This window comes from Monocercomonoides exilis, assembly GCF_001643675.1.
Source record: "Monocercomonoides exilis strain PA203 chromosome Unknown scaffold54-601524, whole genome shotgun sequence".
NCBI lineage: Eukaryota > Preaxostyla > Oxymonadida > Polymastigidae > Monocercomonoides > Monocercomonoides exilis.
This window is the reverse complement of record NW_027150599.1, coordinates 4,393-123,581: the sequence shown is the minus strand read 5'-3', so window position 1 is coordinate 123,581 and position 119,189 is coordinate 4,393. Positions and strand designations below refer to the sequence as shown.

General features: G+C 37.1%; 19 protein-coding genes across 19 annotated transcripts; 2 read left to right on the top strand and 17 right to left on the bottom strand.

Annotated features, from left to right (window-relative positions):
• Positions 1-16,890: 16,890 nt before the first annotated feature.
• MONOS_8746 (putative CAMK family protein kinase) lies at positions 16,891-24,426 on the bottom strand. The gene has a single exon (XM_067879182.1). The coding sequence runs from the start codon at positions 24,374-24,376 to the stop codon at positions 17,330-17,332; it is 7,047 nt and encodes a 2,348-aa protein (XP_067720318.1). The 5' UTR covers positions 24,377-24,426; the 3' UTR covers positions 16,891-17,329.
• Positions 24,427-24,657: 231 nt separating this feature from the next.
• Positions 24,658-53,958, top strand: MONOS_8747fu8748 (putative Protein kinase domain; the record flags this gene model as incomplete). The annotated part of the gene is made up of 2 exons (XM_067879183.1): positions 24,658-24,719; positions 24,831-53,958. The coding sequence occupies 2 exons, from the start codon at positions 24,658-24,660 to the stop codon at positions 53,713-53,715; spliced, it is 28,947 nt and encodes a 9,648-aa protein (XP_067720317.1). The 3' UTR covers positions 53,716-53,958.
• Positions 53,959-56,063: 2,105 nt separating this feature from the next.
• MONOS_8749 (uncharacterized protein) lies at positions 56,064-56,866 on the bottom strand (the record flags this gene model as incomplete). Its single annotated transcript, XM_067879184.1, has 2 exons — positions 56,064-56,528; positions 56,687-56,866. The coding sequence occupies 2 exons, from the start codon at positions 56,864-56,866 to the stop codon at positions 56,064-56,066; spliced, it is 645 nt and encodes a 214-aa protein (XP_067720316.1).
• Positions 56,867-59,526: 2,660 nt separating this feature from the next.
• MONOS_8750 (uncharacterized protein) lies at positions 59,527-60,253 on the bottom strand (the record flags this gene model as incomplete). Its single annotated transcript, XM_067879186.1, has 2 exons — positions 59,527-59,796; positions 60,044-60,253. 2 exons carry the CDS (start codon positions 60,251-60,253, stop codon positions 59,527-59,529), a joined length of 480 nt encoding a protein of 159 aa, XP_067720315.1.
• A 326-nt stretch (positions 60,254-60,579) lies between these two features.
• On the bottom strand, positions 60,580-61,162 carry MONOS_8751 (uncharacterized protein; the record flags this gene model as incomplete). Its single annotated transcript, XM_067879187.1, has 2 exons — positions 60,580-60,762; positions 60,815-61,162. 2 exons carry the CDS (start codon positions 61,160-61,162, stop codon positions 60,580-60,582), a joined length of 531 nt encoding a protein of 176 aa, XP_067720314.1.
• An 824-nt stretch (positions 61,163-61,986) lies between these two features.
• On the bottom strand, positions 61,987-62,292 carry MONOS_8752 (uncharacterized protein; the record flags this gene model as incomplete). The annotated part of the gene is made up of 1 exon (XM_067879188.1): positions 61,987-62,292. One exon carries the CDS (start codon positions 62,290-62,292, stop codon positions 61,987-61,989), a length of 306 nt encoding a protein of 101 aa, XP_067720313.1.
• A 5,103-nt stretch (positions 62,293-67,395) lies between these two features.
• On the bottom strand, positions 67,396-68,209 carry MONOS_8753 (uncharacterized protein; the record flags this gene model as incomplete). Its single annotated transcript, XM_067879189.1, has 2 exons — positions 67,396-67,757; positions 68,143-68,209. 2 exons carry the CDS (start codon positions 68,207-68,209, stop codon positions 67,396-67,398), a joined length of 429 nt encoding a protein of 142 aa, XP_067720312.1.
• A 2,126-nt stretch (positions 68,210-70,335) lies between these two features.
• Positions 70,336-71,603, bottom strand: MONOS_15519 (uncharacterized protein; the record flags this gene model as incomplete). Its single annotated transcript, XM_067868401.1, has 2 exons — positions 70,336-71,121; positions 71,181-71,603. The coding sequence occupies 2 exons, from the start codon at positions 71,601-71,603 to the stop codon at positions 70,336-70,338; spliced, it is 1,209 nt and encodes a 402-aa protein (XP_067720311.1).
• Positions 71,604-73,793: 2,190 nt separating this feature from the next.
• MONOS_15518 (uncharacterized protein) lies at positions 73,794-74,598 on the bottom strand (the record flags this gene model as incomplete). The annotated part of the gene is made up of 1 exon (XM_067868400.1): positions 73,794-74,598. One exon carries the CDS (start codon positions 74,596-74,598, stop codon positions 73,807-73,809), a length of 792 nt encoding a protein of 263 aa, XP_067720310.1. The 3' UTR covers positions 73,794-73,806.
• Positions 74,599-75,661: 1,063 nt separating this feature from the next.
• Positions 75,662-77,868, bottom strand: MONOS_15517 (uncharacterized protein; the record flags this gene model as incomplete). Its single annotated transcript, XM_067868399.1, has 7 exons — positions 75,662-76,407; positions 76,499-77,055; positions 77,152-77,319; positions 77,404-77,487; positions 77,561-77,588; positions 77,642-77,696; positions 77,860-77,868. 7 exons carry the CDS (start codon positions 77,866-77,868, stop codon positions 75,662-75,664), a joined length of 1,647 nt encoding a protein of 548 aa, XP_067720309.1.
• Positions 77,869-79,106: 1,238 nt separating this feature from the next.
• MONOS_15516 (uncharacterized protein) lies at positions 79,107-81,527 on the top strand (the record flags this gene model as incomplete). Its single annotated transcript, XM_067868398.1, has 1 exon — positions 79,107-81,527. One exon carries the CDS (start codon positions 79,107-79,109, stop codon positions 81,525-81,527), a length of 2,421 nt encoding a protein of 806 aa, XP_067720308.1.
• A 3,781-nt stretch (positions 81,528-85,308) lies between these two features.
• MONOS_15687 (uncharacterized protein) lies at positions 85,309-86,343 on the bottom strand (the record flags this gene model as incomplete). Its single annotated transcript, XM_067868580.1, has 2 exons — positions 85,309-85,589; positions 85,974-86,343. The coding sequence occupies 2 exons, from the start codon at positions 86,341-86,343 to the stop codon at positions 85,309-85,311; spliced, it is 651 nt and encodes a 216-aa protein (XP_067720307.1).
• Positions 86,344-87,134: 791 nt separating this feature from the next.
• On the bottom strand, positions 87,135-88,798 carry MONOS_18690 (uncharacterized protein). Its single transcript, XM_067871733.1, has 4 exons — positions 88,709-88,798; positions 88,545-88,572; positions 87,983-88,476; positions 87,135-87,921 (listed from the first exon to the last, which is right to left on the bottom strand). The coding sequence occupies exons 1-4, from the start codon at positions 88,709-88,711 to the stop codon at positions 87,154-87,156; spliced, it is 1,293 nt and encodes a 430-aa protein (XP_067720306.1). The 5' UTR covers positions 88,712-88,798; the 3' UTR covers positions 87,135-87,153.
• A 7,786-nt stretch (positions 88,799-96,584) lies between these two features.
• On the bottom strand, positions 96,585-97,589 carry MONOS_13432c2 (uncharacterized protein; the record flags this gene model as incomplete). Its single annotated transcript, XM_067866138.1, has 2 exons — positions 96,585-97,124; positions 97,287-97,589. 2 exons carry the CDS (start codon positions 97,587-97,589, stop codon positions 96,585-96,587), a joined length of 843 nt encoding a protein of 280 aa, XP_067720305.1.
• Positions 97,590-97,783: 194 nt separating this feature from the next.
• Positions 97,784-98,653, bottom strand: MONOS_13431c2 (uncharacterized protein; the record flags this gene model as incomplete). Its single annotated transcript, XM_067866136.1, has 1 exon — positions 97,784-98,653. The coding sequence occupies one exon, from the start codon at positions 98,651-98,653 to the stop codon at positions 97,784-97,786; it is 870 nt and encodes a 289-aa protein (XP_067720304.1).
• A 40-nt stretch (positions 98,654-98,693) lies between these two features.
• Positions 98,694-99,266, bottom strand: MONOS_13430c2 (uncharacterized protein; the record flags this gene model as incomplete). Its single annotated transcript, XM_067866134.1, has 1 exon — positions 98,694-99,266. The coding sequence occupies one exon, from the start codon at positions 99,264-99,266 to the stop codon at positions 98,694-98,696; it is 573 nt and encodes a 190-aa protein (XP_067720303.1).
• A 341-nt stretch (positions 99,267-99,607) lies between these two features.
• MONOS_13429c2 (uncharacterized protein) lies at positions 99,608-100,787 on the bottom strand (the record flags this gene model as incomplete). Its single annotated transcript, XM_067866131.1, has 3 exons — positions 99,608-99,875; positions 100,210-100,491; positions 100,555-100,787. 3 exons carry the CDS (start codon positions 100,785-100,787, stop codon positions 99,608-99,610), a joined length of 783 nt encoding a protein of 260 aa, XP_067720302.1.
• Positions 100,788-101,295: 508 nt separating this feature from the next.
• On the bottom strand, positions 101,296-103,690 carry MONOS_13428 (uncharacterized protein; the record flags this gene model as incomplete). Its single annotated transcript, XM_067866129.1, has 2 exons — positions 101,296-101,326; positions 101,766-103,690. The coding sequence occupies 2 exons, from the start codon at positions 103,688-103,690 to the stop codon at positions 101,296-101,298; spliced, it is 1,956 nt and encodes a 651-aa protein (XP_067720301.1).
• Positions 103,691-104,794: 1,104 nt separating this feature from the next.
• On the bottom strand, positions 104,795-114,397 carry MONOS_18218 (uncharacterized protein). The gene is made up of 8 exons (XM_067871216.1): positions 114,027-114,397; positions 113,495-113,971; positions 109,946-113,246; positions 109,722-109,895; positions 108,105-109,656; positions 107,491-108,060; positions 105,160-107,422; positions 104,795-104,991 (listed from the first exon to the last, which is right to left on the bottom strand). Exons 1-7 carry the CDS (start codon positions 114,363-114,365, stop codon positions 105,178-105,180), a joined length of 8,658 nt encoding a protein of 2,885 aa, XP_067720300.1. The 5' UTR covers positions 114,366-114,397; the 3' UTR covers positions 104,795-104,991; positions 105,160-105,177.
• Positions 114,398-119,189: the final 4,792 nt, after the last annotated feature.

Here is a 119,189-nt window from a genome sequence, read left to right as displayed (position 1 = left end):
CACAATTGTTGAATCTTCTAATGCAAAAACTCTTTATGTGTCTTTTTAGTTATTACACCAAAAATAATTCTAATTCGAAAAAAAATAATTCATTTTCGAAAAAAAATAATTCAAATTCGGAATTAATAATTCATTTTCGAAAAAGAATAATTCAAAATCGGAATTAATAATTCGAATTCGAAAAAAAATAATTCAAAATCGGAATTAATAATTCGAATTCGAAAAAAATAATTCAAATTCGGAATTAATAATTCAAAATCGAAAATTAATAATTCAAAATCGGAATTAATAATTCGATTTCGAAAAAGAATAATTCAATTTCGAAAATGAATATTTCAATTTCGAAATTCATTAAAAACTGAAATTTTCTATTTTTCTAGAGAATGGATTTCGGAAAAGTTCAAGTTATTTTTTTCCAAACAAATATTATTACTCAAAGAAAACTGTTTTTTAAAAATGAAACAATCAAAAAATAGATTTTTTGAAAATTTTTTCATTTTCGAAAATCATCACTCAAATGATTAAAATAATAAAAAAATTCATTCTGTTGAATAACAAAATAAAAATATTTAAATTTCAATCACGTTTATTGAATAACAAAAAACAAGAATTTTTTTACCAATAAAAATATTTTTTTTACTTTGGTAAATATATTAAAATCATCAATTTTAAATACAAAAATGAATTCATTTTCTTTTCAAATATACTTCAAAACAAAATATTTTCAATCAAAATGAATGAAAATTATTTGAAGAAAATGCATCATTTTTCAAATATAGATAAGCAAAGTGAACTGATGAAATAAAAATAATGAGAATTCAAAACACAAAACACAAGTTATTCATTCCACAAATCAAAATATTTTTCATTTCGAAATTGAATTATTCTTTTTCGAAATCGAATTAATAAATTACGAAATTGAATTATTCTTTTTCGAAATCGAATTAATAAATTACGAAATTGAATTATTAATTTTCGATTTTGAATTATTAATTCCGAAATCGAATTATTCTTTTTCGAATTCGAATTATTAATTACGAAATTGAATTATTTTTTTTCGAATTAGAATTATTTTTGGTGTATATGGGGGAAAAAACGGACTTTCAAGCGTTTTTTGCACAAGGCATAGAAAAATTTCTTCACTCATAACTTAAGATCTCTTTCTCAAATTTCAAAATAAATTTGATTTTGAAATCTGAAAGCTAACATCATTGATAAAATAACATAAAGTTTTCCAACATTTCAGGAATATCAAAAAATAAACTGATTTTTATTGTGTATTTTGATCTCATAATGATCATCTTAGATGAATAATTTTTCGATGAAAATGCCTGAAGTCAAATATTTTGTCCCACATGAACAAAAATAACTTCGTGCTCCAGTTGAAAGAGCAAAAATGAACAATAATATTGTTCCTTTTTTTGAAAAGTTCTTTTTGTTCAATTTTCATATTGAATAAAAAATACATATTTCGATCAAATTTTTGTTCCCAATCATGAAAATTCACAAAAATGGAAATAATAACATTGTCAAGATTTTATAATCATAACAACAACATTTTGCAAGTAGAAACAGAAATTTGATCGAAATGTGAAATTATTATTCTATTTGAAAAATCAACAAAAGGAACTTTTAAAAAATATTTTTTCGTATTATTTCAGTTGGTTTTTTTAAAAATCCAATCAGACATTAAACTCTAAATTCTTTTCATATCCCAACGATGCATGGTTCCTTTTTGAATTTTAGTATATTAAAATCATCTCCTCCTTCTTCTTCCTTTATTGCTTTTGCTTTTTTAACTTCAGCTTTTGCTTGTTTAACCATTAACTTGACATCTGATGAAACAAACCTCATAGTCCGTATTTCAGAAATTTTGAAAATTGATGGTTCTATGACTGATACAATGGAATCATAAGAATAATCAAATGCAATTCCAAGAAGTTTCACAAATCCATGTATTGCTTTTGGGTCAAGCGGAAATGGTTCAAAATGATATGCTTGACAGAACAAAATATACATAACAAACGACCACCTATGACTTTTGATCATTTCCTGTGAAGATGGCAAACCCCTTTTGAGACAAGTGTAAAACACATCGTTTCCATATGTTCTTAATCCTCAACAAAACTTAGTGGAACTTTGCAGATAATAACGAGGAATGTTCAACAATGGTGATGGACATGCAGGAAATGAAAAATTTCCTTCAGGCAACGGAGTTGCAGAAGCATCTCCATTTATGTCTTCAATGGTTGATGCTATTTTTGCAGTCTCATCATAAGTCACAAAATCCATTTTTCAAGAAAGATTTTGTTACATTTCTTTCAAGTGGTTTTAAATATTACTGAAATGGAAGTTTTTATCAATTATGCTATCTTTTCTTGAAAAAAAACATTATTTTATCTCTGACTGATTTAAAAGTTTTTTGTTTTCTTAGAAAAACATTTCGAATTTTTACAATAAGAGTTTTTTCGATTTTTGAAAAAATTATTTTTGAGTTTATTCTAAAAATCATTTGCCAAATTGTAATAAAATCCTTCACCCTTTCAGTTGAAGATCTTATTAATTCTTTCTTTTTGTTATTTTTTTAAAAAAACAAAATTCTATTTTGTTACGCATTTTTTTTTTTCCTTCGACTTTAATTTTTTAAACATTTTCAATGTTTTTATCATTTAAAGAAATCCTATACTGTGAACTTTTTTTGAGAAAACAAAAATAAATAACTCGTCAAATAATCTATAATAATTTTAAAGAAAATATTGTTTTTTAAACCATGTAATTTTTATCCATTTCATTTCCTTTATTTTTGGATATTTGTATATGGAAAACATCAAAATATATATTATGTTGCATTCAACCAGATAATTTCTATGATATTACAATTGTGAATCACGTATATTTATGAAAATGTGATATGTAATGAAACAAATAGGAAAAAAGAATAATTACAACATGTATTTTCAATATTTTCAACTTATATGAAAAGAGCATTAATATAGAATAAAAAACTACCTCGTTTGTTATTTAATAAGAAAATCAGATAAAAAAAAAACATATGGGTGATTCTTTTTGATAAGTCACAAATGTTTAATATTCAAATAAATCAAAAATTTCATATCTTGATCAAATTTCGGTTCCCGCTCATACAACTTCACAGGAATGTGTTAAATAGCATTGTCAAATTATGTCCTCCGCTTTGGTAAAGTTACATGAGCGGGAACCGAAATTTAATCAAGATATGATATTTTTGATTTATTTGAATATTAAACATTTGTGACTTTTCAAAAAGAATCACCCATATTTATGAATATCAAACAATTATTGCGAAACATTGTTATTAACGTTTGTTTACATACTATTATTATCAATTATGGTATTATCAGAATTATATGTGTAAATACTTTTTTTGTCTTTTTTCAATTGACTTTTCAATTTCTTGATATCACCACTTTAAATTATCTTAATTTCGTTTATGAAGATAATCATGCTTTATAAAAAAATTAATAAATTGCTTTGTTAATCAAGTTGTTATTTTTGGTTAATATCACACACAAAACAGATTTTTAACAAGTCTCATAAATGTCAAATGATGATTAAAATTGTGGCAACAATTTTTAAAAAGCATTACTAGAAAGTATTTCATAAATATAATAATAATTAATTAATGATAAAAGAGAAATGGATTTGTCAAAAATTTTATTTTCATTTAAATGAAATTATCTTTTGCACTTTTAATGTTATTCATACAAAAATTTACACAATTGGTTATTGTAATTTATAAATGTTATGAGATTGAACAAATTTATTCGGGTTTCACTTGTTGAAGTTTTAATAATTTTTTCATTTTCTTTTCTAACTCTTCATCCTCAAATAGCTTTCTTGCTCAAAACAAAATTCAACAACCAACTTTGTTTTATCTAGTGGAACTTTTAAAAATGTTGGAACAGTTGTTAAACAATTTGTAGAAATGATTGGAGCAATAAAAAAAAGTTTAGAAAACTCACAAAATTGGAGAAAACAAGATGTTAAATTTCGATGTGACTTCAGCTAAATGCGGAGATTGTTCATGTAAAATGTTAGCGTGCTTGAGAAATCAGCTTTCCCCACACATCCAATTCCCCAGAAAACCGCATATTCGACTTTTAATGTTTGTGTTATGAAGAGGATAGATCTTCTTTGTCTTTTTTTTATCTTTGTTCCAGTCGATTGCTGTCATTTTAATGTCGAACTTTGAAATCGTTCCACGTACAATTTTTCCATCATCTTCAAGATGAATCTGGGTTATTCTTTTTAAAAAGTTGCAATTGTTTTATTCCTTTATTAATCTAAATTTTCATATTTTGCTCATATTTCTGTGACCGCTCATGAATCTACAAAAGTATTTATGAAATGGCATTATCATGAAATAGATATAATATTTGTGAAGGTCTGTGGATGCTAACAAAATTTTGAGCAAAATATGAAGATTTTGAATTATTTCGAAATGAAACATTTGCGGCTTTTCAAAAAGAATTACCCATCTTTTCATCAATCTTCGAAACAATCATCGTTTCTTATTAGATTTCTATAATCGAAATAAAAATAAAAATCAATCGAATACGAAATAAACAGTTTTTCCTCTTGAAAATCATCCTTCTCACAAAAAACGATAAGATTAAGAAATGCGAATGGAAAAAAAAGATATTATATATTCAAAACTTTTAATTACAATGCATTTAACAATGAAACAAATCATAAAAGTTTAGAAAAAATTAAAAATGAAATATTATCTTTTTTTTTCGTTGGGCATAAATAATTTGTATGAAACATTTTAATAAATTTTAAACGAAACAATAAATATTTCTTTTAATCCAATTTTCTTTCATTCTCGCGAAACTTCACTTAATTGTAAGTTTTTTTTGATAACACAATTATATTCATTCCTGAATTAATTAGTAAGTGTGAACAGAAATTTGATCAAAATATGGGTGATTATTTTTGAAATCATAACTGTTTTCGGGGAGCTGAACATAACTCCATTCAATGGAATTAACTAAAATTATTCTGATACAAATGTGAAATTTTAAAATTGTTACTATAGGCCAATGTCTGAGATAAATGCAAGAGAAAAAATATCAACAAAATTGCATTATTCCTTTTCAGCGCATATTCTTAATGTTAAAATCAAATTTTCAAGTCGAAATATCAGATTGAAATTAAATGATTTCAAAAATTATCACTTATATCTTCAAAATATCTTGAATTGTTTAACATTGATTCATTAATAATGTTTTTGCACAATCAAATATTGTGTAAACGTTTAATATTCCATTTCTGATATATTATAACAATCTTGTCAGTCATTTTGTCATTGTTTCATTTTTCTTATGTTTTGTCACAGAGTTCCAATATCGAGATTGAAGGAGATAAAGAAACTGAAGCACCAATTTCTGATAAAGTGAGCTCTGTGTTCTCTTTTATATCGTCTCTTAATTCGAAGAACGAAAACTATTCTTCTGATTTTCACAATATTAACAGATTATCTTTTTCAATAGGATAAATAACATTAACACTTGTTATTTTTCATTTGGAGAAAAATCCCAATAAAACTCAATCACTTCCAAAAGTTGCTAATTATTTTTTGTAAATATTCGTTTGCTATGATGGCTTTTCATTGCCAAGCTTTCTTCTTTGACCTACAAAAAATCTTTCTTCAGATATCTCTTCTCATTATATTTTCAATACAGTCCAAACCGGATATAATCACATCGGTTTTTGCACAACTTTTTGTGACTATATCCGATTGTGATAATATACGATGCTGTTTAACACAGAAAAAAATAAAAATTAATTTTCCATATAATTTGTTTTGTGTTAATTTTTTCATTTTTGAATATTCTTCATCAAAACGCATTTTTCACTTGCGAAATTAATTTTTTGCATCAATGCATATTATTTTTACTTATTTAAGCACATTTTTGAAAACGCGAAAAATTGAGATTTTTGATCAAAAAATCGATTTTTCAATGAAAAAATCACCCATTATGATAAAAAGTGTGATTATATATTTTCCGCCCTGTGACAATATGCGATGTGAAATGAATGAAAAAATTGACAAAAATGTCGGTGCATGGAAAAATGTGACTATAAACGAATGTGATTATATTCGATATGATTATATCCGGTTAAGACTGTATTCACTTCATTATTGTTTCTTCATGATGGATCATAAAAGAAATTTTATAATCCATTATGAAAAATAAGTCTTATTTGAATATCATCAACCAATCAAGACCATCTCCAACTCATCTTGCTCTTCCATTAATGGATAATCACTGAAAACATTAAATCAAATGTGTCTTAGGCACGGTTCAGAATTTTTCATATCGTAACTTTGTTCGAAGAAAGATCTTTTTTTTCATAATTGTGGTTTGAAATGAAAAAGGCAAAAATACATGTTTATAAGTGCAGTGTGAAAGAATTTTGATTGAATTTTTGAAAACCAAGTTACTTTGAGAAAATCTTATAAATTTCATTATTACATTAATTTATTGAGTTATTATTAATATTTTATTTATTTAATATCACGACTTCCTACAAGTCCAGTTATTGATTATTATAGAATATTATTTGAGTGTGATTTATGATATTACTTTTTTTCTTTTTTTTCTTTTTTTTTTTTTATTTTATTTTATTTTTTTTTTTTTTGTGATTTGAATAAACTTTCACCTGAAAATGAATGGATTATTAATTCAAAAAATTAAGAAGTGAAATTGATGAAGTTATTATTTTGTGTTATATTTTTTTTAAATTTTTATTTATGCAATGAATAATCCATACAGAATTGTGAAGATTTGTGAGGTCTAAGTAGAGATTTTTTGTTTGCAATAATGAGGCAGAGATATCGCAGATGAGCTGGCTGACAAGAAAACAGATATTTTTAAAGTAACACAAGTGAAAGAGGAATGTGCGTGAATATCAAAAATAAATGGAGGTGTGGATAATTATTTTTATTTCATTTATTTTTATTAAAAAAGGATTTAATAAGGTATTTAAAGTCAATCCGCACACGTAATTTGAAGATAGACAGCTTTTGAAACGAACCTGAAATGCTTGCAGAAGGCAGCAGATGAATTGCGTATAAAGAAATGAAGAAAAAGAAATGAAAGAAATGAATTGAAAAGATAAAATTTGCAATGCTCATATCGCGAAACGAAAAGATGGAGTCGAAGTGATTGAAGAGAGAGAGCGAAATTGATGATAAGGCAGAAGGAGGAGTGCTGCGAAAGTTGAGAAGAAGAAGGTAATTTTTCTGAACTTCAACGAAAAGAGAAAATTTGATGAAGAAGAATAAGATAAAAGAAAATTTGGGAAATGATTTTTTGAGGGACATTTGAAGAAAAGTGGGAAAGGGGGAAGTGGACGAGATATTTATATGAGGAAATTGATATGGAGCGCGTCTGTTGAGTTGAAGGGGTGACGATAGAGAAGATGACTACGACGACGACAACAACAACAACAACGATTTCGAAGAAGAAGAAGAGAAGGAAAATAAGGAAGAAGATGGTGATGATGAATGAGAAGACAATGAGGAATGATTTAACAGCAAGTGATTGGAGCAGGATGAACTCGAGTCACTTAACATGTTGCTGCTAAAAGTTGATTCTGAATAAGAACTGGATGTTTCGCTGTTTCTATCTTCAAAGTTCAAATTATCTGATTCTTCTTTTCTTTCGTAATGGAAACAATGACTCTTATAACAATGTCTGAATCCAAGAAGCTTGTTTCGATTATCCATAATCATCTTCTTTTGCTGCTGCTTCTTCAAATGCATCATTTTGTTAAGATAGTTTTTGCTCTGAAACTTAAATTGTCCTTAAAAATTCACATCTCCTTCAGGTGCCTTCAGGTGCCTTGAAGAGTTGGAAGCGAAGTGAAAGTGCAACATTGTGTGAGCACTTCCGAATAAGACTGTTATCGTTATTTGTTTAATTTGCTTCTCCGCTTTTTTCTGAAGGCAGGTCTTTTTCTATTCTCCCATCAGAAAAAACTTGCTTCTCCACCAAAATAACTTAAATTTGCAAAACCAAAGTCCAATAAGCATTGATGCATTCATAATCACCATCTTCTTCCTTATTTTCCTTCTCTTCTTCTTCTTCGAAATCGTTGTTGTTGTTGTTGTCGTCGTCGTAGTCATCTTCTCTATCGTCACCCCTTCAACTCAACAGACGCGCTCCATATCAATTTCCTCATATAAATATCTCGTCCACTTCCCCCTTTCCCACTTTTCTTCAAATGTCCCTCAAAAAATCATTTCCCAAATTTTCTTTTATCTTATTCTTCTTCATCAAATTTTCTCTTTTCGTTGAAGTTCAGAAAAATTACCTTCTTCTTCTCAACTTTCGCAGCACTCCTCCTTCTGCCTTATCATCAATTTCGCTCTCTCTCTTCAATCACTTCGACTCCATCTTTTCGTTTCGCGATATGAGCATTGCAAATTTTATCTTTTCAATTCATTTCTTTCATTTCTTTTTCTTCATTTCTTTATACGCAATTCATCTGCTGCCTTCTGCAAGCATTTCAGGTTCGTTTCAAAAGCTGTCTATCTTCAAATTACGTGTGCGGATTGACTTTAAATACCTTATTAAATCCTTTTTTAATAAAAATAAATGAAATAAAAATAATTATCCACACCTCCATTTATTTTTGATATTCACGCACATTCCTCTTTCACTTGTGTTACTTTAAAAATATCTGTTTTCTTGTCAGCCAGCTCATCTGCGATATCTCTGCCTCATTATTGCAAACAAAAAATCTCTACTTAGACCTCACAAATCTTCACAATTCTGTATGGATTATTCATTGCATAAATAAAAATTTAAAAAAAATATAACACAAAATAATAACTTCATCAATTTCACTTCTTAATTTTTTGAATTAATAATCCATTCATTTTCAGGTGAAAGTTTATTCAAATCACAAAAAAAAAAAAAATAAAATAAAATAAAAAAAAAAAAAGAAAAAAAAAGAAAAAAAGTAATATCATAAATCACACTCAAATAATATTCTATAATAATCAATAACTGGACTTGTAGGAAGTCGTGATATTAAATAAATAAAATATTAATAATAACTCAATAAATTAATGTAATAATGAAATTTATAAGATTTTCTCAAAGTAACTTGGTTTTCAAAAATTCAATCAAAATTCTTTCACACTGCACTTATAAACATGTATTTTTGCCTTTTTCATTTCAAACCACAATTATGAAAAAAAAGATCTTTCTTCGAACAAAGTTACGATAAGAAATATTCTGAATACTGTTGAAAGTGATAAAAAATGATTATTTTTAAAATATTTCCAATTAATCATGGCTTGTCTACTTCAACAATTCAATTCATTTGTGTTATCTCATTTGAAAAATACTCTTTGCCTTAAGTTTTGAACACCAAACCAGTTTTTCATTGTTGGAAACAGATCTTCACTGATTGAAGCACTCCTTCAGACAGTTGCAGATCCATCAGCTCTATCAAAGTTTAAGTCCTCTTTCTTTGAAACGAGTGTTTGCCCTGTGATGGAAGTCTATGCATTGGTATGAACCACAAAACCTCCGTTCAAAGAAATCAACGTTGAATCCATTTCCATGGACATTTCTTCACAATATCAAGAACTTCATATTGCAGATCATTTACCACATGAAAAAATCACAAAATACTTAAAGCAACAAAAATGAAAGTGCTTTATTTCCATAAAAAACCTGTTTCTACACTCGACACATAAGCTTTTTCTTTGAGGTTACTAAAAATAAACAAAGAATTGAGTTAGTGGTTAAATGAAATGAAAGTTTCAACATCCAGAAATGAACTTGATAATATGAAAATCCATTTTTTGGTAAAGCAATTTCATTAAAATATCATTTTCAACCAATTTGAAAAATCCAAAGGAACAATCAAAAGGTTGAGTGAAAACCAGGCTTTTCAAGCTTTTATTGGACAAATTTTTAATAATTTGTTTCACTTCTGATTTTTTGAAACTTTTTCAGATTTCAAAATTACAAAGATTTTCATGTCTGCAAACAGACATTATTAATTTGAATGCAAAATGTATTAAACAAACTCAAACATCTGTCAAAAAAGTGAACAGATTATATTTGTTAAGTTAATCGCAAAAAGTTTAGCAAAAGCGCCTTATTAATCAATGATAACACCTGAAAGACCATATCACTGATGTCGAAAAACTGAAACATTCCATATATCTAAATTTTTTGAAAACTTCATTTTGTTTAATTTCCAAATAAAATTTAAATTTCAAATTTTCAACAATTTTCTGTTCCCACTCACGAAACTTCACATAAATGGAAACAAAACCAAAACAATGATATTATTTCCATTATTGTGAAGTTTCATGAGAGAGAACAGAAAATTGATTGAAATCTGACATTTTCATTTTTTTTGAAAATTAAACAAAAGGAACTTTTCTAAAAAATATATATCATGAATTTAAAATAATTGTATTTTTCTTCCTTCCAGATAAAAACAAACAGAAAGATGCAAACAAAAAGTTTTTATGAAGTTGGTAAAAAAAACCTCATTAACGATGACAATGATGGAACTGAGAAAAAAAATGTTGAGTGGGAACAAAACGTATAGTTAATACTTGGATTCAAATTTATTTTTCAATTATTAATAGGCTGAAACAAGTGTTAATCGATTTGGCAAGATCCAAATATATGGACCTCGGATTTTTCTGATTTCTTTTGAATAAAACAATAGATAATATGATGTTAATTAACAGAAAATTACTTTCATTTGTCGAAAATTAGATTTAATGAACTTCACAACAGAAAATTTGATTTGTCCCATATTTTTATTTTAATTATGCAGTAAACAAAAATTTGCTGGCAAGTGGGATGCACTGAGAAAGTGTTTTTGAATCTTATTTGATCTTATTAAATGCATCATTTTCATTAACTGAGTGAACGTTGATTTTTTTTTTCCTTAAAAATAGTCGTTATTTTCTTGTGAGAATTTCATTTGCATGTTTCCTTAACAGATATTTTATAAAACTTAAATAATAATCAAATTAGGCAATTGAATGACCATGAATATGAAATTATTAATCTAACATATTTTATTGGTTTGATGCTCTTCCCAAATCTCTCAATTTTTTCTTGCAATGAAAACAAATCATTTGAATCCTTTTGAACATTTCGAAGAGCTTTTATTTTTTTTAAAAGCTTTGATTACAAAAAAATATGATTTGAAGAGCGAATATTGAAAATATTAATTGAATAATTAAAAAAAATAAAATTTAATTATTGAATTTTGCACATATTTCATTCGACAATTTTGCAACAAAAGAACTACACTTTTTTAATTGAACATTCCTTTCAACAAAATATTTTAATAGTGTCAGTTCAAAAAAAATAGAATCTCATAGAGAAAAAATTAGATAACCACAACATTAAAAATTGACTTTTTTTTCAAACCTAAACATAAAAACTCATTCGTAGCCACTTAATCTGCTCTTTCCCGTTGCCACCTCGGAAACATCTCCATCATTTCCATATCAAAATCCTTCACACCCTATTTGCAATAATAACTAGAAATGTCTCACAAATCTGACAATTAATGTTTTCACTTTCATCGTCGAGCAACAAGCACAATTATTTCAATAATCAGATGCTTCAATCTTTGTTTCTTCACCTCTTCAACTATTTTTCTTTCCATATCCTTCAATTCTGTTTTTAAAAGCCTTAATGTTCCATCAGCTATAACATTAATAAGAAATTGTCCTTAAAAAAACTATGGTGATCTGTTTGAAAAACTCCTTTCATTAGTCCAATTTTCTCAAAATATCTTTTCCTCCTCAACTATTTCTTTTCATCGTCCAATACTCACATCCATCCAACGTATCTTTTCCACCTTTGTATCTATATTGAATTCAATGTTCTTTTCCCACAGTTCTTCAAACAGGAGTGTGAGCATCATCATCATTGTGGCTCCTCAGAACTCAACAACTCTCTTCCTCTCTCGCCCGATCCTCCAAGCATCTGACACCTCGGTTTCTGCCTTTCCTCGCTACAGCATACTAATGTCCTCAAACTCCATCTCATGATCCGCCATTCTTTTTTCATTCTCTATCAGCCTGCATTCCACCTTGCGCGACTAACGCTTAAGTCCATAGCCAACGATCGAGTTTGGCTGCTCCACATTTGCACACTTCCATTAAACATCCCTGTTTCTCCTTTCCAGAAAACTCATTTCAATTGTGTCTTTCGGGTAAGCAAAAATCAGATCAAGAAAATTCATTGGTTATTTCAATTGTTTACATCGGCAAACCATGTTGATCTCATTCTGCGGTGCATTTCCATGCTTGTCAAAGCATATCTGGAAGTGTGTCTTATTGATCTGCCTCCACAGATTGTCACACACCACAAGCGCATCCAAGACAATCAACTCTGTGTTTACATCAAGCATTTAAACACAACCAGGATCATCTGCATTCATGACATTTTTGCTGTTCCAATCCATTTCCAACGTGATCTTGGAAATTTTTCATCACTTCTTCTATAAGAAGCGTCAGATGCATGTGATTAAATAAATGTTGAAATACAGTATTATATGAAATGAAAAATCGAAAACGAAACATATATTGAATAATTTCTCAACAAATATATTACAAAAAGAGTGTCAAAATTACATCAAACATGTTTTCGAATGTAATACGTTTGTAACACACACAAATGAAATTCTCACAAGAAAATAACGACTATTTTTAAGGAAAAAAAAAATCAACGTTCACTCAGTTAATGAAAATGATGCATTTAATAAGATCAAATAAGATTCAAAAACATTTTCTCAGTGCATCCCACTTGCCAGCAAATTTTTGTTTACTGCATAATTAAAATAAAAATATGGGACAAATCAAATTTTCTGTTGTGAAGTTCATTAAATCTAATTTTCGACAAATGAAAGTAATTTTCTGTTAATTAACATCATATTATCTATTGTTTTATTCAAAAGAAATCAGAAAAATCCGAGGTCCATATATTTGGATCTTGCCATCGATTCATATTTTCTGTGAATAATAATGTCAAAAAACACCAAATTTTTCATAAATATTTACCATGCACATGATGTGTCTAATTATTTTATGTTCAAGTTTTTTTATTATTGATGTATTTAACAAATATATAAATATTGATTTTTTTTAATTTTTTGTATATTTCCATCCTTATGACATCCTGTTTGAACGATTCAAACAGCGAAATAAACAAAATGAATGAAACTTTCTCTTGCCTTCCTTGTTCTTTCTTAACTTTTTTGGGAGCATTCTTCAAAATAAGGATTTACGATGTTTAAAATGCAAGAATAAAATGCATATACATACCAGATCGGAGACAATGAGGTTATATAGATGTTCTTAATGTGGAAAAGCAATAAGCATTTTTGATGGAACTTCGTTCAAATATTCAAAAATTCAAGTCCACAAACTTCTTCATATTCTTCTGTATTTTTCTCCAAAATTGAGCATCACTCAATCAAGCATTTTGCTTAATATCAACAGAAAGAAAGTTATGTTCTGGTTTTTCCATTGCACATCTATTTCTTCAAAAATTATTTGAAGAATTTCTAACCAATTAGAGGAGAGGGTCATATAGTGGAGGTCGACGAAGCTATGTTGAGAAAAAGAAAATTTCATAAAGGAAGGAAAAAGGCACAAGTCTGGCTTTTTGGAGGAATAGAAAGAAAGCGTGAAGATGGAGGAGGAAGATTTATTATTATTAATGTGAAGAACAAAAGAAAAAGAATATAATTTCTGCATTTTTCGATTTCATCAAACAAATGATTTCAATTTACAGCGATGAATGACTCGCTTTCAACAGCCTAAAAGATTACAACTTCTCTCACCTGATTATGTGTCACAAATATCATTTTGTTGACCAGATTATTGGTAATTGTGCAATTTGAATAGAGTGTTTGAGATTGAGATTTCGAACATTTTTTCGTTGAACTTTGCAATAAAATAAATTCATTGATGATTTCATTTCGAATTTCATGTTTCATTTATCAAAGAATTAATCTTTCACGAATTTTGTTGAAGAAATAATGAACACACTTGCCACAGTTGAAAAAGGAGACGATGATGAATAAAGTTAAACTGATAAAGATAATGATTCAATTTCCCTCTTTGTGAAAGACTCTGATTCCAGCAGCAGTTGAAACAGTTTGGGAGCAGGAGATGGTTAATCTGTATCTGAGAATGAGTGTTCAATGTAATTTTTGTTTCACATTTTTCCATTTTTTTTACTTTTAAGAAATATTTAAAATTTTTTAAATCCTCGTGCACTTTCATTTCTTTTCATTCACCACAAAAATAAATTCTTTATAACACATCATTGAAATTTCTATTGAAAGATAATAAACCGAAAGCTTTTTCAAGTAACCGTTTTGTTCTCACAAACCAAGAAAACAAACAAAAATCAGAAAATATCTTTATACAGACGAGTTAACTTTCTCCCACTTATTGAATCACTTTATTGGTGTTTCAAATATGGGTAATCCTTTTTGAAAAGTCGCAAATGTTTAATTTTCAAATAAATCAAGAATTTCACATTTTGCTTAAATTTTTGTTAACAAACACCAAACTTCACTAATATGGAATCAATTTCTGGATAATGCTATTTCAAACATTCTTGAGGAGATTTGTGAGCTGAAACAAAAATTTGAGAAAAATATGAAGATTTAACATTATTTGTAAATTATACATTTGCGACTTTTCAAAAAGAATCACCCATATAAAACTTCCATTTCGCGTTATATCTGATATTGAGAAATTAATTTGTATACAAATAGAAATATTTATTAATCAGTTATATTAATGTTTTGGATTTTAAAAAATCGCTGAAGTTTATCAAAATTAAGTTTTTTTTATTTTTCTTTTTTTCAAAAATATTTGATTGTGAGACAGTGAAAAAGAATTGAAAAATTAAAAAAATATTCAACTGCAATTATTCATCCACCCATTTCGATGAATCAGCACCATCAGATAAATACAAACAATCCGTTGATTCATCAATTTTCTCATTGGAAGATTCTTTAGAATAAAAACTTTCAATATCTGTCTAAATTTTTTTGAAAAGTTCCTTTTGTTTAATTTTCAAATAAAATGAAAACTTCATATTTCGATTAAATTTCTGTTTTCTCTTATAAAACTACACCCAAATTGAAACAAAATCTTGGTAATGTTATTAAATCCATTTTTGAAAGGTTTCGTTCGTTGGAACAGAAATATGATCGAAATATGAAGTTTTTATTTTATTTGAAAATTAAACAAAAGGAACTTTTCAAATAAATTTAGACATTTGGAATATTTTCGTATATTAATTCGTTGTCTTCTTTAACATCCTGTTCTTCCAAAATTTGTTCTTCCATTTCCTCTTCCTTTCTGTAAAACGATCATGTGCACAACATCTTGAAAAGCTAGTTGTTTTGTATTTTTCATCATCCAAAATGCCAGATAATCCCCCAAAAACCGTTCTCTGATACCATGTTTTGAAAAACTTTCCCGCAAATGCGACCACATACTTTCTATCGTGTTTGTACAAGCACCGCTCACCGGATAGACATAATTTCTCTTACGGCAGACTGTTTTATGAATGTATCCGAATGCTTCCTGTGATGAATAAAATTTCCATTTATCACTCATGATAATTGTTCTTGGAAAAATGTGCTGTCTGATAATCGGAGGAAGAGTTTTTTCCGATCTGTCAGGAACAATTTTGCAGAATTTCTTCAAAATTTCTTTTTTATTTTCTGTACTTTCTATCTCACCAAAAATCCAAATTTGCTTTTTCTTTCTACCCCTTTAATATTTTCTTCGTCTCCATTCGCACTCATCAATCTCTACAATAACCACCTCACCTCTAAGTCTGATTGGATTGTTGTTGATAAAATCCATACAAGCACATCTTAACACACAGCTCCAATTGCCAACAACTGAATCATGCAAATTAAGCATTTTTTGGATGTTTGATTGCGAAATCCCAAGCTAAAGAAACAAGATGATGAGTAAAAACTTTTTAATTTCACATCTTGTTATCTCCAAATTAGTTCCTTTGTGCATTGATTTTTTTGTTTCACATTTCCAACACGTCCAACACCCATAAAATACTCCTTCTTTCACCAAAACCTTCTTTTTCTTATGAATTCTGCATTCTGGACTTTTATCTTCCAAAATGTGATGAAATAACCAATCACATGCTATCTCTTCTTTTATAAATGAACAAGTTTTATCGAAAACAGAAGATTTTTTTTCTCTTGGGTATGCCATTTTTGATCATTATCTGATTTTCAACAACCCTAAACAGAAATAAATCCATAAATTGTCACATTTTTAAATTTTTTTACAATTTTGTTGAAAATGTTTTACGCTCCTTTTAACTATTTTATAAAAGAATTGAATATATGTTAAAGTGTGTTAGATCCAAAAAACAAGAATTTGCATTGTCCGATGAAACGCAATTATGCACGCGAGATAACTGTTTTTCAATAAATTGTTCGAATAAGCTTGTCTCATTAGAATCAACTTATGTGTCTGAAAGACAATTTCTGTTTTCATGAATAACAATAAATTATAAGGAAAAGTTTTTTTTTTGAAAAATACTTTTTATCAAAAAAATAAAGTTATAATCACCTTAGCATTTTTGTTGAAATGAGATAATGGACCGGCCTTTTTACCCACTGTTTATCATTTTGAGTTTTATGAGAAAATATTTCACATCATGATTGTCTTTCCAAAGTTTAAAATAACCATTTTTGGATTATTTTATATTTATCTTTTTTTTTTTAATGTGTTTATGATATTAATCAGTCAAATTTCAAACTGTTGTTAACATATTCAAGTTTTCATTTGAAAAGTATTTTTTATCAGATTTTGTTTGAATTTTGACAACTGAATGAACGAATTTTTCAACTATCTATTTTCAGAAATATTTTAATGAAAAACCGTTTTCAAATATCAAAATAATGAAATAATAGTCAAGTTACTCTTCATTGAAAAAATTAAAAAAGAAAATGCACCACTAATAAAACAAAAGAATTTTTTCACAAAATTTTGAAAAGAACTTTGTTTTCTAGAAATGTCATTTATTAAAAAAGAAAATTAGCTCAACAACAACAATGTTTCAAACAAGACATCTATTTGATATTTATTTTTGAAAAAGACCGGAATTGAATTGAAAAAAAACTAAATTTAAAACAATCAATTTTCAACGTTTTCAACTATTTTTGACAACATATGGCATTTCGAAATTTTTTGAAAAAATTAAAATTAAAAAATATATAACCTTTATGTATTTATTGAAAAAGATATAATTTGTCTATTCTCTTCTGAAAAAGTCGAGTTCAAAGGCAAATTTGTCTCAATGTCTGAAACATCAGTATTTTTCTTCATGGACTGTGACTGTAATGTATTTGAAGCATCTTTTGAAGGAATTTCGACTTCACAACGTTGATCTTCTTCAAATGAGCTTTCAGTTTTTTTCATTTCCATTTGTTTTTCAGACAATTGTTCTGGTTTGAGCAGTAACTGAAATTCGACATTTCCTTCTTTAAACCAATCTGAAGAGCATTCCCCTTGCTGTGCAGCTTGTTGCCTTTTCCTCTTTTGCTCCAACAAGGCTGCTTTCTTAATCTCTTTCCACGGAATTCTTTCAATTTTTCTTTTTTCCACATTTTCGTCTGTTTGAGAGGACGAAGAAGGCACATGGAACGAGTTTGTGGAAGAACTGGAATTGGATGATTGAGGCTGGATTTTTGAATGTGAAGGAGAATGCTTTCTTAATGAATTTGCTTTGATGAATGAATCCTTTGATTCCAACTGCGATGAAGAAGAATACTTTCGTTCGGTTAGTGGTTTGCGAGAACATTCGCCTTTGTCAGTGTAGTTTATTCCTCGAAAGGAAGAAAAAGATGAACGTGATGTTGATGGATGTCTGGATGATAAGGATGACAAAGATGACATGGATGACAAGGATGATGAATTAGACGACTGAGGAGACAAAGACTTGGTGCGAAGAGGAGGAATAATTGGACGAGAATGAAAAGCAGGTACAGTAATTACACTTGGAGAGGAAGGAGGAGCTACACCAGAAGTGACAACGGAAGAAGCAGGAGCAGATGTTCCTTCGCTGTCTTTGTGTAAATCATCAGAAGAATTAGAAGAAGCTGAATGAGATGCCAACAGACGACCAGAATGAACAGCTTGGCCAACCCCTTCTGAGCAATTCGAAGACTCAAGGCGAATGTCATTCTTGATATCATCTTTTTGTGAATGTGACTGTTGATTTTCAAGTGTGAAATAAAGTTGTGCAGATGAATGAGAAGAGTTTGGAGAAGAAGAAGAAGAAGAAGAGTCAGAAGAGGATATTGTGAGCTTGAGTTTATGCTCACCTCCAAGTGCTGATTCCAAAAGAGGAACAAGATTCTGAACAATATCGTTGGCTGATGAGATGGAGATGGTTGTACTCTGAAGTGACTGGAGAGGAGAAAGTGGATCTGCTGATGAATGAGCAGATGGAATGGAAGAGGATGAAGGAGGCAAACAAGAACTTTCAGAATTGTCTGCTTTAACAGAAACAGAGTTGGATGGCTGTTGAGATGAAGAGGAAGAAGGAGAGGATGAAGAGGATGAGGATGAAGTGTGTTGTTGTTGTGATGAATCATTTGAATGAAGAGAATATGCGTTTAAAGCGTTTGTTGGAGAAGATGAAGAGTTCAAAGAAGAATCAGACATTTCTTTCAAAACATTAGTTGAATCTGAACCAGCTTCATAATTGTGAATTGAACCTTTTGAAACAACTATTGAAAAATCATTTGGTTTTGTTGCATGCTTTGAAAGTGTCGATGTGTTTGAGTGAATGACAACATCATCTCCATCAGAAGAAGAAGGATTCGAGTGATGTGTTTCAGCAGAAGAGCTGTCTGTCTCAATGGGAATGGCAACAAAGCGAGTGGAGTGGCTGACAGAAGAAGAGTCAGATGCCTTTGAATGAGAGCGCTGGTGATGGCTGGTGTTGTGGTGGAGAGAATGAGATGACTCAAATGGAATGTACAAGGCAACACCACTTCTCGAAATGGTGGTGGTGAACTCATCAACAAGAGAAGACAGAGCATTTGAATTCATCGTCAGCTGCGACGGATGAAGTGAGGATGGCATATTGTCAGAAGGAGAAGCTGAGGTACAATGAGACGAGTCTTTTGACTCAGATAAGGAAGAAGAGGGAGAATTCTGAGCAGAACTTGATGAATCAGAGGAAGCATTGCGTTCAACAGAAGAAATGGAGGAAGATGAAGATGGTGTTGTTTGAGTGGGTGAATGAAATGAGGAAGTATCAGAGTGATCAACAGGTGAAGATGAAGAAATAGCAGAGCCAGCAGAAGAGGAAGAGGAGGAAGAAGAGGAGGAAGAAGAGGAAGAAGAAGATGATGATACTAAAGTATCCACAGGAAGAGAGAAAGTGACATGAGATGAATCAGAAGAAGATGATGTTGTGTTTTCTGTCTCATCAGATGAAGAGAAAGGAGATGGAGGAGAGAAAGAAGGGTGAATGATGTGTGTGGAAGATTCATTTTGATTTATCTCAACTGAAATTGAGCTTTCATTTTCAGTTTGTTCTTTTTTGTGTTCTTCATCGTGTATATCAGAAGAAGATGATGATTCAGAAGAGTTTGGCTTTTCCAGTTTCTCTTTGCTGTTATCACTGGACAAATTGGATGAATTAGAAGAAGAATTGTCATTTGTGATTGAAGACGATAACTCTGTTGAATTTGATTGCTGTTGAACAGAAGCTGTTTGTGATGATTTATCTTCAATTCTGTAATCTTCATTCTTTTCTGCTTCTTCATTCAAATTGGATGTCTCGATATTTCCATCAGATGGAGAACTCTTAACAGCCACTTGAGATGCACTCACAATTGAATCACTCGAATTGTTCAAAATAGAATCCTTTTCTTGTATTTCCTGTTCTTTTCCTTCTTTTCCTTCTTTTTCTGTTTCGCTTTCTTGTTTTGCTGATTCTTTCTCAGTTTCTGTATTTTCAGCATTGTCTGTTCCGTTTTTATTGAAATCTTCGACTTCTGCCTTATCACCCACAAATGTGATGACAAACTCCTCTCTTTTATCTTTTGTCTTCTCTTTTCCCTCTTCATTCTCTGATGAATTGTCATTCGACTCGCTCTTCCCTCTCTCCCACCCTTCTTCTCCTTCTTTCTTCATCCACTCAAACGGAATCATATTCCTCAACGACAGACGCGACTTCGCATTCATCAGCTTCTCTCGAAACTGTTGTGAATGCTCCTTTGCCTCTTTCTTCCTCTTTTCCAGTTTTTCTTTCTCTTCTCTCTTTTTTTGAATGGAAAGTCTTCTTTCTGCTGCTTTGTCATGTTGCAGTGTGGATGATGTGGGTGTGACAGATCGACGCTTAACAACTTCTTTATTTGGGTTGTTGGAATTAGAAGAAGAGGAAGAGGAAGAGGAAGAGGAAGAGGAAGAGGAAGAAGAAGATGGTATATTTTCTGATTGAGTCTTCACTCTCTTTCGTGGAGGAACATCCCAATGTGACATTCTCTGTCTGACAGGTTTGTATTTATTAACAGAAGAAGAAGAAGAAGATGATGATGATGAAGAATTCGAAGAAGAAGAGGAAGAAGGCGAAGTGGAAGAACTTGATCGTTTAGAAGAAGGTCTGACAGAAGGTGCCTGTCCAATTCCAGTTGACGACACACTCCTTTGGGAGAGATGAGAAGAGGAAGGTCTGCAGCTGTTACTGCTACAACTGATTTTGTCTCCAGCAGAAGAGAATATCGAAGAATCTCTCCTTCTTTTTGTGTCAAAGAGAGAGTGTATGTCTGCATTGCGTGTTTTGTCTGACCGGAATGAAGGAGCATGACAAGAATTCGGATGAGGCTGGCTTCTTTGCGGGTGATGCAATGAACTGACACTCACAAAGGCATTTGAACTGTTTGAGGGAGAGAGAACAGAAGATGAACGAGTGTTTCCTTGTCTGCTGTCAGACAAGGCAGATGATGAAGGTGCATATGGAGTGGGTTTTTGATTGGATGACTCTTGTTCATTGCTCATAAAACGAGTGTATTTTGTTGATTTGTGTTTGGATGGATTGAAATACGTGTGTCTGGCTGAAGTTTGGCGTATTCCTCGTTTCTTTCTGTCTTCTTCTTCTTTCTTCTTCTTCTCTCTCTCATTGATCATCTCTTCATACACCTCTTTTATTGTGGCTAGCAATCTCTTTGTTTCCTTTGTATCTTCATCATTTTCGTCTCCTCCTCCTCTTCCCTCTTCCTCTTCTTCAACAACTGCCTCTAGTTCTGTTTGAATACCATCATCAAACACAGCTTCTGTGTCATTCATCTCTGCTGAGTCTTCTATAAATGCTTCTTGTGATCTCTCTTCTTTCCCTTCTTTCCCTTCTTTCCTTTCTTTTCTCTCTTTGTTCTCAATATCGCTTAATGAGGTATGCTCGCCTTCTTCTTCGTCTTCATTGTTTTCGTCTTCATCATCACCATCATCATCATCATCATTGCCATTCCCATCTCTTTCACTCAATCCTTCAATCTCTTCAATGTCTTCTTCAATCACTTCATTTGAAACCAAACAGAAACTATCATCATCCATATCTCCTTTGAAGAATATGTTATTTTCTTCATTCTTTTTCTCTTCTTCTGCAGATAATTCAATAAAATCATCTGTTCCTTTATCATTTTGTGCATCTTCTTCACTTTGTATGCAACTTTCATCCATATCTTCTTTATCTTCATTCAAGTCAATTTTGATCAATTGAACTTTTGACAAGTCATTTCCATCAAAATTTTTTTCTTCTTTCTTTTGTCTTTTGATTAATAAGCTTTCCATTTCCTTCTCATCACTCTCCCATGCATCTATTTCACTGCTTTTCTGTTTCATTAAACTTCCATCAACTTCTTCCTCTTCTTTCTCTTTTGCATCATAATCAGCATTTATGACATTCATTTTTCCTTCCCCTTCTTTCTTCTTCTGCCCAATAGAAAGAAGACTCAGTCTTTCTCTGATAATCCTCTCCAAACTTTCATCTCTCAGAAACAGTTCCTCTTCACTCATCATCTCTTCCTCCTTCTTTCTCTCCTCTTTCATTTCATTCTCAGACGGAACAGAAGAAATTCCATCAGAACTTTGCTTGTTTATTGATGAAATCTTCTCCTCTTTTGTGTCATCTGCTGTGAGTGTATCAAATGGATCCTTCAACAGCACTCTCCCTTCCTCCTCTCCTGTTGGCGTGACTATCTCCACATCATTCACATCATCTGTGTCTAAATCATCTACAATGGAGACTGCTATTCTTGTCTGCTTCTTGTTGCGTCTAAGGGAAGAAGGGTTGTAATGGCCCTGCTGAGGAGAAGAAAGAGGAGTGGAGAGAAAAGAGGAGGATGAAGTGGATGAGGATGAAGAGGAGGATGAAGATGAAGATGAAGAGATTGACGTGGAGACAGAAATTGGATGATGAGATGATTGAACAGTTGGGGAGCATAAGATAGATGTTGATGGGGATGAAGGTGTTGAACTAATGGAAGAAGATGAAGAAGATGGGGTTATTCCTAATCTTCTTGCATATCTTGAACTGTATGTTGGCTGATGTGAAGAAGAGGAAGAGGAAGAGGAGGAGGAGGAGGAAGAGGAGGAGGAAGTTGATGTGATAGCAGATGAAACAGAAGATGTGGATGGAGCAGCAGTTGAAGGTCTTCTTGATGGCTGATGTTTAACTGGAGTAGTTTCAACGTCAACAAGTGAAATGAATCCAACTGGCCGTGATGTGGCTGAAGATTGTCTGCGATGTGTCACTTTTGAAAAAGTTGAAGAAGAAGAAGAGGAAGAAGAGGAAGAAGAAGAGGAAGAGGAAGAAGAAGATGAAGAATTTTGTCTTATTCTTGGTGGAGGTGATAAAGATTTCTGTAACGCTTTTGATGTTCCAGTTGGTGTTGATATTTCAGCAGGAAAAGAAAGAGGATGAGAAGAAGGAGAAGAAGGAGAGGAAGGTGTAGATGATGATGATGTTTCCTTTGAAGTTATAACCAATCTCATTGGAGAAGCAGAAACAGCTCTTCCTTTTGTTTGCTCTTTCTTCTTTCTCTCACCTTCATTAATTCCATTCATATTGTCATGCTCAATCAACCCTTTTTCTCTCAATTTTTGTTCTTTCCTCAGCTGTCTCAGCTCTTCCAGTCGTCGATGAGGCATATCATCAGAAGCTGACACAAAGTTGCGTGCTTGAAAAGTTGAAGAAGCAGAAGAAGAAGAAGAAGAAGAAGCTGATGATGATGATGAGGTTGAAGAAACACTTGAATGTTGAGCAGATTTCAGCTTGTCTTTCTGTGGCGGAGACGTATCTGAAGCAAGAAGAGGGGGCAATTCATCATCATTTGTTGATTTTTCGCTTGGTTTCTTTTCGTCAGAATGAGAAGAAGTTCTTTCAGTTGAAGATGAAGACGAACTTGAACGTTGAGGCATTTTTCTGTTCTCCACCTTCACAATTTCAGGTGAAAGCAAAATCTGAATTCGTTTTTGAATTATTGGAAGTTTGATAATTTGCTGAATTGTGGGGCGATCATTTGGGTTTTTCTGAAGCATTAGTGCAACCAAACTTTGTAAAGATGGTGAATAAAGATCATTTGGAAGAGGCTTATATTGTGCTTTAACTATTTTCATCATCAAAGAAGGAAGGCTTTGTCCATCAAATGGATGCTGTTGAGTCGCCATTTCGTAAAGGAGACAACCAAGTGACCAAATATCTGCTTTTGCATTGTAACCTCCATCTTCACATATCTCAGGAGACAAATAATACGGAGTTCCAACGGACGTGTGGGTAAATTTTGTTTTACTGCCAAGCAATTTAGCAATTCCAAAATCACCCAACTTGACAACCCTGCGCTTGTGAGTCAAAAACACATTTTGAGATTTCAGATCTCTATGAATGATATTTCTCTCATGTAAATGCTTGACCGCCAAACACAATTGCAAAAACCAATCCAAAATTTGCCTTTCGCTAATTGGTCTTCCTTTCATTGCTTTAATAACGGTATTTAAGTCACCTCCATCGCAATAATCCATAATAATACAAAGAGCTCCTTTGGAAATGAAATTTTCGTGCATTTTCACAATATTCGGATGTGATACACTCGATAGAATTGCAACTTCATTTTTTGTATCTGCTTTTTCTTTTTCAGACAAGCCATGCAAAGGAATTTCCTTCAGAACAAATGGTGCATTGTCAGATTTCCGATGTACAAGCCAAGCGCATCCATAATTGCCACGCCCTATCATGCGATCTCTTGTATACTGTTCCATTTTTTGGGGGCCGTATGGCAATCGGCTTTTGGGAAAACAGGATTTTACAACAATAAAAACCGATCGAAAATTACCCAATTTTATTTCATTTTTTTCAATTTTCTCAAAACTGGACAATTGATAAAATTATTTCAATTTTCAATACATAAATGAATGGAATAGAATTTTTAATAAACATTTGTTTTTCGTTATTTTGTAATTGAACGAACTCAAAACTTATTTACTTATTACGGAACAAAGATCACACATAATTTTTTGGGGAGAGTTCTTTATTTGTTCAAATGAGCCAGCTTACAAAGCTTGAGGGTGAGAAAATTAATTATGAACTCACTCCTAGCGAATCGTATGAAAATTATCTTTGTCTTTATGATGATTTAAGAAATTATTTTATTTCACCCATGTTAACTTTTCATATTTAATGAAAATTAAATTTGCTTTTCAAAAATCTTCACAGAACTAATGGAAATGAAGATTCTCTTCAACGTGGAGAAAAGAAGTTTTCTCCACCTCAACTCGAAGAAAGAGATGATCAACTTGAGAAATCTTCTGATAATGAGGAAAATACTAAAAAACAAGAAAAAGCAAAAGAAAATACTTCTCCATCACCGTCATCATCTCCCCAACCTGTAACGAGCCAAAATACTTCACCTTCACATTCACCAGGCGTTGAAGCTAAAAAACCACCTCCTCCGCTTCCTCCTCCTCCAATTTTTACGCTTGCCGATTTTGAAATTATAAAACCAATTACCGCTGGCGCGTATGGGCGTGTTTTATTGGTGAGACCCGCCAGGCAACTTCAAAGATGGACGTCGCAAAGAGAATCTAATAAAGGATTATTTAGCAAAACGAAAGAAAAAGAAAAGGAGAAAGCGAAAGAAGAAATAATCAAAAAGAAGAAAACCAGGCTTTATGCCATGAAGGTGCTTAAGCGTTCTTCCATGACCGAAGCTAAAGTTCAAAAGCGTCTAATATTGGAATATGAAATTTTGGCGTCATTATCCGTTGAGGCGCGGACTTTAGATGGGAGCAAAACAAAAAGATTACAAGACGGAGAAGATGAAGAAGATGTTAAAGAAGAACGAGAAGTCAGAACCGATTTCATTGTACCTTTGGCCTGTTCATTTCAGACAAAAGAGAATTTTTATCTTGTAAGTGAATTTCAGCCAGGAGGGGATCTGTTCTCACTTCTTGTGTCATTTGGATGCTTTGAAGAGCACGTGGCCAAACAATACTTGGCAGAAATAGTGCTTGCTGTTGACTTCCTCCACCGGCACGCCATCATCCACTGTGATTTAAAGCCAGATAACATCTTGATTGGCGAAGATGGGCATCTGAGGCTGACTGACTTTGGATTGTCTGTGCCTGCATTTTGGAAGAATGTGCATGGCGAGCAGGAAGAAGAGGAGGCCTATCCAGAGACAGACATGGAGATGGATGAAGGGAGCTATTCAGAAGGAGAAGAACAGCGAATGCCCAGCAACGAGAGAGAAAATGGAGTGGAGAACAGAACAGATGCTGAAGTGAACACAACAGATGGCGAAGAGTCCAGCCAAGCAGGATGTGACAACCTTTCACGTGGCCTTCTATCTCCAACAACGGTGAAGAAGCACAGGGAGCTGATGAATGAATTAGAGTCATCTGTGAATGATTCAGAGACCTGTGCATCACATACGCATCCATCTTCAACTTCACGTGAGAGCAACAGATCAATTGAGAGAGAGAGAGAAAGAGGATCAGAGAAGGAGAAGGACAAAGAGAACAAAGACTCAACATCTCGTCACCACACACCAATCAGTTCTTCTTCTCATCGGATGCCTTCTCCTTCGCCTTCTCCTTCTCCTTCCTCTGCCAACCGCATTCACCATCAACCTCGCTCCTCCTTCAGGCACTTCGATTCTCCTGTCCTCAACTTCATCCGCTCTTCTCTTTCTCCTTCGCCTTCGATGACTCCTCCTTCCTTTGAGAATCTGCCTGTCAAACAGCCAAACACTTCATCCTCTTCTTCTCCTCTAAGCTCTCCTGCCTCATCCCCTCGCTCACACACACCACATCCTGCTTCCTCTTTGGCTTCTCTCTCTTCTGTCCTCCAGAACTCATCCACTCCCTCTCATTCTCCTTCCTCTTCCTCTTCTTCTTCTTCTCATCACTCTGTTTCTGGCTCTCCTGCTTCAACCAACCAACAGCCACACATTCAGTCACCAATAGCCAATCGATCTCAATTGGTCACTCAATCATCTTTCTCCCTCTCCCTCACTCATTCGCCTTCTCCTGGTAACACTCCAAACTCATTCACTTCACCTTCTCGTCTGTCTATCTCTTCTTCTGCTGCTTCTCCTTCTCCTTCTGCTGTTGATGCTCCGAATCCTCAGAAGGAGTCACCAAACAGTCTTTTAGCCAATTCATCCTCTTCTTCTTTGTCTGATGTTCGGACACAAATTAAAGTAGGAGGAGATGAAGCTAGTGCCAATTCTTGTTTAATTGGTAACTCATCTGCTCATCCATTTGAGGCAACTCTTCCTTTCAAGCAACTCATTCCTCCTTCATCACTTCATCTGCAACACTCTCTGACTGAAACATCAACATCGTCAACATTATCTGAATCTGCAGACACACAACAGAGCTGTCCACACACTGTGCAAGAAGAGAATGAGGAGAATGAAGAAGAAAATGAAGAAGAGGCAGATGAAGATGATGATGAGAGCAAACGATTGAAGGAAGAGAATGAGACAGTTGATGAATTCAAAGAGGAAGAGGAAGAGGAGGAAGAAGACGAAGACGACGACGACGAAGAAGAATATGAGGATGAGGGTGAAGATGAGGAAGGCTCAACCAAACAAGACAAGAAAGGAAGCCATCAAAAGCGATCAAACCAGAGAAATTTGAGAAAACACCACAAAAAGAGCAAAGTTACCACACGTCGAATGAGTGAGTCATCAGTTCCTGAGCATATTCCGCTCAGCAAACATTCAGACATGGCATTCTCATTCGACACTGAACACACACACAAGATGGTTCCAATGTCTGTGCCTCATCTTCCTCTCTCTCTCTCTTTCTCTGCCTCTTCTCCATCGAACTCCACAGCCACCGTCACATCTGATGCACACACAGGATCAGTTCATTCGCTCTCCTCTTTTGTCTCTGAGCAGACAAGAAGCAGATCTAACTCTTATTCAGACATCCACCAGACAACATCTGAGGCAAATGATCAGTTGGAGAGTGTTTCTTCATCTAAAATGGACTCTTTGAAACCTTCTGACTCACACAACAGGCTGAAAGATACTATTTCGTCTCCTTCATCAACTCCTCCTTCCACTCCAAAGATATCTCCTGTGATGACCATTAAGACACTTGCAACAACTACATCATCTGCATCTTCATCTTCGTTATCATCATCATCTTCTTCTTCCTCTTCCTCCACTTCTTCATCAACTTTAACTCCATCATCCAAAACACACTCTCCCTTAACATCATCCGCAGCTGTGTCATCTGAGCCTTCATCTGCCTTCCCATCTCCAGCTGTCTCTGTTCAGACAATCGAACAAGACACGACTGATCACTCTGGTTCATGTGTCTCACTCCAGTTTGACAAGAAGAAGAGAAATAACACTTTCAGATCTGATTCACACACAGCACTTTCTGACAGAAAAGAAGAAGAAGAAGAAGAAGAAGAAGAAGAAGAAGAAGAGAATGGCACACTCCATTCACATCAGATGGCTGTTTCTCTTCCATTGAAGTCTGCTACATCATCTTCTTCTTTAACTTCTTCTTCAACTTCCTCTTCCTCCTCCTCTTCTTCTCTTTCCTCCTCTTCTTCATCTCTTTCCTCTTCTACTGCTGTTAATTCATCCACATCGATGTTTGAGTCAGACAAAGAAGACACACTCAACATGAGGCCATCAACATACCAGCCAACCACCATCTTCACCACTCCCCTTGCTCCCACTCCATTTCATCAGTATTCTTCTTTCAACTACTCATCTGGTGCATTCTTTGATACCATCGCTTCTTCATCTACCTCTCCTTCTCACTCTCCTCTGATGAATAACTGTTCTTCTTCTTCTTCTAATTCATCTTCTAATTCATCATCTTCCTCTTCCTCTTCCTCCTTCTCTTCTTCTAATTCTTCTAATTCTTCTTCTTCTTCTTCTTCTTCTTCTTCGAATAATCAATCTTCCAATACATCTCAACAGAACACAGTCAAAGCAACTATATCCACTCCTCAAATTGTGCATCCTTCAGCCAAAGATGAAAGAGAAGGGTTTTATCACATCTCCACATCACATGCTTCTTCTTCTTCTTCTTCTTCTTCCTCTTCCTCTTCTTCCTCTTCATCTTCATCTTCCTCTTCCTCTTCCTCTTCTTCCACCTCTTATTGCTTTCCTCATGTTCCCCCTTCAATCAGAGCCACTTCATTTCAACCATGTCACAATCCATCTTCTTCTTCTTCCTCTTCTTCCTCTTCCTCCTCCTCCTCCTCTTCATTCTCATCCACACCCACTCCTTCCTCTTCTCCTTCCTCTTCCATCAGAACTCCCTCTCCACTTCATCCTACTTCGAGTGATTCTCCTTCTCGCTCTTCCATCTCCTCCTCTCACAACTCTCCCACTCCTCCTCTCTCTCACTCACGCGCATCTGTCACTGCTCCTGCTCCTCTCCCTCCTGTTCCTCTCCCTCTTTCTCCTTCTTCTCAATTTCCAATTTCTTCTTCTTCCTCCTCCTCTTTTCCATCTTCTGAACAATCATCTTCATCCTCTTCTGCTTCATCTTCACCACATCTTCATTCATTTCATTTCCATTCCAGTTCTAATCTCTCTGTCCCTTCATCCACTTCTTCTCCTCTCCCTCCAATTCCCCCCTCCTCCTCCTCTTCCTCCTCTTCTTCTTCTTCTTCTTCCTCTTTCACTTCTCACACGCCAAACACTTCATCCCTCTCTTCCATCTCATCCTCTTCTTCTCTTTCTTCTCTCAAACGTTCTCATTCTTCTGTCTCTTCCCTGCGATCATCACACACTCCCCCATCTTCCACTCAGAATGTGTCTTCTCCACTTCTCTCTAACCCTTCCCCTCCCAAACAGGCACGTTCTGTCTCCCCTGGCCCTTCTCCTTTGGCTCATAATTCATCCACTTCAACTTCTTCCTCTTCATCATTTTCCTCATCTTCTTCTTCCGCTTCAACTGCTAATTCATCCACATCCACAGCCACATCCACGCTCCAATCACAACAACCAAATCAATCATTTACAAATACTTCATCATCATCTTCTTCTTCAACTTCTTCTTCTTCTTCTTCTTCCAATTCATATTCTTTTTCATCAAAGCGATCTTCTCGCTCTCCTTCTCCAGCACTTGGTTCGGTCACTCCTTCCTCTCTCTCCATCACTCCTTCCTCTTCTGGTGCTCTTTCCTCATCAAACACACAGAACAAGCCAGGAGGAATGAAGAAAAGGCCCATCCTCTCCATCATCACTCCTTCACTTGGTGGCTTCTCTTCATCCATTGCATCATTAAACTCCCCAAACTATGTTGAATTCACATTCGATCCGCCTTCTCCTCAGTCTCCACCTCATCCTCTGTCTCCTTCCTCTGCTGTCTCATCTGGCCAGCACAGCAGAAGATCCACCTCCAGAAGAAATACACCTGCCCCACTCCCAATCTCATCATCCTCTCCCACACACACACAGACACAGACACCCAGACAGAAGAGTGTTTCCAGAAGAGGATTTGAAGAGGAGCTGATGATGAAAGAAAGGAGAAAGGGGAAGATTGGAGCAGATATCAAAGAAGGAGGAGGAGGATCGAACGAGTCATTCAGAATGCACAGGAGTAGATCATTCAGCAGAATCACTCCATCTTCCATGGCATCTCAGCAGATGGTGAAAGATTCATCCAGCTCTTCATTAGCTGCCCCTCAGCCACAGCGCCTTCCTCGCCATCCACTCACTCCACCTGGTTTGTCTTCTAATGTACCAAATCTCTTCTCTTCACCAAAACACGAACAGACTTTTCAATTTCCTCCTTCTTCTTCAGAAACTTCTTCTGTAACATTTCTGAATTCTTCTTCTTCTTCTTCTTTCACTTCATCATCGTCATCATCATCTTCTTCTTCCTCTGCATGTTATTCACCATCTCACTCCTCTTCCAACTCTCTTTTCATTTCATCTCAACTTCCTCCTGTTTCACCCTTCAATTCACACAACTCCTCTGGCATTCCAACACCTCGTAGCAGCAATCAAAACAGCCCTCGCTCACCTCATCATCCAACTCCTCCTCACATTCCATCATCTCTTTCTTCCTCTTCTTCTGCCTCTGCTTCTTCCTCTCCTTCTCCCACCCCTTCTCCTTCCTCTTCTGTTTCTCCTTCTGTTTCTGTCAAAGAAGAAGAAGGTGTGAACACTTTAGAGAGACAAGAATCAGTCAACCTTTTAAAAGAATCTTCATCCACATCTTCATTCATATCTGATGCATCTTCTGTTTCTGATGTATTTCCTGTGTTTTCTTCACATATACACACAACTGCCTCTTCTGTAGTCTTTCCTCCTCTTTCTCCCACAACTTATCTGACTTCATCATCAAATGGGCTGATTGGAATGGATCAGACTGGGAATGGCACAGAACAAGGAAAACATTCAATCTCTTTTGCTTTCTCTTCAAATGAACTGGGAAGTGTGGATGAATCAGTCGAAATCAAAGGAAGTGTGTTGGGGGTGGTGACTTCATTGCCATCTACACCAAAACAATCAGATGAGAATAACAATAATAACAATAACAATACAACATTATTGGGTTTTGAAGGAAAAGAGAAAGAAGATGGAACAAATGAATTGAATGTTCAACAAACATCTGAAGAGAATAACAGTCAGACAAGCATTCAGACAGGAGAAGTAGGAATAATAGAACAACAGATGAATACGGCTGAATTATCGAATATTCCTCAATCAGAAAATACTTCTTTGCACAACTCACAAAACTTATTGAATGAAAAAGATATTCCATCAGATCTTATTCAAAATGAAGGAGAGGATCAACACATTCAACAAGAGAAACAAGAAGCATTTGAAGGAGAGGCATCTTTCAATGGAGAGAATAATGAAGCAATAGACAACAATGAAGGAGATGAAGAGGTTGAAGGAGATGAAATGCAACAGGAACAAGAAGAGAATGAACAGGTGACAGAGCAGCCACAAGAACAAGAGGAGAATAACAAGCAGTCATCAGGAGTACATATCATAGGGACACCTGATTATATTGCACCAGAAGTGATCACGATGGGAGAGAGTGCAATGACATTTGCATTGGACTGGTGGGCTGTGGGTATCATCTTCTATGAGATGCTCACTGGAATCACTCCATTCAATGCAGAAACACGAGACCAGGTATTTGACAACATTCTGAAGAAGGATGTGGATTTGTCTCTACTTCCCGAAGAGACATCAGACGAGGCAATTGAACTGCTGCTTGGTCTGCTCAACAAGGACCCAGACAAGAGATTAGGTTCGAATGATGTGGTGAATGGGAATGGGAATAGAAGTGGAGGAGAAGGAGAAGGGGAAGGAGATGAGCTGAATGAGATGGTGCCTGGCAGCCATGGAGCAGAAGAGATTAAAAGACATTCATTCTTTGCAGGAGTTGAGTGGGAGACTGTTTATGATTGTGAGCCTGTATTTCTGCCAGGATTCGAAGGAGATGAAGTGACAACAGAGTATTTTGAGAACAGAGAAGCAAGATTTCCGACAAAGAACATTGGGATGGAGGATGTGAGTGAAGACATCAGAGCAGCCAGAATCAAAAGAGGACAGAAGCTGTTTGAAGAGTCAGCAGCAGAGATTAAGAAGCAGAGGTTGCTCCATCACAAGACGAGGAAGTCGAAGCAGAAACAGCTGACAAGACTGCAATTGCATCCACGTGGCAGCAGAAGGAGGATGAAGGAACTGAATATGCACAAAACAGGAAGAGAGAAAGAGAAAGAGAAAGAAAGAGAGAAAGAGAAGGAGAAGGTTAAAGAGAGGGAAAAGGAAAAAGCAAAGGAAAGAATCAATGAAAAGGAGAAGGAGAAGGAGAAAGATAAGGAGAAAGAAAGAAGAAGAGCAGAAAGAAAGAAAAGAGAGAAAAGAAAAACAAAAGAAAAGGAAAAAGAAAAAGAGAAAGATAAAACAACAGGAGAATCCAATCAAAATGAAAAGAAAGAGAAAAGCAATCTGACAAGTCCAACAAAACATCACACACACTCAACACATCGTGACAGCATACCAAAAGTGAAGAAGGCAATATCAACAGCCTCAACAGCTGTATCATCATCATCTTCTTCTTCTGCTTCTGCTTCTTCTTCTTCTTCTTCGAGTGCAACAGCAACCACACTCAAAGTTGGAGACAATACAACATCAGCCACAGATACCATTCCAAATGTTGAGTCAGTTTCAAACAGAACAACATCAGATGGAGTGAATGAGACACAACATCACTCAAACAGAAGACAATCCATTCATCACACATCTTCTAAGCACACTCGATCAAAAGCAGGAACAAGCAGAAAGGAGAAAGAAAGAGAAGATAAAGAAGATAAAGAATCAAAAGAAGCAAAAGAAGAAGTTGATGGAAAGAAAGAAGGAGAAGAAGGAGAAGAAGAAAAAGAGAAGAAGAAGATTAAGAAGAGAAAGATGTCGATGAAGAATGAGACACGAAAGAAGTCAGATAATCATGAACATAGACATAATCATCATGCTTTAGAAGGAGATGAAGAGAAAGAGAAAGAAAAAGAAAAAGCTGAAGAAGATAAGTTGAAAAGCGAGAAAAAGGAAGATGAAGATAAAACAAGTCCAAAAGGAAAGAAGGACAAACAAGACAAACAAGAAAGAAAAGGAAAAGAGAAAGAAAAGGAGAAAGAAGAGAAGAAGAGACATCACTCAAATGCTAGTTCAAAGCATCACAAAAGACATCGATCGCCTAATTCTATTCTGAAGGCAATTGAAAAGCTATCAAAAGATAACAAAAATGTTAATGAAAATGAAGCAGAACTTTACAACAACAAAGAAATGAATCTCAAAAATGAATTGAAAGAGAAAGAAGAAGCAAAATTAGCATTGATTCCTGCAAGTGTCTTTGAGACTGCCAAGCTCATCCCATCAGTTGATGATAAGAACAATGAAATCAATCAAAATAACAGAATGAATAAAGCAAAAGACAATCAGAATGAGAAGCAAATAAAAGGAAGAGAATTTATTGTTCCCACGTTATCCTCTCATTCCACACTATCCACACAAAATGCATCAGAAGAAAGCAATTTGTCTGAAATATCGATCCATCCATTGATACAAGAGAAGCAACGATCTCATTCATCTGAGGCTGATTCAAAGGGATCTGCCTCATTCACTGACCTCTCTCTCAGCTCAGCATTACCCTCTGCTCCTTCTGAGTCATTTGCTTCTCCTTCTGTCTTCACTCAATCATCTCCTGAACATCCACATGAATTGCCTTATCCACAAACAGACTCTCCTTCTTCAACATATTCTTCTTCCTCCTCCTCTTCTGCATCTTCTTCTTCCTCTATTTATACTCATTCCTCATCTGCTTTGGAAACTTCTTCTCTCACTCCTCTTTTGTGTGTTCGCTCTCCTCGCTTCAACTCATCAGCCACTCTTCCTCTTTCCTCTTCTCCTTCTCGTTCACTCCCTTCAAACACTCTCTTGTTGACTGAGCATTTTGCTGATCAGATGCATTCATTTTATCAGAATACTCACCTTCCAATGAAATCCTTATCAAAACAGCAGTTTTCTTCATCTATTTATTCTGAACTGGCTCAAAAACATTTTTTACCTCCAACATCACCAAAGGCACCAACAAGACATCGCACTCATCGGAGGCAATCTTCAATGAATGTTATTTCTTCTTCTTCCTCCTCCTCCTCTTCATCTTCCTCTTCTTCCTCCATTGCTTCTCCTCTTCTTTCTCCTTCCTATTCTCTTTCAGCCTCTTCTTCCTCCTTCCTTTCAATGCCCCCACATGCTGTCTCCTTTGTCACTCACCCTGGCAGTCCTCATCCTCCTGTCATTGGAACAACATCCACACATTCTTCATTCAGTGCATCATCATCAAATGACATCAGCCATCTTGTTCGCTCTCCCAAGGGCAACATCAACGTCCTTCCAACTTCTCCTCTTCCTCTGATGTTCACTCATCCAAAACACAGACGAGCAAACACTGTATCATTTGCTATGTCATACAATGTCACTCCTTCTCATTCATCTCCTCAACTTCTTAATCCTTCTGCTGTTAATCCTTCTTCTTCTTCCTCCTCCTCCGCTGCTGCTCTCAAATCTTTTGTCCCCTTCACTTCCAATGCCAGTCATTCGTCACATGCTCATTCAACTTTGCCTTCTTCTCTTCCTTCTTCTTCCTCTTTTTCTTCTTTCCCATCTCTTTCTGAGTCTCCGTCTCGTGTCTCATTCTATCCATTGCTATCGTCCACCTTCACTCATCCTATGCCTCGTTCTCCTTCATTTGGTGTTCTGTCATCTTCTGTGCCTTCTCTGTCACTCAATCCAACATCTTCCACTTCTCCTCCTGTCAACGGAAGTATGCCCCCTCTTCCTTCTCCAACATTCTCTATGTCTTCAGTCACATCTGGTTCAACTTCATCTTCCTCCTCCTCCTCCTCCTCTTCTGCTTCTTCTTCTTTTCCTTCTCTTTCATCAGATGCAAATACACTCTTTGGGCAGAATTTCACTCCTCATCTGTCGATGAGGAAGTCAGGGCATCTGAAAGAGAGTGGGAGAGAGAAAGGAATGGAAAGCACACTTGCTCCGATAGAAGAGATGAGATATGAGAAGAAAGATGGAGTGGATGAAATGTCATCAGAGGAGAGGAAGAAGAAGAGAACAATTGTGATTAAGAGGATAAGTGTTGATGAAGAGAAGAAAAGGATGGAGAAATTGAAGGGGAAGGATAAAGAGAAAGAGAGAGAGAAGAAGGAAAGGAAAAGGGAAGAAAAGAGATTGAAAAAGGAAATGAAGGAGAAAAGAAGGAGAGAAAGAAAAGAAGCCAAAAACAGAAAATTTGAAGAGAAATTCAGAAGAATATTCCAAAACATACAAGACAACACCAATGGAGATATGAGCAATGAACAACATCATCTCAAAGAAGGAGTATCCAATAATCAAACAAGTGGAATATCACTTCAAAGAGAAGAATCAACAATGCTTGATCGCTCCCTCTCCATCACCCATGGCACATCTCCAAGCAGTTCCAACTATCCTTCTGTTGCTTCTCTTCAGATTCCTCCTCTTGCACTCCTGTCCAGTCAAACAACACCTGTCAGAAACACACCTCGTTCACAGTCGATGTCTGTGGTGGATGCAGATGTCCATTTGTTCCAGTCTAATTATCCATCAATGCAGAAGGAGAGCGAAGAGAAGAAGAAGATGATGACGATGAAGATAAAGAAGTGGAAAATAGAAAATGATGACGACAATGATGATGATGAGATGAATATTCAGCCAATTTCAGAATATTCTTCATTGGAAGAGTTGCATTCTTCATATGAGCATCCAGGGCAGATAGCTTCTTCTTCCTCAGACACAAATTTTGAGCTTCATCACGAGAAAGAGAGAGTGTTCAGGAATGACAAGCCAATCAAGCACAAAAGTGCTGTTTATCAGTTGAATGAGTCAAGTCAGACAGAACTGTCACGAGTTAACTCAGAAATTGAAGGGGAAAAAGGCAAAAGAACAATCGAACAAGACTCCAGCAATGCAGAAGATAACAAGAAGTCCTTTGATTATCTGCGAAAGCTGCTGAGTGATGTGAGTGATGAGTTGATGACTGTCTCAACAGAACAAGTCAATCAAAGTGAGTTTCCTTCATCTTATTCTGAGAGACATACACCTTCCTCAATTGTCGGCAATTCCACTTTGTGTTCTCTTGATTCTTCACCCAGTCAGACTCCATTGTCAAACACAGCCACTTCATTCATGCTTCATCTCTCTCCGGAAATGAGGAAGGGTTCTTTGAACTACTCAAATGCCACCCGTTCTGCTGTGTTCACTTCTACTGCTACTCTCACAACACTTTCAAGCATCACTTCCTCTTCTTCTTATTCTTCCTCTTCCTCCTCCTCTTCTGATTCATCTGCTTTATCCTCCTCTCCTTCTTCTTCATCTTCTTCTTCTTCATCCTTGCCAGCATCCAATGCACCATCCATTCCAGACTCAATTCCAACAACAACCAACTCAAAAGGTCTGTCATCAAATGCTTATTCATCTGATTTGTCTCCTTCTGACAAGTCACACACCATCACTCGCTCTGCCACATCTGCTTTGAGTGAGAAAGAAATGGCTGACTCTTCAAGTGATGAAGATTCTGTTTCTTCTTCTTCCTCTTCATCTTCCTCTTTTTCATCTGATTCTTCTGATTCTGATGATGACAGAAATGATGGTGATGAATATATGTGTGATACTGATGAGGACAGAGGTTCTTATACTTCCTCCTCTTCCTCGTCATCATCCACATCATCATCATCTTCTTATTCTTCTTCATCAATCGAAGGATCATCATCAGAATATGACTCATCAGACAATTCACTCAATGCTTCCTCCATTTCAGCTTCTTCTTCCCCTTCCTCTTCTTCCTCCTCTGCCACACACAGCACAGTCACATCCTCATTCAACATGGCTGCCTCATCCAAATTGCTGTCATCTCCTCTGAATACTCCTCATCCACACAAACATTCACTCAAGAGAAGCAGAACACAACACGCTGAACATGCACTGGATATTCGTTCTCTCACTCACACAACCACATTCCCTTATGCTTCGACTTCATCCAACTCTTCATTCAGAACAGCTGACACACAAGCATATAGCTTCTCTTCTGAAGCGTCTTCTTCTTCTTCCTCTTCATCATCTTCTTCATTTGATTTGAATGCAACAAGATCAACTGTTTCAACTTCTGTCACATCTACAAACACATCTTCATCGTCTTCCTCAAAATCACATGAACATTCATCACATTCTCACTCTCATTCTCATTCTCATTCCCATTCCCAATCCCATTCCCATTCCCATTCACAGTCTCAATCTCAATCACATTCCTCACCTACAAAATCCTCCAAGTCACGAGGCCACTCACCCACTCTCTCTTCTCTCTCAACGGTCTCATCGAGTGATGTGGATGCCATCTCAATTGCCTCGTTTGACCCGACTGATCTGAAGACGATGGCATTTGAGACACCCTGGGGAGAAGTGAGTGATGACATTGTAAGACCTCCTCTGACACGCACACGCACAGACACTGCAGCGAAAGTGAAGGAGAGCAGAATGGGAATGGCTAATATGCAGAATGGGAATGATGCTCTGTCTCAACTGAATAATATTCTATCATCAACATCTTCATCCTCCTCCTCTTCCTCTTCTTCTTCAATGGAGTCTCCTCAGACAAGAAATGGCGATGGGGCAGACAGATTCTTCAACAATCCTCGTATCACAATGACCCTCCCTGCCTCCTTCAGACACACACGCAGCAGAACAGTTATGATGCCTCTGTCTTCTGTCTTCCCTTCTCCTTCTCCTTCTCCCCCTGAGTCATCTTCAAATGGAGACAACGATGACTCTGATGATGCTATGGCTATGACTATGACAACATTCACCACTTCTACCTCATCCTCTTCTTCTGATGCGTCTCTTCCATCTTCATCTCCTTCTCCTTCTCCTTCTCTTTCACCTTCTTCTTCTCCCTCTGCTTCCTCTCTATCTCCCTCTCCCTCCCCCTCTCCTTCTGCTTCTCCCTCTGCCTCTCCCTCTCCCTCATATGCTGCAGACAATGCAGAAGCACTCACATCAAATGCCACTTCAACCTCACTCGCCACCACAGCCACAACAACTGCTCTCTCTTCATCTGAGACTGTCTCTCCAATGGGAGTATCTCCTGCTCTGCCTGACACCCTCTCTTTATTCTCTGTCTCTCCTTCTCCTTCTCCTCCTGTTGGAAGAGTTTACTCACAAAGGATGGCGAATACTGTTAATGTTGCTTCAACATCATCATCATCTTCTTCTTCTTCTTCTCCTTCCTCTTCAATCATTCCCACTCATCCTTCTCTTTTGTGTGAGTCTGCATTGGCCACACCCTCAACCACAACATCTGTCTTCTCCACCCCTCGTTCTGTCTCTTCTGCCAATTCATCTTATTTGGGCTCTCTTTCCATCACTCAAACAACTGCCCCGACTCCATTCACTCCTTCCCCTACTCATCAATATACTGTCACAATATCCACTCCTTCACCTGCTCCTGTTCCTCCTCAGAAGATAGCTCAGTCTGCTCTTTCCACTCCCATCTCTTCACAAACACAGACATCTGCTCAACAGATGATTGATCTGTCTCCTCAATTCTGCTCTCCTTCATCTTCTCCTTATTTTGACTCCTCAACTAATACTTCTTCTTCATCTTCTTCTTCTTCTTCTTCAATTGATTCACCTCCCTCCTCTTCTTCCACTTCTTCTACCTCCTCCTCATCAGAATCAGGTATTACCACTCCATCTGCTTTTCCTCCTCTATCCTTCTCTCAATCAGATCAAACTGCCTCTCCTCAGTCAAATGAAGCTTGTTCTCCCAGCACAACAACACCACAGAACTCTTCAAAGCGTCCTTATCCTCCTCATCCGCACACACTCACACGCTCTAAGAGAGCAATGACTGTTGTTGGATTTGCCTCTCCTGTGCAGAATCTGATAGACGAGGCAAAGAAAGAGAGAAGAGCAAACACTCTCAAAAGAATAGGCAGAATGAAGATGAGATCGCCTTCACGATCACCTCCACAAGAAGAGCTGTTGCCAGTTGTGGATACAAACAGTGAAGAAGGAGTGGAAACAGAAGAGATGGGAAAGAGAGATGGGACTGAAGGCAGTGAAGTTGAAAAGAGTAACGTTGGAAAACCAATAGACGTTGATATGGAAACAAAAGATGGACAAATTGATACAACACAAATGGCATTTGATAGACTTACTCCATATTTGTCTGTGAAAGATCATCAAAAGGATGCGAATAATAGAAAATCAGAGCATCAGCATCATCACAACCATCATCATCATCATCACAGCAAAAGCAGTCACAAAAGCAAAAGTCACTCGAAACACAGAGACGATCTCAAAGATGACCAGAAAGAAGAGCATAAGCATCACAAGCACACACATCTGCATCACTCTAGACATTCTCATCATGAATTTGAGGCAAGTCCCAGGAAGATCATAGCAACAACTGTGAGGGTGTATGATGTGAATGCGAAGAATGCAGAGAAGATATGGAAAGATGGAGATATTCTGAAAGAGGAAGGAGCATTTGACAGAACAGATGATGATATCACTCAACCAGCAACAGCTGTTTCCACATTGCGTTCAATTGCATCTTCCACAAAGAGCAAAGATGAAACAACAACAGATTCTGAGGGTAATACAATGCTCAAAGATGAGCCTTTCACTTCAGAAGGAGAAAGTGGAAAGAAAGTAGATCTTCATCTTGCAATTCCTTCTTCTTATTCCTCTTCCTCCTTCTCTTCTTCTTCTTCTTCTTCTTCTTCTTCTTCTTCTTCTTCTTCTTCTTCTTCTTCTTCTTCTTCTTCTTCTTCTTCTTCTTCTTCTTCTTCTTCTTCTTCTTCTGCTTCATCTTCTTGGGCAACATCACCCACAATGTCATCACTGTCTATACCATCTGACAATCATTCATTGTCCTCATGCAGCAAAGGATCAGTTGCACTTCCTCCTCCTCTTTCAGGTGGAGCTGATGAGAATGACGAAGGGAGAATGAGTGAAGATGGCTTTGTTGGAGATGAAGATGAGGGGAACATTAAACAACAAAACAAAAACATTCAACAAAATAACCAAAATGGAGCAAAAGATGATGATATATCCAATTGGAATCAGTTGTGGAAAGGAATGATCAACGAAGAAGGTGTTTTGCTCAGAGAAAATTCAGTTGGTTCTGTTTCTCATTCACAAAGGAAAGAAAAGATAAAAGAAAAGAGGCATCATAAAAGCAAGCATGGCCATCACCACAGTCATCATCGCATTCACAAACACAGACACGACAGAAGAAGGAAAGGAAAGGAATATCTGAAAGGAATTGAAGCAGAAGGAGTGGATATGATATTCAGCAACAGAAGATTTGCAGGGGAAGAAGAGAAAGACGAATATGAAGCATTGAAAGAAATGAAAAGAGAGAAAGAGAGAAAGAGAAGAAAGGAGAAGAAGAGAGATCGAAAGAAGAAGAAAGCGAAGGAAGAGAAAAGAAGAACAAAAGGAGAGTTTATTGTGGGAGAGGTACAATCACCTCTGGCACCTGGGCAATCACTCATACAAATTGAACCAAAGAATACTAATCTTATGAATGTGTTTCAGTCATTATCATCATCTTCTTCTTCTTCTTCTTCTTATTCTTCTTCCTCCTCTGGTATTACTTCATCTTCCTCCAGTTTGACCATCCCTTCTTCTGAGACTCCTGCCTCTTGCTCTTCTTTTGCCCCTCCTATCTCTGAAAGTACAACCAATTTGTCAAATGCATCCTCTTCTGACACTTCTGCTGCACAAGAGTCGTTTTCAATGCCTTCTTCATCTGCTCTCTTTTCTCAGCCAAAGACTCATCGTTCTTCTGTGTTTGCAGACACTTTTGTGCAACATTCCAAACAGAAGCCAGCAAAACAGGAATTTCGGCCATATTCATTGAGTCTGATACAAAATGAAAGGAATGATGCGAATGATCAGAAAGTGACATCTTCATCCACATCAGCCACAGCATCATCAGCAACAGCCACAACAATAAGCACTTCTTCTGTCTTTGCCGGTGACAATCTCCGCTCCTTCTCTCCTCCTCTCTTCCAGTCACCCACCCGCTCTTCTCCTTCTCTCTCTGGCACCAGCCCTTCAGTTACTGCCACCATGACATCTGCCTCTGAGTCAAGTGAGCAGCTCACACAGAACATGACCCCTTCCTCTTTCCCTCTGCAGCACACGTCGATGTCTGACAGACCAGCCAGGCCTGCCTCAACCATCGTCATACCTGCCTCTTTGCCCACTTTTGGAACTGGCGGTGTCTCTTTGATTGCTTCTCCTGTTGCTGCTTTTTCTCCTTCATTCACTCCTCTTTTCCCTTCGCCTTCGCCTTCTCCTTCTGTTACAAATACAACTTCTTCTAACACAAACTCATCTGGCTCTATATCCACATCTTCAAGTTCATCTTCTTCTTCTTCAATGTCTTCTTCATCCTCCTCTTCCTCCTCCTCTTCCTCCTCCTCCTCTTCTTCTTCCTCTCCTCAGTCATTGTGCAGCACCACCAACAACTCAACAGGTGTTGTGTCTCGTCACACAGCCATCACAAGCACTCTTTCCTCTCAACAGGAAATGACATCCCCAACAGCCGATGAATCTACCTGCAACACTCACATCTGCCTCTCTTTGCACTCAGATGGCACTCAAATGAATGAATCTACTCCAAATGAGGTGGAACCTTCTCCTTCTTCTACAACTACAACTTCATCATCTTCATCTTCATCTTCGTCGTCGTCTTCTTCTTCTTCTTCAATAATACCTTCTTCTGCAACTTCTTCTCCTTCTTCATCGTCTTCTTCAGACTCTTCTAATTCTTCTAATTCTTCTCAAAATACAATTTCTTCTCCTCCTTCTCCTCCTCCTGCTTTTCCTTCTCCTTCCTCTTCTTCTTCCTCTTCTACCGAAACACAATCATCTTCTTCTGCTGGATCTCTTTCTCCTTTCCTCTCTCATGGCTCTTCTTCTTCTCTTTTCCCTTCTCAACAGCATTATCCTCCTGCCTCTCCACAAGCAATAGACGAAGAAGAAGAGGAAGATGAGGAAGATGATGTTGATGCGGATGAAGAAGAAAGTGTCAAATCTTCGATGTATTCAGCATATGAACAAAGATGCAATGAAGAAGAATCTCATTTGACAGAAACAGAAACTGAACAGAATATCACTCAAACTTCAGATATTTCTCTTTCTCATCCACAAAATGATAGATTTATCAACCAAAAACTGCCAAAAGTTCAGTTTGAAAAGGGAGAAAACAATCAAAAGGACACATTTTTGCCTTTGTCTCCTTTAAGCAATACGAACAGTTTTATGCCCAGTCATTCTGATGGAAATGCAGGAAAAGAAGCAGAAGTTGACAATTCTTCTGTTGAGAAGAGAGAAGAAAAGGCTATTTCAACAGAATTGGATCAATCAAATGAATCAATGATCAAAGTGACAAGTGAAAGTTTGAAAGGCAACACAGACAAATCTGCGATGTCTTCAGATGCATTTCCTAATTTCATCTCTTCTCCTGTTGAGTCTTCATCAACAAATGTTTTATATTCTTCAAGTTCTTCTTCTTCTTCTTCTTCTTCAACCTCATCATCTTCTTCTTCTTCTGTTCCATCCAACCTCTCTTCTCCATCTCCTTCACACGAATCCTCTCCTCACTTCTCTTCCCACACAAAACGTGTCCAATCAACAGACAGCCCAGCCTCTCGCACTCAATTAGGCATCTCTCTTCCTCACTCTCCTGCCAGCATCTCTTGTCCTTCCCCCACACTTGCCTCTGTCGACGGCATCATCATCCACACCCCTCGCTCTGTACACGCTTTTGGCCCTATTCCTGCTCTGTCTGCTATCAATGTGAATTCTTCTTCTGCTTCTTCTTTTTCCTCTTCTTCCTCTTCCTCTTCCTCATCATCTTCATCTGTTTCAACTTCTCATCTCCCCTCAACTCCATCAACCACATCTCTTATCGCCTCATCTCCTTCTCATTCCAAACTCATCCGTCCTTCCAGCATTGCCAACAAAGAAGATGCTCTTTCTCTTTCTCTCTCTCTCACCCACTCTCATTCACTCTCTCACTCTCACTCTCATTCTAATTCTCATTCACAGGACAATCAAATAGAACCAACCTCTCTCCATTCTCAGTCATCTGCCTCTGCTGCCAATCAGTCAGTGGACGCAGACTCATTCTATGCTTCTTACTCTGTTGTTCTGAGGAAGCCAGCTGGACAGAGCAGTTCTGTTGACTCTCCTCTGATGATTTCTGAGTCTTATGCCTCGCCAAAGGTCAAAGAATATCTCAAATTGAAGAACAAAAAGGGAAAAGAAGAGCAATTTGAGAGGAAAGAAGGGAGTCATAATGATCATCCAAGCACCCCAGTGTTGAAGAGATCTTCGTCTGATGTATCGCCAAAGAAGGTTGTTTGTGAGTCTCCTCCACCTTCACGCACAACAACACCTCCAAAGAATTCTTCTTCTTCTTCTTCTTCTCATCATTCTCATCATTCTCATCAGAATCAACCGATTACAACTTCTCCTCTTCTCACAAAATCATCTTCTTCAGATAATTCATCTGTTTCTCCATCAACTTCACTGAAGAATCAACAAAAAGAGAAAGATATTCATTCAAATAGTCAACGTATATCACCAGATTATGAATATCAACAGAACATCTCATCATCTTCATCTGCTTCAACAACCCCTTCTTCCTCTTCATCTTCTTCTCCTTCACCTTCTCCTCAGCCTTCTTCATCGAGTAGCCATTCTCTCTCTCATCATCATCATCATCATCATGCCACTCCTCCTGTTCCTCCTCCTTCTGTCTTCTCCATCTCTCAAAATGCACAAAATACTCACAATACTCAAAACACTCAAAATGCCTCTTATCATCCATCAGACTATGCATACAACGGCCAGAGCACCCTCTCCTCATCCACATCTTCCTCTGCCATCTTGTCCTCTTTCTATGCCTCCAACAGAAATGACTCCTCCATCCTCAACTCTTCCACTCCTCCCATCTGCAGATGCTACTCTCACTCTCATCTGCACTCCCATTCTCACTCACCCACTCCTTCATTGGGAGAATCTCGTCTCTCTTCTCCTTCCTCCTCCCTCACCCCAACAACACCCAGAGACATCCACTCACCTGCATTCCATGTACCCACTCCTTCTCCTCCTCTTTCTCTCTCTGACGGCACTTCTCTCGGCGGATCAACAAAACATCAGCCAAAAAGAGGACTCTTCAGCAGACTGTTCGGAATCAGAGACAGAAAAGAGAGTGTGTCTGAATCTCCTTCTCGTCTCTGCATCTCTCCTCATCTGATGAACTCTCCCATCTCTCATCCACAGCGCCCTCCTTCCACATCCTCTCTCCACACCCCCTCGCCTCACATCATCTCTCAGAGTGTTGACACAATCCCTCTGCCTGAACTGCCCTATCCTGCCATGAACACCTCCTCTCCTTCTGTCTCTTCCAGTTCTGTCTCAGGCTCTGTCTCTGGTTCTGGTTCTGGCGCTATGCTCATCTCCTCCTCTCAGCACACTCCTTCCCCTTCCCCTTCTCCTCCTCCGTACACCTCTCACTTTGGCAGAAGCAGCGTGTCTCCTTCTTCTATTCTCTCTAAATCATCTGCCCATTTCTCTCCTCCTATCACTCCCACACACAGCCCTCTCTCCAGCCCTCTCATTGCTCCTCAAAGACCTAATTCATCTAACAATTCTTCATCAAACTCTTCATCCAATTCCTCTTCTAATTCATCTTCTCATTCTGTTTCTTCACTTGGCATTCTTCGGATGACTGAATCTGATTCGATGGCCAATGCATTTCATGCCATAAGTGTTACTGATGGAGAGCCACCAATATTTGCTGAACATACAGGCAATGTTTCATTCATCAATGGAGAAGTGGCATCTTCTGGCTCAATCTCTCCTTCTCTCACATATGCCAACTCAACTGCCTTCTCTTCAGCCACTTCTTCTGCCTCGTCTTCTTCGTCTTCATTAAGATCTTCGCCAACTCCTCCTCTGAGTATGTCAAATGAGCAGAACCTGCCACAAACACAAGAAACAGCACGAAGACTGAGTTCTGTTTCTGATTCATCGAATGCCACATTCGAAGGCAGAAAGACAGACACTCTGTCTCGTTCACACACAAGTCTCTCTGGTAAGTCATTGCTCTCTCAAATGCAGACAGAGCAGAAGGAAGACGAGGAGAAGAGGAAAGAAGAGATGGAAGGGAAGATACTTGCACAGAAGAGTGATACTCCTTCTGCCTCTATCACACCAACATTGAAGGACTTCATCGCATCCAGCATATTTGCTGCATCCAGCCAGCAGCTGACTCATTCTCCTTCTCTTTCTCCTTTCATCAATCAGGCTGTAGATGGCAAATCGCACAGGGCGTTCACTCTCACTGCCTTTTCTCATCCAAACTGCTCTCCAAACAGACTTCAAAGATCTTCTTCTGCCTCTCTTTCTTCATTTCCTTCTTCTCCTTCATTCAATGGAGCAACTTCTGGTTTTGCCACTTCTTCTTCGAAGTCTTCTTTGAACTCATCTGAAAGTAAAGGTTGTGTTCCCAAACCTTCTCCTCTTCTCCACTCTTCTCATTTGGATATGAACACCAGCCGTTCTCCTTCTCCTTCTTCCTCTCCTTCTCATACTCATACTCATACGCACACAAACACTCACTCGTCTCTTCCATCTCCTTCATCTTCTGCCTCTCCTTCTCATGCATCTTCTCCTTCATCTTCTCGTTTTCGTTCTCATTCTTCTCCTTCGTCATCTTCTCCTCATTCATCAAATATCTCCATCCTCACTCCAATACCCACTCAGCATATGCTTCCCTCTTCCTCAGTCTTCCTCTCACCAAAACAAAGAGATCTGTCTCACTCTCACTTCCACTCTCCAATGGCTCCCTTCATTCCAACTGAGTCAAGCGATGCAGAAGGAGAAGAGGAAGAACACACAAACAGAAGATATTCCTCTCTCTCTTCTCAGTCATCTTCTCATTATGCCATGCAGACACTCGAATTGATCAGCAAGGATCAACAGAAAGAAATGAGTGATGGAGAGGGCTATTGGGAAGAGCAGTTTGAAGGAACAGGATTGTTAGATATCAGAAACACTAACGATGCAGATAGAGAAATAGGCAATGAAGAGGAAGGAGTAAATGGAGTGATGATGAAATCACAGAGAATGATTTCATTGAATGGAAGTGTTGATTGGACGAGGAGGAGAAAGACACAAGCAGATGTTAACTTCAGAGGAAACAGAAGATTAGCGATCAACAAAGATGCACCATCGAGAAAGAGGAAGACAAGAGGAAGAAGAGGAAGAAGGAGTGTAATGAGAAGATCATCAAAAAGGGGGAAGATGCAAAGGAAAGCGTGGTCGTTGAGTGAAGAAGATGAAAGACAGGCAGAGGTGGACAAAGCGAAATCGAAGGCAGTTCAATACAAAATGATTATTCCTTCATTCTCAAAGAAAAAGAACGATGAAATAAAAACAGGGAAGGAGCAGTCAACAAACAAAGATGATATTCGACAAACAGAAGGATTGGATGACAAATGTTTAACTTCAGATATTATTCAACAAGAAAATGAAGAAGAACCACAAAAGAATAAACGGATGAAGAGATCTCAATCATCCAGCTGTTTGTATTTGGCTGACTTGTCAGAAAACGAGAGCGATTTACAAAAGGATGATAATAGAATATATTCTGCTCTTAATAAAAACAATGAATTGAAAATGAATTCCTCTTCAAAGGACAAATTAATTGAAAACATCTCAGGTGATAATTATGGAGATAGAGTATTCAAAATAACTCAACCAGAGAAAGAATTAACAGATGAGACACAACCACAAGGTGTTGATAGGATGACAGCATACCATACGCCTTCTTCGGTTGATCCATTTGCCATTCCTTCATTGAAATCAAAGAGGGAGATGACTCATCACCAAAATGATCGATTGAATGGAAAAGATTTGTCAACAGAACTGATAACATCTTCCACTTTTGCGCAATCATCAAAAGATGGTTTTGATCCATTCAAAAATGAACAGTTGCCTTTAGAAGCATTATACACTCCAACAACAAATGTGGTGAATCACTCAAAAACAAAGTCATTAACACACTTTGGGAATGAACTTTTTGGAACATTCCATCGATCAGCTTCACAAGCATCATTAAGCTCTCTTTCATCAGCACGATCATCTCCTCTGAAGAAGAAGAAGAAGAATGATGCTCCACACTCAAGATTGGGGATTGTGCACAAGGCATCAGGAGAGCTGGATGAGCTTGCTGGTTCTGAAGCAGCAAATGAAAAGAAAACAGAAATCAAAAGGAAGAAGAAGAAGAAGAAGCTCATCAGAAAAAAGAAAAAGAAGGCAATTGATATTTCAGCAGCATCAGCATCAGATGAAGTATCGTTGGAAGGAAGGAAAAAGAAAAGTGCACTGAAGAAGAGAGATGCAATCACAGTGGGGCCATTGAGAAGAGGATTGAGTGTGGGAAGAGAAGGAATGAGGAAAAAGAACAGACTTTCCTTGTCTCCTTCTCCTTCTTGCGATGTTCCTATTACAGTTGGAAGGCATTCACTGAAGAGACTTTCAAGCCTACCAAAGCCAAAAGTTGAATCAAGCCAGCATTTGAAAGATCAAAAGAAGCCAACTAAAAGCCAGTCAACTTCTTCTTTGCATTCTCATCTTTCTGACAAGAATTCTCTTTTTGCATTGAAAACAGACAACAATGAAACAAAAGATCCTTTCAAATCTGCAAATGGTCCATCTGATCAGAATGCAAAAGATGAGTTCAAAACAACAACATTGACAATTGCTGATCCATTTGTTCCTCTTCCTCCACTCAAACCTCTCTCTCTGCTTCCATCTCGTATCAGACAGCGCAGAGCAAACAGCTCAACAGAACTGATCAAGCCAAGAGATATGTTTGTATCCAAAAGATCTGGTTTGGCTTCTTCCTCATCCTCTTCATCGTCAACATCAACACCTTCATTGTTAGCATCATCATCTTTATGCTCACCAACATCTGATGATTCGCGCCATCTTCTCAAAATGTCTTCTGACAAAAGTTTGAGAAGTGTACAGAATGAATATGGAGATGTGACAGATGAAGATGAGTGGGAATGGGAGTGGGTCACAGAAAGCGAAGAAACAGAAGCAACAACAGAGAGAGAAGGAGAAGAAAGCAAAAAAGAACTTTATCCTGTTGCTACATCCATATCTCCAAAAAGTCCGTCTCCTTCTGTTAAGAGAAATGTGTTGGATATCTCATCAAATAGCATGAATGAATCAGTGAATGATGTGTCTCATGTGACTCATATGGCTCGTACTCATTCAAACAGAATGTTAGAAGAGAAGACGTTGACACCTCGTTCTCGCTCAGTCAGCAGAAGTGCCTCGTGTAGCAGCAAGAATTCTGCCTCCAAATCTCGTTCGAGATCTCACACACCGTCTCGATCACGATCGCATTCACAGACACCAACCAATTCTCCTTCTTCCTCACTCAACGAGAGACAGCAGCCAGCTTCTCCTTATATCTGCCATTCGCCTCTTGTTCTGTCTTCTCAGCAGCTGATCTCTCCATTCTCAGAAGTTATAGCATCAGTAAAGCAGAGACCTGCAAATCAGAGAGAGTTGGATGAAGGAGAGGAAGAAGAGAGAGAAAGAGAAAGAGAAAGAGAAGATGAAGAAGGAAGAGAAGGAGGAGGGAACATCATCATTGGAGCGCCATTCAGAAAGGAAGGACAGAGAGAGTCATATGAAGATGGAGAGATGGATGCAAATGATGAAATGCATCCAACAGAAAGCTTGATTGTTCCCAGTCCAGAATTAGAGTCAGACAAAGAGTCGACAGAATGGCAGTCTTACGAGACATCTAGTGAGGAGTCAGAAGAGATGAGCGAGGATGATAATGAAGAGGATGACGATGAATATGAAGTTGAAAGTGAAGATGATGATGAGGAGGAGGAAGAAGAAGAAACAAAAGAAATTGATGAAGACGAAGAGTATGAAGAAGAGGATGAATACGAAGATGAAGATGAAGAAGAGGATGAAGAATATACAGAAGAAGAGGAGACAGAGGAAGAGGAAGAAGAAGAAGAAGAAGAAGAAGACTTGAATTCTCCTCCGATTGGAGATGGAATGAAGAAACACAAATCATTTGGCGATATTCAGAAGGAGCTTAAGGACTATAAATACATTTCTTTGTTTGACAACAAAAACAGAGTTGGAACCATTCGAATTCCATTTGTGGCGAGAAAAGAGCAGATGGGAGGGACACTCAGACAGAGGATCATTGGACAAATGAGAGGAGACGTACAGAATGGAACTCCTTTTGGACTGATGGCTGCATCTTCCACACTCGCTGCATCACCTTCAACTTTCTCTCCTTTCTTCCAATCTCCTCTTTCATCTTCAACATCTTCTGCATCATCATCTTCTTCTTCCTCTTCCTCCTCCTCTGCCTCTGCCTCATGCTCTTCATCTTCCATTACTCCTCCTTCTTTGTCAACAATGTCCTCCTCCTTCCACAGAAAGAGACAAACAACCATTTTTGGAGGAGGCAGCGGAATTGTCTCTGGTTTCAGCATTGGCAACAGAACACGCTTCGCACAGAATCCATTTCAGCCATTTGGGATGCCTCGAAACATGCCATTTGTGTCTATTCCTCAGCGCCCTCGCTCGCTTTCAGACGCCGAAGAAGAGAAAAAGAAGGGGAAGACAGGATTGTTGCTGCCTCAACAGCTGGAGCTGCCAGCAATGCTGCATGGAAAGAGCACTCACAATGGGCAGATTCCGATTCCTCCGCCTTCTCTCCCTGCAAACGATCCTTTCCAGAACATGCAATCTCATCGCATCTTTGGTGCTTCATCATCTTCCTCATCTTCTTCTTCCTCATCATCCTCTTCTTCCTCTTTTTCTTCTTCCTCTTCTTTTTCATCTTCATTTGGTTCAAATCTGAACTCAACATATTCATCTCCTGTTGCATCCATTCCATCTTTCCATTCTCATTCTCCATTCAATTTATCCTCATCTCTCAAGCAATCCTCTCCTGTTGCTTCTCCTCCCCTTGTTCGCAGACAGACAATCTGCTTTTCTCCCACAAACAAACAGAATGTGAATGCATTTCCTCCATTCAACTCATCCAACTTTGGCTCTCTTGTAACAAATGCATCTACTCTCTCCACCAGCTCCTCCTCCACCCTCAGCACAGTTGATTCTTCCACTCTCTCTCAGAACTTTGATGTGAATGGGGCACAAGACACATCTCAACATGCTCCACTCCCACCTTCTTTGCCTTCTCCCTCTCATTCTCCCTCAAATACTGCTGCCATCTCTTTGGAGACTCCTTTCCTCTCATCTGCATCGAGACAGTTTTCTGCAGCCGCCCTTTCCCATTCAGATGCCTCTGCTGTGACTGTTCTGTCAACATCTGACTCTTCTTATCCCTCAGCCAGCTCAACTCCTTCCTCTGTTATTGTTCATTCGCAGCAGTCTCTTCATTTATCGGATTCATCATTTGATACAAGCACTTCTCCTTCCTCTTCTCCAACTTCTTCTTCTCTAAAGTCAGCTAAACAGCAACATTCTCATTCATCGCATGTGTTCAATAAACCAAAGATGCATCTTCCTGTGATACAAGATGATGTAGGTGTAACTCTTATGCCTTATCCTTCATCATCATCATCATCTTCTTCTTCTTCTTCTTCTTCCACAAGTGACAGCCACCACAACTACCCACCTTCCTCTCAGTCGGCATCTGTTCAGAGTGATTCATATTCTGTCTCTGAGTCATATTGCAACACAACCTCATTAAATGGAATGATGCTGTCTCCTGCCTCTGAATCTATTTCTGCTTTCAGTCATTTTCCTTTTGTCAGCCCTTCTCCATCAAACTCACCTACAGACACTTCTTTCTCTTACAGTTCATCTTCAAACACAGAAGGTGCATCAACCTCTTCCTCCTCCTCTTCCTCATCTGCACCTGCCCCTCCTTCTGGCATATCTCCATCACTTGCTGCATTGTTGAACAGTGTTGATGGAGATGTGAGAGCTTCACCAACTTCTTCACGCAATTCATCCACTCCTATTTATTTGTCTCCTTCACTCGCTTCTCCTTCTTCCTCTCCTGTCGATCTGTCTTCTTCTTCGTCCTCTTCTGCTCACACAAGCGAAGGAGACAGAAATTGCGTTTCTTCTGTTCCTTCTGTGGCAACAGACACAACTCTCTCTTCTCTCTCTTCTCTTCCAACTGATGGCTCATCCAAGACATCGCACACTGCGCCCATTGCATCTAATGCTTCTTCCTCTCTCATCTCCAAAGCCAATCTCGCAAATGCTTTGTCTGCCTCTTCCTATTCATCTTCTTCACAGAAGCAGCCATTAGAGCCATCTCAGACAGTGTTTCAGGAGAATCCATCAGCCAACAGAGTATTCGATAGCACTGAATCTGATGCAAGTGAAAGCATTCCAAGTGCTTTCACTTCAAAATCGCCTCATCCACAACCGCATCATCCTTATCCTTCGATTCCTTCTGTTGACTTCTCCATCTCTCCTACTCAGTCAACAACGCCTTCTCCTTCCTTCTCTCCATCCAATTCTCATTCTCCTTCACCTGATCCACAGACACCCGCAGCTGCACGCAGAATTCTCTTCCCCAGCGGTGATGGAGTGCTCTCTTCTGAACCGATGGATGCTGTCATTGTGGGAACACACTCCAAAAACACACAAAGCATACTACACAGTCCATCGCTGTCTGCCTCTCCTTCCTCGTCTTCCTCCTCTTTTGGGCTGTATGGTCCATCTGTTGCTGTCACTGCACCCATTTTGCTGACACAAGAGAAAGCTGATCGGAGGAGGGTGTCTGTCTCTTCTGAGCAGGATTCTTCTTCTTCTTCCTCTTCCTCTTCCTCTTCATCTTCAACATCTGTCGGATCTGTTCCAGCATTTGCTTCATCAAATGTGTTTTCCAATAATCTTCTTTCTTCTCCTTATCAGATGAGTTCTGTCGATCCATCAGAATTCATGAGCATTCTGCACAAAACAGGAGAAAAGAAACAAAATGAAGGAAATGTTGTTTGTTCACCAAACGCAAAAGGCTCCTCAAAATCGCTCATGTCTCCTTCAGCACAAAGTGATCGTTCAGGTGCTGCTTCTTCTGAGACATTTGATTCTTTGTCTGATATTTCGCATTCAACAGCGTCTGCTTCTGTACATTCTGTTCTGTCGCCTTCCTCTTTCCCATCTTTGGTGCTTCCTTCATCTCCAGCTGAGTCTTCATCTCAAAAGACAAGTACAGCCAATGAGCACTCAAATGAAGGTGCTTCAAATCAACAGGATATAAAGAATGAAACAAGCACTAGTGCTTCTGTTTCACAAGTGAAAGAGAAGAATTTGCTTTCTCAAGTCACTTCCGCAAACACAAAAGGTTCAAATGCTGAAGAAACTATTGGAGGTTCAATGCATGCAGCTTCTGGTGAATCATCATCATCATCTCCTTATTCTTCTTCTTCTTCTTCTTCTTCTTCTTCTTCTTCTTCTTCTTCTTCACATACTTTGAAGCTCAACAAGCTCTCTCCAATGAGACAGTCAGAACTGCAAAAAATGGCAAGACAACCAATTGCCATGTCTTCGCATTCTCCAACATCTGCACACCAGCCGCGTCTTGTCCATTCTCCTTCTTATCAGTCTCTTGCCTCTCCTTCCTTCCACAAGTCATCTATCCATTCTTCCTCTTCTCATACTGCTGCTGCTCACACACGACAGCACAACTTGCTCGGCAGCTCTTTTATGCACAGTCGCACTCGCTCCTATGCGGTGCCTGCTTCTTCACCAATAACATCATTCGGTTTGTCAACTCCCACAAATTCCTCTCAGATGTTATCTTCTTCATCTTCTTCTTCTTCCTCCTCCTCTTCATCTTCCTCCTCTTCTGCATCATCTACTTCATTGTTGTCTACTCCACAGGGTCATTCCAGCTTCTCTTTCGAGCACACCCCTCTGACTTCCTCTCTTCTTGTCAACAAAGAGGACACACCTCGCAAAATGCTTCCTCGTCAAGCCTCCTTTCTGGCATCGCCAACGCCTTCCACACGGCACTACCGCTCAATGTCGATGAGCCAGCCATTCCATCCGCCTTCGTCTTCTGATCTTTCTTCTCCTTTTCTCCAGTGGAATCCAGTTGCATCTACTTTAGTATCTTCTGTTCCTCAAAGTTCTTCTACGCACTCTTCGTCCACTTCTACCTCTTCATCAACCTTTTCAACGCCTTCTTCGTCAAAGACTATGAGAGGATCAAGCAATGCAGCATCTCCTTCTTCGGTTTTTGCATCTTCAACAAAATCAAATTTGACCTCTCATTCTGGAATGAGCAAAACGATGCCTAGCCATCGCTCCCCTCCTCCCACAATTTTGTCCAATTCAACTTCATATTCTCGCAAATCAACTTCCTTGCTTGATGAGAAATCTTCTTCTAATTCTACAGGCTCATCGACTTCATTTGATTCCAGCAAAGCATTTGTTCAGAAATGAAGCTGAAAATTTTGCTGTTATGTTATTGTTAATTGTTATAATGGGATATTTATTGTGTTTATGCTATTTTTATTCTTTTTTTATTGGATGCACTATGAAACAATTGTTTAATGTTTTTCACTTTTCAGTTTGATGAGAAAAATGTAATCGCATTTTTTTATAAGTGATATTTCTTTCATTTCGAAGTTTTCACGATTTGATTATCTTTTTTAAACAAATAAAATTGTATTTTTATCATCTTAATTTTGTTTTAAATGTTAAAGTTGTGAACATTTAATTGAAATTTGATTCAAATTTCTTAAAAAGAGGTGTGTAATAATGAAATAAAAACATTCAATTATCAGTTATATCTGTTTGTTATCAATGTTTTTCTAACGATTCAAAAAAAAGAATTTCATATGTTATATTTTTCATGGGACTTATTTTCAAATTGGAACAACATTATTTGAAATATGAATTAGTTCCATTCGATGTTATTTCCTATTATTTCTCATTTGTTTTATTTTTCTGTATTTCTTAACATTATAATGAAAGATTAATAATGATGACATTTAAGAAAACGTATGGAACAAATCGTTATTATTTTCTTAAATGGAAAAAAATGATCCAATTGTTATTTTAACTTTTTTGAAGATGCAAATAAATGAAAAGTTTCTTATGAAATTCATTTCATTTACAATACTTTCTTGTTTGTTTCAGAAAATAATTTTGTTGTTTGATTTTGTATTTTAATTCAATTATTGAATAGAAATTTCGAATATTTGCAAAATTTGAAAGGATATTTACAAGCCAATTGGAGATCTCCCAAGAAGCTGGTGATACATAATGTATAACTTCTTCTTATAGCTTTCAATCTGTGTCAAAAAAACAGATTTCAAACACCTTTTTTGTGATATTTTTGAATTTCATTTTTTTGAAATGTGCAAACATTAATGTTGATTATTTCTTTGTTGTGATATTGAAAAGATAATAAAAAATTTTTAATCCATGGGTTTATCTTGTTGAAAAGTCGCAAATGTTGGATATTTTGGTTGAATAAAATAGAACATAATTTGATCATTTTTGTCAAAAAATCAAACAATAAAATTTCTCCACAATGCACTTATTCTCGCAACAAATAGATTTGAATTTACTTATTTCAAAAGAGTTAAAGCTTGATGGACTATTTTAGATAAATGGGTGATTTTTTTACACACCATAGTGTGTCACAAATCCGGGACATGTCACAAATCCGGGAAAGTGCATAAATTTCAGCTTTTATAAAACTGTTCACTTATTCATTTGTTTCAAATCAAATAAAGGAAACATTTGAAGTTAAAAGAATAACTTTTTTAATAATACTGTGTTTGCAAAAACCCTTTTTCTTCATATTTTATCTCAAACACGAAATTTGAAGAAAAATAGTTTTTGAGAACACAGTATTATTAAAAAAGTTATTCTTATAACTTCAAATGCTTCCTTCATTTGATTTGAAACAAATGAATAAGTGAACAGTTTTATAAAAGCTGAAATTTATGCACTTTCCCGGATTTGTGACATGTCCCGGATTTGTGACACACTACATAAAAAAAGATCAAAAACAGAAAAAATAAAATCTTTTATGTTATTTAATGATCAAAGAGTTTTATTGTTTTTTTACAAGTATTTAGCTTTTATTTCTGTTAAATATATTTATTTTATTTAAATATGCAAAAAAAACATACCTTTATAATGTTTTTGGTGAAAAAGAATTTTTTGATCAAGTTTTATAAGAATTGACAAAATATAAAAAAATGAATAAATAAATATGAAAATATAATGACAAGTTTCATTTCTTGTTGAACAAAATAATATGTTTTAAATTAAATAGACAGATATGAACATATATAATAAGTTTATTCTAAATTTTATAAAATGTGTTTTATATTTATGTCTCTGAAACATCATCACCAAGTTCCTGCTCCAGTAGTTCAGTTCAACGATTTATAATAATAATGAACCAAATGGAAAGGAAATAACAATGGACGATCTCAGCAGAGTCAATTTGGAGTTTTCTTTCTTCATTCTTCTTATGAAATTATTTTTGATTTATTCTCCATCCGCTTCCCATCTTTCTTCCGCTTCTATTCCACTTCATATGAATCCCACATTTGATAATGTTGCACGTGTTTTCTTCTTTATCCTCCAATGTTTTCATATTCAATGTTTCATTACATTGCTAAATCATTTCTCATACGAAAAAAGAACTAATTGAGCATTTTCTGCGAATTCGCTTCGTTCATTTTCTTTGTTATCTTCTCCTTTCAGCCAGCTCCTTCTTCCTCAACCATACCTTCGTTTCCAGTCTCATTTTCCGCAACCTCTGTATATTACACCTCACTTCTCTCATGAACACCTTCTTTCTCAACTACTTCAACAAGTTCAGCTGTTCCACGAGCGGCGTCAACTTGGCACGCAGAAATCAACAAACTTCCGCATGCGAACTCTTTCCTTGAAGAAAAGATCAGCCGGTTCTGTGTGATTGAAGAGGTGGCCGAAGGAAGAAAAAGAAGAGGAGGAGGAGGAAGAAGAGGAAGAAAGAAATGAATTTGAAGGAGGATAATGAGAAGAAGATAATGAGAATGAGAAAAGGAAGAAGAAAAAGAAGAAGGAGATAAAGAAGATGAGCTTGGTCCAGTTGTGTAGAAGGACTTCTGTGTGAGTGATGAGGTGTCTGTGGCTGGAGGCAATGGAGTACCAACAAGCAGAGAAGTGGCAGATAATTGGGCGTGTAGCAAGGGAGAAAATGGAGGGAAGGCAATTGTCGAAGAGGCTGTGGTGTTTTGAGTGTGCAACTGGATAGATGAGAGTTTGCTCAAATGAGCAAAATAACTGCTGCTGTTCATCATGATTGTCACCTCCTTCTTCTTCTCTTCTCATGTCCCTCCTCCTCCTTTCTGTTTCTACATGTGGAAACCTTGTGTCGAAAGCGTTAATTTGCATTGTGCAAAACTCGTCTTTCTCCTTCGTCTTCGTCTTCGCCTTTGGCTCTTCCTGCTGTCTTCCTTTCCTCGTCTCCACGCTTAACTTGCTTCTGAAATCCATCTTCTTTGCTTCTTCCATTTGAACTTGAACTTCTTTCTCTTCGCTTCTTGGCGGTGTCATAAAGCGAGCAGATGAACGCAATGTGCATTGAAACTCCTTCCCCCTCCCACTACTATTTCTCGTGCGATTCCCATTCACCACATTCACTCCGTTCAGCACAGTCGGAGCGCGGAAGCCATATGAAATGCTGAAGCAGAGCGGAATACGCCTCTGGGGAAGAAAAAACAGTTCAAATGCACAAATAGCGAAGCTGCAGAATGCATTGATAACGATGATAGTGATGTTGAGAGAAAAGAAACAGAAATAAATAACTTTTGGTTTGAAAAGTTGTTCTTCCAAATTGAAAGAAATAAATGAATCAGAAGATCAATGTTCTTATCCATCACGAAGCGAGATGAGGCACAAAAGAAGAAGGTGAAGAAGACAAGATGATTGAGAAATCCATTTATATTCCAATAAATTTCGAGAAGAAGTTGATATTTTTGCATGATGTTGGTGATTGATGCAACGTCGTATAAAACAAGTTTCCTTCGCAACGAGACAAAAACCCAAACTGCAAATATTTTGGCTGATGTTCTATAATCAATCAATGAAGTCGGATTCCCTCGAAGTCATTTGTCCTCTTTCTGTGACTTCCCAGTCTTTTCTTTTCTAAATTGAAAATGATAATATCTCTCATTTTCTTTTCCTTTTCATTCCCCTTTTTCATCCAGCTCACAAACTTCTTAAAAAATATCAATCCCTTCCTTTTCTTCATCTTTTGCAGTCTCTTCCAAATAATCTTCTCCTCACAAAAATTACCCCTCTTCCATTCGAACATTTCTCAATTTTCCTCTTCTAACAAACTTTAGCCCTGTTTTCTTTCTCTTTAAATTCCATTTCTCCAAAATGTCTCAAATATCTTCTTCATCATCCTCAGCCACTTCTATATATATTTATTTCATTATCTTCTCCAAATCTCCACCCACTCTTCCCCACCACTTTGCCTCAGAATTTCCTCCATTCAAATAATCTCTCTTGAAATATTTGCATTCCATAAAATACGCAGCTCCTGCCCTCTCCCACAAATAATCCTCTTCCATCTCTTCTCTGCCCCATATCCCTCCTGTGCAGGGTGTTGATGAGATAAACATCAAATACTTCTTTGGGTATTTGAGAATATTATTAAAGGAGAGGATCATGCCAAAAACAGAAAAAACACCTCTGGACATCCATCACAATGTGTACGGGCTGAAAAGACCCTCCAGCGAGATATATGAAAATTTTTGTGAAGATGCATTCCATGCTGCATTCAGCCATTCTGAAACTGAAATGAAGAGATTGAATTATTTTGAACGATGATGGCTGTGGAAATGAAGCTGTTGGCAAAATACAGCCGAAGCGCAGTTTGGTCTTTATTTATTTTTCTATATATGGGTAATTCTTTTTGAAAAGTCGCCACAGATCAAAAAAATGTCCCATGAAAGTTAATAAAAAACACTCCGTTCCCATAATACAAATGATAACTTATTAATTTCACAACGATGGTTGTTGGCTCATAACAAACTTCTTAATGAGAAGATGTAATTTTTTTCAAAAAATTATGTATCAAATTTTTTGATCAAAATTGAAATTTCATTTTTTCAACGAAAAAGAGTTTCACTTGATTGAACAACTTTGCAATTGTTTATTAATGAAATGAACAAGGTGTGTTTCGATTTTCTTTCATCAAAAAATTGAGATTCGTTGATAGATGAAATTCTTATCTGATTTAAAATTTTCATTGCATAGAATGTGCCTGGAATTTGAAATTATGCGTAGATTACTCCCACAAGTTTGACAAAGATGGAAAACATACATATCAAAAGGTTTTCATTCAGCTTTTATTTGAATGTTTTATTTAATAATTCAAATAATATTGTTCATTTTTTTTAGCTTGGCAAATTCGCAGTACTATCAGAGAGCCTGACATGAAAGAAATGGTTATTTGGGGCTGCGCTTCAGACTCATTTGTGAGGAAAGAAGATCTTCTTCTGAGGGTGATGAAATATCAGAGCGAGACGATATTTGTGTCTTCAGTTGCAGACTATCACACAAACATCAAGAAATGTGGAGAGTTCAGTATACCTTATCAATCAATGGATGTTGGATTGTTACACATCATTTCTTCATCATATTCGCATCTGTTGATCTCGAAGGAGACGGTTATTATTGGGAAATAAGAAGCAAACGATTTGATCATCTGCTCATTGCAATCTTCCTCAGCTGCTCTAGTCCATCTTAACCCAACAATTAATATCAATGAGGGAAATCTTATCTCAACCTCAGAGAAAGTTTGGATAGAGAGATTGAAATTCAATTTTGGTCGGTTTTTTTCATATTCAGCAAATTCCATTATCCATGAAGCAAACGTCCAGCTATCTCTTTCATCTGTTGATTTTTCATCAGTTGGTGAGTCAAACAGCATTCAACCTCTTGTTCTCAACTCATCGTTGCTGAGCATTGCAAATGGAATTCGTCATGTTGACAACTGCTCAATTTCAATACTTTCATTCAAGAAACCTTCATTTCTGCTAAATGGAGATGTATTAAATATTACAAATGCGAAACTGGAAAATATCAGGGCAATGGCAAATGCATTTGAGATTGATCGGAACAAAAAAGTTGTGTTCAATGGAATTGATACAGATGGAGTGAAATTGCATGATGGATGTATTTTTTCAATAAATGATTCAACTTCTGGATCAATTTCCATTGGAAGCTCCTCATTCAAGAATTGCTCAAGGAATTCGTAAGTAGCTTCAATTCTTTTGGCTTCTCTTCCTCTTCCTCTTCCTCTTTTTCCTCTTCCTCTTCCTCTTCTTCCTCTTCCTCTTCCTCTTCCTCTTCTTCCTCTTCCTCTTCTTCCTCTTCCTCTTCCTCTTCCTCTTCCTCTTCCTCTTCCTCTTCCTCTTCCTCTTCCTCTTCTTCTACTACTTCTTCTTCTTCTATTTCAAATCCTTCTTCATCTCCTTCTTCTCCTTCTTCTTCCCTCAAATTCTTTAAAAATGATCAAGTTTCATTGCAAAAAGAAGGAATAGAGGGAAAAAGAAGATGGTTACGACGAGTGAAAACGCTGATGAAAATATTGTTTTGATAATTTGATGGTTGATCACATCCAATATCCACCAAATGATCGGAGCGCATTGTTTATCTTCCTCACTTTCCATTCAGTATTTGTTTTCAACAGCGATGAAGAAACAGATGTTGATGAATTATTGTAAAATTATTCTTTCACTCCATCTACAATGCCATTTTCTTGTGTAACTTCATCTCTCACGAAGTGCACAAGCGCACACTGTCCTTCATTTTTCTCCACCATTGACTGCATGTCCTTCACAGATGCAGCCTCACCATCCCTTCCAGCAGCCGCACAATATGGAACAACGCCCACCGTTATTCTTTCTTCTCTTCCACCGACTGAAGAATCTACGCATGTTGCTTCAGCCCAAACCATTCACACATCACCTTCGATACTGAATGAAACTTAAACTCCAAGTTGACCAACACCATCTTGGCGCCTTCACAATCACATAATTCAAAGACTGCAATAAAGGCTATAACTGGTAAGCTTCATCGCAAATATAAGGAAGCTGCTTCTTCCCTGAAGTTATTCAGTAAAAACACCACAAACATAGAGGTATCTGCATACGTCTTCTCCAACAGCATCCACTCAAACAACCAAAAGACATTTTAATCTCTTTTCCTTCACCCCTTCAAACACCATTCAATTTGCAGGAAAACTTCAATTCACCTCAAGTAAACTTTTTCATCGCAAATTCCTTAAACAGTTCCATCTCTGAAAAGTCCTTCCGGAACAGTTCTTCCCATGTATCCTTGCTCACAGCACCGCATCGCTCTTCTTCTGCACCGCTTGCTTCTCCCCCAGCCACATGTCCACAAAGTCCCCAAACCCCTTCCTCCCCGCACCCGCCCCTGCCCGCAAGAGACTACACCCACCCTAGTCTGTTGCAATCTTGAATCCGAATATCCACAGAATCTACATCAGCGTCCACACTAGCTGCGGCTGCAGACCTATCTTCAGCAAATTCAACAAACGCTTCATTTGCACGGATGACCTCCGCGAGTGTGGCACCCGAAGCACATGTGCTGATTTACACGTTTCCTGTTCCAGCGACCCCGACACTGCACTCATCGGCCTCTCCCTCGCTGTTGACCCAGCCTGCAAAGGCACGTCGCCTGCGCTAGACAGCCCTGCCCCCGATCCACCAGGCGAAGTCACAGGCCATTCCGACTCTTCACTGCCTCTGCTGTCTGTCGTCTGCTCAAGAAGCATGAACATCCGCTGCACAACAGTCGCCTTCCCTTCACCTTTCTTTGCCACTGTTGGAACGACAGTATGCATCCAATCATCCCGCTCTCTCTTCGGATTGTTGTGCGGCGACAGCGGAATCCCATACAGCGCGCTTGCAATTCTTTCAACTGCCTTCTCACACTCCTCTGATTCCTCGTATTCTACGCATTAGCTTCTGTTCCTTTTCCTCCTCCTTCCTTCATCCATCTCCCTTGCCCCTTTCTCCTATTCCCTTCCTCCCTGCTCCATCCAAAGTGTTCTTGCACCACATTCTCTTCCAGCTTCTTCACTCAACCAGACATTCATTAAGCAATCTCTTCATATGAAGCTGAATTATTCATCTTCTCCTGCTTCTTTTGCGCAAGCGAAATCTACTGCTTTTCAATCACCTCGTTGAACGGCGCCTTCTGCATACTCATCATCTTCTTATGCAATTTCGACAATGCAATCAGTGTCTTCAATTCCTTCTCCATTTTGCTATTCTTCTGTCTCGCAGTTTCACCCACTCCTCCTCCACATTCACCACCATCACTGGCCACAGCACTGTTCTTCTCCAACCCCTAGCTTGTCTCTGACTTTGTTCCTTCACATCAGTCTCCTCCTCCATCAGCTCTTTTAACCTTTCTCACTACACTTGCCAGACTCTCCACTTTCACAGAAAGCTCCTTCAAACTTGGATTCGGTCCAAGCATCACAGTGCTGCCATCTCCGATAGTCGAGGAAAGCTTCTCGTGATGCTTTTCACGCAGCCCCGAAGGCAAGATCAACTAATCTGAAGACGGAGCCATCCCGCCACACACAGAAACCGATGAAGAAGACGTGACAAGCTTCAATCCCGACCTCAGCAGCTTACCAGCGCTGTCCACACTCACAACTTAGTCATGCCACGTCCTAGACTTTTCCTTCTCAATCCCCACATCAATCAGCGCTGCCATCTCCTTCATCGCAACCAGCTGCTCCTGCAACTCCTTCACCTCTGCATTGTACTTCTCGTTCAGCTCCAGAATTATCATCAGACTCATCCAGATGATCTTGTCCTTCTCCTGCAGCTGCTCTACCAGCCCGCTCATCCGCTTCGCCTCCTTTTTCCTTTTTATAACTTCTTCTTCTTTTTCTTTTTCTTTTCCTTCTTCCAGCAAATTCAGCACAATCGCTGCAGGCGACAGAACCACATCTTCCATCATCAGCCCCTCTGCCCCACCGCCTCCAGCGCCTTCTCCGCAACCTCCCCTTCTTCATTCACTGCAACCATCCACTTCCTCATTTTGTCGACCAGCTTCATCACTCCGCATGCCTCGACTACTTCTATCGGTTCGCCAGCCATTCAATGGCCAATGGAGCCAGCGGTGGATCAAGCGTGTTGCAGATTAACAGAAAATCATCCACATCAACTACTGTTAATATCGGCTTCTTCAACGACTTCTTTCTCAGCAAGTCATCAAGAAACGTGAGCAAAGCCACAAGTTGAATGAAAAACATTTCACATTGAACGGATACAGCACGTTCTGTTAAGCAGAGCACAACAAGCCATCATTGAAAACTTAGAGTGCAAGTAGCAGCGATTGAAGCGATTGAAGTGATTGCAACAATGGAAGCGACAACAACCCAGCTGCCTTATGCAAGCAAATCCCCAGCCACCTTACGTTGTGGTGCAGTTTTATGTGTTTAATGTGAGATGCAGCCATAGATGATTCATCCGAAGGATCAACCGCAGGCGCTGATGACGAAGGCAAAGATGAAGATGATTTATCATCTCCTGCAGCCTTCTTCTCCTTGTTTCTCCTTCTCCAGGATGGAGAAACTGACTGGAGAGCTGCTCCAGTTTATAAAGATAAAGAATTTTAATGGTACTGAGAAATGAGACGAATGCAACAGTACATCAGCTTCAAGAAGCTTTTTGATACAACTCATCACACAAAATTGCAGCGCCTTTCGTGTCACAAACACAAAGTCCATGTTCAAATTAGAGACGTCAACCATCACCGAAATCTCATCTTTTTTGATCTGATGGAATAGTTTGAACAGAATTTCTTTTGGAAAGGATTGGAAATGAGAAGAAAAAGATGAGCAAAAAAGAAAATGAAAAGTTGAAAGCTATTTAACATATGATTATTGATATGATTCAAAACTTGAGATGTCATTTCTTTTTTGAATATTTTTTTTAAAAGGACATAAATTTTTGAGAAATTATATGATATTCTTCATTTATGTATTATTACATTAAAAACATCTCAATATTAACAGCCTATTGAATTTCTTTTAATTACAATCAGCTCAGCTTCGAAATATTTTTCCTGTTAAATAATTTCTAACAAAAAATACTCGAATAAAAGCAATCTAATTCTATTAGTCTTTCTGCATAGGAAAATATTTAAAAAGAAGTCCACATTCAGAAATTCAAAACGTTTATTCGAACAATTGAAATGAAAACAAAGAAATATGAACAAATTATTCAGTTGCTCCAAAAAACAAGAAAAAAATTTTTAAATTTCATTTATATGATTTAGCAGTGAAAATGATATATGAAATCTGTTTAATTGTGACGTAATATTTGGGGATAGAGTGACAAAACTGAAAAGAATAATTCTCAGCAATATATGATGGGAACGGAATGATCAACAGTTTTTGATCAATTGAGATCAAATTTTCAGATCAGTTAAACGTTTGCGACTTTTCAAAAAGAATGACCCATATGAATATTTGCCTGTTGATATTTTTAGCGTTTCTTTCAGGACAGCAGATCGAAATGAATGAAAATGAGTGAGAACGGAATATCTCGTTGTTCAGGGTGGCTATCGAGTTGGGAGAGCAAATTCATACGAAAAGTGCCTAGTATGAAGGGTTTGGTATGGAAATGGGATATCTAATTTTTGGAAAAAGGAGCATTTGAATGATGAGCGTGAAATAGACATGAAACAAAAATTTTGCTTTTCAGAAAATAAAGATAACGAAACAGTTGAAAGAGAAGTGAACATTGGTGAATCAACTGTTAATATAGATTTATTTCATTAAGTATGTGTTGATTTCAACTTATCTTATTCTATTCTTTTTCAATAACATTGTTTAACATATATTTGTATATGAGATTATTTTATTACGTTATTGTAATTACTGTGATCATGTTTTTTAAGCCAGAAAATAAAAGTTTTGTTCTGTTTATTGAATTTTCGATTTTTTTTTGATATATTTTGAAATTCTTTCACAAATTTTAAATAAAAACAATTTGAAACAAATTAAAATCAACAAATAATTAATAATAACAATATATTAATGAATATTTTCGCACAAAAAAACAAAAATATTTTCAGTTCAACCCGACCCATAATGAAAAAAATTTTTGATCAAACGTCGGAATTTTTTATGATATCAAAATAAATCACCCAAATGATCAAAAATAAAACTTTTCTATTTAACCTTGAAATAGACAATTGCGAATTTTCATGAAGAATTGTTCAATGGAAGGAAAAAATATCACAGCAAGCGCGACAGTTGAAACAAAATGATTGTTTTAATGAGAAAGTATCTTTGATTTTGATTATTAAACAAAAATTTTTAAGGATTTTTCCGAAAAAATAAATGAATAATAAATCAAAGAGAAAAAGGTATATTTAATTTCATAATTATTAGTCAATTTTTTCAATAATTGAAAAATGATTATTATCCATTCATAATCAGGATGATGCTTTTTTTTCCATACAAATTTATTTGGAAAATGCTCAATTTCAAATTATTAAACAAACAAACTTTTTATAAAAACGCAGTGAGACAGATTTGCTCCGAGATAATGAGTATTGTTCACGATTTATGGGTGGTTTAAGCGAAAACTTCGCCTTCCCCAAAATGACGTGGAAAAAAGGGCGAGATGAAAATATAGACAAAAACATTAAAATTAAGAAATAAAATAATGCATTGTCCGCTTCACTTCACCATTGACTTCGCCTTTTCGCCTTGGTGACGAAGACCAGAGGGCAGGTGACATTGCCCCTCGGAGCTCTCTTCGGCAGGCTGTGCAGGAATCCGGTGAGGCGAGTGTTCCAAAACGGAGCAGAAAGAAAAACCACTCTCGCTTTCACGAGGCGTGGAAAAGAAAACTGCATGTGATGTGCTCTGCCTCCCGCTCTTCTGCTGATCCAGCACAGCAACACCAAAACATCACACACTGCATATTTGGAATTTTATTCTTCTATGTAAAAACAATAATAATCTTAAAAAGGAGTGGGATCATGCTTGAACTTTTCATTCGTTTCCTGTTTTTCTAAAAAAAGTTCTTCGTGCACATGAATATCTTCGGGCGGTTGATCTTTTTCTCAATCCTTCTATATATCGCCCTTTTTCGTCATATTGCTCCTAATATGTTTCTCTCTTTCGCACCCAGCCGCTTTGAGTCTCTCCATCCGCATTTGTATTATCTCGGAGCAAGCCTGTCTCACTGCGTTCTATCAATTCGCAATTGAGCGAATCAACAAACGCAAGGAGCAGGTTTGCTCCTCAATAATGAGTCTCAAAATCCCTCCAATTTCAGTATACGTGATTAAAAACCGCCTTCCTTGCACGATCAAGTGCGACGGATGAGTTGAGAGCGTGCAGGTGATGGTGCAGCACTCCCGCTCTACACTCTCCCTCTCTTGTGGTGTTTCCGAGGCGTGCTCGACCGTGTATTCGTTTCTCTTGAATTCTTTATCATCCAACCTTGATATCTCTCACCCTGCTTCCTCCGGTCTTTGCCCTTCTCTCTCTGTGAGGCAGTGTGTTTGCTTCCAGTCAGCTCGCAAACGCTGCTGGGAATTATGAGGGGTGCTCTCCGACACCAGAGTGATCGGAATAAGTTGTATTGTAATTGTGTTCTTTCACATTGCTTTCTCTCTTCTCAAAGCAATAAATCTCGTTTCTTTAACCGATTTCTCCTTCCTCATATCCTCTTCTCACCCTGCTTCTGATGTCTTTTCAGTGCAATCTTTCATCTCTGAATTTGTTTTCTCGATTCTCATATCCTTCCCTTCTCTAATTATATCCAACTTTTCATCATCTCCATGAGGGGGTTCTTAGAAGTCGATCGTCAACAGGATCCATTGCATATCTTGAACCAGTTAAATGTCTTAAATTTATTGGTCCACTCTTGATCCTGGCTCCCCTCTTGCGTGCATGTTGCTTGCTATCCAATCCTTAACTTTTCATCATGATATGAGTATTATAACTATATGTCTAATCGAGTATGTGTTCAAAGTGTCGCGTATTTCATGCTTTCTTTGAATAGCTTCTAACTCTTCTTTTATTCTCTGCATACTTGCAGGCAGACCTTCTCTTATACCAACCACACATGTTCATCCTTTAAAGTTTTCCTGGTAAAATTAAACCAACGTTGGAGCGTTTCTTCTGCATCTGTGAGTGCATTTGAATGTTTGTTAATATCGATTTTTATAGTCTTCCTTAATGTTATCTTTATCTGCACTTCTTTTTATACTGTATCTTCTTTCAATATAGAACACTCCCTTGTTAATCTCTCCAGCTCAGCTGGCTCTGTAGTGACAAAATTTCAGTGAGGATGAGGGCTCTACTCTGGAGTGCTTGTGTGTCTGTTGAGTTATATGTGGTTTCTTCCCCTTTTGAAATAATTGTTAAATCCCCCATCGTTTTATATTGCTTGCCCCTTCTCGGCTTATCTCCATTTTTCTCAATTTCTCTGAAAAGGTTAATAGACTCGATTGCTCTTCTTTCAGTTTTTTTTTTCTCTCCACTTGAAACATTTGTATTGGATAGAGTTTCAAAAAATTGTGCCATTATACACCCGGTATCTTTGGTTGTGAGGGAGTTAGAATCATCCACACTTTCTCTATCAAGCAATTGCTTGAATCTTCGCAGCGCTCTCCACGTATCTCTTTCGCTCTTTTTATTTCTAAGTATTGCTGCTTATATATCCTTCACTCCAATGTCTTATCCCCATGTTAAGAAGAGGTCCCTTCCTTGGATATTTTCCTCTCCAGTGTGATGTATATCACCTCTCCTGGGGGTAGTTTCCAGCCTTCCCTTCTCATCTTCGCTCCCGTTATCATGCACTCTTGATAGGTCCCCAGGGTCTTTATCAAATGCCCTGACTGCAGCAGCGGAGTCCAGGTCTGCCCCCGCCAGGCTGGCAGAATCAGAATCGTCAGTTCCCTCCAGGCCTCCTTCATCTTCTCTTTCAGCACCCGTCCAATGTTTCTCAGGAACGTGTGGACTAGCACTATCTCGTTTTCTTGCGTTTCTCTCTCTCTCCTCCCTCTCAGAGAGGATAGTCTCCAAGTACTTCAGCAGGGCACTGGTGCAATCGGTTCTGAAATTGTATCAAGTGTTCTCGGTGCGATTGTTTGTAATATCTCTACGACTTTCTCGCCATCCGGCTGAGTGCATCTGCTTCCGTGTTCTGTTCTCCCGGGAGATGTTCCGTTTGTTTCGTAATGTCCAAGCTGTTCAGTTTCTTCTCCAATGCCCTCAGTGTTGGAATGAGCGATGGCGCTCCCCTCTTCTTCTGTATTGCAAATTTTGTGGACATGTTGTCTGTCTTCAGACGAATATGATCTTCCTTCTGTTGTTGCAGTTATGCGCCCTTTCTCTCTAGTGTCCTCAACACTGCTCTGGACTCCTTCTCGTTTATCGCTAACGCACTCTCCTGGGGTGGTCCATCTTCAGTGGACATATATCTTCTCCTCTTTGTTCTCCCTCGGCATTGTTAACACTGCACCCCATCCCAGCTCTGACGCGTCCATTGTAAGTTCTTCTGAACTACTCCTTCCCTTCAGACTCCTTTGTCTGTTTTCTTGCAGAGTCTTTCTCCAATGTGTAAATTCTCCCAACAACATTGAGTTGACTATAACCGTTCCCTTCCAGCCCTCGCTGGCTATTGCCTGCCTCAGCACGTATTACATGCGCTTCATCCACAAGCTCGCTGGTGGGTTGTGCAGTCTCACGAAGTTCAGCCTCCCAAGGAGTGCTTCCAGATCTCTTGTCTTTAGACTCTTCCTCCTCATTTCATTCACTATCCAGGTTCGCATAACCTCCAGAAGCAGCACTCTCTTCCTCTCTAGGAGCGTCACTTCCATCTTCTCTAAATTGTAAATCCATCCCAGAAACTCTTCAATCCTTGTTGACTCCAGTTTTTGTTTCTCCTCCGAATTTCTCCTCGAAAGAAATCTTGCTCCATTGCATCAATCCAAGCAGATATGCGGAGTCTTCTTCTATTTTCATTACGCCGCACTCTGCGGCTTCTTTCTGTATCAGCCTCTTACTGTATTCCGCAGTCTCATGCTCCATCTTCTCCTCTCTTTTTTTCGCGGATTTCACCTCTTCAATTTTCTTGTGAAATTTCGCGGTTGCAATATCTGCACCTTTCTCACGAAAATGCACTGTTTCTTATCGTTTTATCAATTCACAATTTCTCTCAATTTCTTTCTCAATTTTTATCTCGCAGCAAACTCAGCTTTCTCTTCCCTCAAACCCTTTCGATCAAAAGCAATTTGTCACTCAATAATAATCTCGCGACAATACACGGCTCTCTTATATCTCTCAGTCCCGTTAAATTTCGCGGTTTCACATTTGTGATAATTTCTCTTGTAATGAATCGTGTCCTTTCCAATAATAAATTAATGATATTTCACTTTTTAAGTTTGATATTGTGTCGCAACACAGCTTGTCTATATTTCCTTTGCAAAAGTCTATCGATTTACTGAGTTTTCTTTTCATGATTATCTCAACTTAAATCGCTTTTCCATTTTCTCTCTCTTCTCTCTCTACTCTCTCTCCTCTCTTGGTCTCGCTGCAAAGCGCGGATTTAAATTCTTTCTCTCTTCTCTTGATCTCGAGGTCAAACGCGGTTTGATTCTTTGCAACTATCTCTCGAGTATACACAGCTTCATTTCAATTAATTATTTTTCAACTGTAATAAAATTATCCTTGCATAAAAATATCGCTGCAATATGTGAATAGATCTTCACAAATATCCTTGTGAAATATATATGTGTATGTTTTGTTGCTGCATTTATCCATATTTAGCTGAACTGCCCTATTCCTTTCCCTTATAACCTTCTTTCAGAATATAGTAGAATCTATATTTATCCCTATCTCGCTGCAATCTACGGCTCTTTTTCCACTTTAGTCTGCATAAATAAATTCTCTCTTCATAACAATTAATTATATCTTTAAAAAAAAAAGAAAATTTTTTCTCTATAATAATCTCTCTTCAATATATGCATATATCTTCTTTAATTCTTGAAATATCTTGCGATTTCTAAATTTTCCTATATCTCGTGGCATGTACGGGTCATTTTCCTAATAAATGAACAAAATATTTTGTAGTTTCATTTTCTTTGAAAATCTATTGAAATACATATCTTCATTTTGCATAAATATCTCACAAATATCATAATTTCAGTTTTCTGTTTTGTGGCTTCTATTCTTGTATTGTCTTTTCACTATGCGCGGCTCTCTATTCGTCTTTATTAGTTGTGCACTATCTCATATTCTGAATGATGTCTAACATGCTCAGATCCTGGAAAGTTCTACAATAATATTTTCCTCTCTTACCAGTTTCAGAATTCGATCTAAATCTTTTCCATCGCCGTCTCTGTATTTTTGTAATAGGCTGTTGCTTCATTTTTATTGCGGACAATTTGGATCTACTTTGAATTTGAGTATTGGCGAAGTTAGATCTTAAACCACCCATTAATCGTAATCAATACTCATTATTGAGGAGCAAACCTGCTCCTTGCTTTTGTTGATTCGCTCCATTGCGAATCATTAATTTTTGCTTTTTCATAACAAAACATCCAAAGAATTTGTAATAAATTCAAACTTTGAGTTTGAAATAGAGTTATCCCAAATGAAAAAAAGTTGAGATTCAAAGTTTTGGTTATTATTCTAAATCCTTTTTTTTTTTTTTTTTGTTCATTCATATGCTTTTCAATTCCACAAATTGGCTGTGATTAATATTTTGTGAATTGTTTCTTTCTTTCTTTTTAAACTTCCTTTGAAATTTCTTTTTTTTTTTGTTTTTTCTTCATTTTGTTCAGCTCTGATAAACAAGATAGAATTATATTTATTTTTATTTTTATTCTTTTGCTTCAATGTTTAATTTTGAAGAAATGAAGAAGTGAATTTAATGATTGAAAAAATTATAAAAGAAAGCCTCAAATATTTGTCAAAATAATTATAAGAAGAAAGTAAATAAAAATATTACAATAGAGTCACAAAATTCATGGAGCTTCGTTTCCTTTATTATAAGTTAAACAATCTTCAATATTAAAATAAAAACCATTACGATTTTCTTTGTTAAAAAGAGAAATGAATCCATGAAAGCTTGAGATGGAGTCTTCGAATCCTTCTTCTTCCATCTTTTTAATCATTTTCCTTTTCATCATTTTCCTTTTCGCTTCTTCTGTTTCATCATCCTCCTTTCCTTTCAATCGATGTGAAATTGCACTTAACATGCTCAAGCATTCTTTTGGGACTTTCTCTTCAAATGTTGATTGCCAAATGTTCCCACAAATCACATCAATAACTTCATTCTCCAACAAAGCGTCAATTCCAATTGCATTATCACCCACTGCAATGGTGAATATACAAATGCACATGTTGCTAATTTCTTTGTGATTATCCTTTGCTGCTCGAAATAACTGAACAACACTGTCAATAAGCACTATGTATTCTTCATTCATCACTTCTTGTAATCCGCAGAATGAATACACTGTTTGGAGCCATCTCAATAAAACAAGCTCTTCTTTCTCTCCTTTTCCTCCATTTCTCTCTTCTTCTTTTCTCTTCCAATCCACTTTTCCCTTCAGCTCTTCCAATTCTCTTGCCGCTTCTCTCGCGAAATGCAACTCATACACAATCGCGCCTTTCAAACTTGAGTCAGCCAACAATTTGTTCATCAAAAACTGCCAAGCACACTGATACGCAAGACGTGTCAGGTTATGATGCTCCTGATGATATTGGAAAATATCTTCGATTTCATTCAAATACATCTCTTTTTCAACTTCCTTACAAAAAATGAAATAGAAATTCAAAAATATTACAAAATAAATGAAAAATTTCACACATAATATTCAACACTGCACAATGCAACAAAAGCCATTTCCACTTCTTTTTGTGTCTCCTTGCTTTCTTTTTTCTTCATTGCAACTTTCAGAAGATAAGAGACACAGATTGAAAGTAATTCATATGGGAAGGCGTAGCCCAAAGTAATAAAGCATTCAGAAAGATCCATAAGCAGCTTTTCATTCTTTTCTTCTTTTTCCTTCTTTTCTTCTTCATTTATCTTTTTCTCAAAAAAATTGCAAAGCTCAGAATGCGACAAGTTTCTATTCCGATGACATTTCAGCATTTTGTTGTATCCAATGCACTTTAAGAGCATAATCATATTTTCAGAAGGAAATAACTTTTCTTCAATCATTTGTTTCATTCTGTTGAACAGATCTGTTGTGACCACAGAATCAAATTCTTTTTCATCCATCTCTTCCATTAGTAGATTCATCTCTTAGTTTATTCTTTTCTGTTCAATTTCTGTGCTACGCGCCAGTTCAGAAAACAATTCTTCAACAATAAAAATGAGAAAAGTAACGGATCATAAAGAATTAAATTCCATAAACAATTGGACACCATTGAACTTTATTGAGTTCTCCATCTCCTGCATTTTCTGAAACATATTGCAAACAGAAAACAACGAATATTCGTCATTCAAATTGAATTCGAATAATGTTGGATTGAAGAATTAGTGAAAAATAAAAACTCAAAAATACCATAAAAACTATGAGTTCATACAATATTTCTATACACAAATATATTTGGCAATGTTTTATGAAGAAAAAATAAATTTAATCTTCTTTTGTTTGATGTTATGGATGTGTTGATCGATTTGTTTTGTTTGAACAGGAATAACAATTGGCTGAATGAGAATTCCAGAGTGAACATTACCTGTAGAACTATGAATATTATTTCCTGTGATGACAACAGACAATGGTGGAGATGCAATATTTTTGGAATTCTGCCTGATTATTTTAGGAGATTGAACGGCCAACGGGAATACAACAATTTCATCAATTACACAAAAAGACATAGTGTATGTAAATTTTATTGTCCAATTGATTGTGAAGATATTCCGTCTGTATCCTCTCCAAAGTGCAGGAATCCGAATTATTGTTGAAATGACCAATCTCCGTTTTGGAGAGCAACACGATGAGAATGGAGCAGATTGTTGTATAGCAATTGGGAAATAAATGAAGTTATGCAGGGCTATTATTTTCATAATTTTTATTTGGTGCAAGAGGTGAAAACAAATTTAACTTAAGTTTTATTGAATGAAGATTTATGGATGGAATTCTGTGAAGGACAAAATCTGCACAAAATTATATAGAATTTGGAATTTAATGCAGTGGAGCAGTTTGTGGTATTTTTTGGACAAGGAAAACAACTGGCAATATCAAGGGAAGGATATTAGTCACAAAAAAAGGCAATAATTCAACGAAAAAAGGAGAACCCCAAAATATCGGTTTTATTAGTAAGGTTTTCCTGTTTCTCGGACTGCGCTGGGCAGATATGGAAAGCGATGAAATTCTATTTCTGATTCCGCTTATGCTCCAAAAAAGTGGAGAAACGCCAACTACGAGACATCCAATTATCAAATATTTGTTGGCGGTCGAACAACATTCAGGCCAATCGCTTTTGGATTTCATTTTTCGAAGGGACAGCCATTTTGAGCAAGCAAGGCGATTATCATTCGAAGTTTGCTTTCTTCGACGCCACAGGCAACAACAGAAAAATACAGAATATTTTTGATCAGCCTCTTCAAGCTCAGCCATCCAGAGATTTTATTGTAATGTTCCATTTGCGTGGCATCGATGCAGAGTTGATTTGTGGGGTCTTTGTTGCTTCGTTTTGAGTGTGCTGAAGTATTTGCAAAAGTTAGACAAGACGGCCATGTTTTCTCAGACGAACATCGAGAGAGGACAATTTCTCTGAAGACTGTTTTAAATATTTATTTCTGATTGTTATGATGTTGGCCTGTGTCTATCTTGCGTTGTTGCTTCTATCAGAAATGGTTTTTTAAAAATGGAGAATTTCATCGATGTTGCTTTCAATCGATCATATTTTCTAGCGCTGATTGAGATCACTGTGCTGCTGGTGTGCCAACAAGAAGAATGAAGCATCACGCATTCATTCATTTTCTTGGCGTGTTGCAGTGATTATTGAAGCAGTGGCATTTTTTTAATGTGAGGGAGCTTCCACAGCGCGTGGTAGCTAATGCAATGAGACGGGGAATTCAATTGTTTGTTGGTGGGAGACAGCAGCGGAGATGCAAGAAAAGCAAAAGAATGCTTCGATCAGATGGAGGACAAGGGAGACATTAGTTGCAATGGCGGAACTGTGAAGGAAGGAGACGAATGACAACGAAAGAAAAAGGAGAGGAAGAGGAAGGGGAAGAGGAAGGGGAAGGGGAAGAGGAAGACATTTCGGAGAAATACAGAGAAATACAGGAATGTTGTCTCTGATGAGGAAAATGTGCGGATGAAGGAAAAGGAATAATTCGATATAGAACGTGGCAATAATATAAATAATGTGAAAAGAAAACAGAAAAGATGTGAAGACGTGCATTCAAATCAAACTTCTTCTTCTGCGATTAAAAATCATCTATCTCCATCAGCTTCAACGATGGGCCGCCTTATACCTCATTCATTGCCAAACCTTTTAAGATGTTCCTTATCTTTTCCCACACCCTCTGCGCTTCCATCTGAAGTTATGCCCAAAGAACCGTCTACTGTCTCTTTTTCTGCTTTCCTGCTCTCCTGCTGAATGCCATCAGATGGAGAAGAACTGCACATTTTGGATTCCACTGAATACCGCTTGTCTGCCTCTTTATGTGTCTTCACCTTCACAGACCTCAGCTGACTCAGCCCAAGCGCCTCCACAACCAGCTGCGCCATTGCTTCTTCCAGCTTCCCCTGGTTCTCTTTGATTTTCCCCACGTACTCTCTGTGCACTGTCGGATACCCGCCTTTCTCCTCATTCCCATCACCTCCATCTCTCCCTTCGTCTTCTTCTCCCTTTTCTTTTCCCCTTTCTTCTCCCTTTTCTTCTCCCTCTTTGCCTCCCCTTTTTCCTTCCTCTGCCTCTTCTCGCTCCTTCAGCACCGCCAGCTCAATCGCTGCTGGCGACAGAACCACATCCTCCATCCTCAGCCCCGCAGCATCCAACCCTTTCTCCACAATCTCTCCCACTTCACACACTGCAATCCCTCGCCAAATTACTTCATCTTTCAACTTCACCACCACATGCCTCGACTGCGACGATCGCGACACCAGCCGCGCTATCGCCGACGGCAGCAGCGACGGGTCAAACAGATCGTAGATCGACGGGAAAGCATTCACGTCTGGCGCTACAAAGATCCGCTTGCTCCCCGACTTCGTGCCCACCGACGCTGCAAGCGACGAAAGCGGTGCCACCAGCGGAACCGAAAGCATCGCCGAAAGCGCCACATCGTATGCACACACAACACCTCCATGCTGCACCGCTCACCGCGACACAACATATCCCCGCAGCGTCTGTTGCTCCCTCAGAAACGACTTCTTTTGATTAACATACTCCCCAGCCGCCTCTCGTTGTTGTGCATAGTTGCTTCAGACGTGTATGAAGCCGTCACCTCCGATGCATCCGAAGGGTCAATCGTAGGAGCTGATGATGAAGAAAGTGATAACTACTCATCCACTGTTGCCTTCTTCTCTTCGCTTCTCAACCTCAGGAATGGAGAAGCAGACAAAGATTACTAAAGACGCTGAGCGAAGATACAACTGCCGAGCTGCCTCGACCACAAGAATCTTTTTTGGATTCCCCACTACGACTTCTGGCAGCATTATTGAAGAAACAAACATCATATCTTCATTCAATGATTAAATATGGGTCATCTATGAAAGTTCGCTGTTATTGTGCAGAAAGAAAGGATGAAGCAGAACGTATTCAGAAGTTGCACAGAAATAAGAAGAAAAAGAAAAGCGAGCGATATTTCATGAAAAGAAAGCTTCAATGAATATGAATAATGATTTTATCCAAAGATGAGCAATTTTATTGTCAGTTTTATCGATTTCATTATGTGCTTTTCAAAATACACATTTTTCATTCAGTTGAAATATCAATCGTTTGTTTGATGCTCTGGACATCTCTTGCAACATTGATAAATACTTGTCGCAAAACTCTATCATAAATAATTGAAACTTTGTATCTCAAACGGATATTTTTGAACTGGCATTTTTGATTGGAATGAATGAAAAAATCAAAAAAAATAAAATAATTAAATTATTCTCAAACTTGACCTTCTTTCGAAAGATTATTTTGCGATTTTCGGAGATACAGTGTTCAAAAAAGAAAAAAATGCAATCTCAAAACAAGCAAAGTTGAACTGAAAAAGAAAATAAAAATTGATGATTGAAAACTGAAAACAAAATTTGCTTTAAATGAAAAGAAAAACTCTTTGTCTCAATGAAATAACAAAAGGAAAGAAAAAACTCTTAATATCTGAACAAGGAAATTTCACAGAATCAAATAAACTGCAACAACAAACAAAGCAAGCGAACACCTGAAAAGCGCAGATTCCACGATTTTGAAGAGATTGAATGCAAAGCATCCAGCTTTGCCAACAAAGCTTTCCCACCATTTGCAATCCGAGCCTTCGAACCTTGCATAATAATCCCTTCGCATTTTCAATGCTTCTTCGGTGTCTGACTTGCTCAGCCGAAATCGTGATGTGTCTCTCTTTGCGCTCCCAATGTCTTCCTCTGGTATCCAATCAAGCCTTTTGTGGAACTCGCCAAATCCAACAACCGCCTCCCCCTTTGAAAGCTCGCTCAATCCAAGTTTCATCCTCAGCCACTCAAACTTCTGAACCGCAAAACAATGCTTGCTAACACCCTCTTCGTGCATCCACGCATATCTCAACTCCAAATGCCCGCGCTTATTTCCATAAAAAGTCAAACAAATCTCAACAGCAGCAAAAGGAACAATCAAAGAAGCAATGCAAAAGCCAAAATGCAGCTTGATTGAGCCATCCAACTTCAGCGGGACAAGAATCAGAAACGGAAGCACAACTACGCAGAAGACTGCCACTCCAATTAATATAAGTCCTTCGTCAAAAGAATTCAGTTTTTCATTAAACCTTCTTCCAGTACATCCCATTGCAAAGAAACGGGCAAAGAGAATCAATGCGCTCCAAATTGATAAAGAAAATATAGTTCTCCACTTGAACGATGTCAGGCTCACTAAAACTCGATAAATGTGCGCTGTTTAACATCATGAAATGAATTTGACAACAAAGAAAGAAAAAGAAAAGATTAATTTTCAAAAATTTCAAATTCATCAACCAGATCAAACCGTCTGCTTTCAGCGAAGCAATCACAAAAAACATCAGCATGAAACCAGCTGAAATGACATCCAACAGCAAATACAGGTATTTTGAAAATGAAGCTGCCTGCTCATATTCACTCACCAATATTGCTGCAAATATCAAAGCAGCAAGTCCAAAATATGGCCATATGAACAGAAATTTCGGAATGTGCTTCCAAAAATAGTCGAAATACATCACAGTCAAAAGAATAATTCCGTTGGCAATATACCACCATTTGTTTGAATATTCGCACTTTTTCGCACACGAAATGAAATAATCTACAAAACAATACGATCCAATCAGAAGTGTTGAAAATGTCAAAGTGTCTGCGAATGACTTTTTTGCAGCTTCCCCGTTCGCTCTCGCTCGAAAAGCAATTTCACTGTTCCTCAAGAAACTGAGTAATCCAAGTACGATCAAAATTTCTAACAGTAATCGCAAAATTGAGAAAATTGTAATTTTTTGCGCCTTTTTCATCAATCTTTTCCTATTCTCCTCAGAGATTCGCGGAAAATCGCGTATGTGTACCAGCTCTTTGTACATTCTAAATGCAACAGAGAATGTTCACACAAAACACATAAATTAAAGACAAACAACCAGTCAAAGAATAAAAAATGCTCAAATGCTTCAGAACACAAACTGCAATGTCTCCTTCCATCCCTTTGCGCTCACCCCGTATTTGTAGCTCTCTTTCCAGTCTTCTTCCGAACGAGGGTTAAAAAAATAAATATATTGAAACGCACAATCTGGCAGAAGGCAAATCTTGTGCATGAAGGGAATTATCGCTTGACACTTGATTTTCGCACATCTGTACAACCAGTGGGAAAAGGCAATACAAAGCATCAAATGTTGATTCTTTCTTTGAAAAAATGAAAAAACAAAATATTCAAACTCTTCCGTTTTTGAGAGGAGATTGAATCGGCGATTCACCTGAGACAACGAAAGAATCGTTGAAAAGTTGCATTTCCCAAAGATCCTATTTGCAACAATCATACGCAAAAAGGGCAAATCTTGTTTCATCAACAGATTTCATAAATAAACACTCAAACATCTTCAAAATATCATCGGGAAGGCTGCCTGAAGAAAACAATTCCAAAACATAAAATATTGCAAATGAAGCACATCCACACCTAAACATTCATCTACAGCACCCTTGGAAGAGCTTTCTCTCATTTCCACGAAAAACTGAAATAATAATTTATGGTTATCATTTTACAAAAAAATCAAATAAGAATTGGGAAATAAATTTTTTCAAATAAAAATAATCATTGTAACAAATAGTTTAAAAAACTCAAAACTCATGAATCAAATGTGTTTTATTCCAATATTCATAATTAATTATTCGAACAATACACATTTCATCGACCAATCTCTCGTTTTGCGAAAATGTTTTTATATATTTTTTTATTTTCCATTTAATATTTCTTCTAAATGTTTTTCATCATCCTTTTTCTGCTTTGAAAATTTTCAAATGGAATAATTCAACATTGAGGTTATCGAAAAGAACATTAAATTGTGTAACAACATTTTTGAAATATTAAATAGGATTTTCTGTATAAAATAATCCTTAAAATTTTGAAAACATTCATCAAATACTATTGTGGTGTTCATAATATGTGCTATTACTGGACTTGCAACATTTCATTTTCCAGAATCGTTCAACTCACACACAACTTTGAATTTTCTGGCACATCAATCTGCAGAAGCCTCTGGATTTTCACTGACATCCTTTCTGATATCATGAAACTGCCAATACAAAAACATGGGAAGGGTTCATTTCAAATGTCTATTTCAATAGATTCTAATTCCACATGTTGCAATTGCGTTCCGTTTTTTGTTTCACATACTCCAAATGTTGAACAAAGAACTGAGCTTGGCTCCAGATGAGATAGATGAGGAAGAACAAAATATGAAGCTAAAGGAAGATAGACACTCTTTCGGAAACAAAGCCATGAAAATATGAATGAAAAAATATCACAATGAAATGGTTCATAAGGTTATGCGATCGACGAGTCAAGTCAATGATATTGATTTGAAAAAGAAAGATATCACAATATGTGAGCTATTTCAATTCTTTTGGAAGAAACAAGTAAATAAACTGAAATTTTCTGAAGAGGCGTTGAATCAATACTTTAAGGACAATAATTTTTTGAACTTTTTTTTCTGTTGTCCACATTTGTTGGGAAAGAAATAAGACTTGAGTCAAAGAATTATTTCAGGAGTTTCTGCACTGATTCAAAAGAAAATTTTCTTTGTAACTACATAAAAATTGAAGGTGACTCATTTTTTCCTGATTTTTCTTTATTCACTTGTACTCATCAAACATAAAGTTTCGACAAACTTTTTCAGTCCTTTTTTGAGCCTTCATTTGATAAATGGGTTTTCAAAATATATTTTGGGCGTTAACTTTTTTTCCGTTATTAAATGGGCTGATCTACAAATATGAGCTTTTATTTGTTGTGGAAACTGTTTAATGGATGAACTCACTTTTTGAATGATCTTGGAAGAAAAACAAGCCATTAATTGCATCCGGTTTATGTTTATATTAAGGATGTGTTGATCTGTTGTGATATTGATCAAGTAACATCAAAACTCATGCTCTTTGTTTTTCTGATTTTCACATTTGCAACATCACAAGAATTGGATGAAGGAAAACCTTATGCAGTTTACGTGAAGCAAAGTGGAAGTGACACCAACACTGGAACAGAGATCGGTCAGGAAAAGAAATCATTGAAAAGTGCATATTATCTGCTTGAAGATGATGAAGCATGCAAGATCTATATTGTCAATGATGCAAGTGCACTTACAGCAGAGGCATTAACTTTCAACAAGAAGCAAGGAATCACTATTGAAGGAATTAACAATAATGGAAATGGAAACACAATGGTTGCAATGGATTGCAATGTGAATCCAGGAAGAAGTCTATTTACATGTAACGGTGAAGTGGAATTCAGATATTTAGCATTCCATTTTCCGTTTTCATTAAATGGATCCTCATATGACAATTTGATTTACGGAAGTGATTCCAATCTGACAATTTCAAACTGTCAGTTTGTCCGGCCATCATCAAATGTGGGCGCTTTGGATTACGGCCTTTTGCATATAAATGATGGAAATTTTTACATGGACAACGTAGAATGCGTTGATGAAAGTCAAATAGTTTCATCTTCGTATTATCTTTTTTATGTTGCTAACCCCACAATAGTTTCATTCACGAATGTGACATTGAAGAAAATTTCCAGTGATCGTTCACTCGTTTCCATAGAAGAATATAAAGATATTGAAATGGATGCGACACTGAATAGTTGTGCATTTACAGAATGTCAAGGAGGAGGGTGTGGAGTATTAGAGGTTTATATCGAAAGCAGTGAAAGTTCATTCACGGTGGGAGATGGAGGTGTGACATCTTTCATATCATGCACTGGCGGCCAATCCGGTGGAATCTATTTGGAAATGCCAAATTTCACATCTGCCTCTCAACTGAAATGGCCAACAAATGGAAAGAATCTTGTATTTCAAAAATGCAGTTGTGGAAAAGGAGAGTCAAAAAGAAATACTGGATTGTCAATATCATTGAATAATGATTCATTGTTCAAAGATATCGCAGATGCAATGAAGGAAAGTTTTGCAGCTGATTGCACACGAGAAGACAACATTTGGTTTGTTGTGGGATATGACAATAAAACAAAAAAAGAATGTGATTTCGTAAGCACATTTTTTGATCCCATTCCTCAAAAGCCAGACAATATGACAAGAGCATTTGTGAAGAAAGGAGGGAAGGGAAATGGAATCGATGTTAATTCGGCAATCAACAGCATGAAGGAAGCTTATGATTTCTTGGAAAAGAGTGAAAAATGTTTTATTGATGTTGTCAAAACTGCAGATTCTGTGAAGGCTGAAGGAATCATCTTCTCAGCCAACTATGGAATAACAATTGAAGGAGTGAATGAAAATGGAAAAGGAAATACAGAAGTGGCAATTGATTGTGATGTTTCTGTTTCATCAATTCTCTTTTCTTGTCAGAGAATTGTGGAATTCAAGTATTTGGCATTCCAATTCTCTTCAACAGAAAAGAATTGGGACTCATTGATCAGTGCAGGATCAGGTTCAATATCACTGAAAATATCAACATGTCGATTTGTCAGAATAGGATCACAATCACAAGAAGGGATGATGGCAAACGATAATGGAAACAGCCCCTTGGAGAGCAGTCTTGTGAGCGTGGCATATGGAAGTGTGGAAATGGACACAGTGAAATGCACAGATGAAACCTCATTTGTGACATTCTCATCATCACCATTTTCATTTTCTGGAGCCCGTGAAGTGTCATTGAGTGGAATGGACATCAGCAAAGTGAATGTGGAAAGTGGAGCAGCAATCAGCATCGATGATGGGAGCAATTCATCTTCGAAGGTTTCAATCGAAGGATTGAATGTTCAGGAAGTGAAATCGGAGAAAGGAGCAGCAGCAGGGTTGGATATCACCCTCAGTTCAGAGGAATCAAGAGTGGCCATTGGAAGGTCAAGCAAATGCTCATTCAAGTCTTGTTCAGCACCAGAAGGGAAATCAGGAGCAATATTCATTGACATGCCCAAGGCAACATCGAATCTGAAACTCCCATCAGCACACAACCTGGAGATCGACAGCTCAAACACCGCTGGCTCAAAAACAACATCTCTGCTTATCATTGCCCCAGACTTCGAAGAGTTCTGCAAACAAGAAGATGCCTTTGAGTTTGCGAATGATTATGATGATTCCACTGTTGGTTGGATTGTGGGAGCAAAAGATGCAGAATCAGAGCCCGAGGATGTATATGAGAAGTATGTGAAAGTGAGACAAGAGAAACTGAAAGATCAAAACAAAAAGAATAAAACAGGGATCATTGTTGCTATTGTTGTTCCGATTGTTGTTGTTGTGGCATCTGTTGTGGTGATTGTGATTGTTGTTGTTGTTGTGAGGAAACGGAAATCAAGAAATGAAGAGAATAACGGAAAGGAACAAGAAATGAATGAATGATTTTAAAGGGATCCATCATTTATTTTCAAAAACAACATTTGTTCTTGTTCTTCATAGTGTATTCATTCAAATATTATTATCAAGTTTTTTAATTTCTTTTTCTGCTTGTTCAACTGAATTTTCCAATGATACTGTCATTTTTATTTAAAACACATCACTCGAGAAACAATACTCTGAACACAAAATATTACCAAAATCTTTTTATTGATAAATATGGATGCAATTCAATATTTGTTTTTTAAAGGGTGCGAAGAATTTTCTGTCACTTTTGAGAAATCATGAAAATAACATTTCAAAAGAACTAATTATCTCGATAACAATAATTATTATTCATTTGTTATTGTTTTTCAATAACAGAAACTTCTCTAAGAATAATTTGAATAAATAATGTTGAGTCATTTTCCATTCAATTTCGAAAAAAAAAAATTCTTTGTATTCAATCAATAAATTCATTTTCAGATTGAATTATAAAAAATGAAGGAAATTGCTATTAAACGACATTCACATAACTTGAAATTGTTTGTCCAAATAAGCGATCAGGAAAAGAAGAATACAATCTCAATAAAAATTATTCTTTTGCTTCCAGAGCAAACAAATGTGAAGAAAATGACTTCTTTCATTGTCGAATTGAAATAAGGTCTGCAAATGATTCAATTGACAGAAAGAAAACACACACCTGGTTATTTTCTCTAATTAAAACGCAGGGAGACAGGTTGACTCAGAGATAATGAATTTTAATCTTAAAGAATGGGTGGTTTGAGTAAAAACTTCTCTTTCCCAAAAATGACGTGGAAAAAATGTCGAGTTAAAAATATTGACAATAACGTTAAAATTGCATAGGGTGGTTTTTTTATCAGGACATTTTTTTATTGGCGTTTCTCAATAAATAAAAACTGAAAATAGAAATAGCATATTGAGCCAGGTTTGAATATGTATTAAACGTTCATTCAAAATATTTTTTGTCAATTTTTGTTTTTGATAAGGATCTTGATATTTCTAAAAAAATTTTTTGTCGTTTGTTTTGTCCATTTTGGACTATCTTTCTTTTTTTGTTTATTTTTCACAATAATACCATGAAACATACATAAAGAAGTTTTATTATTCCGAATATTATTTGTTTTTGACTATTTTTTCGATTGTTTTTTAGCATTTCACCGTTTTTTCAATAAATATGAAAATTTTAGGTTTTCTGAATATTTATGTTACATATGGATTTTGTTCTTTAATCAGTTTGTAAATGAGATAAAAGCACATTGCAGTTTTAATTTTTTTGTTAGGGCTATCATTTAATCTAGAACTTTTTCTTTTTCGCCATGCTTTTAGCTTTACGCAAGCCTGCGATAAATAAAAAATAACCAGAAATGTTTGAAATGTTTTATTTTCCTTATTCTGTATTTTTTTTTCAATATTTCATGTTTCACAGAAAGATCGAGGATAATAATAATTTTATGTTTTGATCATTGACTTGCTGCTTTTTCAGTGATAACACAATTTCAGAAGTTTTAAGCTTTCTTATCATAATACATCGTTTATTTTTTTATAAGTTGAACTTGTTTTAAACTTTCTCAACTTGTTTTTTTAATACTTTTTCTCATTTCACACATATTTTCAAAAAACACGATTTTAAGGACACACATGAATTTGTTTTGAAATCTATTGAAATGAAAAATAAACAATATTAAAATAAAACGATTCTCGTATGCAAAAATAAATATTTGTTTGTATATGTTTAATAATTTGTATAACAAAAAAATCATATACACTTGCTTTTCAGTTAAAATTCTTGAAAAGTTCCTTTTCATTTCAATGCTTAATGCAAATAAACGATAAATAAGACTTTGCATATTTTTTTCGTTTTTTTTAAAATTTGACACAAACACTTGTTTATATAAAAAATCGTGTTTTAAGCAAAAACAGTGAAATATGAAAAAAAGGTCAAAAATTAAATTGAAAAAGTTAAAAACAAGTTAAAATAATAATATAGGAATGTGGAATGCTGATGTTGTGGCTAAAAACGTTCGGTATGAAATATTCGCTTCACGGCCAGCAAGTCTTTGATCTGGGTGCCAAAATCAAAAAAAATTTTAACAATTTTTTGTATATAAAATTTTCAAAATTATTTTCCACAGAATTCTGAAAAACAAAAATGTCTTGAAGTCTATTTATTTTGTTTTTGTTTTAAGCCTTTTTTCAAATCAAAAAAGCAAAAATAAGTTTCAAAAAAATAGGGTTGAGATAAAATTTTAAGGTCAAGATAAAATTTGCACCCTATATTTGATTGAATCAAAAATGAAATGAGCAAAAATTATAGTATCAAAAATAGATTGATACAACTGCTGTTACAATATTTCACAAAGTTTTTACCAAATGAAGACATCAAATTAGTATTTTTCTTTTCATACACATCATTTTAAATATATAATAAACATTGAATCGCTTAGAAATTTCAGTTTTTTAAATTATTTGATGATAACAACGAAATGTGAATAGCAATCGAAAAAATATGGAAAAAAAACTTCAAACATTTTGAATAATAAATGTTCAATTCGCATTCTTCATAAATTATATATATATAATAAGGCCTCTGCGACCGACAGACATTTTTTATACAACTCTGCAGGTCCATCGACAATTTTGTCGAGCTTTTTTTTATTATTAAGAAAATTTTGATTTTAATTTTTAATTTTTGTGAAAGAAAAAAACGAAATAAAATCTTTTTATTTATTTTTATCGATAAATATTTATAATTATATATGGAAATGATAAATCAAAAAATTTCCTTTTTTTTCGAAAATTCTAATTTTTATAATGTGTAATAGACAGATCTTTGCACTGATTAGTCATTTGACAAATATCAGTCGAGTTGTTAGATATAAATGCAAATAAATGATTTTTTTTTAACAATTGTTTAATTTTTTTTTATTATTTCAAGACTTTCACTCATTTAAAAAATTTTACTTTTTTTTAATTTTTGAATCATGCTTGCTTTGATTTCTTATTTTGAAGTTCAATGATTTGGTTAAATTTTATACCAAATGATGGATTGTTCAAACAAAATTTATGATCATTATAAATAAAAGGAAATGAAGTGTAGCGTATTTCGAACAGTTCTCTTTTATCTTTTTCGGTTTGATTTTTAATACAAATTTGATCATCATTTCAAAAATAACATTTTATTGTTGTGGCAATTCTATGAAACGATAAAGCGGTTAATTGTGGACAGTTATTATTCCTTATAATTGTAAAAATATTTTGTTCAAAGTTAAAATTTGCACAAAACCGTATGATGCGATTCTTTTTCTATAACATGAAACTGTGATAACATATAAGGGTCGAAATTCTATTTTCAAAACAAAAAAAGTGAAGAATCATTGTTCAGATAATTCCGTATTATCCAGAGAATGAAGTGTCACTCTATTGGAGTACGTGAGCGAGATGGCATGAACATTAGGAAACAACAATGGTGATGAAGGAGCAGATGGAGCTGCATGCGAAGCCGAAGAGGATTATGTAAAATAAGGTTGCTGAAATGATAAAATAGTCTGATGGAGTGAAGAACATCGCATTTGTCGGAAAGAAATTGTTTGAAAGAAGAGAGAAAGCGAAAGGGGGAAGAACGAGAATGAGAAAAAGAGGAAGAAGAAACAAAAGATTAAAAAAAATCATGTGATGAAGAGGATGAAGTGGAAGAAGAAGAAGAAGAAGAAGAAGAAAAGAGGACGATGAAGTTAAAGTACTTTTTTGTTTGAGTTTTTTTCGATTGCTTTCGCGAAAGTTTACATTAACTTGGCTTGCTATATGCTTCACTATCATCTTTTTCTTTTTCTTCATCGCTTTCATCATCGTGATTTTCATCATCATCATCATCATCATCTCGGTCCTTCTTCTTCATCTTCCTCGTCTCCTTCCTCTTTTTTATCTCTCTCTCTCTCTCCGAACTCGCATCAAACAGCCTGAATTCATTCCACCAGACACACACTTTCCTCTTCACCTTGTCTGGAATTATCACTTTTGGCGCTTCATATTCAAATCTCCCCTCTTTCGAAGAGCAAAAAGAGCTGTCTGAAACAAGTGGGCGCTGAAAAGAGATCGGAATGAGCAGCTCAAATTCGAGCAGAAAATACAAAGTCAAAAATGGGTGCGGATAGCAAAAGCGAACAAAAGATGTTTTTTTTGGCTTTAGAAGGAGGGAAGTGATTGACAATGTTCATCTTTTTAGCGACTTTGCGTCGCATTGAAGAAGCTTTGCCTTTCACAAGAGGAATCGAAAGAGACTTTTCAGAGCATTTTGTGAGTGTTGTGCACGAAGACATGGAGGGTACAGGAGAGGATGGTGATAGACTGATCATCTGAGGGGAAAAATAAAATTTATGAATAAACAAAAAAATAAAAATAAGAAGTTAATGTGAATGAATTATTGAACATAATCACTTCAAAAGCACAAACCGTTGTCTATCCCATTTTCTGCTAGTCTGATGAAATTCACTTTTGTTCTGATCTGTTCTTCGAGTGATGCATCCATCTTCACGCACTCTCTCTCAAATTTCAGTGTCAGCGGTACAACTTCAATCGGATTCGCCAGGCGGTTATCGAAGAAGAGAGGGCGCTGTGTCACAACTGCACGAAGAGCGCGATAACAAGAAGATAAAAGAGAAAGAGAGAGGGTGCAAGAAGTTGAAATCTTGGTTCCTCTCTTTCGTCTGCTCCTTCTCTGTGATACTGGGCTGTTCGCAGAAGTCGCCCCGCTCTCAAAAACTCTGATCCAGCCAGGATGAACCCAGAAAGGGAACATATTTTGATTTTGACAGATCTTCATTCTCAATCTCTTCACTCAGCGTTGCTTCCTCGTCCTCTTCTCCTTCATCGTCGTCTTCATCGCCTTCATAGTCATCATCATTTTCTTCTTCATAACTGTCTTCTTCTTCATCTTCTTCTAATTCTTATTCTTATTCTTCTTCTTCTTCTTCTTCTTCTTCTTCTTCTTCATTACACTCTTCTTCTTTGTCATGTTCATTTCGTCATCGTCTTCTTCGTAGCTTCCATCATCAAAACTTCTTTTCCTCTTCGATTTCTTTCGCTTCAAATGAGAATTTGATCTTTTTATCTGCCCGCTCTTCTTCTTCCTCTTTTGAGTTGCTTTCTTATTTGCATTGCCTTTTGCTGTTTTCTGCTTTTGAATCTTTTCCAATGTAAATGCGCCGATTATCCTCTACTTCTCTCTCATTTCTTCTTCTTCTGATTCTTCCAGAACTGATTTTATCGATTCAATGTCCGCTCCAAAATCAGAACTTAATGTATTTTTTTGCTTTGGCGTTGCACTTTCTCTTTCTTCTCTGTTTTTTTTTTCCTTTCAGCTGGCTAGCCTTCATTTTCCCAGTTTTTTTGTTTTTCGATTGGCTTTTTGATGAAAGCTTTTCACTTCTTCCATTTGGATTTCTATTTTCTTCTTCTGAAATATTACCTTCCTTCTTCTCTTCTTCTTCTTTTTAATCTTTTTAATTGCTTTGTCTCGTTTCGAAGTTATGGAAAACGGTTTATCCAAAATATCTCAATTGCTTTCTTTTTTGCGAAATTATAAAAAAAGAGAAAGCTGAAAAAAAAGAGTTGCAAAATACAATGAATCTTCTCAAACATTCACAAAATAATCAGAAAATTTCAACAATAGTGTATGATAATGTCGTTTGTTAAAAATATTTAATGTTTCATAAAAGCTGGTGATGATATCTTCGTATCCTTCTTCTTCCAGCTTTTCGAATATCTCCATTTTTGATGACTTTCTTTTCACTTTTTCCTTTGCATCGTCATCCTCTTCTTTCAATCGATTTGAAGCAATAGTAAAGAATTGCAAGCATTTATATACAATTACGTCAATCAATGTTCTCCGCCGTATCCTCTCCAAAATAGCATCAACAGCTCCTCCTTTCAACAAATCTTCAACCTTCACATTTCTATTTTCTGCTGCATTTCTCAAGGAACAAACGCACTGACTGCGAATACCTCTGTGATTATCCCCTTTTGCTGCTCGATGAACCTGAACAATGTTTTTGAGCAGCCCAACATTTTCTTCATTCCTCAAATGACAAAGGCAAAAATAAACCACGATTGTTTGCAGCCATCTCACCAATGTAAATTCTTCTTTCGCTTCTTCTTTGTTCATTTCCTCTTCTTTCTTCTTCCAATCCACGTTTCTTGTCAGCACATCCAATTCTCTTGCTGCCTCTCTCGAAAAATGCAGCTCATTCACAACTGTATCTTCCAACAATTTATTGGTGTAAAATCTGTTTATTAAAAATTCCCAAGCCGAATGATTTGCAAGTTTAGTGAGATTTCTGTGTTTCTGTTGATGTTTGATGATTTCTGTAATTTCCTTCAAATATAGTTCTTGTTTCATTTCCTTATCAGAAATAAAGGGGAAAAAAGCAAACATGATAAAAATGAAAAAGAAATGTTCAGACAAAATCCTGGCTAATGCGACTTAAAGCCAGCAAGGCAATTTCCACCTCTTTCTGATTCTCCTCGCTTTCCTCTTTCTTTGACGCAGCTTCTAGAATGCAAGACAAACAAATTGAAAGCAATTCGGGTGTGAAGCTGCAGCTTTGAAAAATATAGCATTCGCAAAGGTTAATCAAAAGCCCTTTGTTCTTTTCTTCTTTTTTCTTTTCTTCTTCAAAAATCATCTGTTCGAATCTTCTTCTCATTTCAGAATCATTAAAACCACTACTCCACATGTTTTTCAGCACATTGCAATATCCCATGTGCTTCAGCAGCAAAAGGGAATCCTTCAATGACATTTTCTTTTCTTCAATCATTTTGTATATTTTGTCGAACATTCTTGTTGTGAAAACCGATTCAAATTCTTTTTTATTCATTTCATCAATTATTTCATTCATTTCTTCGATCATCTGCTTCTGTTCATCTACATCACAATCTTCCAATCCAGAAAACAATTCTTTAAATAATTAAAGAATAAATTAAATCACAATAATCATGAATTCAAATCCAATAACAAGCACAAACCATTAAACCTTTTGATTCTACTCGTTGACTGCATTTTTGAAAGCGCATTGCAGGCAGAAAGTAATGAATATTTGTCATTTGATTTGAGTTCAGATACCATTGGAAAGAAGAAATCGGTGCAAAATATAAGCTCAAAGCAACCATGAAAGCATAAGTTGTTATACCATTCTGAGTTGTTGGTGATATTTGGCAAGGCGTTACAAAGAAAGAATGAAAGAAAGAAAAAACGATAAATCTTTTTTTGTGTTTGCAGTAATGGAGATTCAGATCATCAGATTTGAAAGAACAAAAATATTCCTTGCCAAAATGAGAGATGGAGAACAAATATTTTCTGCGGAATGGGCGATATTATTTTGAGAGGTTGCACGAGACAGCGACGGAGGGGAATTGATGATGGAATTGTGCGAGATGATTTTTATGAAAAGCATCTTTGAAGGAAATTCAACTATTTTTTTGAAATCAAAATATTTGCATGTATGCGTTTTTTATCGTTCTTGTTTGTTTAGAAGATGCTTTTATAAATAATCTTTTCAGAGTCCAAGAATCTGATAAATAATCCAAATATACTTTATTTTGTTTTTCTGAGGAGAATATCAGAAGAGTGCTGGATGGAGAGATATAATCAGCAGATGTGAATTGAAGATTTTATGTGTTCGGTTTGGAGAGGTCCTGAAAAATTAATCCGATGGAAAAGCATTTGGATGAGAGGAAAAAAAAGAAGAATTCCAACAATTGGACAGTTATTGGAAAGAAATAATACTGAATATTTTTTTTTCAGGAAAAAATGTGGATAACAATATGGAAAGCAGGATATTTATGGGGGAAAATGTACGGTGGAGAAAGGAGCACTGTGAAACATTGGAAAAGGAGAATGGAAGTATCAGTGATGGACAATCCTCTGCTTTTTCTATAAGAAGAGCAGGTGTGTTCTTTTGAAGAATTTTTTCAATCAATGCAAAACTAATTATTTTTATTTTATATCTTTTTATTTCCATTCCAGACAACATCATTTTTTTTATGTTGAGCAACATTCCCAAGGACAATGCATTTTAAGCAGCATTTTTACAAATCGTGTGGTTCCTTCTCCTTTTCATTCTCCTTCGATCTCTTCATTGATGATATTTTTTTAACTTGGCTGATGAAAAGAACATCTTCTTCTTATTTGAGAATTTGTTGTTTGAATAGCCAACAAATTCTCATGTTGCGACACAAAATAAATCTTCCTTCTCTTATTGCTGTTGGCTGCAGTGAAATTCGAATCCATTCAATATTTCTTCATTTTCTTCAAATGAGTCTTGTCCACATTTGTCGTTTAACTTCCTCCAGAAGAGCACAATCCAACTCGTTTCATTCCATTTCTCTTTCGGCCTTTTTTTCTTCTTTCTTTCTTTCTTTCTTTCTTTCTTTTCTCATATCTGCTGATTAATGAATTCTGTTTGCAAATGCTGTTATTTTGTTGCATCCTGATCATTCAGCACAAGCTTCATCATCATCATCATCTTCTTCTTCTTCAAATGCTTCTTCATTTGATTCTTTTTCTTCTTCAAAAAATTCGAAAGAAAAACGCTCAAAAAGACAAGCAAATTCAGCCAAAATGCGAGTTAAAATGGACGTTTCGAATGAAAAAGAAGGAAATCAAACGTTTTCTTCTTCCTCTTCTTCTTCTTCTCCTTTCAACACCCCATACACAGCACCTGATAACTTCACTTCATCTTTCTCTTCAAACTTTGCGAATTCTCCTTTTATCCCTTCACAAACATTTTCTTCTTCCATTTCTTTTATTTTCTCTTTCATTTCTTCTTCCTTTTCTTCCTCTTCCTCTTCCTCTTCCTCTTCTTCTTCTTCTCCTTCTTCTTCGCCTTCTTCCACTTCTTCGTTTTTCTATTTTTTGAAAACATTCATGGACTTCGAATTTTTTATTTGTTTAATTTATTTTAATTTAGTATAGTTTTTTTTTGTTTTATTTCCTTTTTTATTCAAAAAAATAAGTTTGAGAAATGTGTGAAAAATTTCTATCCCATATAAAAATTTTTTGATACTATTTTGACTTTTGCATTCACTTTTTTATTTGGGATTTCGCTCAAAACAAAATTTTGAGCAACCAAATGGGAGAAATGGCGAAATCATTCGAAGAGCTTAGCAATGCTTGAAATAACTTTTCGAGCGAGTGAATATCTGCGCAATTGCTTTGTTGCATTTTTTGAAAAGTTTTTTAATTCGCAGAAAAAACAAAAATTCCTTTTCAAATGGATACTGACTTTTGTGTGCTGGAATTATTGATAGACAACTTCCACAAATCCCAGGAAGAAATTTACTCGATAAAAATTGCTTGTATTGTGGTAAGCATCATGGGAGATATTCCTCAATGAGTTTGCATCGATGACAAACAGCCGTTATGCAATTTATGTTCTTGCATTTTTTCTCCCGCACCAAAAGGAGCAAAAGTCGCATCGACGAATCTTTTGCTTATGTCAATGACAACAGAGCAAATTTTTATCGTTTACAATACGTCAAGCCTTCTATTGAATTGCTTTCCACCAACTTCAGTTGAGAATGGAGCAGCTGAAACTTTTTGGATTAAATGAACGAAAGATACAATCCAAATGAATTTCATTTTTCTGGGAAAGAGAGCATTTATGGAATTAGCGTGGCTGAGGACTCAGATGAATTGAATCAAAGCAGATCATCAACACAAAAGATAGAAGAACGTGAGTCACCAGAATCTGGCACTTTGACAATTCAGGAGGATTCAATCAAAAATGAAAGCCTTTTTGGTTCATGTCGATTCAAGGGATTGGAAATTACTTCAAAAGCTTGCGTGGGAGACGAGGCAAAATCTATCCGCTCAGAGAATAAGAAAGATTATCTTTTTGTTTTTAGTGGGAGAACTTGTGGAGTCATGGGATGTGCTTCCATTGCATGTTTATCTGGAACGAAAATGGAATGGCTCAAAGGTTATGGATTTCTTACGAAGTAGGAACCCTTTTGTCATCGTTTGCCATTCGAGAAGGAATTTGGCGATGCACATAGTGTTCATTGCGATAGATCTAATTTTAGAAATTGGAGCTGCTTTGATTGAGACTTTTATAATTTTACAAAATAATTGAATCGATCAGCTTGGTGGGACAAGTGCAAAGTTTGAAGAAAATGTTCTTCGTTTCGAAAGCTATGTTGTAGCTAGTGAATTTCTAAGTATTTCATGTGCAGTTTCATTGGAGATTGACATGAATAACAGAATTTGTGCGTTTTTTTATTTCGGAAAACAGCTCAAGAGATGTTTGATTCGTCTTCCTGATTCTGTTTTTGTTTCTATGTCAAATGAAAACCCTGAATTCTGATTGCTATTTATCCACTTTTTTAAAAGAAGAAGCCATGGATAGAAGAGAAGCTTTCTGATGAATTTGTTGAAGTGCACTGTAATAGCAGTTTGATTCAGTTTGCATCAATATTTGACTGAGTCTTTTTTTGAATTTGCAGAAATATTTTGTTGTTATATTCTATTTTTAGGTTTTTGAAATTATGCAATGCGATGTATACATTTTTAATTTTGTTTTTCAAGCGTCTTTCTTTCCGTTTTTGTAATTTTCATTCAGCAAAGAAGGTTTCTTGAGTTAAGTTTTCTTTCATTTTCCATTTTATTTTGGCAAACGGAAAATATTACTCTCATGCAATATTCTTCTTTTGAATTTTCTTTTGTGAAAAGAAAGTAATATATTTTGCTGCTGAAATGGCTTTTGTTTTCAAAGAAGAAACAATGTTAGGCTCAAAGAATAAAAGAAGACTTTGAATAATCTTCAAAAAAGATGTAATTGAACTGCAATTCGAATTGTGAAAAATAAAATAAAAAATAGAAGTGAGGCAGAAAGAAATGCATTTTTTCCCCAAACATTTACAAAATAATCGGCAAGTGCACAACTTTGCCTCATATGACAAAAATGAAATATTTTTCATAAGAACATAAGAAAATATGATTATTTGAAATGATTAATACGAATAAACATCGAAAAAACTAAATTTGTTGTTGTTATATTTTCATGATAATATCAACACTTCAAAAATTAATAGTGTGTGCATGAATCCTCACTTTTGCAAAAACCCGCACACTTGATATTTTCTTTCGAAATACTCTTCCACATTCAAATGTGGGAAAGCGTTGTGTATTTTTGTTCCATCTGTTACTTTAATTTAATATTGTTAAATTAAATTAAAGTAACAGATGGAACAAAATACATTTGAATGTGGAAGAGTATCAAGTGAAATTAAAAGTGAGTTTAATTTGTGCAAAAATACCGGACAAGATCGATTTCTCAATGAACGCAAGAGGAATAATTCTGTCAATTTTCCTCAAAATATATCTCATCAATACAAACTCATTTCATAAACAAAACTATCAAAATAGCTTCATTTGTGTTCAGAAAAAATTAATGATTGAAATCTCGGAGAAATAGGATTTTGAGTTTCTCCGAGATTTTTGAAACAGTTTTTTTCTGAGCACAAATGAAGCAATTTTGAAAGTCACGTTTATCAAATGAGTTTTCATTGATGAGATATATTTTGAGGAAAATTGACAGAATTATTCCTCTTGCGGTCATTGAGAAATCGATCTTGTCCGGTATTTTTTTGCACAAACTGTTTGCACACACGATAAGAATTAAATTTTGGACACAAGATATGGAAATTTTGTTGAAATTATAATTTTTGAAACAAAATATGGGTCATTATTTTTCATATCATAACTTTGTTCGAAGAAAGATCTTTGTTCAAGAAATCGTTGTATGAGGAATAAAAAAATAAATTATGTATTTATAAGTGAAATGTGAATGAAATGTGAAGGACTTATTGAAAAACAAGAGAAATTGAGAAAATCTTGAAAACACCGTTATAACATTTATTTTTTTAGCTATTTTTAATATACGAATTATATGATATAATGGGTGATTATTTAAGAAACCATGTTTTTTCATTTAAAAATTTCGGTTCATAATTTTCTTTTAAATATAAATAAATGATCACTGAAAAGTGAAAAGACTAATAATAAACATTTTTATCTTAATTTCTGCTGAAACATTAGTTTTTCAAACAGTTGTGATGAGTTTTGTGTTTGAATACAAAATCTCTTTCCAAAAACAAACAACCTTTAATAAAACAACACACCAAAATAAGTTATGATTTCAAAAATTATCACCCATATCATCATTTTTAATGAAATATTAAAATGCACATCTTATCGAAGATATATGAAATTAACAACAGTCGATGAAACAAATCGATCATGGAGATGTTCAGCATGCAACATATTTATTTCACATTTTTAGAAGACTTCTTTTCATCGAAGCCATCTCAAAATCAACTCTTTTTTTTTTCATTTGCATCTCTGTCGAAAAATTCATGTTTTTTCAATGTTCATATCTGAATGGAGTTGGTATAATCATGGTCGGTGATTTGTATTCTGTTGAAAGTGCATCAATTGGAATTCGAATGTCGAGCGTGAGGTTTATTCTTTGAGGAGAACGATGTATTGTGGAAATGGATTGTTCGATTTTGAGAAAAAGAATGTTCCACAAAGTGAAAAAGAAGAAACAAATTTGGCTTTTTGGAGCAGAAGAAAGAAAAGAAAACGATAAAATCGGTAAATGTTCAATTATCAGAGTTTTTGACAGAAAAAAGGAGACTTTGATACGCATAATTGAAGCCAACATCCAGAAAGGAACAACGATTTACAGTGATGAGTGGGGTGCATATAAATGCTTGAATGAATTAGGTTACAAACATCAGACAGTTTGCTACAAATACGAATTCAAAAATACAGAAACTGGAGTATGCACAAATTTGATAGAAGGTTGTTGATCTCATTTCAGAAGTTCATTGCCTCCATGTGGAATCAAAGAAAAATTCATTGATGATTTTATTGCTTCATTTTTGCTTCAACGAGAAAAAGAAATGCTATTCCCAGAATTTGTGAGGAATGTTACTAATTATATACCTACTGAAGCTGCATTTCCCCATGACTATGATGATGGAGAAGGAGACAATGAAGCAGATGTTCCCCAAATTGAGCAGGAAGCAGTTGAAATTCATGAAGAAGATTACGACGACCCAGGAGATGGAGCAGATGCTAGTGAATATTTTGAATCTTATCATTTTCAATCTTTATAAATAATAATTTTTTTTTATTTTTTCATACACTTTTAAAATTGAAATAACTTAAACCCGCTATTATCAACATGTTATTTATGCAATACTACAATTTATAAATAAAAACAAAGACGTTTGAATTATTTTTGGCTTGTAAGGCAAAGTGAGCATATTCCGAAATGCTCAAATTGAATGTTATGTGGAAGAGTAACGAAGTGTCGACAAATGTTGGCTGTTGCATCTCCTTCAATATTAGATAAAACACACTTCCATTCAAAAAGACATCTGAACGAACATACTCCGTGTTTATAATTGTGTGCAAAAGAGATAGTCCCTCTTCATGTATTTCATTTTCATTCTCTTTTGCTGCTCTGCACACTCCAACAACACAACGAACTATTTCATTGAATTCATCATTCCATGGCTTAAAAAGCAAAAAGAACTCGTTAATTTATTGGAGTCATTTCTTTTAAATATCCGCATCATTCGCTTTTTCTTCTCTTCTTTCTTCTTCTTTCTTCTTCCTATCAGTTCATTTCAATAATCCCTAAAGTTCATTTATTGCCTCTCTCGCAAAATGCAGTTCATTCACAATCACTTGTTCCTTTCTTTATTCTTGGTATTTTCAGGTGAAAATAAGTGACCAAGCACACTGATATGCCGGTCTAATCAGATTGCGATGCTCCTTATGATGTTTGTGGATTTCTTTAATTTCATCCAAGTTCAATCTTTTTTGAATTTTCTGCTTTAATATTTATAAAAACACATCAAAAAACAAAAAGAATTATGAAAATTTCAAACGTAATTCCCACAAATGAAACTTAAAGCCTGCAAAGCAATTTCTACTTTCTTTTTGTGCATCCTCGTTTTCATCTTTTTTAAGGCAACTTTCTGAATGACAGGCACTCAGATGGAAAACGATTCAGTAAAATAAACTTTGTATCAAAAACAGATAGAATCCACAAAGAACAGCATGCAACTTTTCATTCTTCCCTTCATTCTTCTGCTCTTTGTCAACAATCATCTTTCTGATTCTATTGCTTGATAAAGAAAAATATTAACATTTTCTCTGTTTGTCTTTCAACATATTGAAATATCCCATCTGGTTCAGAAAAAAAAGTGAGTTTTTAATTGAAAATATTATTTCTGCGATCATTCATTCGATTCTTTCGAGCATTTCCACAGTCAAAACTGAAAACTGTCCATAACCATCCATCTCTTTAACAATATCATCCTATTCACAAAACATATGTTTTTGTTCATTTTCAGAATATTTTTCATGCGTTGCAAGCAACTCTGAAAATAAAAGTGATAAGAGAAAATCATCAGGAAAATGTTTTATTTCTATCTAACGAACTTTACACAGCTCTTCGTTCAATTCTTCAAATGAAGAAGCCATTTTTATCTCATTTGATTCATCTGAAAGAAAAGAAAAAAATACTTATTAAGATTGTGTTCTTTTTTTCCTGATTGTTTATTTGGACAAACAATTTCAAGTTATGAATATGTTGTCTAATAACAATTTCCTTCATTTTTTTAAATTCAATCTGAAAATCAATTTTTTCATTGAATACAAAAAATTATATTTTTTTCGAAATTATATTGAAAAGGATTCAACATTATTTAAAAAAGAAAGTGATGAATCAATTCCTTCTCTTGTTTGAGAGACGCCACAATCTATGGGTCAGTCGCCCATTTGTATGTAAGGGTGAATTGGATAAAAACCGCTTTGCGCTTATAAAACCAAAAAGCGCAAAGAGAAGGAACTACAAAAAACACAAACAGTTTTGAAAACAGAACTTCAAACGGTGGGAGTGAAAACGGTGGTGGGCAAGAGAAGGAATTGATTCTCCACTTTCTTTTTTAATTAAAGTGCATAAGCACCTTAATTATCAAGAAAGTGTTTCATCGATTCCTTCTCTTGTTTGAGAGAATCAATTTGTTGGATGATGAAGCCATCATCACTACCACAGTGTGCGTCTTCTTTGCTTTGTTGTTTTCTTCCTCCTTTTTTGCTTGCGACCTTGTTCGAATAATGAATTGTTCTTCAAGTGGTTCTCGTTTCTCCATCTCATCGTCAGGCTCATCCACTCGAGAGGGAAATTCAACAGAATTTTTCGCTTCTTCCACACTCATATGTGGCTTCATCAGGCGCTTATTGTCCCTTAACACCATTCCAGATTCCATTGACCTTCTCTCCTCTTTGTGCTTCTGGTCTCTTTCTGGTCTGACACACGCCTTGCCACCATCCTCTGCCGACCGCTTGGTTGCTAACTCTTCACTGGGAGCATTCATAGTTGAAGCAATCACTTTTCCAAAGGTTGAAGCAAGATTGGCCTTCACATAATGCTTTACCAAAGTGTCTGTTCTAGGGGATAGTCGGGCAAACTTCGCAATCTGAGTTGGTGGAATTCCAGACATCGTTAGCGTTGAAAGTGTTGCAGCCTTTATTGAATAAGGAGTAAAATGGCTCGGAATTCCTGCTTCCTTTAACGTCTCCTTTGCCAATCGTCTGATTCCTTTTACTGTTCGAGGATGAAATGTTTCGGTATTTAAAAACAATTTATTTCCATTTGGTCTTCTTCTTTGTATTTCTTCCCACAAAACCTGAATGGCCGAAGCTGGGCAAATCGCTGGGTTTTCATTCAAAAACGGAACGGCAATCTCTGTTCGATTAAGCGATGTTTTTGGCCTTGTGTTCAGGTATATTCCTTCATGCTCGAATCTGGATCGTTCCATATCTACCCTTTCCAACTCTGTAAACCTGCACGCAGTGAATAACATTGTAAGCACAATGACTTTCATTGTCAGATGTTTGAAGCTCAAAGTCTGATTTTCTCCAAGACTAGAAAAGTATGTCAAAATGGTCTTCGGATTCCAGATCTCTTGAACCTTCTTCTTTCTTGTCATCTCCGTTCTTCTAAACCCTCTGAACAGTATTTTTATTATAGGAATATCCCCCAAATTTGTGTTGAAAACCAAGCTTGTGAAGAATGAAATAGCTGAGAGGATAAGTTGCAAACATGACAGTTTCATTCCATTGTCTTTGAGTGTTATGAAAATACTCGAACATTGAGCGGCCCATTCATTAATATCCTCTGGAATTATGCCCATATCACTTTTTTCCCACTGTTCTCCAAAGTGTGCGAAGCCGAATAAATATCCACCCCACGTCGACAGAGCAATTCCTGCTCTGCATTCCTCTGCCAGTGAAACCGGGAAAGCTCTTTCCTCCAACGCCCTTCTCCACCAGCTCTCGCCTTTCTCTCTGGTGGATTGATCAATATGGCTCTCAACCTTCCTGGAAGGAGACATGCACCTGTGTTTGTCATTGATAGCCCCTTTCTCAACACTGTTCTCAGACTCCTCCATTCGAATGTCCGATGAGGTTTTATCTCCAATAGCACATCCCAGTTCTGCCCTTTCCAGTTCGGCAGGAGTAATACTACTGGTACTCTCTCCTTCTGTGCCTTCCGAATCGTCATTGGAATCAGTGGAATAGGTGGGTGTACCAGAACGCACTCGTTCTTCCATGGATATGCCAGACCGTCTTCTCCCAATGGGCTTCCTATTCCGCACCAACGCTCGACCTTGTGGTTGTGTTGAGCTGCAAAGGCATCCAGCGTTGGAGAAACTTGAAGAGTTGCCAAGATTTCTGTGAGCTCGCTGTCTGCAATGCTGTAGTCTCCTGCTCTTTCCAGGCGGGATAAAGCATCGGCTCTTGTGTTTCGCAATCCGGGGAGATGAACTGCTTTCAGGACTATATTCAATTTCTCCTTCAATGTCCATATCCTTTTGAGTGTCGGGCGAAGATTCCTTCCTGCATTCCATCTGTTCACGTTGAAAACGACTGCCGAATTGTCTGACCGAAGTTGTAACTGTGATATCCGACTTTCTGATAGGATTGGGGCAAAGTGAGTTAAAGCAAGTTCTACTGCTTTTAATTCTCTGTAGTTGGATGATTGGTTTTTCATGGAGAATGGAAAACGACTGTGACAATCTAGTGACATTCTGTTAATTCTGAGGGTTGCTCCCCAGGAGCATTCTGATGCATCTGTGGTTAGAACTGCTTCTGGAATAAACACTGGATTTAGTCTGCGTCTGGGGTTCTTCCTCAATGTCCATCTCCATCTTCTTATCTGCTGGAGGATTGACGCATTCAGCCTCATCATTCCATCCCATCCGCCTGTCGTAACTCCTTTCTGCAACAATTTGCAGATTGATTGGAGGTGTAAAGATGCATCTGGCAGAACGAAGCGTGTAGAACTGAGCTTTCCCACGAATGATGCGAAGTCCTTCACTCTGACAGTCTTGGCTCTTATGCATAATCTCTCCCACTTGTGACACAGCTCTCGCACTGCCTATCTTCTTTCCTTTGATAGACAAACATCGAAGCTGGTTGTGTTCCATTCGAATCCCAAAAAACTGAACTGCGAACTCGGAATGAGGTTGCACTTCTTCTTGTCTATCAGCAGATCGAGGCTTTCCAAAAATACGATTATTTCCTGAATTATTTTCTTCAAGACTTCTTGATCTTGATGCAGAAAAAGAAGATCGTCCAAATAGGCAACGACTCTGACATCCCATCTTTTTCTTATCTCCACTGTCACCTTCCTCATTATATGTGTGAACAGTTGCGGTGCATCTTCAAAGCTGAAAGGCATGCCTTTGAAGGAGTAATCTCTTCCCATGAATCTGAAAGCAAGATAGGGTATTAGTTCTTTTGAGACTGGGATTAGATAATAAGCTTGTTCCAAGTCTAGGGATACAGCGTTATTCTTCCGTCTTATCAGCCGCTCCACTGTCTTCTCACCGTCGCACTTGAAATGTGTTCTTTTCACCTCTGCATTCAGTTTCCGACAATCGAGAATTTGTCTCCAGCTGCCTGACTTCTTTGAATGAGGAAAACATTGTTTCTGTATTTCACATCATTCTGCTCCATCGGGATAACGACTCCTGTTCGTATTTGTTCTTCTAATATCATCTTGAATTCCTGTATATTTTGTTGAATGAGAAGCAACGCTCAGTCTCTGAACTGAGCTTTGCTGAGAGCTTTTCTGGCTTGCTTGCTCTTCCATGTGGCCTGCACTTTTTTGCATATCAATTTCTCTCCTCCGATTTTCTTCCATGCTGAGAGGAACAAAGCGGTCCTCCCTCCTATTTGCCTCCTTTGCTCTGTTTCCTTGAGAACTGGGCCTAAAGTTGTTGAGGCCACCTTGGCTTCCTGCTCCAACTGCTCTGACTCCGCCTTCTTCCGAATTGATGTCTTCTTGAGAGGGCTGAGGACCGGGGGTATCTCCGAAAAAACCGCGGGTTAGCACGAGGAAGGGGATAACTTAATCTTCTTTGAAGCGTATCTGGTTGTTCTCTTGCAGTGGGCTGAACTCGTGTCAGAGGAAATGCTGGTCTTTGGAAACCTCCCTCAAACTTTGCTTCTTGCCTTGTTTCTTTGAGAACCAGTTCCTGTCTCTCTGTGAAGATTTTTGAAGAAGCGTCTGTTCTCATCGCTGAGGCAGCTCTGAAACCAAACCCGCCTTGAATTCGAACCGTTCGTGCCTCTTGAAGCGCCTTGGTAATCATAATCAAGATGTCAGCCAGTCTTTGTTTTGCACCTTCCTTTGAAGTCGGTATCTCGGCTAAGCCTATGAGCGCAGCTATAATTGCCTGGAAAAAATAAATCTCTACCTTGTGACCCGCTTGATCTAACGCGTCGTTAATCCAGTTTTCTGTTCTCTTGGCAGGGGGCGGTTCAAGTGATAATAACTGGCTAAAATCCTGTGTTGAATACTCCTCAACTACATCTTGAATGGATCTAGTGGTAAGCTTTAGATCAAAAATTGAAAAATTCGGCGCCTGTCCAAAAATGTCCTCAAACTCCTGACAAATACGTTGAGATATCTCTAAGTCATCTTCGTTCTCATTTCTGTCATCCGAATGGGTCACCTCCTGTGAAAAACTTTCCGATGACGAAGGTGAAAAAATTGAAGCGGAAGAAAATATGTTCGATTGAGATAAGGTCCCTGGTTGGCTTTGCGCCCCACTGTTCTGCATTACAGCCTCAGCCGTCGGCGCAAGTCCAACAATCGGAGGGAATTGTGAAGAAGACATCATTGATCAAATGTGGCGACTGACCCATAGATTGTGGTGTCTCTCTTACAAACAAGAGAAGGAATTGATGAAACACTTTCTTGATAATTAAGGTGCTAATGCACTTTAATTATTCAAATTATACAAAGAGAAGTCACTGTTATTGAAAAACAATAACAAATGAATAATAATTATTGTTATCGAGATAATTAGTTCTTTTGAAATGTTATTTTCATGATTTCTCAAAAGTGACAGAAAATTCTTCGCACCCTTTAAAAAAACAAATATTGAATTGCATCAACATTTATCAACAAAAAGATGAATTTGACGATTTTTTGTATTCATCGTAATATTTTCCGTGTGATATGTATAGAATAAAGTGAGAATAACATTGAATAGCTAAAATGGATGGACTAACAGCAAAGGAAACAAAAATGTTTCAAAATTATATTCAAATGAATACACATGGAAAAACAAATACTAATATATTTCAAAAAATCACCGTTTCCAATCATCCATTTCTTGTTATTTATTTTCTATTAGTTATTTGATCTTCTTTTCTTCACAACAACAACAACAATCACAATCACCACAACAGATGCCACAACAACAACAATCGGAACAACAATAGCAACAATGATCCCTGTTTTATTCTTTTTGTTTTGATCTTTCAGTTTCTCTTGTCTCACTTTCACATACTTCTCATATACATCCTCGGGCTCTGATTCTGCATCTTTTGCTCCCACAATCCAACCAACAGTGGAATCATCGAAGTCATTCGCAAACGCAAAGGCATCTTCTTGTTTGCAGAACTCTTCGAAGTCTGGGGCAATGATGAACAGAGATGTTGTTTTTGAGCCAGCTGTGTTTGAGCTGTCAATCTCCAGATTGTGTTCTGATGGGAGTTGCAGATTCGATGTTGCCTTGGGCATGTCAATGAATATTGCTCCTGATTTCCCTTCTGGTGCTGAACAAGACTTGAATGAGCATTTGCTTGACCTTCCAATGGCCACTCTTGATTCCTCTGAACTGAGGGTGATATCCAACCCTGCTGCTGCTCCTTTCTCCGATTTCACTTCCTGAACATTCAATCCTTCGATTGAAACCTTCGAAGATGAATTGCTCCCATCATCGATGCTGATTGCTGCTCCACTTTCCACATTCACTTTGCTGATGTCCATTCCACTCAATGACACTTCACGGGCTCCAGAAAATGAAAATGGTGATGATGAGAATGTCACAAATGAGGTTTCATCTGTGCATTTCACTGTGTCCATTTCCACACTTCCATATGCCACGCTCACAAGACTGCTCTCCAAGGGGCTGTTTCCATTATCGTTTGCCATCATCCCTTCTTGTGATTGTGATCCTATTCTGACAAATCGACATGTTGATATTTTCAGTGATATTGAACCTGATCCTGCACTGATCAATGAGTCCCAATTCTTTTCTGTTGAAGAGAATTGGAATGCCAGATACTTGAATTCCACAATTCTCTGACAAGAAAAGAGAAAAGATGAAACAGAAACATCACAATTAATTGCAACTTCTATGTTTCCATCTCCATCGCTGTGAACTCCTTCAATTGTTATTCCACTGTTAATGCTGAAACTTATGGCTTCTGCTTTGATTGGATCAGATGTTTTGACAACATCAATGAAACATTTCCCACTCTTTTCCAAATATTCATATGCATCATAAATGCTATCGATTGCAGAATTAACATCGATTCCATTTCCCCTCCCTCCATTCTTTACAAATGCCCTTGTCATATTGTCTGGTTTTGGGGGAGGTGGATCAAAATATGTGCTAATGAAATCACATTCTTTTTTTGTTTTATTGTCATAACCAACAACAAACCACAAATTATCATCTCGTGTGTAATCAGCTGCAAAACTTTCTTTCATTGCATCTGCGATATCTTTGAACAATGAATCATTATTCATTTCAAAATATAATCCAGTATTTCTCTTCACTCCATTATATTCAGATGAGCAATTCTGAAATACTAGATTCTTTCCATCTATTGGCCATATTAATTTAGATGCAGATCGTGCATTTGACAAATTCAAATAGATTCCTCCAGATTTAATGCCAGTACAAGATGAGAAAGAAGTAACTCCCGCATCTCCAACTGAAAATGAGCTTTCACTGTTTCTGCTTTCAAAGTATACTGTTCCTTCACTTCTTGATTGACATTCAGTGAAAGTGCTGTTACTCATCGTTACATCAATTTTGTTTACAGTTTCTCCATATATAAAAACAGTTGGAATGTTGCTTTTTATTTTCTTCAAAGTCACATTCGTCAATGAAACTGTTCCTGCAAATAGCAGATAAAAAGGGTTTCTAGAAAATGCAACTGTTGAATAATCATCAACACACTCAACTGAATCCATATTGAGATTTCCACCATGCATATGCACTAGGTAATAATTAACTGTTGATCCATCAAATGGTGGCCGAATAAATTGACAGTTTTTTATTGTAAGTTCACCAGAACCTCCATAAATAAATGGATCTTCACCGTTTCTATTTAATGTGGTTGGAAAAATGAATGCCAAGTAATTGAATTTTGTAACTCCACCACATGAAAATAGATATCTTTCTGGATGCACATCACAATCTATTGAAACAATTGTGTTTCCATTTCCATCGCTATTAACTCCTTCAATGCTGATTCCTTGGTTTTTGTAGAATTGAACTGCTTCTGCTGTAAATGCAGTTTCATCATTCACAACATAGATCTTGCATGCTTCATCATCCCCCAGCAGATAATATGCACTTTTCAATGATTTCTTTTCCTGACCGATCTCTGTTCCAGTGTGGGTTTCACTTCCACTTTGCTTCACATAAACTGTATATGGTTTTCCTTCATCCAATTCTTGTGAAATTGACAATGATATAATCAGAAAAACAAAAAGCATGAGTGTTGATGTTTCTTGATCAATATCACAACAGATCAACAAATCCTTAATACAAAGAAAACAGAATGCAATTAATGGTTTGCTTTTCTTCAAAGATCATTTGATAAGTGCATTTATCATAATTTAACAGTTTCCACCACGAATGAAACACTCATTAAAGAAGATAAACTGATTCAATTAACAAAAATAAGTTAACGCCCATAAAAATATATTTGAAGCCCCTTTTGTTCATCATTGCTTCGTTTTGATTTGAAAAAAACATTTGTCAAAATAAGCAACATGCGCATATAAATTAATATGGTTTTAATAATTATGAACAAAATGCGAGTGGATTCATGATGTTCACAACAAATATTTATCAAATTCAAAAACGAAAGTTCTCTTGAAGATTAATATATTTCAAATGATGGTTTATAAACTGAAAAATAATATCTTTTGCAACAAAATAAGAGTTTCATTATTTGATATCAACGAACAAACAGTTTGGATGCATGTTACAAAAGAAATAATTTTGAATATTTCATGATATGTTTTTCAAAAAACAAGGATTAACTTTTTCAATGGATGAAATTCCATGTTGGATCATTGCCCATTTCTCAAATCACATGGTGATTTGCATTGAAAAGCATTTTGATTTTTTTTCTTCGAATCATTAAATGTTTCGTCTTTTTCCAATGTTTATGTGATGAGCAAGAGATTCGCAAAATCACCACCACTCTCTCTATTTTGTTTTATGATGAATGGAATAGTAGAAAAGAGTGGTTGCACAGATGCTTGAAATAGTGGAATGTTATGTTTTTAAAAGATAGCTCGTTCTCTTTTCCAATTAGAAAACAATTCATCCATTTTTGTGAACTTCAAAAGAATTGAAATAAATGAAAAAACTATTGTTATAACTGGATTAAATCATCCAATTTTTCAAATTGAAAAAATCAATTTCTTGTTCAACTGTTCAAGAAACAAAGAGATAAAAAGGGGAGATAAATGATATTCAGACTTAACTGAATATTCGTGCATGCTTTTCTCTTAATGTTCTCTTTTGAATAACATTTCCACAACTTCCCTCAAAAATGGAGAGTCACAAAAAGAAAACCAATTCACATCCGAAAGCACTTTCATATTTTAATGGTTTTTGATGTGCAAAGAGTATCTCTGATTTTTCGACTCTTCCTATTTCAATTGCAATAACGAAATCGAAGAACATTTTCAAACATTCAAAAGCCATAAATTCTCGCTCCTTTTAATCTGCAATGTGAAATCACTCTTCTGCTGAGAGACAATGAGAAAAAGATAGTTTGCATCTGCTTTTTTGTGTTGATATGAAAATAACAAATGAGTTGATTCAACAAAATAAAGAAAAAGAGAAAACATATTTAAAGATAAACAAACATAAAACAAATCAGCAAAACCAGAAATCCTTTTTCGTATGAACAACTTTGAATCCTTTTCCTTCACACACAGTCACACACCCATCAATCCCATCATGCTCACTCTGGTGCTTCCTCCATTGCCGTGCTGTCTTCCACCCCTGCCATCTGAAGCCCCCTTTCAGTCATCGCCACTGCAAGAATTACAAACGGTCGCAGCCGGCACAGCGTGCTCAGCAGCATTTTCTTCACCAGATCTGTTCGGCTCACCATATACGAGAAAAACAGCATCTCAAACGCCTCCACCAGCTCCCCATAGTCTTCACACTCCTCACACTCCTCACGCTCCTCACTTTTCTTTTTCCTGATCAATTCTGCTTTGTCTTCCTCAACCAAGCTCTCAAACATCTCCTCAAGCAGAAAGAATAGCACACGCATTCCATAGCTCAGCGTCTTGTTCCTGTGCCTTGCAAACACATTCCTTTTGCCCTCGCTTTTCATTGTTCCATTCTTTCCTTTCACTTTTCCCCTTTTCCCATGCCCGCCCCAAGCATCAGTCCAGGTGCCCATCTTGCAGCAGTCTTTGCCTTGACCTTTCTCACTCGCTATGTTCCCTTCCCCCAGAACAGCTTCACCCTCCCCTGCCTCTTCACCCCAGCTGCAAAACCCAGCAAACGGAATTCCGCACCCACACTCCCGAACCACCCTGCTTCTGCCTCTTGCATGCAGCTGGTGCTTGTTCAGCACAAGAACTGCACCAGCTCCCTCTCTCTCGTCTCTTGGCACAGCTGAATCCGAACGAACAACCCTGCTCCCACTCGCTTCCGGAAACTCCACCGTTCTCATGAACCGCCCATCTTCGCTAACCTCAACAGCACTCAACGCACAAAAGAAACTCAGCGCACATGCACGGCTCACCCCGTCCTTTGAAAACAGAAGCCGAAAATAAACCAGATGCAGCTGGTTCGCAACCACATCCCGCACAAAATCTCCCACCATCTTCTGCGCCCTCACACTCCGCCTCTTCTTCCTCACACACTCCTCCTCTCCAAATGCCTCTGCTTCAGCACCTGCCTCTGCCTCAGCACCTGCCTCTGCTTCCGTCTCATAGCTCGACTCCTTCAGCAGCAGCACAACAAGCGCTGTGATCACACACCTCACCTTCCTGTCTCCGCTGCCCAGCAGCCACTGCCCCATCTGCCTCACAATCCCACACACTCCCAGCAGCGGCCCTGCCGGCAGCGGCACAACAAGTCCCAGAATCTTCAGCCCTGCAAGCGCTGCCTCCCTGCTCCCCACTGCAAGACTCTCTCTCACAACATCCACTATCCCCATCACCACCTTCTTCATCCCATCCCCAACACACTCCACTCTCTTGTATCTCCGAAGGGTGAACAGCGACAGATTCAGCGATCGCTGAAATCCTCCCAATCCCCTGCTCTCTTCTGTTGATTCTGCTTCTCTTGAGTTGCCATCCTCACCCATCCCCTTCGCCTCCTTTCTCTTCAATGGATTCAAATGCGACTCCCCACAACCCTCGTAGAAAGCACATTCAGCCACACGCTCCCGCACATACTCGCTCTTCAGCAGCGAATGAATCGCATGCAGAGCAGAAAGCGATGCTGACTCAACAAACAAACATTCCTCCTCCACCTCCTCCTCTGCCCCTGCTCCTTTTCTTTCCTTGCATCCAATCCTCTTTTCTTCTTCTTCTTCTTCTTCTTCTTCTTCTTCTTCTTCTTCTTCCTCCTCTTCCTCTTCCTCTTCCTCCTCCTCCTCTTCTTCTTCTTCTTCTTCATCCTCCTTCTCCAAAACTTTCCCTTTTGCCTTTGCCTCAGCAATCTTCTTTTCCAGCTCCTCCAGCTCCTCAATCTCTCTGAACTCCTTCAAGTCCTTCTCTCTCGCTCCCATCAGCCGCCACCTTCCAACAACTGCCAGCGCCACCCCCAAAAGCGGCTCCAGCATCCCGTTCTTGAAAAACAACACCCGCTCCTTCGTGTCTCCACTCATCCCAATCCTTGGACAGCCATCCCCCAACCTTCTGCTCCCCTGAACAGTGTGCACCACTTCCATCAGCGCATCGTCCCAGTGGCTCCCAAAATAGAAGTCTCGGTAGTAGTGCCCCTTCTCTGCTGCCAAACACTCCCCCTCTCCCCTCTTCTCCTTATCTCCTTTCTTCTTCCTTCTCAGATTCCTCTTCTCTTCCTCCGCGTTGTCCGTTTCGTCTGACGATGAGCCATCAAATGCAACTGAACATTCAAATCCTGCTCCTTTCCCCTCTTCCCCCTCTTCATCGCTGTCTTCGTCTCCAAACGGGTTCAGATGCTCAGCAGACTCCCCCTCAAACACCTCTTCATTCGTGTCCCTAGCAGCATCTCAATCCCACTCAGCACTTTGCTCACAAATCGCACCCCAAATGACCTGTCCTCAAACACGCTTCGGGGGCAGGACGACTCCTGCTCTGCAAACTGCAGCAGCGACACTGGGTTCTGAAGAAAGTGCGACGGCGACAGTGCTGCCAGCGTGGCGCTGTGAGAATGCTTGGGCGATGAAAGTGGAGATGCCAAAGGAGATGCCAAAGGAGATGCCAAAGGCGAAGGTGGAGGAGATGGAGATGGAGAGAAAAAGGTGTTCAGCGAAGCACTTGTTGCACTTGCCGAAGCTGGTAATGATTTTGAAGAAGGAGATGAGGAGGAGGAAGAAGAAAAAGGAGAAGATGGAGAAGTCACTGTTGTTGTTGTTGTGGTTGTTGTTGGGCTTTCGTTGCAAAAAGGCAGCCCTCTCGAGTGTTTCACAAACACCTCTGAATATGTCGACCCCGTCACAATCTGAACCCCATCTCCAAACATCTCGCTGAATGGCTCCTCTTCATCGCTGCCATTTTCTTCCTTCCCTTCTTCATTTTCAGTTCCCTTCTTCTCTTTCCAACCCCCACTCATATCTTCTTCATCCTCGTTGCAAGACAAAATGCCATGCGATTTCCTCTTCAAAAAGATGTTGATGCTGCAAGTTCATTCACAGCATCCTCCCTTTCTGAACGGACAAACGCTGTTCGACGAGGAGTGCAAGGCAGGCACAAACAAGGGGAATTACAGCGCATTTGAGCATCAGCGATGGCATCATGCACTTTGATGTGGCTGGATGGCGGGAACAGCACAGACGAGGGCAGCTTGGGTCCTCCCTGCTCAGCACAAGTCACTGCCAGATGTGATTCCTTCAACTCTGTCGTCATTTTCAGCTGCTCAGAAACTCCAATCGGCACAGCATTTGGCACGTCCTCCGAACAGACACAGCACACATCCACATCATCCATCTCAGGCGATTCTGCATTCACCACGCAAGGCAACCCCGATGAGCCTGGTGGATTGGCACAGCTGCAACCATCGTTCTCATCTTCACCAAAAACACCACAACGCAAATTCGGCTGCACTGCCTGATGCCCCACACGCCTCCCACACGCCATGCTCGCTGCAATCGGACTCAGAAGTACTCTGCTTTTCGTCGGTGACACATTCACCCGATCAGCATCAACACTAATCCGCCTCCTCGCTGGTGGCGAGCTTGCATGCTGTGCCAACAAACACAATGAAGATGAAGGTGAAGATGAGGATGGCAAAGGCGCTGATTCAAAATGCTTCTTCTCTCCAAGTGTTTTGTCTTGAACTGCAACTCCACCTGAGCCCTCCTCCCTGCTCTCCTCTTCCTTCCCTGCCTGCCTCGCAAACGAAAACAATCTCTTGAAGAACCCCATTTTCTCCCGCTTTGTCCTCAGCCCCATTTCCTCTGCTTTCTCTTTCATTTCTCTTTCCTTTTCTCCTCCTCTTCCTCCTCTTCCTCCTCTTCCTTCCCTCTTTCCCTCATCATCATACACACTCTTTCCAACCCCTTCAATCGAAAAGCTCCTTCCCCTTCCCTTCTCTCCCCTTTCTTTCCCTTCCTCCTCCTTCTCCTCCTCCTCTTTTCTCCTCGCTTTCTCTTCTCTCATTGAAAGACTCTTCTGCTCCTCCCGATGCACCGCCTCTGTCTTCAGTGCCTCCATCTCCCTCACCCACCCCTCTACCGCCTTCGGGTGTGTTCTCCTCAAAAACCGATCCACCCTCAGAACAAGCTCCGGCTGCCGATCCCACTCAAACTCCTGTCTGCCTTCCTTCGCAGAGCTTCTTCTTCCCCCATCTACTCCAAATGGCAGGCAACCACAGCTGCTCCCTGCTCCGGCTCCTGCTCTCTGCAACCGCTCTTTCTCTTCCCGCACCCACTCTCCAAGCATCCGAAACCGCAGCGACGGAACAACAGACGGATTCGCAATCAGCAGCGACTCCCCCGACCGCAGCCCCAGACACACCGAGCATCCCTCGCTGAACGGCGAGGTGTCAACATTCGTCTCCCTCGTGCCCTCCAAAGTGGACGGCACAACTGCACAGAATTTGGGGCGTCGGTGGCGCGGAGGCAGCAGCAGAGACGAAGAACGCAACGACGCGCTGGATGCACTCGACTCGACAGCCGAAAGGAAAGACAGCACTCGCCAGTTCACAACAAACTGTGTGGGAAGAAGTACACCTGCGATGGCTTGCTCTGCCCTCTTCCTCTTCCATCCATCGACTGAAGATCCAGAACAAAAGACGAATTGCTCGGCTGCCTTGCTTGTGAAGTGTGTTGAAGAATACCATCAGACGGCAAAGAAAGAGAAGAAGATAAAGATGATGATGATGATGATGATGCTGAAGTGATTCGAGGTGAAGTGGTTGAAGACGAAGTGGTTGAGTTTTCGAGTGGATAACTCACAGAAAGTGGTGCAAAGTGTGCCAAATCTCTTTTTTCTGCTGTGCCTTCCCACTCGCCTGACGAAGCAGTGGATGAAACAGACAGACTTCCCATTCCTGATGAACACCCCTTTTCTTTGCTGTTCTTCGAAACCAGTTGACCTTTGCTTGGAAGCACATCACAAGAAGACAACATCGAATCTGCTTCGCAATTGCTCCTTTTCTGCGAAGCAGGACGAAATTCAGAAGCGACTGAAGCTGCCCAAAGTGCAATGTTGTCCCTTTCTCCTTTTCCATTTTCTTCTTCTGCTTCTTCTTCATTATCGTCTTCATTCTCCTTTCTCTCCTCCAAATCCTCTTTTCCTCTGCTTGCTGCTGCTGCTCCTTCCATTTCGGATAAAACCGCCCCAAAAACGCCTCTTCAAACGGAGTTATTTCTGCGCCTGCCCCAAGCGCTTCCGCAGACACAACTCGCACTGACTCACTCTCTCTTCTCACACACCCCGTCTCTCCTGCTGCCTGCAATCGCAATTGCTTCGATCGTTCCAATGGCGCTGCTGCCTCTGATGCCCCTATCCTCACACAGCATCCTGCTGCTTCCATCGCCTTCTCCTCGTTCTCCAGAAGAATCAGATGCATAAACACATTCTCCGGCAGACACCTTCTTCCTCTCCCTTCTCTTCCCTCTTCCACTCCTCTGCCCTCTTCAACGCTCCGCAGTGTGATCTGCTCCAACACATCCACATTCCTTTTGCCCATCCTGCTCTGCCGCCTTCTCCCTCGCCTCAGCATCTCCTCAGGCGCCACAAATCCACACGGCCTAAATGTCTGCTCACCCTCTTCATAAACAGGTGCCATATAGCTCTCAAAGCATCCCTCACTCTCATCACTCCCATCACTCCCATTCTTCTTTGATCCCATCGAATGTTTGTCTTCATCCTGCTTTTTCTCCTTCTTCTCCTTCATCTTCTTCTCCTTCTCCCTCTTCTTCATCTGCTGCTTCACTCCAGCCCAACACATCCCCTCTTCTCTTCTTTCTCTTCTGTCTGCTTTCCAGCCTCCTTCTGACAGAGCAGACGAGCGTGCTTTCTGAGAACGCTCTTCTCTCTCCTTCTGATAGGCAGCTGCGAGGCAAGTGCTGTCTGAAGAGCGCTCTTTCCCTTCTGAAGGTGCAATGTGCCTCTGAAACAGCCCAAATTCCAGCTCTTTGTCTCCTTTCGGAATCTTGAACGAGGAAACAGAAGAAGACGTTGTTGATGATGATGATGGTTCAGTTGCTTTGTTGGTTGTGAATGGCTTCTGTTCGAAAACACATTTCTGTCCAACAGCATTGGACAATGCACTCACCCCACAAAATGCCTTCTCACACTTTTCTGCTGCATCCCTCGCATTTGAAGGACAAGGTCTGAAATGCGAATAATCAACCACCGGAAACAGCGAAGAAAGAGGCATTTTGGAGGAAGCAGGCAACAAGGTTGGAGTTCTTTCTGCACAAAGATTGATGCTGTTTGTGTTTTGCGTTTGATTTTTCTTCATTTCTTTCTTTGAGTGCTGCCTTGTCTCTTCCACCCCCAATCTCCATGCTCCAGCTGCTGCTGAATGGCTCCTCTCCACCTTGTTTCCCATCCTTCTTTCTCTTCTTTCTCTTCTTTCTCTTCTTCCTTCTCCTCCTCCTCCTTCCCCTCCTCCCCCTTTCACCACCAAATACCCTCGAAAAGTCCGTCGCCCTTTCACCTTCCGAATCTCCACTGCCTCTTTCCCAACTGACCCTCTGCTGTTCGTCGACACCGCATACCGCTGCCGACGCACACGATACAAAACAAGCTCTGCCTGTGCTGAATTCGAAGTGCCCTGCTGGCACAGGCAAGACTGCCCCTCTCCATCTCCACCTCCACCTCCACTCCTCTCAATCACACAGTCCTCTTCCTCACACTCTGTTCGCACAAGCGGAACAACACTTTTCTTCTTCTTCTGCCGCTTCTTCTTTTCCCCTTTCTCCTTCTTCTCTCTTCTCCTCGCTGTGAACCCAAGCACCTCCATCCCGTCCGACGACAAAATCACATGCTCAATCTCTTCCCCGTCTCCAATCCGCCTCCCTTCAAACAGTCGTGTCTCTGCTCTTGTCCTCCCACAAAGCTCCTCCTCGCACAGCCCCATCTCCACCCCTGCAAAATATCGGTCTTCCATTCTTCTGAGCTCTTCTCCTTCTCCTTCTTCCTCTTTCTCTCTGTCTTCCTCTTCTTTGCTGCTCTCCTCTTCGCTTGCTGCCTCTTGCTCTGTCGTCGACTGCCACAGCGGCGACTGAAACCAGCGCAGCGTCGGCAGAGGCGCCGATGCAGACCGCATGCTGCTCAAAGGGCGGAACCTTCCATTCGGCGGAGAAATCATCTGCTGCTCAGCCAGACACGAAGAACACAGCATCCCTGGCAGACAAGATGAATCAGATGACGAAGATGATGATGAAGTTGATGATGAGGATGATGATGAGGATGATGAATGAAACGACGATGAATGAGATGGATGAGTGAGGCAGTCAGAAGGAGAGCGGCAGAAGGCAAGTGGCGAGGTGTTTGGAGGAGTGCCACGTGCTGCAGTCGACCGGCCGCGCTGCTTCGGAGGCGAAGGGAGGGTGGGCAGCGGCGCAGACGGTGACACATCCATCCCGCCAAAACGGAACCGCACCGGCTCCTCCACCGGAAGAGGCACAGACACACCTCCAGACACACATGTTGACTCAGATGCATTTGTTGAATGTGACATGGGAGATGTCATTGGAGCAATCAGCTGCCGAGAAGATGACAAAGAAGACAAAGAAGGAGAAGCATCCTTCGCTGCTGCCCACTCTGCGCTGCTGTGCACAGCCTTCTGCAGCAGATTCCGCTGCCCCTCTGAAAGCAGCACACTTCCTCTCTCTGCGCCTCGCCCGCAAATCACCGGCCTCGCCTTGCTCTCTCTTATCTCCCTTCTCTCTCTGCTTTCCCTTCTCTCTCTGCTCTCCTGCGGATACAACATCTGCAGCTCCATCGGCGGAAGGCGCAGAGGAGACTTTTGCTTCGGCGACGGCTGCTTCGGCGGAGTGTGCTGCCAGAAAGAGGACTGCGGCAGAGACACACACTCCTTCTGCCCATCCAGCACCCCTCCTCTGCTTCCCTGCTTTTCTTTCTCCAACTCTTCTGCTTTCCAGCTGTTGCTGAGGCAACTCTCAGACGTTGACATTTTTATTTCCTCATCTTCATCCTCTTCCTCCTCTTCCCCTTCCTCCTCCTCTTCATCATCATCTTCATCATCTTCTTCCTCTTTCTTTGCTTCCAGCAGCTCCTGTCGGCAGGCACGCCAAGCTTGCTCTCTTTCCTCAAGAAGCTGTCGAGTGCTTTCGCCAAACAGAACATCAACTGCCTTCACAACAGCATCCATAAGCACCACCTCGTTCTGCACTCCGTCATAGCAACGCACATACACGCACATAGAGAGAGAAAGAGAAAGAGAAAGAGAAAGAGAAAGAGAAATTCATAAACATCAAAAATATTCATATGAATGAATGAATCGACAAATAAAAAATGAGTGAGTGAGTGAATGAATAAATCAACAAACAAGAAATTTAAAGCATGTTTTTTTAAAAAAAAAAATAAAAATAAAAATAAAAACCAAAAAAATTTGCAAAGCTACATGAGGCACACCATATGGAACATAAATAGCTCTTTTCGCTGTGCAAGGCTCGTTCTGTCAAACCCCAAGTTGTGCATCGCAATCATCGTCCGCAACTGGTCGCACAAGTCCGTCTGCCTCTGTGACTCTTGCCCATCACTCTGTCCCGCTTCTGCGCCTGTCTCTCCAAGCGCACAAAGTGCTTTGTGCAGAATGCTCTTCATCGGCTGGTATTTTGCTGTGGCAGAGGCTGATAAAGATGGTGGGACTTTCGACGATGCCACTCCGAGAACGACATCTCGCCCGCTCGCCACACGCCTCAGACGTGACTTGCTGTTTGGGCTGAGTATCACCACACATGCCTCTGCATATTTCATAAGCACAAATCGGGCAATGCTCAATATAACAGGAGCCACGGAAATCAAAGGTTGATCAGGAAAATCCATCCTCAGCGTCAAAACCTTCAAAAACGACGGATAAAGAGACTCACAGAATTTTACAAGAGAAAACTTGGCGAAATAAATAAAAAATTCACTTGTCGAAATAAAAGCTTTACTCTCAAACTGGTGTTACAACTTCTGGTTCTGAACGATGCCCATAAATGTCAACAAGATTCAAAGATACCGTTTCATGCAAAAATGCATCGGCATAAGCCAAATTTTCAATCAGATTGGTTGAAATAACATGCTTGGGCAATCGAGCTTTTTTTTGTTTTCGCTGTTTGACTGGGGGGAATAGAAGCGGTTCTACCCCAGCCTTTACCGGATTCCATTTAAAGTTCCCAAATGGGCTCCTGAGTCTTTTTTGTACTGCTGAGGGAATGTGAATTGTTTCATTTAAGCAAGACTTAGAAAACAAATTTCGTTTCTCCAAAGAAGAACTCGTTTTCTCGCGCTGCTTCATGATTTTTGTCTATAAGAGCGCGTTGATGTTATTTTACACTCGCAATAGTTTTCACTTTGCATGACTGGACGCTTTTTTTAAAAACAACTCCCATAACAAAATGCAATTGAAAAACAAAATGTGAAATTTCATAGTTAATTTCAAAAGACAATGCATCTTGCAAAACGATGGCTTGCAATACGTTCTTGATGCATGACAACTGCTATAAAATAGAAATTGAGCTATTTCAAAATTGTTTATTCTTTCACACAAAAAATAATTCAAAATGGGAATTTTTCAAAAAAATTGAATAATTTTCATACGAAATAGAAAAATCTTTTTAAAAACAAATATATTTTATCTGTTTTTTTTCAATAAGAATAATCTGATTAATGCACTTAGGGAAAATCAACATAGTGAAAACAGCATTTAATCAATTAACAAAAAAAATTGACTCAAATTTATTTCTTCAAATTTTTCTTTATTGAATCTTGATTAATATCCCGATGTGAATTAAAATGCTTATGATGAAGAAACAAACAAATAAAATATTCCCAGATATTTTTTATGATTTGAAAAAGAATGACCCAAAAAATAAGTTTTCTGTTCTTAATAACAACAATGCGATCAAAATAATTATTTTTGCAATGAAAATAAAAATTTCTCATGCTTTCATTGGAAAAAAGATTTTTGTGGAAAAAATGACCTTTTAACAAAACAATGAAAATTTTTAAAAAATTGCTCACTCGCACACAAAGTTTAAGCTGATACAGTTTTTAAAAACGAAAACAATGGAAAAAATCTACTCAAACATATTTTCAAATGATTGTGAATAAAAAATTCGTCAGTTGAATAATAATTGTTATTTTGAATGGTAAATTAGTAATTTTGAGTTCATGAAATTTTAATTTTGAATCATTTTTGGCGTATATCTTTAAATTATAAATTCATCAAATATAATATAGGTAATTCTTTTTCACGTGGGACGAAATTTTTGACTTCATGTATATTTTTCAACACTATATTTTCTTTCATTTTTCTCAATCTTTTAATTTCACTTTGTTTTTTTTCCATGAAAATGAAAGACTTGAAATAATGAGATGACAGAAAAGTTTGGAACAGTTTTTTTCTACATAAATTCAAGAATTTCATTCCATTCATGTTTTTTTCAAAAAAATATTTTGAATCGAAATTTTGAAAAAAAACAAAGTTTGGAGATACATTCGATAATAAATTTCGCTATGAAATGAATTTTCTGCTTCACTTTCATGTTAAACATATGTTTCAGTGATAATTGAAAAGCATAGAACATTTCAACTTTAATTAATCTTCCTGTGATTTGAAACTCTATAATTATCGATACTCCGAAAAAATATGTGATTTTAAAAGTTTTTACAAATCATTTGAAGATTAATTAAATAAAAACAATGATTTTTTTTTTTACTAATAATGATTTCTCATTTTCAAAATAAAAAAAACAGATTTGATTTCTTTCTGTTCAACAAGTTATTTATTGTCGCCTGAACATTTGTTTGCATTATTTTTATCAAATTATTCAATTTCTTATTGCTTTCTTGCTTTTCTTTCGTTTTTCTTTAGACTATTTTAATAAATTAATCATTCAATCCCACTTTTTTTCGGAAGGAGTTCTATTGTCTTTGTTTGATAGTTCAGTAATATTCAATTAAATGGGTGATTCTTTTTGATTTCATGTTTTTTCTGTTTTATTTTTCGATTTTTGTATTTGTCAGAAAAACTTGGAAATCAATCAAATGTTCTTGATAATGACACTTATGCACCTCGCTGTCTTTCTTTTGTAACGGATGTTTTTTCGGCAAACAATATCAAAGCATTGAACATATCGATAAATATTCTCTCGTCAATAACATCAAACCTGGAAATAATACTCACTCCAAAGAAATATATTATTTCAAAAATAATCACTCAAATTGGAAGAAAAAACAAAAACTGAGGAAATTGTGTTTGCATTATCATATAAGTGATAATTGTTGGCATTATCCATTTATTTATCAAAAAATTTCAAATTAATGATATGGGACAAAATATAAGACTTCAGGCATTTTCATAGATAAATTATGCACTTTTGATTAACTTTTTCTGAACAAAAAATACAAATAAATCGGGTTCATTTTTTGAAATACATGTGATGTCACAGAATATAATGTTACGCAATTATTTATCCCTGATTGCAGATATGAAAATCCAATTTATTATCAAATCTGAGAAAGATTCACAAGGTTATGAGTGAAACAACTATTTATTGCTTTATGCAAAAAAGCTTGAAAGTCCGTATTTTCCCCCTTATGTTCGAAATTCAAGAAATAAACCTTCAGCTCAATGAAAACAGCATTGATTCTTCTCATTATCCGATTTTCATATCCAACGTTTGCTTTTATAATAACTGCAATGCAACAAACTATCAGATACAGATGCAGTTTTGAGTGGGAATTGATAAAGGCTTGAATTCACACAAAGAAAATTTTATTGTTCACAAAAACAATCACCAATATGCAAGTTTCATATTGGATTTTTCAGAAATGAATTGTGCTTTCAACGAGGGGCTTTTAACATTCAAAGATTTGTTGTTCATTTGACTACAGGATATAATATAAAAAGTCATTAATTTTATTCAAATGTGTTGTATTTCAAACAAGCTGCATCAGAACACAATCAACATTTTTTTGGTGTCATTTCCAGAAAAAGCAATAAATGGGTGATTATTTTTGAAATCCTATATTTTCTGTCAAATTTTTCGGTTTGAATTATTGTTATGAATATTTAAAAATGAACCCTGAAAAGTGATAGAGCTATTTTGTGGCGCATCTGCTATTTTTTTTTCAAATCAAACTTTGGCTTTTGAAACGAAAAATAAATTTTTAAATTTTGTTTGAAATTATTTAACAAATGACAATGAATTTTCATTAAAAGAAACATACCGAGAAAAGTTATGATTTCAAAAAAAATTACCCAAATGGCACATTATTATTAACAAGCTTCATTATCAACAAAAAAAGAAAAAGAAAAAGAAAAATGATTATGGAATATGCATAAACTCACATTAATGCGGGTTAATGCATATATCATAAAACTTATCTCATGATTTTCTTTATTGTTAATATTAAATTTTGTTTTCCCATTGTTTCAAAGAAAAAAATGAAAAAAATATTTAAAATATCCAGACTTCATAAATTTCATTCAATCTATTGATTTTTTATATAAAATCATGAACTGATAAAACAATGATTACTAAAAAATATTAATGCTTTTGAAAAATGAACAAAGATTTTTTTCCACTTCATGTTTAAAAGAAAGTTGTTAATGATGTTGTTCATTCTTCATATTTCAATAATAATTCTAACATCAAAAACTTTTCACTTTTCTGTATTCATCGTAAACTGAAGCACATTCTCCATCTCCGGCCTCAAAAGTGTTTGAATCTTATTCGAAGAGATCAATACTTCGTTGAAGATCATTTTTTGCGGTATTTGTTTATTTTTTTCATTTCAAAAAAACTATTTATGATTTCCTCATCGGTTTCTTGATCATTGTCTGATCAAAAGAACATTTTTCAAAAATCTTCTGAAAAACAAATGGGATATTTGAAATGTGTCTAAGTTATTTTGAAAAGTTCCTTTTGTTTAATTTTCATGAAAAAATGAAAATTTCACGTCTTTATCAAATTTCTCTTTTCACTTATGAAACTTCACGAAAATGCATAAATTAACATTGTTAAGCATTCATATCCATACGGGTGAATTTTGGTTTGTTGGAATGAAAATTTGATGAAAAAATTCAATTTTCCTTTTCACCTGAAAATTAAACAAAAGGAACTTTTCAAAATAATTAAGACATGTTATCAGAAATTTTTCTCTGTTCATTGAACAAAATGTTGCACTTCAGACTTTTTAACAGAAAAACACTGCACCACCGACAAACTTTTCGTGATCAAATAATTTAAATAAAATCTGTTCGTTTTTTGAAATACATGTTAAGTCACATAACATTATATAATTAAATCAATGATGGATTCAAACTAATATAAAAATATCTTGTTTATTCAGATATTGAAGAATATTTTATAAAATTATTCGAAAAATAAAGTTTTTATGATTTGTGAATAAAAAGCTTCAAAGTCCATATTTCAATTCATATTTTAGAAATCTTGCAAAATTATTCTCAAACAAATTATTTTTGTGGAGAGTTGAAAAGAAATTTTATTGTTAAAAATGAATTATTCCAACACTGAAAATAACATGTTGTTTCAAGCAATGAATGAAAATAACATTTTGAGTTTTTGAAGAATAATTTGAAAGAAACAAATTTTTGAAATACGGTTATCCAAAACATACACATATTATTTCAAAAATAGTATCCCGCATGGAACGTGATTTTTGAATGGTCTCAAATGTTTAATCTTATGGTTGAATAAAACATTTCATTCCATTATTATTTTTTGAAATCAATCCGTCAAATTTCATCGCTATGCAAACCATTTCAAGTTGGAAATCAATATATTGAATTGATTTGTTCCATAACAATATAAATGGTTGAATTGCTGGAATTGATCGAAGAATTCAATTTTTTGTTAAATTGAATAATAAAATGTCGAAATATTTTTGAAAAGTTCCTTTTGTTCAGTATTCAGGTTTATATGAAATTTGAATATTTTCATCAAATTTTCATTCCAACTCACTAAAAGCTTCCAGAATGGAAATAAATGCTTGATAAAGTTATTATTTCTATTCTGGAAACTGGTGAATTGGATGAAATTTTCTTCAAAATACATAATTTTTGTTTTCACCTGAAATTAAACAAAATGAACTT

What these genes read in the sequence shown, in the direction of transcription:
- MONOS_8746 (XM_067879182.1), bottom strand. Translation starts at nt 24,376, where the DNA reads ATGGAACAGTATACAAGAGATCGCATGATAGGGCGTGGCAATTATGGA.
- MONOS_18690 (XM_067871733.1), bottom strand. An exon ending in TAGAATCAAAAGGTTTAATG is followed by an intron (nt 88,477 to 88,544) that starts GTTTGTGCTTGT and finishes AATTATTTAAAG; the next exon opens with AATTGTTTTCTGGATTGGAA. An exon ending in GTCGCATTAGCCAGGATTTT is followed by an intron (nt 87,922 to 87,982) that starts GTCTGAACATTT and finishes ATTTCTGATAAG; the next exon opens with GAAATGAAACAAGAACTATA.
- MONOS_18218 (XM_067871216.1), bottom strand. Translation starts at nt 114,365, where the DNA reads ATGAAGCAGCGCGAGAAAACGAGTTCTTCTTTGGAGAAACGAAATTTG. An exon ending in AACCAGAAGTTGTAACACCA is followed by an intron (nt 113,972 to 114,026) that starts GTTTGAGAGTAA and finishes TATTTCGCCAAG; the next exon opens with TTTTCTCTTGTAAAATTCTG. An exon ending in AGCTATTTATGTTCCATATG is followed by an intron (nt 113,247 to 113,494) that starts GTGTGCCTCATG and finishes GACGGAGTGCAG; the next exon opens with AACGAGGTGGTGCTTATGGA.